Genomic DNA, 144,179 nt, shown 5'->3' on the forward strand with positions numbered 1-144,179 from the left:
ACTTTCATCAAGAGGCTTTTTAGTTCCTCTTCACTTTCTGCCATCAGGGTGGTGTCATCTGCATATCTGAGGTTATTGATATTTCTCCTGGCAACCTTGATTCCAGCTTGTGCTTCATCCAGCCCAGCATTTCTCATGATGCATACATCATTGTATGCATCGTATGAAAAATACATGTAATAGTAAAATTATTTTATTTCTGGCATTTTCTAATAAGATTTGTGATGAAAGAACTAAAAATGCTCCATCTTTTTCTCATCAGGAAATTCTACACTATCTGGAAAATATTTAATCTCATTTTCAATCTCAATTCAATGTCACATTAATGTCAAAGCATCACCACTCTTCTCCTCTTCCATTTCCACTGTTAATCATATTTTTAATGTTTTCTGAAAATTACTAAATGCTAGAAAGTTAAAGGCACAGGATATATCCATGTGTTTGATGGAAACCACGAACTATTAATCTCCTGGCTTACATTAGAGCTTTATGATAACATATGAGGACAACAGATAATAGTCTTAGTAGGGAAATAATAACACTGATTAAAATTTAAAACACATTCATTGGCTAATAGACAATACACTGAGGTTATAGAGCCTTGAGATTATCCAGCTAGTGATTATCTAACTGGGTTCCAATTCTATTTCTGCCTCCTTTTAGCTATGTTACTTTGAATAAATTATTTAAAGTCTCTGTGCCTAGTTTCTTCATCCCTCAAAAGGGGATAATGATGATGCTTCTCTCCAAGGAGTGTGATGAGGCTGAATTAAGTTAATATAAGAAATAAATTCAGAACTATGATTGGAACTTAGTACGTGCTATGTGCTCGCTTGCAGTTATTATTTTTAAATGTTATGTAAAGTAAATTGGCATTAGAATTTGCTGGTTACCTCTGAAACATTCAAACTGAAATGTTATTTTAGGACATATATATGCGTGAGCATATATACATATTTTAAATACTTCTCAAATGAAAACTTGAAGCCCATATTGTCAGTCAATAAATGAATGATGCATGCATGCTAAGTCAGTTCAGTTGTGTCTGACTATTTCTGACCCTACAAACTGTAGCCCTTCAGGCTCCTCTGGTTGTGGGATTCTCCAGGCAAGAATACAGGAGTGGGGGTGCCATGCCCTCCTCCAGGGTATCTTCCCAACCCAGGGATGGAAACCATGTCTCTTATGTCTCCTGCATTGGCAGAGGGTTCTTTAATGCCACCTGGGAAGCCCTGAGTGAATGGTAAGAAGGAAGTGAAAGTTAGTGTTAGTTAAGTGTCCGACTCTTTGTGACCACATGAACTGTAGCCCACCAGGCTCCTCTGTGCTTGGAATTCTCAAGGAAAGAGTACTAGAATGAGTTGCCATTCCCTTCTCCAGGGGATCTTCCCAACACAAGGATTGAACCTGTGTCTCCCACATTGCAAGCAGATTCTTTACCATCTGAGCCACCAGGGAAGGGAGGAAGACCTGAGTATTTGCTAATGGGGAAGGAAAGAAGAAAAGAGATCGAGAAGTTGAGGTGTGGAGTGGAGTTAAGATTTAGGACAATTTAGCTACTTTGTTATAATAAGTCAGAGGTCAGGGAAGGTTTTTTTTTTTTTATAAAGCTTTATATATTTTTATAAAGCTAAATACATTTTAGAAAGCTGTATATATTTACTATCCTGATAGTAAATGTTTTAGGTTTTGTAGACCTAAAGGTGTCTGTCCCACGTACACAATTCTGCCTTTATAGCGAGAGAGCTGCCATTGACAATATGTAAATAAGTAAGCATGGTTATGTTTCCATAAAGCTTTATTTGCAAAACCAGAGCAGTCTGACTGGACTTGCAGACTGTAGTATACTGGCCCTGTAGTAGGTCACTGGGTGTTCACAACAGGGGTCAAGCCTTTTCCCTCTTCTCATTGCCCTTGACCAGGTGTTTTGTATACCTGCAGGGGTTCTTGGGCATTTCCAGTTAGGAGATTCAAGCAAATAATCGAAAGTTATACAGAACCCTGAGAAGGAATTCAAATAGATACAAATATATCTGATAAAAATATGTCAGATCCTTGAAGAAAATGTCAGATATCCACACAGATTATCTTCTATCACTTTTGAATTCAGTAATGATAAATAGTAATCCAAGATTAAATTCCCTTATAAGACATCAGATACAACTTAAAGAATCAGATACAACTTCACTAAATGTCTAAGTAATTTGATTCAATAATTATATATATAATTTACTAAAATCTTAAATATGCTATGATGATTATATACTTATTGTACAACCAATTTGTTTGTATGTATGTAATTTCCAAGTGTAGTTTGCAAAAGTCTGAACTTTATTCCTCTGTGTTATTGCTTTCTTTTTTACATATATTATATTTAGCTTCTTAGATGCCTCTTTGGCAACTATTAGACTACTTTTTCACAGACTCTTCTGGTATCTTAAATAGGATATATATTCTTTAAAGTAATAGTCTATTTAGTGTCATTTGTTCTATTCCGTCTGTCTCTTAAAATCTGAAATTAGCTGCATAATTCAATATAGCAAATACTCCATCTAGCAAAGATTGTAGAGACAGTCAATGAAACTAAACTAGCTACATTAGACATGATGAGTAAGATGTTTTGAGAATCTATAGCTCTCCTTTCCATGAACACAACTCAAGTGATTATGATTCGGCCTATTTTTTATCTTCCTGAGTGCAGTGGAAGCATTTGTCAAAGTAGAGCTACCCTCACATTAACGGGAAAATGTTCACATAACACCAGATGGAAAAGGGCCAGGGAAGACATTTTAGTCTTTGGGGAAGAGGCAAATATGTGAAGGCCAATTTTATTCCTTAAATGATGTTATCTGTGATATTATTACTACTACTAAGCATTTAGTGAGTGCCAACAACATAGATACTCAGAGGACCTCGTCAGTGCTGATGGAAGCATTTTGTTATGAAAAATAACTCCTACTTAATGCATTGGTATATGACATTCTTCTTGACAAAAACAAAAAACAAGTGACTCAAGAAGTTCTCCCAAAGCTCATGCATCGCTAATGAGTTTCCTCCAGGATTAAACTGACCAAAAGTGTAATACCAGTAAAATACGTTCAATGGCTGCGTCTTTCATATTGCTTTCTTAGCATTTCTCATTTCCCTTAGTCAGTTTTCTCATATATGTGTGGGCACATATTCTCCATTTTTCTCTTTTTTCCATGTATTATTTCTCTTTCTCTTCACCTTCCATGTATTATTTCTGACCTGCTCCAAAGGAACTCTTAAACTTTATTCTCACCTACATTTACTCTTCTCATGTTCCTTTAGAATTCCTCAAATTTGGCAATACAGAAAGAAAAAAAATAATGTGATTAATATGGTTAGCTAGTTGAGAAGTGTTATCTCTGTTGACTCAATTCCAAATTAATATTCATCTTTTCAACTGAAGTATGCAGTAGGAAGGGCCATTAAAAATAGTATTGGGTTTATAATGTACACTTTTAGAAATTCATATTCTTCTAATATTGTTCTTCATATGTAGGACTAGGTATTTTTGACAAAGCACAATGAATATTTAGTTGTAATTTTTAGGTCAGAATACAAATTTATTATTCACAGTAATTATCAAACACATTAGAAACAAAGACCTATTTTTACTTAACTTACTGCGTTCTGTCATAATCCAGTTGGGATCAAATTGTGTGCTGTTGTTTTTCTTCAAACACACGTTGTAAGAATTATTTTTACGTTACTTTCTTGTAACCTAACAATCTTAGAAATATTCAAAATTTCCTCTCCTTTTTCCCTTTTGACCTTGGAGCTCCATTTAAAAATCCTCATCTCTGTGACCCCGATCAACCCCTCAGTCAGTGACCGAGCTGTCACAGAACTCACCAAAGCTGATCTCTTTTCTCTAAGGAGACAGCTGTTCATTTCTTACAATCTTTTGCCCCAAGCACTGACAACTAGAAAACTTGCTTCTAATGTGGTTACAAATCTGGATCCAGCTGGTGACTCCTTTTCAACAATGAAGGTTACTATGAGCCCCATGGTAGCAGTTACAATTGAAACTACTCTCTTACAGCACTTTCAGCTCCATATGCTGGCCCTTCACCCCTTATTCTGGGCCCAGCCCTGGCCCTCAAGCCTATGCCTACTATCAAGGTTAGTACATGTCTATGAATGTTTATCTCTTTGTCTCACTCTCAGTATGCCTCATATATACCAAGGCAGAAAATTTTTAAAAGTTACATTGTTATTAAATTTTTTTCCTTAGGATTTCTAAGCTACTCAATTGCAGTTAAGATGTAGAGTTTATCTTAGATTTCAGCTTACCTGTTTCACCCTGGAAAAAGCATTTGATCAGATCCCAATTCTCTTGTAACATTTTAATAAATTCGCTTACTATAATATTCAACATAAACATACCTTCTAGCAAAATGAGTGAATGGCAATTGAAAGCAAGGTAATACAATTAAAGTTTTAACAAGTGTTTTACATTGCACAGTAAAAGATGTTTGTCTTTCATAAAATTTGAATAAAAATTAATGAGCTTAAACCAACTTCAGCTTAGCAATTAATGAGTCAATTTTTATTTTAGATCAGTTTACCTATGTTAAAAAATGCCGTTATTTCATTTTCACATATGTTTACCATCTTCTATTTTTTTATTCTGTAATTCATCAAAATTGCAACATTTTATAATTTCTTAGGGAAAAAAATATTTTTCCTAGCTGAATTTTTTTATTATCAGAGAATCATGCAACTAGTTGAAACAGATTTAATTTTGTTTATTTAGAAACTATAATAATTATTAATTTTTATTTGAAGAACCAGCAAAGGAAACTAAAACTGTGCCATATGTTCTCCAGAATTGAAAATGATGTTTTTTAAATATAAATAATTAAAGCTGAAGTAAGAATTTGAAACTTTGCTTTACAGTTCAAATAACACAAATAAAAACAGTATCAGTTCAGTTTAGTTCAGTCGCTCAGTCGTGTCCAACTCTTTGCAACCCCATAAATTGCAGCACACCAGGTCTCCCTGTCCATCACCAACTCCCAGAGTTCACTCAAACTCATGTCCATCGAGTCAGTGATGCCATCCAGCCATCTCATCCTCTGTCATCCCTTTCTCCTCCTGCCCCCAATCCCTCCTAGCCTCAGAGTCTTTTCCAGTGAGTCAACTCTTCGCATGAGGTGGCCAAAGTACTGGAGTTTCAGCTTTAGCATCATTCCTTCCAAAGAACACCCAGGTCTGATCTCCTTCAGAATGGACTGGTTGGATTTCCTTACAGTCCAAGGGACTCTCAAGAGTCTTCTCCAACACCACAGTTCAAAAGCATCAATTCTTTGGCACTCAGCTTTCTTCACAGTCCAACTCTCACATCCATACTACTGGACATACCATCCATTACTACTGGAAAAGCCATAGCCTTGACTAGATGGACCTTTGTTGGCAGTATAGACTATATAAAGGTTTTTAATCATTAGGCAAATAATTTTTGAAGTTCGAAATATCAAAGCTTAGTCATAATTATGCATTTTTTTTTTTGGATGATTTCAAAGTGTTCAGTTCATTACATTATACATGAAAGAAATCTAGATATATATATATATACATATACGTATATACATATAAAGTATATCGGTATACATATCAAAAGAGATACCACATTAATTTTATTTTCACTTTATATATACATATTGAGAAAAAGAATGAAAGCAAATTCAGTTATCATTCTCAAAGCAATTTCAAAAGCTAACTAATTGAAATTTATACCTATATGATTAGTGGAAATGAGAAAATGCAGTGGATGAAAACTTGAAATTGGTTTAATGTTATAATAGCAGACTATATTTCAGCAAAGGCAATTTAATCTCTATTATTGTTAGACATTTTTGATTTGTACTTTTCTTCCTTTTAAACTCCTATACCCAAAACTGTATGTGTTCTACTGTGGCTGAAAAAAGTAATACAGTGTGTTCAAGACAGGTGCTGCTTACAGCATTTATGTAAACACTTTAGCACATTTCTGACCCAGCATGACCTGGACAAGTAGTTCATCCTACTAGTCGTAAGGAAATAATAAGGAATGTGTCAGAGCCAAGTTCATTCAGATATAGCAAAATTCAGAACAGATTATGAAAATGTTAGCCACTGGTAATTGATTACAAAAATTGCTGGAGAAGTTGCCCTACTGTGAAGGATATTGACAGAATCATTTACTGCTGATAGACCTTGTTTAGACCCTTGTTGAGATAAAATTTAATAGAATACTAGATGGTATAGAACTTTATCTTTTCCCTTCTAATGTTCGATGATATCACAAACTTCTGATTTTGCAACTTTAGTACTGAGTCCTGCCATACATTGTCTCAATAGAAAAGTTAAGAACAACAAACTATGGTCCTGAAATAACATTTTCATTTTCTTTTTGGACCTTTTGTGTCTTGGTTTGATTTGTTTGTTTTGTTTTGTTTACATTATGTCTTGCTGGACTTTACAAATTCTTGACATTAGTGAATTTTGAAAGTATAGACCTCATTGAATGTAATTCTGAAATACAAGTGGTAGAATAGCCATTTCTAATTGTAAAGACGTTGAAGTCAAATAATATTTTCACTTTTGCCTCCAGAGTGAATACACAAACATTTATACATACATATATGTATGCATATAGATGTATGTTCACACATATCTGTGTGTTATATACATATACATATATTAAACTATATATGTATATGGGTAACATATGTAACTATGCCTTAATAAGGCTGAAAAATGTCATAAATAATTTGAAGCAAGGGTTCAGTTCAGTTCAGTCGCTCAGTCGTGTCCGACTCTTTGCGACCCCATGAATTGCAACACTCCAGGCCTCCCTGAAGCAAGGGTATTTTTCAGTATTTACAGTAATAAGTAAAACTGAATTAACATATATAGAAAGATATGAAGTTTCATATGTTTTTTCATTTTTATGATTAGAGAAGAAATATATGAAATGCTTAGGAAATTCAGAAAACTGTGAATAACAAATTTAAATCATAATACCAAATCCAATTTTATACTTTTTAGTATCTTGCCTTAGAGTCTATTTTAAAACTACATAAAGTTTTTTTTTTTTTTTTTGGCAACAAAGGTCTGTCTAGTCAAAGCTATGGTTTTTCCAGTAGTCATGTATAGATGTAAGAGTTGGACCATAAACAAAGCTGAGTGCTAAAAAACTGATGCTTTTGAACTGTGGTATTGGAGAAGACTCTTGAGAGTCCCTTGACTGCAAAGATCAAATTAGTCAATCCTAAAGGAAATCAGTCCTGACTATTCATTTTAAGGATGGTTGCTGAAGCTGAAACTCCAATACTTTGGTCACCTGATATGAAAAACTGACTTATTGGAAAAGACACTGATGCTGGGAAAGACTGAACACAGGAGAAGGGGACAAAAGAGGATGAGATGGTTAGATGGCACGACCAATTCAATGGACATGAGTTTGAGCAAGCTCCAGGAGTTGGTGATGGAGGGCAGCCTGGCATGCTACAGTCCATGAGGCTGCAGAGTCGGGCATGACTGAGTGACTGAACTGAACTGAAATGAAAGTATTTTTACAAATATGAGTTACTATAGTACATAGTTTTATCTCCTGATTTTTAACTTAAAGTTTTTATTGTCTTTTGCATTTAAATGTATTTCAAAAACACTTTGCTTTTTCATACTGTTCATGGGGATCTTGCAGCAAGAATACTTTATTTCTAACTATATCTTTTCTCAGTATCTGATTATTTTCTTTGGATATATTCTCAGAAGTGTTTTCGTTAGACTATAAGGGCAAGGAGTTTTTAAGACTTCTAGTGCATATTATCTAATTTCCAGTCAGAAAAAAGTCACATCTCTGACCAAAAGCATCAAGACAGAGCAGTTTCCCTGAGTGCTTGGCTGTTTTTTATGTATTAATAGAAAATGGTCAACTTATGTTGTATTTCACATTTTTTGGTTATTAGTGAGAATGAATATTGGTCCACTTGTTATTGCCATTTGTATTTCCCGTATATTATGTATTCTTTAACTACTTTGTATCATAGGTTAGAGATTTCTATCCTAGTAGGAACTTGTTTCATATTAAGGTGCTGACCTCATTAAATATCAAATTCTTTTCCTTTTCTTTTTTACTTAAAATATGTCCTCCTTCAATTAAAAAAATAAAAATATTCAATTATTTCCTTTCACAGTGTGTGTACTAAATATAGATGGACTTACAGGGCATTATTTATACACCTTCTTGTATCATAGGTCAGATTTTTTTTCAGATGGCCAATGGGATATTTGTTGAAAAATATCATCTATATTAAATATTCTCTCTTTAAAATTTATCCTAATCATATATTTGTTTATAAAGCAGTATTAATGTTTTAAAAGGTACATTCAATTTTTGTTATTGATAGCTTTGCTTTTTAGTACATCATGTGATATTAATATCATAAAACAAATTAATTTAAATTTTAATTTCTTAATATTTCATATTTAAGTTATGAAATATAATAAGCTATAAAATGTTATTCTTTTAAAGAAAAATAGCCTTAAAAATGTATTTTAAGCTATGCTTATCTCTTTAAGCCTTTCTTCCTTGGGTATATTTGACAAAGAACACAAGGCAACAGTGAACATTAAGCACCAGTAACATCCCTAATTTGGGGGCACTGCAGTATGAACTGGAGAAGGCAATGGCACCCCACTCCAGCATTTTTGCCTGGAAAATCCCATGGACGGAGGAGCCTGGTGGGCTGCAGTCCCTGGGGTCGCGGAGAGTCGGACACGACTGAGCGACTTCACTTTCACTTTTCGCTTTCATGCATTGGAGAAGGAAATGGCAACCCACTCCAGTGTTCTTGCCTGGAGAATCCCAGGGACGGGGGAGCTTGGTGGGCTGCCGTCTATGGGGTCGCACAGAGTCGGACACCACTGAAGCAACTTAGCAGCAGCAGCAGCAGTATGAACAATGCTATAGCTAAATTCTGTCCACTTTCATGCAGGAATCTCTAAACTGATCATTGTAAACCAATGATAGCAAAATTTAACTAGCTCATGATCAATATCTGTTTTATGTCTGTAAACTAATAAAGTGAAAGTGAAAGTCGCTCAGTCATGTCCAATTCTTTGAGATTCCATGGACTATATACAGTCCATGGAATTCTCCAGGCCAGAATACTGGAGTGGGTAGCTATTAAAATGCATTTAACTCCATGTTTTAAGAGACTACAGAGGCTCTATTCAGAAATTAACCTTGGTGTCTTGCCAGAGCATAATTGCTGTCATTTCAGCTGGACTGGACCCTCTTGCTTGTCAACCCAGGATACTTTGACCAGAATACAGCATGCAGGAGACCATTGACATCTCTCCTTCTCAGAGTCCCAGGCCCTGGACAACTGAATAAGTCCTGCTCATTCCCTTAAAATAAGCATCATGGTGGCTCAGGGCCTTCCCAGTGGGCACTAATGGGAAGCGCCTGCCAATGCAGGGACATAAGAGATGCGGGTTCAACCCCTGGGTTGGGAAGATCCCCTGGAGAAAAACATGGCAACCCACTCCAATATTCTTGCCTGGGGAATCCCTTGGACAGAAGAGCCTGGTGGGCTATAGTTCATAGGGTCACAAAGAGTCAGACACAACTTTAGCAACTGAGTATGCATACAGGCATGGTGGATCAGACAGTAAAGAATCCACCTGCAATGCAGGAGACGTAGGTCCAGAATATTCCCTGGAGAAGGGAATGGCTACCCACTCCAATATTCTTGCCTGGACTATTCCATGGACAGAGGAGACTGGTGGGCTATCATCCATGGGGGTTGCAGTGGGTCAGATATGACTGAGCAAATAACACTTTCAAGAGCTATTCATGCTTTTCATTTCCCTTGCTGAAAAATTTCATTTAATTTGTTCCACTATTAAGGGCTCTCACAGACAAGATGGTTTTGGGGATCTAGTTATTTATCTCCCATTTATTTTCATCATTTTAATATAGATAATCATTAGTTATATAATGAACTTCTGAGTCATTTTCTGGGTTATACATAGACATTATAGCGACAGACACTAAATATGTGAAGAGCTTGCAGAATTTTATGAGGAGTTATATAGAACCTCAGTGGCCTATTTGGGGAGCTTGAAATATGAATAAAATAATTTAACTGTGTGGCATGTTAGAAATCAAAGTATCCTAAGCTTTAGAATATTCAGTGGTCAATACACTTCAACAGGAAGAGGCTATTAAAATCCAGGAAAATTCTACAGTTGTTACAGAGAAAAAAGAAGTACCTATATGGAAGAGCTAAAATTTGTATTTAAACAATTCCCTCTTCCAGATATAACTCTTTCCTGGCCTTTCTCTTGGGCTCCTCTATTTTTACCCCAACGCCCCACCCCTCAACCCTTGCTTTACCCTTTCTCCTCTTTGCCCCTTCTACCCTCTTCCTTTTCCTCCACCAAACTTTCCTACATATACACAATCTTGTTGGTCAATCTCCACTTACAATATCTTATAAGATAATTGCAGAAGAAGACCAGCCTTGCTGGCTTTATGGTTTTAAACCTTAGTCAAGATTAGATTCAAATTATCTAAAGACTTTCCTAATCCTCATAAGCAAAGATAAAAATTCACCCAAGAATTTATTATTGTTCTTGGGACATTTTGTCCAAGAGTCTCCTCTTAGGACCATAGAAGGTCAAAACTTGGTTGCAAAAAATCAGAGTGAATTAATTACTAAAATGATATCAAATATATGGATCAAACTGAAACTTATATAACATTGTAAATCAGTTATACTTCAAAAAAATAAAATCGAAAAATATGAATCAAAAGTTGGCCAAGGATCAATATAAAGAGCATAAAGATAGAATAAGGTCCATTAGAGGCAATCTTTGGGGCCTTTCTTGTAAAAATTGGTAAAAATCTAGTCCTATGTACAAGGGGAAGAAATGAATTCATCCCAGATATTAAGCAATCATCTCACTAATACTTTCAGAAAGCACCTTAGTCCCAATCAGATAAAAGATATTATAACTGTCCTATTCACCTTTGTTGTTGACTGTCTTAAATTTAAGATGACAGATTTAGAAAGAAAAATGCAAAAAATAAGGTAGTAGACTTCCTCATCTCTGCCCTACAAGACCTCACTGAGCATTTTGAAGATACTTTAAATAAATAAATAAATATATATATATATATATAAACCAGCAAAATCACTCTTCAAGTTTAGCAATTAGATAAACCTAAAAACAAGGACATCTCCGGGACTACTCTTGGATAACAAAACAAAACAAATTAACAACAACAACAACCCCCTCCTACCTGTCAATATAGGAAGAACCGGAGACATTGAATAAACAATTGCCCTTCCTTATCTTAAAAGATAAAGAACAAACTTTGTCTGATCTAATGATGAATGATGCCTCCTGTTTGACCAAAGTTTCCCTAAACAAAATAGAGAGAAATTCTTATACAATGTCAAGAAGAAAATATTTCATTTCTAATTCGTTTTGGGATTACTGAGCTCTGACAAGTAGCTACAGACAGAAGAAGAAATGTCTATAAAGATAGAATTTATCTTTTTGAACCATAATGATTTTGGTGCTTTGGAAGCAAGAAGGAGGCACTATTACAATTAAAGATGGCAACCATATCAAAACCCAATTCAATGTTTTGCTTCATCCAAAGGAATGAGTTATAACTAAGATGGAAGCACATACTAAAAAACAGATTCAGCACAAAATGGCAATGTTTTAGTGAATTATAGTGCTAGATGAGCTGCTTTAAAATACATCTAGACTATCCAACAAGTTCAAAAATCAAAGCCAAAACTAAATCCTGACTGATGCCTTTAGGTCTTGATTCAATGCTAGTTTTCATCACTGAATCCTGAGGGGCATGGGGAGAAACTTTGGTAAAGATTTTATTCTTTGTTCTATTCAGAGTGTCTCTCTGGTGGCATTAAGAATATCTGCTCAAATAGGCTGAAATAAAGTCTATGAAAAATGTAGTATGTTATAACCATACTAGGATAGGAAAACCTATCATCCTAAATGGACTTTATTGGTGAAACTTCAATGAGTGTCCAGATGTCTTTTTTTCTTTCTTTCTTTTTTATAACTATTCAAACTCAAATTCCTAAAACAATTTAAAAGTGACATGAGAATATAGGCTCAAATTTTAGGCTTGTTTGAGTATCTACAAATAAGGTTTATTCTAGCCCCCGCCTCAAATTGTTATGAATATACTCAATATTATCTGTTTGTTTTCAGATTGGCTAGATGCCTCTTCATGCTCCTTCTATCCTTTTCCAGATTTTTTAATAATAATGAAAAAAAACTTCTCCTCACAGAAACACAGAAATTTTAGACCTTACATTTTCTTTCTAGGGAAGAATCTCCTATATGTCTAGCAATGGGAGTGTCAATTTCACTCTGAGAGTAAATAAGAAACTCTATAACAGTAGGTTATCACTGCCTTACCATCCTCAGTCCTCAGATAAAACAGAATGAATGAATGGTATGTCAATACTGAAACTGACAAAATAAATTTTGTCAGTAACCAGCCAAAGGCTTTGTCAGTAACTCTCATGGCCATTAGGTCCATCCAACAGGAACTCATAAACTATTTTCACATAAATTAGGCCCAGATATCCCATGAATCTAGAGACCTAGCTCCTCTCCTTGATGCAGTTGTTCAGAAGGCTCATCTGACCAAATATTGTAGTGGTTTTGTGTACTATTGGGTTTTCCCTCATAGCTCAGTTGGTGAAGAATCTGCCTGCAATTCAGGAGACCCTGGTTTGATTCCTGGGTTGGGAAGATCCCCTGGAGAAGGGAAAGGCTACCCACTCCAGTATTCTGGCCTGGAGAATTCCATGGACTGTATAGTCCATGGGGTCACAGAGTCAGATATGGCTGAGTGGCTTTCACTTTCACTTTCTTTCACTTTCTTTCACTTTGATGTACTATATCCAAACTTATCATTAACAGGTTTGAGTAGCTATTGCCAAACCACAGGAAGGACTACACGCATTTCAGCCCAGGCACCTGATTTATAGAAAATGGAACCAACATAAAATTAGTCTTGAACCTCACCAGACAGTTAATTCATTTCCCCAAGGAAAATTACTGGGTATTGTTAACCACAAATGAAATGCTATAGGAAAAAATTCAAGGAATTGATAAACCCTAACATATATAAGATCTCTCATTTATTATTTTTTATCTCAAAAAATTCAAAGAAAATTTCAAGTTGTGACTAAAGGTGTTAACCAAAACTTAAACTTTTTTCAGTTGTGGTAAATACACATAACATACAACTTATCATCTTGGCCATTTGAAAGTATATAGTTCAGTAATCTTAAGTATATTCACACTGTTGTGCAGTCAATCTCCAGAACTTTTTCACTTTACAAAACTGTATTTCTATATCCATTAAACAACAACTCCCCATTTCTTCTTTCCCAGCCCCTGCCAGTCACCATTCTGCTTTTTGTCTTTTATGAGTTTGACTAGCTTTTATAAGTGGAGTTGAACAGCATTTGTCTTTTTTGTGACTGGCTTATTTCACTTAGCATAATGTCCTCATTTCATCCATGTTGTAATTGCATCAGATTTCTCTTTCTTTTTAAGGCTAAATAATATTCCAACGTATGTATATACCACATTTTATCTATTCATCTGTCAGTGGATGAGTATAGGCAGTCAACTAGGACTGTCTCAAGCAAACCAGGCTATATACTTGCTGATAAGCGTCTTGGCATCCTCATTGCCTGATACAGTGCCTAATCCACAATAACTACTCATTTTTTGATAAATTGATAAGCAAATGATTCAGTCCATGCTCTGTATCACTAAATATCCTATTTTATAAAATATACTTTTTCTTCTAGATGCTAGAAGTATCAAACTAATCCAGACCTAGCCCTCTTTTCACTCCCACACTTAATACCCATGTGTACTCTTAAGCTCCTCTTACCTCCTATACATCCCTCATCTTTGTTCTCCTTCCCTATCCACACCATGACTTCCTTTGGATCCTTATTATCTTTCAGATGGACTAACTGAATAGAGACCTATCAGCGCTTCCTGCTTCCAGTCTCTCCTCTAAAATCTATCATTCATTCACATTACTGCAGTATGATTTTCCCCAAATAGTAATCTGATTACAGCATTCCTCTCTTAAATAGCCTTTAAATGTTTACATCTAAGAAATGAAGATCATGAAAATAAAACACCCATGTTGTCTCACATCAACCAAAATGTCCAGTATCCTCCACTTCCTACCACTCTCTCCATGTACACTATTTCAGCCACACCCAAATTATAACGTGCCACACTTTCTCACTTCCGTGCCTTTAAACTGCAGTTCTCTCTGCCCGAATGCCCTTCTCCCAACTAGTCCAACTTCCCTCCTCTCCACATCCCTCATTCCATCCCCTTCTCCCAGACTCACCTTGGAACAAATCACCTCAATTTCCTTCTCACTCCCACGGTCCTAAAACAAATGAGTGAGAGACAAGGCTAGAAATGTGGCAATGATTTAGTGGACTATTAATACTTAACTCTGGATTTCAGTGAAATTTAAGGCTGTAAAGAACCCTCCTAGGTCATCTAGGCCATTTCTCTTCTTCATCAAAGACTGCACCTTCACAGCTAACTAAAATAAATATGTAAATAAATTATACAACCTAAAGGAGCATGTACATTTTGTAAACCATTCTCAGGAGCTCTTAATGATGTGTAATGAATCTGTTTGCTAAATTATTGTTAAAATTCCATAAATTTTTCATCCAGAGATTTAGACTGATTTCCTCCTTTTAATTCATGGAGAGGCTTGAAACGGGCACTGTATATTTTTAACTTGAGGATTTAAATAACTTCGAAGTTCTTGCCTCCAAGTTGAATAATTCCAGATCTTTTAACCTTTTCTTGTAGGTCTTACTTTACAACCAATTCATTATCTTTGTGGCTGTCCTCTGAACCCTCTCCAAGTTTTCACATTCCTTTTAAGATGGGGAGTCTTCTACAGGCTGCAGAATTCCAGGAAGGGTTTGACAAGTTGTCCATTCATTAAGAAGATTACCTCATAGTTCTTACACACTATTTTGTAACATAGCATTAATTTTGCCTTTCCAACTGTGATGTTTATACTGCTGATTGTGTCAGTTTCTTCTTCATACCCTATTTTTTCCCATTGCTCCCAAATTTAATCAGTTAAATCTTTTTGTTTGTTTTTAATTGAAGTATAGCTGATTTACAGTTTATGTTAGTTTCAGGTATACAGCAAAATGTTTCATATATATATGCACATATATACATTTATGTATATTTGTTATATGTATATTCTTTTTCAGATTCTTTTCCCTTATAGGTTGTCACAAAATATTGACTATAGTTTCCTGTGCCAAACAGTAGTTACTTATTGATTATCTGCTTTATATATGGTAGTGGGTGTTAGTCACTCAGTCCAACTCTTTGTGACCCCATGGACTGTAGCCCACCAGGCTCCTCCTTCCATGGAATTCTCCAGGCAAGAATACTGAAGTAGGTTGCCATTTGCTTCTCAAGGGGATCTTCCCAACCCAGGGATTGAACCCAGCTCTCCTGAATTGCAGGCACAATCTTTACCAACTGAGCCACCAGGAAAGCCTATATAGTAGTGTGCATATGTTAATCCCAAAGTTCTAATTCATCCCTCCTCCCACCCTTTCTTCTTTTTTCACTTCCATCTTCTTCATCTGTTCTCAATAAAATTTGTCTCAATGAAGCTATAATCAATTTATATCTATTTTTCATGTTTGCTAAAGTAATATTGAATTTGTAATCTGTCTTCCAAAGCTGCCATTTTTAAGTCATTATTAGTCACTTATTAGTTGGGATAATGGACTAGTTTAAAATAACAAAAAAATAATTGTACCAGACATTTAATATAGATTACTTCACTTAAAAGTAATGTCAATAGTAGTATTTTTAAAATGAGGAGTTTTATAGTGTTCATATTTAGTTAGTTATCTTTGCAATGATCTCATAAGTTACTAGTTTTCATCACCAGGTTACAGAAAGGAAAATAAAGGTGCTGAGAGTTAAATAGTTTTACCATTGTCTTGGACAAAAGGGCCAGAATCATGCTAATGCTTGATTCAGGCATGATTCAACCATGATTTATAATTTACCCCAGACTCTGCATTCCTACACAACCACCTAGGCATCCAGAAAACCAAATCTACTTAGTATTGAGTTCTGAGGATAAAAAGGTACTTCTTATTCTTTAGAATCTTAAAGTTCCAGCATTAATGGAGAATGGATTTGGACCTCTGGTTGCCCTGGGGGTGGGGGGTGGGGAACTGTGGAGAGAGATAAGTGAGGGGAGAGACAACAGACTGAACACTTCTGTCTGCAAAAGGAATTATTGCACTGCTAGAGGAAAGCTCTGTTCCAGACCTTATTAGCAGAAGGAAGCAAAAGTGATGCCTTACTTTGATAAGATAAGCCAAAGCTTACAAGGATAAGCTGATAACCAGGACAGCTTTAAAATTCCCTGAAGCATCTATGTTCTTTTGTGAGACTAGGAACTATATTAAGGTTGCATTAAAATAAGCATTTTATAAAGTTTGCTAGTTAATTAGATAGGTAATTCATTTTTTAATGATATTTCTATTAAGGTTAACATATAAGATGGTGGAAATTATTGTTAGATTTAATTTTCTAAAAGTTATATTTTATATAAAAATTTAATAGAGTAGAACAATCGTATAATCTCTGTAATACTAATGGGATACCCTAGGAGTTAATCTAAATGTTGGAAGTATGTACCAAGCCAGCCCTGAATTTCCCTTGTCGCACAGCAGAAAATGCAAGCTTAGACTTTCAGAACAAAATATAATAAGCCTTTAAATTCAGTTCAGATCAAGGAACATTTTCTGAACAGCAATTAAATGAAAGACAGTCTGTTAACAGCTAGCCTTGCTCAGGAGCAGAAATTATCAAAAATTTTTCTTTAATTCCATCAGTTTAATGGGAACCATAAAGGAAGTAGAATGCTACTCTTTTGTTCTGCTGGTAAATACAAATTAAATGAACAGCTTCAGAAGGCTTATATATGTGAAAATGCCTCTAACTCTATTGTAATTCTTTGATACATTCTTACTTGCTATTAATAAATGCCACATTCAATGTTTTTAAGTTATCATAAGACCTTCAGACCTTTTCTTCAGATAGTAGCTATAAGGACAGTAATTTTGTCAATTAATTTTGTCAGTTTCTCTTAGCACTTAACTTTTACTCTCTGGTTTAAAATATTGTAATCAGTTTCTCAAAACCTCATTGACCAAGTACAGGCAATCTTGTTGATTTCTAAACACAATTTGTAAAACTGAAATTCTATTTTTTAATCAGCTCATGTATTCTGAACAGTTTGTAGATTTTGTTCTAATTCTAAATTTTACACGTATAAATCTGAAAAATGTTAAGAATATTGCCTCCTATAATTAGTGGCAGTATTTTTATTTTTAGCATATGAGTTTGCTTCTAAACAAAAATATTTGTCAAATACATTTTTATGACATTTTTATGACAGTGTATTCTCTCCTCAGCCTTTAAACTCCATATATCTAGATATATGCTCTGAATCCAATCAATCAATAGAAATATAATAAGCATGGAAGTGTACAGGACACTGTGCTGAGTGCTGAGCCCAGCTATTACGGTTGCTTTTCAGATGTATAAGGAGTAAGTCCACTATGTGACTATGCGTGGTCTCCATTATGAAACTTTGTCTTGATGCCTGATGGGATGGGTACCTGATTAAATAAACCACAATTCTTTCCACTTTTCCTTCTAAAGCTGGGTATTATTAACCTTAATTTTGAATCTATCTTTAGTATATCAAATGGTGTTTTTTTCCTATCATAAATTTCATTTATGATATGTTACCCTCTAATAATCTTGTTTATTATATGAAAAGCAAAAAAATATAAAATTTTTCTGTTGATTTCTTCATTTCTTCCTGCATCAATAAATGGTGATGAAACTTAGTCAATATATCTCATATTTTCAATTCTTGATTTAAAAAAAGCTATATCTCTAATTTGAAATTGTTTGATTTTCGTACAGGGAAAAACACTGTTGTATCTTATAGTTGTCTAATCTTGTTGGTAATGGTTTATTTGGATCCATGTACAAATGCAAAAAATTATCCAATTTATTATTCTCAAATTTTTAAAAATATTCCTCTCTTCAAATTCTAAGGGAAATTACTTTTACCCCATTGGTAATCACAGAAATGAAAATTTAAATAATAATGATATAATAATAATTTCTGCCTGCAATGCAGGAGACCTGGGTTCGAGCCCTGGGTCAGAAAGATCTTCTGGAGAAGGAAATGCCTGAAGAATCCCATGGACAGAGGAGCCTGGCAGCCTACAGTCGATGGGGTCACAAGAGTCGGACACAACTTAGCAACTAAACTGCCATTAAATTTTTAAAATTATTTAAAACATAATAATACCTAACACAGGATAAAAATGAGCAATGGAATTGGCATAATAGAATTACTTAAGAGGCAGTAAAGATACCTTTAAAGGTTGTAAAGTGAAGTAAAGCAGGAAAGAAAGATATTTCATCTCAACTTGCCAGTACAAATATTAAAAATCATGATTCTTATTGCTACTCATAAGGCTGCTTCACAATTTGAAGAATAAAAATAAGTCCAGTCCATGGGGTCTCAAGGAGTCAGACACCACTGAGCGACTGAACTGAACTGAGCGTTTCCTTACAGCAACCACATATGAACCAAGAGACTTAAAATTATCTTTATAAATTAATGCAGAATGTATTCTAAAGACATTCTAAAGACATTACCAGAAATGTCTCCATATTGCATACCATATTATTGTGAATAATGTCAAAATATCAAAATGAATTTCAGCATTCAACAATTAGGAACTGGTTAAATACTTTAAGGTGCAGCAACCTAATGTTTTTTAGCAGATCATAACTAATATATATGGAAATACACCAAATTAGAAACTGATTATTTCTCTATGATTTGATTACTGGGGATTTCTTTTTTTTTTTTCTTTTACTTACTTTAATTAACACTCACATACAAAAACCCTTCTCACTCTTAGCTCTGCTGCTGCTGTTGCTACTAAGTCGCTTCAGTCGTGTCTGACTCTGTGCGACCCCATAGACGGCAGCCCACCAGGCTCCCCATCCCTGGGATTCTCCAGGCAAGAACACTGGAGTGGGTTGCCATTTCCTTCTCCAATGCAGGAAAGTGAAAAGTGAAAGTGAAGTCGCTTAGCTACTTATTGTTTTTCAGTCACACAGTCCTGTCCATCTGTTTGTGATCCCATGGACTGTAGCCCACCTGGCTCCTCTGTCCATGGGATTTCTCAGCAAGAATAACAGAGTTGGTTGCCATTTCCATCTCGAGGCGATCTTTCTTTCTCAGAGACCAAACCTACCTCTCTTGCATTGCAGGCAGATTCTTTACCGCTGATTCACCAGGAAACTCAACCAGTTTAGTTCAGTGCAGTCGCTCAGTTGTGTCTGACTCTTTGTGACTCCATGGATTGCAGCATACCAGGCTTCCCTGTCCATCGCCAACTCACAGAGATTGCTCAAATTCATGTCCATCAAGCAGGTGATGCCATCCAACCATCTCATCCTCCATCGTTCCCCTCTCTTCCTGCCTTCAATCTTTCTCAGCATCAGGGTCTTTTCAAATGAGTCAGTTCTTCACATCAGGTGGCCAAAATATTGGTTTCAGCTTCAGCATCAGTCCTTCCAATGAATAGTCAGGACTGATTTCCTGGACTGGTTTGATCTCTTTGCAGTCCAAGGGACTCTCAAAAGTCTTCTCCAACACCACAGTTCAAAAGCATCAATTCTTCAGAGCTCAGTTTTCTTTCTAGTCCAACTCTCACATCCATATGTGACTACTGGCAAAACCATAGCTTTGACTAGATGGGCCTTTGTTGTCAAAGTAATGTCTCTGCTTTTTAATATGCTGTCTAGGTTGGTCATAGCTTTTCTTCCAAGGAGTAAGTGTCTTTTAATTTCATGGCTGCAGTCATGATCTGCAGTGATTTTGGAGTTCAAGAAAATAAAGTCTGCCACTATTTCTATTGCTTCCCCATCTATTTGCCATGAAGTGATGGGACCAGATGCCATGATCTTCGTTTCCTGAATGTTGAGTTTTAAGTCAATGTTTTCACCCTCCTCTTTCACTTTCATCAAGAGGCTCTTTAGTTCTTCGCTTTCTGCCATAAGGGTGGTGTCACCTGCATATTTGAGGTTATTGATATTTGTATTTGAGGGTATTGATATTTCTCCAGGGAATCTTGATTTCACTTGTGCTTCATTCAGCCCAGCGTTTCTCATGATGTACTCTGCACATAAGTTAAATAAGCAGGTGACAATATATAGCCTTGATGTACTCCTTTCCCAATTTGAAACCAGTCTGTTGCTCCATATCCAGTTCTAACTGTTGCTTCTTGAACTGCATACAGATTTCTCAGGAGGCAGGTAAGGTGGTCTGCTATTCCCATCTCTTTAAGAATATTCCACAGTTTGTTGGGATCCACATAGTCAAAAGCTTTGGCATAGTCAATAAAGCAGAAGTAGATGTTTTTCTGGAATTCTCTTGCGTTTTCGATGATCAACAGATGTTGGTAATTTGATGTCTGGTTCCTCTGCCTTTTCTAAATTCAACTTGAACATCTGGAATTTCATGGTTCATGTATTGTTGAAGCCTGGCTTGGAGAAATTAACTTTGCTACTGTGTGAGATGAGTTCAGTTGTGTTATAGTTTGAACATTCTTTGGCAGTACCTTTCTTTGGGATTGGAATGAAAACTGACCTTTTCCAGTCCTGTGGCCACTGCTGAGTTTTCCAAATTTGCTGGTATAGTGAGTGCAGCACTTTAGCAGCATCATTTTTAGGATTTGAAATAGCTCAACTGGAATTCAATCACCCCCATTAGATTTGTTCATAGTGATGCTTCCTAAGGCCCACTTGACTTTGCATTCCAGGATGTCTAGCTCTAGGTGTGTGATCACACCATCATGATTATCTGGGTCATGAAGATCTTTGGACATTCAATACCTAGCTATATTCCCAGTTACCTTCTACTCTTCTTTTAACTTTATTCTCTTTATTACCTCCTCTATGAAGATCCAGCTTCCCAAATAGTGAATCCTGTACTTGATAGACATCCCTAATTGTTCCTGACTTCCAATATTTTCTATACTCCAATAATTATTTATATGAATATTTATTCTTCAGATAGACCAGTTTTCTTATAGTAAAGACTGTTTTCACTTTTGTATCTCTATCACTTTATGCATGTCTTACAGTGTCTTGAATATGAGTACACTAGGCATAACATTATTTTCAATAGGGATAAACTATCAAGAGTAAAAATCTTGTCAAAATGGAGTTAAGAATGTAATTTTAAAGATTTTTGCTTATAAAATGGGCTTCCCTGGTAGCTCAGCTAATAAAGAATCTGCCTGCAATGCAGGAGACCCCAGTTCGATTCCTGAGCCAGAAAGATCCGCTGGAGAAGAGATAGGGTACTGACTCCAGTATTCTTGGGCTTTCCTGGTGGCTCAGCTGGTAAAGAACCCACCTGCAATGTTGGAGACCTGGGTTAATAAATCTTTTAAACAACTCTATTAACTTACAGTTTTAAACATAATTATTTTACACTCATTCCTAGGGGTGGGAGTAACACATCATTACTAACTATGTTTCTACCCCATAACATTTACTATTTTTTGAAAACCTACCATATGCTAAAGGCTTTGCTAATTGCTTTATACACATTATCTCTAAATCTTAAAGGAGTCTTCCAAAATTATTGCTGTTCTTATTGTTATTTACATTTCACATTTGAGGGAAAAACAATTAAATGTTTCATTCATTAAATATTAATGAATTTTTCCAGAGTCAAAAAGCTATGGTAATGGAACTAAGATTCGATCTCAACTCTGTTGCTCTTTCAAATACAACACAGTTTTTCTCTAGAATAGCATAAGAAAAGTTGCCGCCCTAAGCTTCCATAAACTAAGTGGGACTTTCAATTCTAGCTTTCTTTCAGGAAAATGATATAAATAACATCTTGATATTAAATTATTTGATCAGTTTACATAATTAGGATAACTTGGAAATTACATCAGAGTGTTTTGAATTGAAAAAGAAACTCCAATAATAATATTTAATACATTATCATAAAGTTTTTATTACAAATTTGTTAGTTAATTTAAGGATGTCAAAGAATAAATGTGAGTTCCTAAATAGTTGGAAAGTGCGTCTTTATAGCCAAAACAGTGCAGAAATTATGAGCAAAGCTTAGATGACTCAAGATCATAAGAAACTATAATTCTATATTTTATTCCACTCAACCCGTATGGTTGCCTAACCCTGTGTTGTGTGTGCTTAGTCATTCAGTCATGTCTGACTTTTTGGGACCCTATAGACTATAGCCCACCAGGCTCCTCTGTCCATGGGCTTCTCCAGGCAAGAATACTGGAGTGGGTTGCCATTTTCTTCTCCAAAGGATCTTCCCATCCCAGGAATCAAACCCAGATCTCCTACATTGCAGGTAGATTTTTTACCCTTTGAGCTACCAGGGAAGCCCCACTTAACCCTTTTCATCCTATTTATACTGTTTACGTGTAACCATAAACTATATGGATAATTCCACTTAGTTACAATTATTAGCAGGGAAGAAAATTTATCTCAGTGTCAAACTATAAAAGATGAATTTTGCTCTCCAATCAAAAAAAATCTCTCCATAATTTTAAGACAATGCTGTATGACTTTTGTATCATATTTCACTTCAAGGAAATTAAAATGCTTGGACAGTGAACAATACTATTCTTTAGTAGATGTCCATAATCATTTCATTTTTTTGTAATTTCTGAATTGTTAAAGATCTACAGTTTCACGGTTTTCGCTAGTTTCAAAGCACTGGTCAAATGCTTTACTTTTGGAAATCCAGATAATTTTGATCTTAAAACATCAAATGCCTGTTCCAGTATAAACAAAGATACTGTTGTTATGTGGCTGCTCTTTCTCCCCTCCTGGGTTGGGGGTTCCTACAGAGAAGCTATATATTAAAGATGTGTAATTGCCGAAATTAAAAATGACATAGTCAGTATTTTTCCATTGCATAAAGTGAATTTCAATTCAGATTTACTTGTAAGTACTAACTTTTTCTATTACAACTGCATTTAGTTTTGGGGGGAGTAATAACATTTTCAAAACCTAGAAAAATACTCCACAGCTAAACATCCATAGTGCTTCTATGATAGACAGAATTTTAAAACATTCACATGGATTATTACTTAAAATGATAATTATCTTCTCCCTCCACATCAAAGTTTATATAGACTGGATGAAACACAGTCAAGAGGATCTTTTTCCCTGTTAATAGAGATTACATGACATCTTAGTTTTACTGCTAGAAAATAAAAGCAGTTTGCAATGTATCCAGAATTGCCTTTCCTTTTACCCTCACAGAGCACTTAAGTGTCATGTTAAGCCTGAGGCAGATCTGTCTAGAACTGTGTTTACTGTATTCCTTTCAAAATGCAGCACAGAATCTTATCGCTTATCAGCGCATAAAGTCTAACAGATTGCAGACTCAAATTTCCCCTTCCAGGCAATGTTGGGTTTCACTATTGTTTGCCATGACAAAGGTTTTCATGAATTCTACAGCTTGGATTTCTGCCTTGTTTTCCTTAGCATAACCCTCTAGGCAACCAATCGGCATTTTTCAACTTTTAGAAATTGTTCAAAATGTTACTACAAAAGCTGCACTTAAGAATCCTGTGCCTTGCTTTTGACTTTTTTCAAAAAAGTTATACTGGGTAGTTTCAGTTGTATTGAAAAGAAGCAGCAATTAAACATTGTCTGCAGATGATGCTACTGTAAATGAGGTTGACTGAATTTGGTGAAAGCAAATATGTTCACAATTCACATTTGGGCTGCAGTTCTGAAAGTGTAGGTGGAGGAAATTATCTCGGCTAAGTACAAACTTAGCTATGTAGACTTTTTCTTTTTTTTAATATCAGAGACATCCAAGCATGACTACTTTCATATAATTTAGAGACACTTTAGAGATGATCAGCTGTGGATCTGAAGAGTTTCTTAGGGTCAGAACAAATAATTTTGATCCTACTGATTAGAGAATCAATTTCAACTTTTAGATACAATTCAAATCAAATTAGTTTACACGAGCAGAGTACTTTCTGTTGACTAAATTGTATTTTCAGTTTATTCACATATTGCATGTAGGTTTTACCAAGCTCAGGGGATGTGATTACTTAGTTATTTCTCTAATCTATTTCCTCCATGCTACTCCCCTCCACTACTTTATGTGAGGGACTTGCAGTTTCTTGCCTGCACTTAACATAGTCGTTTTAACTTCTAAATCATCTCCATAGTGCTCTAAGAGCGTGCCTAATGTGATCATATCATTTCCATCTTAAAATCCTTTAATGACACAAAGTCTCCTACACTATAAAATCCGAACTTCCTAGGAAGACCTGAAATGACTTTCATGGTCTGACTTTGCCAATGTTTCTAAATTTCCCTCCCACAATGCCTCGTTAACTATTTTGCCATTCCAAAACAAGTAAGTACACAGTTCTCCAATCATATTAACTTATTTTTCCTTATTCAAATCCTTTTGTGTTACATATGCTATTGTATACAATCAGCAAAAACAAGACCGGGAGCTGACTGTGGCTCAGATCATGAACTCCTTATTAACAAATTTAGACTTAAATTGAAGAAAGTGGGGAACACCACTAGACCATTCAGATATGAACTAAATCAAATCCCTTATGACTATACAGTGGAATGAGAAATAGATTTAAGGGACTAGATCTGATAGAGTGCCTGATGAACTATGGACAGAAATTCGTGACATTGTGCAGGAGACAGGGATCAAGACCATCCCATGGAAAAGAAATGCAAACAAGCAAAATGGCTGTCTAAGGAGGCCTTACAAATAGCTGTGAAAAGAAGAGAAGCGAAAAGCAAAGGAGAAAAGGAAAGATATTCCCATTTGAATGCAGAGTTCCAAAGAATAGCAAGGAGAGATAAGAAAGCCTTCCTCAGTGATCAATGCAAAGAAATAGAGGAAAACAATAGAATGGGAAACACTAGAGATCTCTTCAAGAAAATTAGAGATACCAAGGGAACATTTCATGCAAAGATGGGCTCGATAAAGGACAGAAATGGTATGGACCAAACAGAAGCAGAAGATATTAAGAAGAGGTGGCAAGAATACACAGAAGAACTATACAAAAAAGAGCTTCATGACCAAGATAATCACATTGGTGTGATCACTCACCTAGAGCCAGACATCCTGGGATGTGAAGTCAAGTGGGCCTTAGAAAGCATCACTTACAAACAAAGCTAGTGGAGGTGATGGAATTCCAGTGGAGCTATTTCAAACCCTGGAAGATGATGCTGTGGAAGTGCTGCACTCAATAAGCCAGCAAATTTGGAAAACTCAACAGTGACCACAGGACTGGAAAAGATCAGTTTTCATTCCAATCCCAAAGAAAGGCAATGCCAAAGAATGTTCAAACTACCACGCAATTGCACTCATCTCACACGCTAGTATAGTAATGCTCAAAATTCTCCAAGCCAGGCTTCAGCAATACGTGAACCGTGAACTTCCTGATGTTCAAGCTGGTTTTAGAAAAGGCAGAGGAACCAGAGATCAAATTGCCAACATCCACTGGATCATCAAAAAAGCAAGAGAGTTCCAGAAAAACATCTATTTCTGCTTTATTGACTATGCCAAAACCTTTGACTGTGTGGATCACAATAAACTGTGGAAAATTCTTCAAGAGATGGGAATACCAGACCACCTGACTTGCCTCTTGAGAAAGCTATATGTAGGTCAGGAAGCAACAGTTAGAATTGGAAATGGAACAACAGACTGGTTCCCAATAGGAAAAGGAGTTCGTCAAGGCTGTATACTGTCACCCTGCTTATTTAACTTATATGCAGGGTACATCATGAGAAACAATGGGCTGGAAGAAGCACAAGCTGGAATCAAGATTGCCGGGAAAAATATCAATAACCTCAGATATGCAGATGATACCACCCTTATGGCAGAAAGTGAAGAGGAACTCAAAAGCCTCTTGATGAAAGTGAAAGAGGAGAGTGAAAAAGTTGGCTTAAAGCTCAACGTTCAGAAAAAGAAGATCATGGCATCTGGTCCCATCACTTCATGGCAAATAGATGGGGAAACAGTGGAAATAGTGTCAGGCTTTCTTTTTTGGGGCTCCAAAATCACTGTGGGTGGTGATTGCAGCCTTGAAATTAACAGATGCTTACTCCTTGGAAGAAAAGTTATGACCAACCTAGATAGCATATTGAAAAGCGGAGATATTACTTTGCCAACAAAGGTCTGTCTAGTCAAGGCTATGGTTTTTCCAGTGGTCATGAATGGATGTGAGAGTTGGACTGTGAAGAAATCTGAGTGCCAAAGAACTGATGCTTTTGAACTGTGGTATTGGAGAAGACTTGAGAGTCCCTTGGACTGCAAAGACAGCCAACCAGTCCATCCTAATGTAGATCAGTCCTGGATGTTCATTGGAAGGACTGATGCTGAAGCTGAAACTCCAGTACTTTGGCCACCTCATGTGAAGAGTTGTCTTACTGGAAAAGACCCTGATGCTGGGAGGGATTGGGGGCAGGAGGAGAAGGGGATGACAGAGGATGAGATGGCTGGATGGCATCACTGACTCGATGGACATGAGTTTGAATGAACTCTGGGAGTTGGTGATGGACAGGGAGGCCTGGTGTGCTGTGATTCATGGGGTCACAAAGAGTCGGACATGACTGAGCGACTGAACTGAACTGAACTGATGCTATTGTTCACTTAGCCAAAAATGGTTTTCCCCTATTGCCTGTCACCCTTGTGCCTCTGCCTCATTCCCTTCCATTCCCTTCAATTTGTCTAATTTATCTATTGTCTCAATTCCAATGCAGTTGCTCATTGTAAGCCTTCACTAATGTTCTCTGACAAGGCAGTGATAATTTTTACTCTGTGTTTCCATAATGATGGCTACACCCCTGGGTTTTAATATGCTTGCATTATATTTATTGAATTATTAATCTACAAATATATATACAAACATTGCACTAAACTGTAAACTTTTGAAAGTTTGCCAAGTAGAATTTAATACATTTGCTTGTTAGATAAGTAATTGTAAGTGATTGTTAGATAAGTAATAGTAAGTAATTACTTACTTAAAGATAAATAATAGTAAGAAATTAGGAAGTAATTGCCCACTATAAACAAAAACGGAAAAATTGTTGAAGACTACAACGCACATCATTATAGTATATTCTAGATATTCTTCATTCATACACTCAGTCATTAAAGAGCCATTTATTGAGTACCTCCTGGCATAAGTCCTTCTAACTATAAAAATACTATTTTTATATGTATGTGGTAGCAGTGGGAAATAAAATGAAATATAAGATTCTATATCATATCCTCTGTGGATCTACACTCCACTTACCTTCTAAGGTCATTCTCAAACTTTAATAAGTGTCTGAGATGGTTGCCTTCATTATAGTGGAATAAGCTAAACATATATGCTATCAAAACCCCTTTCCCTATATACCCACACTCTCACACAGAGAGAAACAGAGAGAGACAGGCACATAGAAATGTTGGATTGAATATAATAAAAAGTAATACCTTGCTAAGTTCTAATAATAATTGAAAAAGATACAAATCTTAAAAATGAAAGAGAAAAACCAAAGCCAGAGTAAAAAAGAGAAGGCTGAAAACTTCTGCAGTCCATTTAGCCTGGGCAAGATAAAGCCCCAATTTGGGGTTAAGTTCTCAAATTCTAATGACCATATAAAATGAGGAGATGGCCACAGTTGTGAATATTGGAGAAGTTACATTTGAGCCCTTACCTAAACTCTAAAGCTTTGAAGGCTTCCTTATTCTCAGACACTGGAAGATTTCATCCATCGATGAAAAGAACTGGGAAAGCCTGCAGTCTGTAAAAGGATTTGGGGCCTAAAAATAAGTTGTGGGCATAAAATACTACCTCTTAAAGAAAGGAAATGAAGAGGTAGGGTCTGTACAGACATAATCAAGTTATATGGAGTCACAAGGAGCTGTGATCTAATACGACTGATGTCCTTATAAGAGGGCTGTCCAGGTGGCTCCAGTGATGAAGAAGCTGCCTGCAATGCAGGAGACTAAGAGAAGCAGTTCAATCCCTGGATTGGAAAGATCCCCTGCAGGAGGGTTTGGCAACTCATTCCAGTATTCTTGCCTGGAGAATGCCACAGACTGAGGAACCTGGTGGGCTCCAGTCCATAGGGTTGCAAAGAGTTGGACAGGATTGAAGTAACCTAGCACTCACACACACACACATCCTTATAAGAGGAAATTTGGACACAGATAGGGATGGAGGGAAGACAATGTGAGGACACCTTCAAGACAAGGAAAAAGGTCTGGAATAGATCTTTCTTCACAACCCTCAGAAGGAACAAACCCTGCCAACAACTTCATTTCATTTTTCCAGGCTCCAGAAGTGAGACAATAAATTTATCTAATCCATTCAGATTGAGGTCCTTTGTTATTGCAGCCATAGCAAACTAATATAGCAAGTTACTAACCTTTCTGAACTGGCAATTTTCTTATCCACAAAAACAGAAGAATAACTTACTTCACTGTGTTACTATGAAAAATGAAACAAAAAATGTGTATGAAATTACCAAGTTCAGTCCAATTCAGTCACTCAGTCATGTCCAACTCTTTGTGACCCCAAGGAGTGCAGCATACCAGACTTCCCTGTCCATCACCAACTCCTGCAGCTTGCTCAAACTCATGTCCATCAAGTCAGCGATGCCATCCAAAACTCTCATCCTCTGTTGTCCCCTTCTCCTCCCGCCTTTAATCTTTCCCAGCATCAGGGTCTTTTCAAATGAGTCAGTTCTTCACATCAGGTGGCTCAAGTATTGGAGCTTCAACTTCAGCATCTGTACTTCCAGTAAATATTCAGGGTTGATTTTCTTTAGCATCAACTGGTTTGATCTCCTTGCAGTCCAAAGGACTCTCAAGAGTCTTCTCCAACACCACAGTTCAAAAGCATCAGTTCTTTGGTGCTTGCTTTCTTTATGTCCAACTCTCATATCCATACATGACTACTGGAAAAACCATAGCTTTGACTAGACAGGCCTTTGTTGGCAAAGTAATGTCTCTGCTTTTTAATATGCTGTCTAGGTTTGTCATAACTTTTCTTCCAAGGAGCAAGAGTCTTTTAATTTCATGGCTGCAGTCACTATCTACAGTGATTTTGGAGCCCAAGAAAATAAAGTCTCTCACTGTTTTCATTGTTTCCCCATCTATTTGCCATGAAGTGATGGGACCTGATGCCATGATCTTTGTTTTCTGAATGCTGAGGATTTTTAAGCCAACATTTTCACTCTCCTCTTTCACTTTCATCAAGAGACTCTTTAGTTCTACATTGCTTTCTGCCATAAGGTTGGTGTCATCTGCTTATCTGAGATTATTGATATTTCTCCCAGTGATCTTGATTCCAGCTTGTGCTTCATCCATTCGGGCATTTCACATGATGTACTCTGCGTGTAAGTTAAATAAGCAGGCTAAGAATATACACCCCTGGTGTACTCCTTTCCTGATTTGGAACCAGTCTGTTGTTCCATTTCCAGTTCTAACTGTTGCTTTTTGATCTGCATACAGATTTCTCAGGAGGCAGGTCAGGTGGTCTGCTATTCCCATCTCTTTAAGAATTTTCCACAGTCTGTGCAAAAATGAAATTACTAAGAAGTCAGTAAAAATGAGGGCTTTACCTTCTCTATCACCCTTTCTATGTATAATACATTTGTTAATACATCTTTAAAAGTTTAGAAGCTCTAAGTGCATCACTTGATTCCCTTAGGTTCCTGTATTTAGGAAATATAAAGGGTAGAAATCATCCAGAGAAAGTTACCGTATAATAGATTAAGAATCATAGTTAAGTCCTTGGGTAATAACCTTATAATTCCTGAAATATTAATGCTAAATTTAAACTAATATTTTATATGATGATAATACTTAATATAGTGACTTTATCCTACTTTGTTGGAAACCTTTTAGTCATTTTACAGTTTCATGTGTGTGGTTTGTTTGGAGGAGATGCTCACTCTAGTGTGCTCCATCCCAAGAGAAAAAGGAAATGTGAACACAGGGACTCGACTTGTCAGATTGTCACTTGTCTAAAAACGCCTTTAGAAAAGAAGATAAAGCCAACTCTAAGCAATGTAAACAAGTGGAAATATAATAGCTTTGACCTTCTATGTTCCTCTTTTCATCAATTGTTTTAATTCTTAGAAATTTAGATTTTTTTTTAGAATACAAGGAAAACAGCCTCTCCCAAGAATTTAACATCTTAAAGATGCCCATATTTGCTTTTATTCAAAGTGTTGGACAGACTTCCCAGACTTTAAGAATTGCCACATGGCAAAAAAAAATTTCAAACAGAGACTATAGTTTAGAATGAAAACCAGACTATTTGATCTTCCTTTCCTTTTTACCACTCATCCTCTTTCTTTCATTTGTTGTTTGAAAGCCCAATGTAATCCTTTTTTATAGTAGATTCTTGGTTTACAGAGGACTTTCAGATGCTATTAAGAGTCAGAGGTTAAAAAGAAGTCTTAAATCATTAGACACACAAGGCTAGATTTCTGAGGTTGAACAAATGTACAAATGTTTACATGCTGTCCCAGGTCTGAACGATGACACGGTCTATAACTCTTGAGAATGATTATATTTTTCCCAAATTTTTCTCAATAGGTTAAGAATATTACACTTATCTATCCTCTACTACATTTTAAAAATTTCAAAAAGAATTAATAAGAGTGAAAATCAAAGTGAATGTTATCTCATCAAACTATTTGAAAATAAATATTTGAATCAGTTTTGCTTTGTGTTTTAGAAATGGAGCTGTATTAGCTTAATCTTTAGTAAACATTTTTATGTACATGGCTATTAATACTGAACTGTAATTGATATAGAAAGTACAATGTGGAATATTTATAAATGGTTTTTATTTTAATTTTATGAAAATGTATGGGTCCCTGTAAAGAAAGAAAGTTATGAGCTTTACTTTTTTGTGACCTTCGTGGTATGTACCATTAAATTTAAACTTGTTGAAACAGTTTGCTGTATTAGAACTTAACTCTGGCTTATGATTTGCTCTCTCACCTTTTGTCAAGTGTCACCTTCTTCAGAAGTTCTTCCCTGATCATCACATTTCAGCTCAGTCCTCTCCCCATTCTGTCACTAGGCATGATACTACAAATTACCAGAAAGAAATATCGTTATCCTCCCGGTGTAGAGTATTTTAGATAGATATTTTACCAGTGAATAGGTGAGACAATGAATTTTAAGCTGTCTAATTTAAAAATCTCTATTTTTAAAACATTTCTTAGACTTCTCTGTTGGTTCAAAGACTGGGCACAAGCTTGATCCCTGATTGAGGAAATAAGATCCCACATGCTATACAGCATGGTCAAAAAGAGACAGAAAACAAACAAAAAATCATAAAGCATTCCTTTAGGAAACTTAACCCTCATTCTGAGATATGTTTTGTGTGTCTAGCAGCAAACTACTGAAATCTATCTTTTCAAACTGAATATAGCAAAGAGAGAATTTGTGTCCTCTAACATGGAGACCCAATGTTTCTTAAATTAAACCCCACTACTAAAGCCTAGGGTTAGTTGAGTCTTTATAGGAAAACCAGAATCAGAGTCCTATCCTTCAATCTAATATTGAAAACTAAGAAAAGAAAAATTGCTTAACGTGTAATTTTATGGAAATTTCATATCAACTTTGAAATGTAAAAACGCAGTCTACAAGTTCTGCTATGTTACTTATAGTTAGAACAATTTTGAAGAAACTCTACTAAAGGACAAATTAACAAATCTAAAGAAGACACTCATACTACTGTAGAGCCTTCTCAGTTCTGAATGAAATATATTACTAAAGACTTGGATAAAGATTAGCCTCTGTTACTTGAATCTTGTATGCTTGCTGGATTTCTGGTTTCAATTAAAGGTTGTAGCATCGGGCTTCCCTGGTTGCTCAGATAGTAAAGAATCATCTGCAATGGAAGAGACACAATTTCAATCCCTGGGTTGGGAAGATCCCCTGGAGAAGGGAATGGCAACCCACTTCAGTATTCTTGCCTGGAGAATTCCTTGTAAAGAAGTGTAGCATTAACACCACTCAAAATTTTATCTTTAGGACCTTAGGGGCTGAATGTACCATAAATCATTGTTATGGATCAACTGTCTTATAAAAACTTTTTTTGTAGTAATGTTTGCTATTTTGATTAATAACTGTATAAGCTGATTTAACAAGATAACTGACATAAACTGGAATTGACATAAGGGTAGTAAAATTATTTTCAATTTTATCTTGTTTCTTCAGATTGAGATCTATAGTTGCTTAGCAAAAGGGAAGTTTTTCTATACTCAAAGATCAGAAATAATCTCTTAAGATTTTAAAAGATGATAGTACTGGTCAACTGAAAAAAAGATATATTTTACATTAATTTTTTTAAATGAAAGCTAAATGTGTGAGATATTTGAAATATAATTGAGGTTTCATTTTGTTTGAGACAACAGTATTAACACACACTAACCAATGTTTTTAAAAGATAGTAGTTTTGCTTAAACCTTTCCTTATTTTGCTTAAACCTAGAATTACTTGAACTACCAAAATCTGTCAGCCTGGAAGTTGGCAAGTGTTACCCTCGGATTCAGTTTTAGTAACATAGTAAGCATATTTGCTATGATAGGTTTGCGCAGGAACTATTTCTCTGGTAAAATTTTTAAACCAATTTAACCGACACACAAATTGTTAACATAGTTTGTCTTACATGCGCCCCAAAGAAGACATGTGTTAGTTTTCTACAGATCAGTGAGGGGCAGGGAGACACAGGGAGCTGACAATACCCCTGCCACCATCACCAAATGAAACTTGAAAACCTCTGTCTTCAGATTTCTCTTTCTTGCTGGACTTCCTCTTTATCTACAGACTCATCCTTTTCTATACCTTTTCTCAGTGCTGTAGCGCATTTGCCTTTTCCACTCTTCTTTTTGTTTCCTCATCTCTCTTTCACTTGTCCTCACTTCTCTCATGATTCTTGGTTTACTCACTCAACTCTCAATACAGACTCACATACTGCTGACATGCCACCTCTCCTGCATTCTCACCCTCAACCTCTGCACCCACTCCCTCCCTCACCCTCTGGGTGGCCTTTTTTTTTTTTCCTTTTAAGTATTTGAATCGTTCCCATTGTGGTTTTTTTCCTGTACATTCAAGAACTGTTTCTATGCCATCTCTTCTTTTGTTTCCCTTTCTTTTTATGAAATCATTAAAAAGAGGAGAGAACAAACTTGGGATTTGTTATGGACCAGAGATGAATTCTGTAGCTTTCAGTATGTTTTGTTTATGCCCTCCTCATTTACAGGTAATTGTCACTGTATGAAAACAGCCAACTGGATCAGGAAATGCCCTGTTATTTCTTTCAAAATTATTTAAATTTTGAGTGCATACTACTTTTTTCTCTTTCTACATAATTTTTTTTTTTTTTCTTTCCTCCACTACCCTTAAATTTGAGAGTTGAAGTATCCCAAAAAGGCAAGTCCTAAGTTCCGGTGAGAGGCCAAGATATATCACTGTCACCTACTGGGCTTGTTAATAGCATTATTCCAGTGACATGCTGACTCTATGAGCCTGGAGGAGACCCAGAAATTCGTATTCTTCATAAGCTTTCCAGCTGATTCCAGCTCACAGCAAGTTCTGAAATCACTTCCAAGGCCTCAGCGTCTATCTGGTTTCTAAATGAGAGTAAGAAGTTAATAACATAATCATGGAGATAATGGAAACAGTACTCTCATTCTCTCAGATAAGTAACCTAAAGCTCAGAAGTAAAATTACTTGTTATTGATTAGACTGCTACTGCTGCTGCTGCTAAGTCACTTCAGTCATGTCCAACTCTGTGCGACCCCATAGAACGGCAGCCCACCAGGCTCCCCCATCCCTGGGATTCTCCAGACAACAACACTGGAGTGGGTTGCCATTTCCTTCTCCAATGCATGAAAGTGAAAAGTGAAAATGAAGACGCTCAGTCATGTCTGACTCCTAGCAACCCCATGGACTGCAGCCTACCAGGCTCCTCCATCCATGGGATTTTCCAGGCAAGAGTACTGGAGTGGGGTGCCATTGCCTTCTTCTAGAGTAACTTTAATATCTTACATGTAGGCAGGAGATGCCCCTTTATTTTTTGTTAAAGTTAACATTAATATGCTAAGTCAGAAAATATTTCATGAAGTTTTATGAGATAAGTTCAGCTTATGTATTTTTTTAATTAAAGTGTGGCGGATTCATTTCGATATTTGGCAAAACTAATACAATATTGTAAAGTTTAAAAATAAAATTAAATAAAAAAACAAAAAACAAAAAAATAAATAAGATAAAATAAATGTGTGATTATCTTGTGATCAGCAATTATACTGCATTGCCTTTTTCTTTGATATTAAAAGTGATAACCTAATAAATGTAAAAATTTAAAATAAAAAAAATAAATAAAAATAAAATTGAAAAAATAAGGACTTCACTAGTGGCCCAGTGGTTTAGACTCTGAGCTTCCACTGCAGGGGGCACAGGCTTGACTCCTGGTTGGGAAGCTAAGATCCTCCACAAAAACAAAAAACAAAAAACCCTATTTTCTCACATGAAATGAATGTTCTATATTATGAACCAAAGAATTATTCAATAATTTCTATATTTTATAAAATGGTATAGTCTTTAATATCTGTTCATGTCACAAAAAATACTTCCTATGCCAAAAAAATAAAGACTGAATACACCCTAAAGGCAAAGGATGGATTTTTTGGCCTCACCACTGAGACTTTTCATACGCACATAACATATTTGTAATTTTCATAGGTTTTTTGAGGTACAATTGACATATATTAGTTTCAGGTGTACAACATGACTTGCTATTTTGTGTATTGTAAAATGATCATCACAATAAATCTAGTTAACATTCATCAGCATACATAGCTAATGAAATTATTTTTTTCTTGTGATGAGGATTTTAGTCAATTATTTATATTTTAATTTTTCAAACATATAATAAGGCAATATATGCTTTATTCTTGTATTCCCAGTGGTGTGCATGTGGGGCTGTGGTTTAAAAAAAAAAAGAGAGAAGAAAGGTGAAAATATTTCTTATACGATTACAACAAAGTTCTTTTGCAACTTAAAAAGTGAGGTGTCCATTTTATCACAGGGAGCTGTACAGTACTTAGGCTCCTTTGTTGCCTTTTTTCTTTATTGCTCTGTGTTATACATGTCAGCTTCTAGGATGATTAATTATCCAGCCTATTAGAGTCAGGATGGATTTGGACGTGTGAGATGGGATGAGTGATAAGAAGACAAACACATGGAGAGGAAAAACAATTTCCTGGCATAATCAAATTAAAAATAACCCACCCGCAAAGCCAGACAGGTGTCTCTGGGGTTCTGACTAATGGCACTTTTCTAATAAGACATTAGACATGAAATGACTTCTTATATTAATGGTGAAAGATTAATATTCACTAAAAATAAACACTAAATGGTATTGAGTGCTATATGTGTGTATGTAACATATACACAAGAGGTTATATAATAGGATGCTCTCTCTCTCTCTCTCTCTCTCCCTCTCTCTCTCTCTATCTCTCTCTATATATATATCTCCAACTATATGTTGGAGTTGGTGATGGATAAGGAAGCCTGGCATGCTGCAGTCCATGGTGTCACAAAGAGTCAGACATGACTGAGCAACTGAACTGACTAATATGTGTGTGTGTGTGTGTGTGTGTGTATCATATATATATGATAGAATGCTATATGTTATCATACATATTACTCTCTTAGCTACTCTTTTTTTTATTTTTAAAGTAATTCCCTTTTTTATTTCGAGATTTTACTAAAAGAATATTTATATAGTATTCCTGACACAAACATTTTAGCATTTTGACAGCCAGGTAGCTTTATAAAATCATCAGTCAACTGACTGAGTTTATCAATTTAATCTTTCCACAACAAAACAACCAGCTTTGAAAGTAGACGGCAGGATTGAATAGCAATTGTATCATGGTGTTGACTCAGGATGCATATCCAGCTTTTCCTGACTATCCAAAGTAGATATTTTAAGAAATACTTTGATTATTTATTTATGGCTGTGCCAGATCTTTGATGCTGCGTGGGCTCCTCTCTCACTGCGGTGTGCAGGCTTCTCACTGTGGTGTGTAGGCTTCTCATCGCTGTGGCCTGTCTGTTTGCAGAGCACAGGCTCCGAGCACTTGGGCTTCAGTAGTTGTGGCACATGGACTCAGTAGTTTGAGTTCCCAGGCTCTACAGCACAGGCTCAATAGTTGTAGCACACAGGCTTGGTTGCCCCATGGCATGTGGAATCTTCTCAGATCAGGGGTCAAACCCATGCCTCCTGCATTGGCAGGTGGATTCTTGCAGGTGGATTCTTTACCACTGAGCCACCAGGGAAACCCTGTATGTGTGTGCTCATTGCTCAGTCATGTCCGATTCTTTATGACTCCATGGACTGTAGCCCATCAGACTCCTCTGTCCATGGGATTTCCCAGGCAAGAATACTGAAGTGGGTTGCCATTTCCTCCTCCAGGGATCTTAGCTACTCTTGTCCTGACCTGATAATATGCTTTAATCACCACAGGAAAAAAAAAATCTTGAAGCTCTTTTCTAATATATAAAATAAATGTGAAGATGCAACTAAATTGGAAAATAAATTTGTTTTAATGTGCAGTAGAACCACAGTGAGTAAACATAAGCAAATCATTGAGTGGGGACATAGATAATTAAAGCCCTTAGATAATTAAGAATTCACATTATCCTCAGATGAGTATTATATTCAGAAATGACCCTTGATTATGATCCATTGTTTGTGGGGCAGAATAATGAAAACTTAGTTCTGAAAGAGACTGGGGAAATGAGCATCTTGTGTGGGAGACGAATAAAAATGAGAGACTCAGGTCTGGTTTAAAGTAGTCATAGAGAGAGGTCTGTGGGAGGTGGAAGTGAGTACTGAGTTTAAAGGTGTCCAGATTCATTTAAAATAAATTAAAAAATAAAAATCCACTCTAAGTACAAACCAAAATATCTTACTGGACCGCTAGTTCATAATTTTCTCACATGCCTCCATTTTCCCTCTAGTGTCATTGAGTTTCAATTTACATAAATAAAATTCCCCCACGTTAAGGACACAGTTTGATGAATATTGTCCAGCTTGTACCTTTGGGTGACTCCCACCACTATCGAAATTTAGAACATCTTCTTTCAAAAAGTTCATTCAACTCGCTTTCATTTTATAAGTGAGCAAACTGAGACATGGGAAGATTAACTGGTCCTAGGACTTGGCACAAGCTTGTTGCAGTGATTGGTTTAAAATGTATTTAATTTAATTTACAAAGCTATCACTGAGGTCTGCTGTGCTTCAGGCACCAAGGAGAAAATAAGAGAAGGGGGAGAAAAGAGATGATGTCAGAACAGGGGAAGCAAAAGTCATGAAAAGAGACACACCTGACATCCTGAAGAAGCAGAGGAAACTAGAGGAAGCTTCATCCAGGAAAGGACCCTGGAGTTTAGATCTGAGTCCCAAATTAGTGAGTAAATACCTCTGGGAGGATATATTTATTCATTCATATATTTATTCATTCTTTCGAGTAATACTTCAGGCTCAGCATGTGTCAAGCACTGTGATAGGATATGAGGTTTCAAGGGTGCATCGCAGTGATTTATGATTAGCAGTTAGTGGAGGATCCAGACTGGTGGATTTAGGAATCAGTATCAAGCACAGTGATTAATAAGGAACAGGACAAAAGCATAAAGATTAGACATCCTGTGTACTATGGACACTGTTTAGTGCTTCTCGACTTCAGCATCATTTCCGATTCAGTAAGGCTGTGGTGGGGACCTGGAATACACATTTCTAATAAGGCCCCGTGGCATGTGGACACTGCCCTCTGCTTACATCACTTTTTACAGTAGCACTTCTTTAAGCTGTCTTCAACAATTGCAAATAAAAGCTATTAGAAGAATTTTAAACATGAATATGTTTTTGCTTCATAAACATGACCCTGACTACAGTATGAAAGTTTTCTCTTAAAGAAGAGAGAAATCAAGTGTTTAAAATATTATCTCTTTTATTGAATCCATTGAAGAAATTCAATAAGCTTATATAAAAAGTATACTCTATATAAACTAAATGGTTCAGATCCTTAAATCTTTCATAATGTACAGGAGAGTTTTCATTTTTACAAAAACAATCATGACAGCTGCATTTTTATAAAACTGATCAAGTAAATATTAGATTATTTCTAGAGAAAAAATTTAGAACAAGCAACCATATTAAGTGCAAATATACATACATGGACTGTTTGAAAATTAGTGGTTTCAAATTTCTCTGTATGATAAAATATATGATGTGTTTGTTCAGTCGCTAAATCTTATCTGACTCTCTGTGACTACATAGACTGCAGCATTCCAGGCTCGTCAGTCATCCGTTGTCTGCCAGAGTGTGCTCAAATTCATGTCCATTGAGTTGGTGATGCTATCTAACCATTTCATCCTCTGCTGCCCCATTCTCCTTCTGCCTTCTATCTTTCCTAGCATCAGGGTCTTATCCAATGACTCAGCTCTTCCATTAGATGGCCAAAGTATTGGAGCTTCAGCTTTAGCATCAGTCCTTCCAATGAATATTCAGGGTTCATTTCTTATAGGATTGACTGGTTTGATATCCTTGCAGTCCAAGGGACTCTCAAGAGTTTTTTCCAACACCACTATTTAAAAGCATCAATTCTTCAGAACTCAGCCTTCTTTATGGTTCAACTCTCACATCAGTACATGACTACAGGAAAAAACATAGTTTTGACTAGATGGACTTTTGTTGGCAAAGTGATGTCTCTGCTTTTTAATATGCTGTCTAGGCTTGTCATGGCTTTTCTTCCAAGGAGCAAGCATCTTTTAATTTCATCACTGAAGTCACTGTCTGCAGTGATTTTGGAGCCAAAGAAAATAAAATCTATCACTGTTTACATTTTTTCCCCATCTATTTGCCATGAAATGATGGGACTGGATGCCATGATCTTCATTTTTTGAATGTTGTGTTTTAAGCCAGCTTTTTCACTCTCCTCTTTCACCTTCATCAAGAGTCTCTTTAGTTCCTCTTCACTTTCTGCCATTAGAGTGGTGTTATCTGCATATTTGTGGTTATTAATATTTCTCCCTGAAATCTTGATTCCAGCTTGTGCTTCATCCAGCCAGGCATTTCACATGATGTATTCTGCATATAAGTTAAATAAGCATGGTGATTATATACAGCCTTTACGTACTCCTTTCCCAATTTGGAACTGGTCCATTATTCCATGTCCATTTATAACTATTCATACAGGTTTCTCAGGAGGCAGGTAAGATGGTCTGGTATTCCAATTTCTTTAAGAATTTTCCACATTTTGCTGTTGTCTACACCATCAAAGGCTTTAGTATAGTCAATGAAGCAGAAGTAGATGTTTTTCTGGAATTCTCTTGTTTTTTCTATGATCCAACAGATGTTGCCAATTTGATCCCTGATTCCTCTGCCCTTTCTAAATAAAGCTTGCACATCTAGAAATTCTCGGTTCACATACTGTTGAAGCCTAGCTTGAAGGATTTTGAGCATTACCCTGCTAGTATGTGAAATAAGTGTAACTCTGTGGTATTTTGAACATTCTTTGGCATTGCCCTTCTTTGGAATTGGAATGACAACTGACATTTTCCACTCAGTGACCACTGCTGAGTTATCCAAATTTGCTGACATATTGAGTGCAGCATTTTAACAGTATTATTTTTTAGAATTTTAAATAGTTCAGTTGTAATTCCATCACCTCCACTAGCTTTGTATGTAGAAATATAGTTAAGGAACACAATGAGAATATTGCCAAGATTGCTCTCATTTTCTGATATAAAGAATGGTTAATATTTTTAATATGTCAAGATCTTTCACAAATGAATAAGAACACGAAATGAAAACCTTGATGGGAGGGCAAAGATTTGAATGAATAACAGAAAAAAATAAGGCAAATATCTAGTAAGTTCATGAACAGCTATTTTATAATAATAAAATAAAGAGCTATAGGACTAATTATCCCCTATTCCATTTAATCAAATTTATGAAATTAAAATTATTAATAATAACTACTGTTGTGGATAGTATGAGAAAATGGCTATTCTTCTACAAAGTTCAGGAGAATCTTTTTTTTAAATTGAAGTATAGTTGATTTAGGAGAAGGCAATGACATCCCACTCCAGTACTGTTGCCTGGAAAATCCCATGGATGGAGGAGCCTGGTAGGCTGCAGTCCATGGGGTCGCTGAGGGGCGGACACGACTGAGCAACTTCACTTTCACTTTCCACTTTCGTGCATTGGAGAAGGAAATGGCAACCCACTCCAGTGTTCTTGCCTGGAGAATCCCATGGACGGAGAAGCCTGGTAGGCTGCAGTCCATAGGGTTGCACAGAGTCGGACACGACTGAAGCGACTTAGCAGCAGCAGCAGCAGCGTAGTTGATTTACAATATTGTGTTATTTTCAAGTGATTTAGCTTAATATGTGTGAATATATATGTACATATATATATTCTTTAAAAATTATTTTCAGTTACAGTTTATAATATATTGAATATAGTTCCCTGTGTATACAGTAAATCCTTGGTTTTTATCTATTTTATATATGGTGGTATACATCTTTAATTTCCATACTCCCAATTTATCCCTCCCTCTCTTTCCTTTTGTAACCATGAATTTATTTTCTATATTTGTGAGTCTGTTTCTGTTTTATAAATAAAAGTTCATTGTGTATTTTTTAAGATTCCACATTTAATTCATGGCTTCCGCATTTAAGTCATGGCTTCCCTCAATGGCTCAGTGTTAGAGAATCACGTGCAATGCAGGAGATGCAGGAGATCCCTGGGTTGGGAACATCCTCTGGAGGAGGAAATGGCAACCCATTCCAGTACTCTTGCCTGAAAAATCCCATGGACAGAGGAGCCTGGTGGGTTACAGTCCAAAGGGTTATAAAGAGTTGGACACAACTGAGCAACTGAGCACAGCGCCTAAGTGATATCATATGATATTTGTCTTTCTCTGCCTGACTCACTTAGCATGACAATCTATAGGTCCATCCGTCTTACTGCAAATGGCATTATTTCATTCTTTTTAATGGTTGGGTAATATCCATTGTATATATGTACTAAATCTTTATCCGTTCATCTGCTGATGGACATTTAGGTTGCTTCATGTGTTTTCTATTGTAAATAGTTACACTATGAACATTGGAGTGCATATATCTTTTCAAATTAGAGCTTTTATCTTTTCTGGATATATGCCCAGGAGTGGGATTGCTAGCTCATATGGTAACTATATTTTTAACTTTTTAAAGGAATCTTCATAGTGTTTTCCCTAGAGGCTGCACCAATTTACACTCCCACCAACAGTGTAGAATGGTTCTCTTTCCTCCACAACCTCTACAACATTTATTACTTATAGACTTTTTGATGTGCAATGCCTTTTGGATAATGGCATAATATGCTTATTAAACAATATCTACCAAAACTGTAAATCTGTACATTGCTTGGTCTAGCAATTCTAATTCTTCAAAATTATTTTATAGACATATTTACTGCAGTATACAAAGAATTAACCTCAATTTATTGGCACTTAATTTATAATAAATAAATGAAGATATAGAAGTTCATCAATAGGAAATAGGTCAAATAAATGTCTTTTCAATACTATGTAGCTTAAAAGTGATAAAAATGATATATATTGATAATAAATAATAATAATTGCTAACATTACTAACCACATATAATAGGTTAGAAATTTTTAAACTATCTTAGAATAATTATCTGGAGAAGGCAATGGCACCCCACTCCAATACTCTTGCCTGGAAAATCCCATGGACGGAGGAGCCTGGTAGGCTGCAGTCCATAGGGTCATGAAGAGTCGGACATGACTGAGCAACTTCACTTTCACTTTTCACTTTCATGCATTGGAGAAGGAAATGGCAAGCACAGTCCCAGGGGCGGGGGAGCCTGGTGGGCTGCCGTCTATGGGGTCGCACAGAGTCAGACACGACTGACGCGATTTAGCAGCAGCAGCAGAATAATTATCACAGTTGTATAAACTGAGACATAGTGAAGTAGAGGTAACTTACACAAAGTCACAAGGAGAACTTCAGTTTCAATTCAAGCTCTTAATCTGTACTAAACTAACCAAAAATGCTCAAGTTCTATAACATGGTGTATAAAGTTTCATTTATAAACATATATGTGCATATGTATATATTTATTTATACACATACACATAATAATAATACATACATATATTCATTTGTATACATTCATATGTATGTGTACATACATTCATAACATTTCAAATCCTGAAAGATGATACTGTGAAAGTGCTGCACTCAATACACCAGCAAATTTGGAAAACTCAGCAGTGGTCACAGGACTAGAAAAAGGCAGTTTTCATTCCAGTCCCAAAGAAGGGCAATGCCAAAGAATGTTCAAACTACCACAAAATTGCACTCATCCCACACATTAGCAAGGTAATGCTCAAAATTCTCCAAGCTGGGCTTCAACAGTACATGAACCATGAACTTCCAGATGTTCAAGCTGGATTTGGAAAAGGCAGAAGAACCAGAGATCAAATTGCCAACATCCATTGGATCATCAAAAAAGCAAGAGAGTTCCAGAAAATATCTACTTTATTGACTACACCAAAGCCTTTGATGGTGTGGACCACAATAAACTGTGGAAAATTCTTAAAGAACTGGGAATACAAGACCACCTGACTGGCCTCCTGAGAAATCTGTACGCAGGTCAAGAAGCAACAGTTTATGGACTCTGTGGGAGAGGGAGAGGGTGGAAAGATTTGGGAGAATGGCATTGAAACATGTAAAATATCATGTATGAAATGAGATGCCAGTCCAGGTTTGATGCACGATACTGGATGCTTGGGGCTAGAGCACTGGGACGACCCAGAGGGATGGTATGGGGAGGGAGGAGGAAGGAGGGTTCAGGATGGGGAACACATGTATACCTGTGGTGGATTCATTTTGATATTTGGCAAAACTAATACAATTATGTAAAGTTTAAAAATAAAATAAAATTAAAAAAAAAAACTGAACACGGAACAGACTGGTTCCAAATCAGGAAAGGAGTAAGTCAAGGCTGCTTATTTAACTTACATGCAGAATACATCATGCAAAATGCCAGACTGGATGAAGTACAAGCTGGAATCAAGATTGCCAGGAGAAATATCAATAACCTCAGATATGCAGATGCCACCACCTTTATGGCAGAAAGCGAAGAACTAAAGAGCCTCTTGATGAAAGTGAAAGAGGAGAGTGAAGAAGTTGACTTAAAAATCCTCAGGTTTCAGAAAACTAAAATCATGGCATCCAGTCCCATCACTTCATGGCAAGTAGATGGGAAAACAATGGAAACAGTGAGAGACTTTATTTTGGGGGGTTCCAAAATCACTGCAGATGGTGACTGCAGCCATGAAATTGAAAGCTCCTTGTTCCTTGGAAGAAAACTATGACCAACCTAGACAGCATATTAAAAAGCAGAGTCATTACTTTGCCAACAAAAGTCTGCCTAGTCATGGCTATGGTTTTTCCAGTAGTCATGTATGGACGTGAGAGTTGGACCATAAAGAAAGCTGAGCACTAAAGAATTGATGCTTTTGAACTGATGTGTTGGAGAAGACTCTTGAGAGTCCCTTGGACGGCAAGGAGATACAACCAGTCCATCCTACAGGAGATCAGTCCTGAATATTCATTGGAAGGACTGATGCTAAAGCTGAAACTCCAATACTTTGGCCACCTGATGCGAAGAACTGACTCATTTGAAAAGACCCTGATGCTAGGAAAGATCGAAGGCAGGAGGAGAAGGGGATGGCAGAGGATGAGATGGCTGGATGGCATCATTGGCTTGATGGACATGAGTTTGAGCAAGCTCCAGGAGTTGGTGATGGACAGGGAAGTCTGGTGTGCTGCAGTCCATGGGGTCACAAAGAGTCGGACATGACTGAGATACTGAACTGAACTGACATGCATTCATAAAATAGACACACACCAACACACACTGATATGTATGTATGTATATATATATATAAAATCCTAATTTTGTTTAAAATACACAAGGCTATATATTTTTATATGTACAGAAAATCTCTTAAGGGGTAAACTGAATAGATACCATTTAATATTTTTCCCAGGAGAGTAGGGTTAGAACTTATACAATTCCCACTTTTTTTCTGCACCTTTGCCATTTCTTTATTAACTTGTACTACAACTGTGCATTGCTTTAATGTTTAAAAAAAGCAAAGCTAGACAAAAAGCATATGAAGTTTTTATATCTAATCAAATTGCATATCAAATGGAATTTGGAAAACCCTCAGAGGGAGTAACATTGTATTTTTCTTTTAAACAAATAAAATTTTTAGAAATTCTGTATCTTTGTAGGTAAGACAATCATGATGTGGTTTTTCTATTTTTGTTATCTTAGTGTTATGTATTGGCTGGCATTGCTGAAATGCATTCGCAGTAGTCTGCATCAGCTGTTAACTTGCTGGGATGAACTGTATGGACTGTCAGGGGATCATTATATACATGGGCAGGAGCACACTACCTCAGTTGGCGCTAGAGGTAAAGAGCCTGCCTGCCAATGCAGGAGACATAGGAGACCCAGGTTCAATCCCTAGGTTTGGAAGATCCCCTTCAGGAGGGCATGGAAACCCACTTCAGTATTCTTGATTGGAGAAGCCCATGGACAGAGGAGCCTGGCGGGCTATGGTCCATAGGGTCTCAAAGAGTCGGACGTGACTGAAGTGACTTAGCACACAAATAGGATCACACTTCCTCATATCACAGCAACAGAAGGGAGTTTATTTTACCTTCCACCCCACTAAATTATTAGAGCTAATTTTGTAATTGATGAACAACACAAAGTTCAGATTATGTTTACTCAATTAGATTTTACCTACAAAATATACTATTGCAAAACAAATGAGATCGTGAAACTTAGAAAACAGTCACTGAGTTTTGATTTATAGTCTTTGGCTTTTTTTTCTTTATGAGCGTTTTAGACCAAAAAAAAATACAAAAACCCTAATATTTGTTAAGTACGTTTTATCTATATTAAATAATTTGGTTTTTTGCAACAAACCTATATTGTAGAAATTATTCCCTATATATCCCCTAAATTAACACCTCATGGGAATGTTTAAAGATTGTATAAGTTATAGTCTCCAAAGTTATAGTCTAGTCAGTTCAGTTCAGTTTGGTCACTCAGTCGTCTGACCCTTTGAGACCCCATGGACTGCAGCGTGCCAGGCCTCCCTGTCCATTGCCAACTCCCAGAGTTGACTCAAACTCATGTCCATCAATGATGCCAACCTATCATCTCATCCTCTGTCGTCCCCTTCTCCTCCTGCCTTCAATCTTTCCCAGCATCAGGGTCTTTTCAAATGAGTCAGCTCTTCGCATGAGGTGGCCAAAGTATTGGAGTTTCAGGTTCAGCATCAGTCCTTCCAAAGAACACCCAGGACTGATCTCCTTTAGGATGGACTGGTTGTATCTCCTTGCAGTCCAAGGGACTCTCAGGAGTCTTCTCCAACGCCACAGTTCAAAAGCATCGATTCTTTGATTCTCAGGTTTCTTTATGGTCCAACTCTCACAACCATACATGACTACTGGAATAAACCTAGCTCTGACTAGACTAGTGAAAAGCTTTGACTTTTGACTAGTCTAATAAGAGATATTAATGGTGTTTAAGCAAAGATCTATTCAACTGCCCACTAAAACTTTATTATGTAGGCTTTCCTATTAATTTATTATTGTCTTCATTTTCATCTAATTCAGTGTAATTCATTTTATTTAAAATATGAGTTTGAGCTAAAAATTATACTAAGGCATTTATTCTTCATAAATTAATGAGCTAATTCATATGAAAGTTTCTAATTACTTGTATTCAAAGATCAAATCAACATTTCTGGATAATTTTTTTGAATAGCACGTTTTAGTTTCTAATTTTTAATATTGCCATTAAAATCAGCATTTCTCTTGTCATAATTTTCCATTAAAATTATATAAAACAAATATAAATGTTCAGCACAACTGGGTAATCTTATTTTTTTGCAGTTTTAAAATCTGAAATCCTCTACCCTGAGTAATATTTAGTTCTAATTTAAAATATGACTTTTAAAATGAAAATATATACATAGGCTTTTTTTTTTTGCATTTTTAACTATAAACATAACATTCCCTTTTGGAAAAATGAAACCTATTTATAAGTGTTTTAGAGTATCATATCACTGTACAGTTTAAATTTAAGAGCCTGAAAATATTTTTTGTTAAGTTTACACTTTAAAGTATTTTTCTATTAAAAGTTATTTTTTAAATTGTATATTCAGTTTTAATATTTGAATAGATCATTTTAATTGATGAATCAATTAGTGTAATTTTTAAAGCATCTAATAAGTTAATCATTTTAATATTTTATTTTTAGATTAAAATATAAACAAATCCTGGGTAATGAGATTTTTATTTGATCAAATGTGCTACTTGGGTTCAGTGTAGCCTTTTAGTGTTAGTGACAACTATATCTGTTTGCACAAACAGCATCTCTGGGGAGTGAAGTTCTTTGTTCTGGTGGAGAGTAGCCCTGCTTACTGGCAAAGCCAGTACCTTCCTGCCCTATTATTGACCTCGACTTTGACCTGGCTGGACCACCCTCACAGGAATGGAGGGTAATAAAGTCCTCTGGCTGACTCAAGCCTGAGTTTAAGCTAAGCAGATATAATCAATCACCTAAAATTAACTGTTGTGGTTTTGTGATGTGGACATTTACTGGGGACAGAGCTGAGATCACCAAACACCATTCATTTAAGTTTTCAGGGCTGTCTCAGAGAAGGATCAAGGGTATTTTAACTAGTATTTCAGGAACTGTTTACCAGATTCAGAGTACAGAGATATGATCTTACAGGCAAAAAAAAAGAAAAAAGGATGGACTTACTGACTTATAAACAAGGAGTTAAAAAGAGCTAAAATGCCTTCAGGAAATATTACTTTTCTTAATTTATCTCAAACTTTGATTGGGCTAAACTCATTAACAGCTCACATTTCTCTATTGATATGTCTTTGCTGGTCAAAATAGTTTGCTTCTTAAAATCAATTTTGGAATATTAGAAAAAGGATCGTATTGTGTTTAGATACTTTTCAGGATGTTATTCCAAAAGTCTTGCTTCTTCTCCCCCTACTCAGCTTTCCCAAAGTATTTTAGTGCTTCTAAAGATCAAGATTATCTTAACTGTTTGAAATGACCCTGTCTCCTAAATTCCAATTCCACTTTGACCTTTCCCCTTTTAACTTCACCCCCGGAATCCACACAATATTTAACAGAAAAGGGAAGAAGAAGAGGAAGAGCCTAACCAGGTAAAGCAGAGCTATGTGTAGCATTCTGATCTGTCCAGCAAGAAGCAGAGTTGTTTCTTGTACAGAGGTTTGGAACATCCTGTCAACTGGTTGTCACTGATAAATGTGTCTTCAGCCTTGGAGAATAAAAGTGAAATACCATTAGCCTATTTCTCTCTGACTGAAGTTCCACGTGTTTCACTAGCAAATCATTTGGCTGGAGACCACGTGTTAATATATTTTAGTCTAATGTGTATACATCATTATTGGGATTGCATGTTCTTTCCCCTTGTCTAAACTAGATGGTAGGTCCTTAGAGATTGTGTCTTAGATGTTTTGTAGCACTTCCCACAAAACCTATTGTTAAACTGTGTACTGTGTAGTCATTGGGCTTCCCTGGTGGGTCAGATAGTAAAGAATCTGCCTGCAATGTAGGAGACCTGGGTTCAATCCCTGGATTGGGAAGATCCCCTGGAGGACAGCATGGCAACCCACTCCAGTGTTCTTGCCTGGAGATCCCCATGGACAGAGGAGCCTGACAGGCTACATTTGACATGTATGAATGAACTGATGAGATTTATTTACCTTGAACTATTACTCACAATAGTTTTATTCTTAAATAAAATCTCAGTTTTGGGGCTTCCCTGATTGCTCAGTGGTGAAAAATCTGCCTGTCAATGGCAGGGAACATGAGTTCAGTCTCTGGTACAGGAAGATACCAACAGGCACAGGAAAACTGAGCCCATGAGCCAAAACTACTGAGCCTACATGCCACAACTCTGAAGCCCTCATGCCTAGAGTCTGTACCCCACAAGAGAAGCCACTGCAGTGAGAAGCCCATGCACTGCAGCTAGAGAAAGCCTGCACGCAGCAATAAAGACCCAGCACAGGCATAAATCAATCAATAAATTAAAAAAAAAAAAATCTGAGGTTTTACTTCCATGATTTGGAGGCACTTGAAAAGCTTCCTGGCATGGCACACTTTTAAATCAAATACTATACCATGATGAAGAGAGTAAATAATCTCTATGCTGATAATAGAAAATCATGATAAATTTCTGTAGAAAACACCCTTGAAAGTCCTGTTAAAAGATAATAAGAATCCTGACTCAGGAAAATCAGAAAATCAAACCAGTAATCGGCTCTTGGTTACAAGTTTATCAGAAGTTGTAAGAGAACCTTACCACATTGTTCCACAAAGAATGCATTGTTTCTCTGAGAGGGTGGAGGGCATGTCACTTCCCCAGCTTGATGGTCTGTATATAGAGCTTTCTTTAAGAGCCTGACTAAAATTTTCTCAGCCAACTGTTCATGGCATCTTTGAAGTAAATATAGTTATGAACAACCTCTCTAAAACCCTGAAACGTGCCTTTGCATGTCACTCGAAAGGACAACTGGGGTGTGCCATCCTGTTATGCTCTCACTGGAGGTATAATCTCTTGCCTTAAGTAATCCTCACTCTCCTCATGAATAAATCCATTTCCAAACCCAGTGTCCAGGGGGATTTAGATTGTAGGTGAATGAAAAAGAGAGAGAGAGGAAGAGTTTATTCCTCTACAGATTGCTAATTGGTTTGTACTTTCTAAGGTTGTTATAATTAAAATGAGAAGTTTATCAATTTAACTAGAGAAAAAAATTTCAAAGCATTTGATTTATACTTTATATTCATCAGTAAATCCACTTCATATGATATCTTTATCATGTATAGTATTTGTTTTTGTTGTTTAGTCACTAAGTCATGTCTGACTCTGAGGCTAACATCTAGCCTTGTCATTATTTATTTTTAAACAATATTTGAACTTTAGAATATATTTCATGACATAATTTTTTAAACTTTATTTATTTTAAGCTTTGCTGGTCTTCACTGTGGCATGCAGGCTTTCTCTACTTGCAGTGCAACGGCTTTTCTAGTTGGTGAGCACAGTCTCGAGAGGACATGGGCTCAGTAGTTGTGGCTCATAAACTCGGTAGTTGCACCTTGCAGGCTTAATTGCCCCTTGGCACATGGGAATCCATTCTTTGCATTGGAAAGTGAATTCTTAACCACTAGACCACCAGGGAAGCCCCCCTCATGATCTAATTTAATAAAATGGAAGAGCTGATTAAAATCAGAAGATTCTAATTAGTTTCCTGGTTTGGGACATGTCACAAAAAACTTTTGAGCATCATTAATTTCATTTTCAAAATATTTTAAGAGTAAAACCAACTAACACTGAGTCCTTTCAAAGATTCTCATTTCTAAAAGAAAAAAGAAAAATTCTCATTTTTATGGCCCAGATAAAAATCATCAAATAGGAGTATGGTGATAAAACCCAAAGTAGCCTTTAATAATTTTAATTCTGTTTCAGGCTGCTTTTTTATGCCCTAATGTTAATTTCTCATTGATTCATATGAATTAGACTGAAAAATCTGAAAAATATGTAATCCCCTCCTATAAATGCCAACCTAGATGCTGCTGCTGCTGCTGCTAAGTCGCATTGGTCATGTTCAACTCTGTGCGACCCCATAGACAGCAGCCCACCAGGCTCCTATGTCCCTGGGATTCTCCAGGCAAGAATACTTGAGTAGGTTGCCATTTGCTTCTCCTTGATAGTGATGAAATAAATACACCTACATATTAAATATGAAGATATTTTTTCTTTCACATAGTATCTTTATTTAGAGCCCATTTTTTCTTATTTAGTGTTTTTCTCTTTAGTGTTTAAACAGTGTATGTTGCTTTCAAGAGGACATTCAGTTAAATCAGAGTCACTTCTGAGAAACAGCGTATTATAACATTTCCTTGACCTGTTTAACTGAAAATAAGGAGATCCGATCAGACCTGGTTGTTCTTTGGAAGGAATGATGCTAAAGCTGAAACTCCAGTACTTTGGCCACCTCATGCGAAGAGTTGACTCATTGGAAAAGACTCTGATGCTGGGAGGGATTGGGGGCAGCAGGAGAAGGGGACGACAGAGGATGAGATGGCTAGATGGCATCACTGACTCAATGGACGTGAGTCTGAGTGAACTCTGGAAGTTGGTGATGGACAGGGAGGCCTGGCATGCTGCGATTCATGGGGTCGCAAAGAGTCAGACACGACTGAGCGACTGAACTGAACTGATACATATATATGTATATATATATGGAATGGAGTGTGCTAGCTCAGTTGTATCTGACTCTGCAGCCTTGTGGACTGTAGCCTGCCAGGCTCCTCTGTCCATGGGATGTCCCAGGTAAGAATACTGGAGTGGATTGCCATGCCCTCCTCCAGAGGATCTTCCTGACCCAGGGATCAAACCCAGGTCTCTCACCTCTCTCCTGTATTGGCAGGCAGGTTTTTTACCATTAGTGCCAGTTGGGAAGCCTATGCATATAAAGACTAATATTTAGACTACGTAAAGAACTCAAATTAAATGATAAAAAGACAGCTCAATAAAAATGAACCAAAGATTAGACCACGTGTCCAAAAACTAAGGCCCACAGACCAAATATGGTGTGAAAACTGTTTTTGCATGACTCACAAACTAAGAATGTTTTTGAAATTTTGAAAAGATATTCAACATATTATATTTCAGATAGATGAAAAATTCAAACCACAGTGAGATAGTGTGCAACAACTAAATGACTAAAATTTAAACATTAAACAAGACTGCCAACACTAATGGAACTGAACATCTTGTGCACTGCTTGTGGTCATTTAAAATGGTACTTTGAAAAATATTTTTGTCAGTTTCTTTTTATAAAATTTAAAAACTTAATGGTCCAGCAATTCACTTGTATTTGTTTACCAAAGAAATATAAAAACACGTCAAGAAAAAGATTTATACAGCAATATTTATGGTTATTGAAAGGAGACAAATTCTAAATACTATTTGATTTCACTTATACTAATTTCAAGAATAGGCAAAACTAACAATGGTGATAGAAACCATAACAGGGTGTGTGGAAGGGGCCCTAAAAGATTTCTGTGTCATGTGCATTTTTTACATATAGATTCAGGTGTTGATTATCCAAATGTGTTTACTAGTGAATGCCTGAATAGTATATTAAGATCTGTGCATTTTACTTTTTCAACTTTTACTTCATTAAAAAAAAAAAGCTATTGGAATGAGATTATTGAAGTATATAGGAAAATCCAATATATCATAATGTATATGGCCGGATGATGACTTGACTTCAAGGCTAAATTAAGATATTTATTACATAGGTTTTTTAACAGGAAAGCAGCATGATTGGTTTTAGGAAGATGAGTTGAGCTGCAAGTGCTTAAAGGAAGAAGAAGATGTATCAGGGAGTGATGGAGAAGAGCAGAATGGCTGTACAATTCAGGGAATAGGTCTGTAGCACTTGGGATAAAGAATACAGATTGGCTCTTATCAGAATGAAATCTCTCGACAGGAAATACTAGCATTTTACCCACAAATCAGGCAAATGATGAAAATATTGCCTTACTATTTGTTAAAAATTTCCTTGACATGTGTTAATCTAACCCGTAGGCTGTTAATCCTAAATTCAAATCTTGATATTTTATGGGTGGACAGACAAGTGTATGGATGGATGATTGAATGGATGAATTTATATAATCATTGCTTCTCTGGTTTATCAGTGCTTGCTGTACAAATTATTGATCCCTCTGAAACCCATTAGTCCTTTTTAAAAATATTTATATATTTATTTATGTATATATTTGGCTGTGTCAGATTTTGTTTGCGACACTCAGGATCTTTTGTTGCAATGCCAGGGCTTCTCTCTAGATGTGGCACTCAGGCTCTCAAGTGTTGGCTGGCTCAGTAGTTGCTGCACTCAGACTTGGCTGTCCCAAGTCATGTTGTATCTTAGTTTCCAGACCAGGGATCGAACCCACATCCCCTACATTGAAAGGTGAATTCTTAACCCCTAGACCACCAGGGAAGTCCCACATAATTCTTGATGTACCACTTTGCTAAAGATGGTGAAAAATTACCACTAAGTAATTCTGTAGAAAAAGAAAAAAAAAAAGTGCTGAATTTTGGGAAAATTCCACAATCTTATTCAGAAATAATTGTACTCTATCACCACCTTTGGATCAGAGATGAAACTTCTATCCTTTATAAGAATGCTTATCAAATTACCAAAAAAAATTTGTAAGTACCTTAAAGTGTCCTTAAATTAAAATTACTATATTGATCTAACTACCAAAATTATTATAAACTTTTAAATCTGCCACTTTCCTTAGTCTTTGTAAACTTGAAATTCCATTTAACCATCAAATAAATTTATTTTCATTGTTCATTATTTATTTCATTGTTGTACTGCCTATTATGCCACAACTATGCACTATGATATTATAGTTACAGAAGATGGACTTCTTATAGAGGTTTAAGATACACAACATAATATTTGCTTTAAAAAGCATGAAAAGCCAATTAGGTTTGTAACCTGTAAGTGCTTTGTCAAGTTTCAGAAGCACTGAAAGTGCTTTATGATTGATTAATAAAAGTAACTAGATTTAGTGTGTCCATTATTGGCTATCCAATAGCAGCAGGTAGGAATAAGGTGTAATTTGTACAGAAAACAGTTGAAAAGATTTTCCTTAACACTTTGGACACCCAGAAAAGTCACTTTCAGAGGTCCCGACTTGAGAGAGAAATTTTTTTGACTATTTTAAGTGTATGCATTTCAATGTGAGAATATATAAATGAGTAAATGCATAAATTATATTATCCGTTTTATTGCTTTTTACTATATTAATATAATTTTATTTATGCTTTCATAGAGCCAGACTCCTGCAGGATATTCTATAGTTGAGAGATCATTTCATACCACAGCTCCTTTACAGCATAACTTTTGTGTTGCGCTTAGTCATGTCTGACTCTCTGTGGCCCTAAAGGACTGTAGCTGGCCAGGCTCCTCTGTCTATGGAAATTTCCAGGCAAGTATACTAGAGCGACCTAGCAGAAGCAGAAGATATTAAGAAGAGGTGGCAAGAATACAGAGAAGAACTGTACAAAAAAGAACTTCACGACCAAGATAATCACGATGGTGTGATCACTCACCTAGAGCCAGACATCCTGGAATGTGAAGTCAAGTGGGCCTTAGAAAGCATCACTATGAATAAAGTTAGTGGAGGTGATGGAATTCCAGTGGAGCTATTTCAAATCCTGGAAGATGATGCTGTGAAAGTGCTGCACTCAATATGCCAGCAAATGTGGAAAACTCAGCAGTGGCCACAGGACTGGAAAAGGTCAGTTTTCATTGCAATCCCAAAGAAAGGCAATGCCAAAGAATGCTCAAACTACCGCACAATAGCACTCATCTCACACGCTAGGAAAGTAATGCTCAAAATTCTCCAAGCCAGGCTTGAGTAATATGTGAACCGTGAACTTCTAGATATTCAAGCTGGTTTTAGAAAAGGCAGAGAAACCAGAGATCAAATTACCAACATCCACTGGATCATCGAAAAAGCAAGAGAGAAAAAAAAAAAAAAGAAAAAGCAAGAGAGTTCCAGAAAAACATCTATTTCTGCTTTATTGACTATGTCAAAGCCTTTGACTGTGTGGATCACAATAAACTGTGGAAAATTCTGAAAGAGATGCAAATACCAGACCACCTGACCCGCCTCTTGAGAAACCTATATGCAGGTCAGGAAGCAACAGTTAGAACTGGACATGGAACAACAGACTGGTTCCAAATAGGAAAAGGAGTACCTCAAGGCTGTATATTGTCACCCTGCTTATTTAACTTATATGCAGAGTACATCATGAGAAACGCTGGACTGGAAGAAACACAAGCTGGAATCAAGATTGCCGGGAGAAATATCAATCACCTCAGATATGCAGATGACATCACCCTTAGGGCAGAAAGTGAAGAGGAACTCAAAAGCCTCTTGATGAAAGTGAAAGAGGAGAGTGAAAAAGTTGGCTTAAAGCTCAACATTCAGAAAACGAAGATCATGGCATCCGGTCCCATCACTTTAAGGGAAATAAAAGGGGAAACAGTGGAAACAGTGTCAGACTTTATTTTTTTGGGCTCCAAAATCACTGCAGATGGTGATTACAGCCATGAAATTAAAAGACGCTTACTCCTTGGAAAGAAAGTTATGACCAACCTAGATAGCATATTAAAAAGTAGAGACATTACTTTACCAACAAAAGTCTGTCTAGTCAAGGCTATGGTTTTTCCAGTGGTCATGTATGGATGTGAGAGTTGGACTGTGAAGAAAGCTGAGTGCCAAAGAATTGATGCTTTTGAACTAGTGTTGGAGAAGACTCTTGAGAGTCCCTTGGACTACAAGGAGATCCAACCAGTCCATTCTAAAAGAGATCAGTCCTGGGTGTTCTTTGGAAGGACTGATGCTGAAGCTGAAACTCCAATACTTTGGCCACCTCATGCAAAGAATTCACTCATTGGAAAAACCCTGATTCTGGGAGGGGTTGGGGGCATGAGGAGAAGGGAACGACAGAGGAGGAGATGACTGGATGGCATCACCGACTCGGTGGACATGAGTTTGAGTGAACTCCAGGAGTTGGTGATGGACAGGGAGGCCTGGCATGGTGCAGTTGATGGGGTCACAAAGAGTCAGACATGACTGAGCGACTGAACTTAAGTGATACTAGAGCGGGTTGCCATTTCCTACCTCAGGGGATCTTCCTGACCCAGGGATTGACCCACATCTCTTGCGTCTCCTATGCTGGCAGGCAGATTCGTTACCTCTAGTGCCACCTAGGAAGCCCACAGCATATCTTAGGATATAGGTTTATTGGCTACGGAAAATTCTAAAGCAGGTGAACTCGTTTAGTACCAACCTCACTTTTCTTTTTTTTTTTTTCCTTCTCTTAGGTACAATTGCCTTTGCCTCTGTGTAATTCATAGATATGTATTGTGTCTTTATGAAACATTCATATTTTGTAAACGTTTATCTCACCCTCAAAATTTATGTCTCTTCTTCCCCATTCTTTTGGTGTTCTACTGTCTACTAGGTGAGATAGTAGTTCTTAAATTACCTAATAATATAAGCCAAAGATGATAGTGTACAATAGTGTTGCCATTGTTTCTAGCTCATGCATTTGTACTGTTGGCAACAGGAAACAATGCAGAATGTATCCCAAAGTTGAGAAATGACCCAGCTATTGAGTATAAGCAACGAGGCAACAACAAACACTGCAGTTGAAAATCAAAAGCCTAATGATAATCCTGACAAGAAAGGGAGAAAAATATGTTCTCATACTACAGATGGGCTGATTAAAATATTTCTTTCTAGCTGCTGCTGCTGCTAAGTCGCTTCAGTCATGTCTGACTCTGTGCGACCCCATAGACGGCAGCCCAACAGGCTCCTCCATCCATGGGATTCTCCAGGCAAGAATACTGGAGTGGGGTGCCATTGCCTTCTCCGTCTTCTTTCTAGCAGATGGATTGATTAAAATATGCTCTCCTGTTCTAAAGAGATAAATTCACAAGCAACAATGTTTCCACCAGGTGGAAAGAAAGAAAATATTGAACTCAAATTGTTAGAAAAAGAACAAGTAAATTCTAAAGAAAATAGACACATCTAAAAAAAAAAGTGGAGCCAGAAGATGAGGAGGAAGAAACCTAAATACTATACAAAACACATATTATAATGTAATATATTTTGTATGTATATGTACATATGATATATTGTATGTGTATGTATGTATATGCACACATATCTGCATGTTTTTGTGTCTCTATTTTAAAATCATAGGACAATAATAATGATTATACTAATAAATAGAATATGAACTTTTTAAAAAGTAATTTACTACAAGTCAGGAAATCCTAGATTTTCAAGGATGATTTGCTGCTGGGAAATATAATTAAAAAATATAATAGGTAGGATCAATATACAAGAACAATTGATAATACATTCAAATATCCTTAATTTTTTATGATAGAAAGAATAACTTATTTTTAACATTACATTTAATAGTAAACATCTAGTAAAATTTCGGAGAAGGCAATGGCATCCCACTCCAGTACTGTTGCCCAGAAAATCCCATGGATGGAGGAGCCTGGTGGACTGCAGTCCATGGGGTTGCTGGGAGTGGACATGACTGAGCGACTTCACTTTCACTTTCCACTTTCATGCATTGGAGAAGGAAATGGCAACCCACTCCAGTGTTCTTGCCTGGAGAATCCCAGGGATGGGGGAGCCTGGTGGGCTGTAGTCCATCGGGTCACACAGAGTCGGACACGACTGAAGCAACTTAGTAGTAGTAGTAGTAGTAAAGTTTTATTACTTGTGGCCCCTGGCTGAATGTTATGGCATCTGTGAACTGACTGTTGACAAATAAAAGGAGAAAAAGGAATTCTTTTCCTTTACATACACTTCTTGTTACTTAGGAAATTGTCTTTTAAAAATAATCCATGTCACATTATACAAGTAGAGTATTACTGCTACCTTCCAAAGAAATATGAGATAACATAAAACTCCAAACCATATAGCAAATTGGTATTGCACAACCAGTGTACCTTGGCTTTGATATTTAAATACTTTCCTATTATAAGAATGAGAGAAAACATACCTTGTAATAATTATTGACATTGTGTATATCTTTATTAATAGAATGGGATAACTTAAGTTGGAAGATGTCAGAGAAAAAGATAAGGCTAAATTTGTCCATCCTTCACTTGCATTACTTAACATAGTGTGTGAAGTCCCTTCAGTCATATCTGACTCTTTGTGATACTATGGACTGTAGCCCACCAGGCTCCTCTGTTCATGGGCTTCTCCAGGCAAGAATAATGGAGTGGGTTGCCATGCCCTCCTCCAGGTGTCTCCTGCATTGGCAGGCAAGTACTTTACAACTAAACCTGAGGAAGCCTGGTGGCTCAGACGGTAAAGCGTCTGCCTATAATTCGGGAAACCTAGGTCCAATCCCTGGGTGGGGATGATCTCCTGGAGAAGGAAATGGCAACCCACTCTCCAGGCAAAAATACTGGAGTGAATTGCCATGCCCTCCTCCAGGTGTCTCCTGCATTGGCAGGAGTACTTTACCACTAAGCCTAGAGGAAAGCAAATTTCCATTACTGCTTGTAAGACAAGTAAAAATTGGAAATCCGATAGAAAAATAAATTTAGCTCTATCCATGGGAAAATGTGGATTACTTTTATGGAAAAGAAGACTTTATTAATAAAGGCTGAATCAGGATTTATTCTATTAATCTCGTTCTGGAGTTTTGTGCAAGGTTATTTATTCACAAATTGAGTAAAAGAAGTAGCTTTGGACTGAAGAGTTATATCAGGTCCCCTTGAAATAATCTCTCTGGTTTGCTACTTAGAACAGAGTGAGTTCTATCATGTATCTCAGTATAGAACAGATAATTCAAAATGCAGGGGGTTAAAACCTCTGATATATAATCTCATGAATCTACCAGGACAACTAGGTGGTTCTGCTAAGACCCAGCTGGACTCACTGGCATCTCAACTGGTCTTTCTCATACTTCCAGTTGGCTGGCAGCTTAGCTAGGGCTTGGTCAGCCCTGAGGCAGTCTAAGATACCTGGGTCTGGCAGCAGTCCGGCTACTGTCTGGGGTGACCCACGTAGCTAGACCATGGATCTCTCATTATCCAGCAAGCTAGTCAGAGCTTACTCACTTAGCAGCAGAGTTTGAAGAGCAAAAACAAAGGTCCCAATGGGTGAGTGCTTTTAAAATCTCTGTTTGCTTGAGTAATCCCCTTGGCCCAAACAAGTTTCATGGCTTATCTAGATTCAGAGGGTGAAAAGGTAGATTTTGTTTCTTTACGAGAGATGGGGAGAAATATAGATACTTTTACAATGGGTGACAATATCAAGACAATACCTCTGTCAAATGATGCCCTCTACTTCAGCATTTCTGGCATTCTTTGATATTTTGAAGTTTTATGGAGTCATTGACAGCAATTTCATTACTTATAGTAACTGCCATTTGCTAGTTTGTTCAGCTCTTCATTTTCTTTGGTTGTATATACACTTGCCAGGCTCCTCTGTCCATGGAATTCTCCAGGCGGGAATACTGGAGTGGGTTGCCTTTTCCTTCCCCAGGGGATCTTCCCATAGCAGGGATCTAACCCGCATCTCTTTCATTGGAGACAGATTCTTTACCATCTGAGCCACCAGGGAAGCCCATATACAAACGAGGTCAATCAAATTAAAAGTTCAATTCAGTATTATTTCATATTAGCATGTTATTTTCTTAACAAAAATAAGTCTGAAACTACTTTAAATTTGAAGCTTTTTTTTTTTTTTTTAGAACAAAGAAGTCATTCTTCAATAGGGAAGAATTTACTTAGGTTGGTTTATTTGGCAGATGTTTTTGACTATACAAGTAAGACCCATTTCAATCCCTTATACTTGACATTATAGACACCATGGATGCACTACAAGCTAGGTTGGCAAATCTTCTTTTCTTGAACTTTGAAAGCAGTGTACAGTATTGCTGACATAGTAAAGATGGAACAACAAAAGCATTATCAATTTAGTGGACGACAGAAATGTCACATAAGTAGAAACATCACAAAATTATTTTGAAGACTACATTTGCTCAAACAACCTTAAAACTGAACCTCGAATTTGAAGTCAATTTCCTATTACATGGCAGTGTGGTAGAACTTGCCAATGATTTTATCAGCCTGAGACAAAGAAGTAAACGTACAAATTTAACTCAGAGAAATGCACTGATGATTGACTTGTGATGGGAGAAAGTAGACATCCTTTATTCTGTGGGTTCTATATACCTTCCTTCTCAAAACTGTCCCATCCTTTGGTCTTCCTTCTCTATCACAGGGGTGAAGTGAAGTGAAGTCACTCAGTCGTGTCTGACTCTTTACGACCCGGTGGACGGTAGCCTACCAGGCTCCTCTCTCCTTGGGATTTTCCAGGCAAGAATACTGGAGTGGGCTGCCATTTCCTTCTCCAATCACAGGGGTAGGGACTTCTATTCATGCTTGTCCTTGTAGTGTTTCTCTAGGACATGGTCATTAGTCCAGGGTGTTTTTATGGCCTGGGGATATAACAGGAGAAATTGAGAACTCAGAAGTCACAAAAGGGCTAGAGGGTAACCTTATTTAAATGCTAGATCCAGCTACACAAGTTCATCCCTTTAAACTTTTTAGTGGTGAGCTACAATTTTTTTTTTTTTTAATTTTAAGGTACATTGATTTGTATACAAAATAGTTTTGTACTAAAACCATTTTATTTTTGCATTAGAGTTATCAGCACTTATTGCCCTCTAATAACAACAATCAAATAAAATGATTATTTTTTTATCAAAGAATTTTGAAAATTTTTGAATTTTAGTCATCAAAAATGTGTTTAACAACTCACTGTTATTTTTAGCAACATTAAAAAAATTAAGATAATAATTAAAAGGCCAAGCTATGAAACACAAGTGAAAATAGAAGTGAATATGTATCAAATACTTTTGGAAGATATAACATAGTCTGTTTAAAAGAATGGTGAACATATTTAGTAATGCAAAAATAAATACATCTATATGAATTAATCTGAACAAAAAGGGAGATATATTCAACCAGTATTACAATATTGAATTAATAGCTAAATTATATAAATGATTAAATATATAATTTTTAAAGACCTTAAAATAATTCACTAAGAGCCTTAGATTAGTAAGTGAATGACATACATTACACATGAAAAAATGTAACTAGCAAAAATGACCCCCGAAAAACATAAACTTCATTAGTAATTGAGGGAAGACAATAAAAGGAATCATGAGATTTCAGCCACCCAATCAACATAAAAAGAAAAAGGGAGAATACCAGCTGTTACTTTCTTACATAGCCAATGACATTTTTAATATTTACAACATTTTGCAACATTTGACAATATGTTTCAAATACTAAAAATTTTATGCACTTTATTTTTGTTATACCACCTCTGGGAATATAGTAGGTGAATCTAATGTCAAATTAGGAAGAAGTACATTTAGAAAGTTGTTAACAAACATCTTTATAACACTAAAAAATGAAAAGCAATGTAAAAGTTCAAATGTGTAGGTCTGTTAAATTGTTATACATCCTCTAAATTTATAAGGGATACCTTATAAACTTTAAAAATGATGGTTTTGAAGAGCCTAATGCAATGAAAATTTTCTGGAATTTTCATTGGAAATGGAAAAGTGATATACAAATGGTACATTGACTACAGTTATAGCTCTGATATCAGTATAATTAAGCTCCTGTTAACATTCTTATTTAATAAGTAGCACCAAGGAATTCATCAGCTCTTTGAATATCCAGAATAATTTGAATCCAAGCCTTATACAGTATAAAAAGGGAGCTGAAATTGCATCAGATAACTTAATGAGGAAAAAATAGAGCATAAAAACTAGAAAAATACAGCGTAATATGCACGCTTTGGGGATGGAAAAATACTTGCCAAGCTTGAATGTGTTGAAACAAAGGCAAATATATTGTTCATTAAAAATAATAGATATTTAAACTCCTAATTATCAACTGAAAGCATGACTAAAATTAATAGCAAACATGACAATAGAAGACAAATTGGATAATACAATAAAATTTCTTGAGTACTAAAAATTGATAAGACACCAAGATTCCAGCAAACACCAAAATAATTCACAAAATGAAATAAAAATAGTTAATGAACATATGAAATATATTAAGCTTGATAGTAAGGGGGAAAATCTTCAACTTAAAATGAAATATTTCCCTCTGTTTATCAAATCAGGAAAGATTTAACCAGTTAAGTGTGCTACAGGGAAGGTAGAGTCAGATGAGCTCTCACAAAAGACTGAAAATACTAACAATTGACATCACTTTTCTGAAAAGCAATTTGGCAAAATATAGAAAAACATTTATACTCTTCTGTCCAGTAACTTCATTTCTAAAAATCTAAAAAGTGAAAGTGAAAATGGCTCATTCCTGTATGACTCTTTGTGATTCCATGGACTGTATAGTCCATGGAATTCTCTAAGCCAGAAAACTGGAGTGGGTAGCTTTTCCCTTCTTCAGGGGATCTTCCCAACCCAAGGATTGAATCCAGGTCTCCTGCATTGCAGGCGTATTTTTTTTTACCAGCTGAGCCACAATGGAATCCCAAGAGTACTGGAGTGGGTAACCTATCCCTTCTCCAGGGGATCTTCCAACCCAGGAATCACCTGCATTGCAGGTGGGTTCTTTACCAACTGAGCTATCAGGAAAGCCCTCTGAAAATCTAAGCCAAGGTTAAAAACTTGGAGTGCTGTTAAAGATTCTGACACAACAATGCTTACTGTAGTAGCATTTAACATGAAAAATATGTGGTGGTCAACACATATTGTGAGTGAATGCTAATAGAAATTATTAATATAGTGTCCATATGATAGGACATTGGAAAGTCTTTAAAAACTTGTAAATTTTTAAAAAATAAACATTAAACCAGAAAAATAAGATAATTATTTAATATTCTTATCTGATAATTTAATTTTTAAAAATCTGTAGAAAATAACATTAAATGTTCAATATTTAAGCATTAAATGTCTAATGGTGATTTTCTCTGAATTTTGGTAAAAATTATTTCCTTTTCAGCAATTTTCCAGATATGCTATATCCATGCAAACAGTAACTGCTTTATGAGGATGTATTTTTTTTTGCTTGTTAATATTGCATTAAAAATTTTTTAGTATGTTCATAGAGACACAAGATGTTATTCAAATATGTTTTTGGTGCTATTATTACAGTCTATCATGTCTTCAAGCTACCACCATTTCTGCATCCCTGTTTTCTGAATTCTTAAATTTCAACTAAAAAAAAAAGTGTACTTTATGACCAACCTAAACAGCATATTAAAGCAGAGTCATTACTTTATCAACAAAGGTCCGTCTCGTCAAGGCTATGGTTTTTCCAGTGGTCATGTATGGATGTTAGAACTGGACTATAAAAAAAGCTGAGTGCTGAAGAACTGATGCTTTTGAACTGTGGTGTTGGAGAAGACTCTTGAAAGTCCCTTGGACTGCAAGGAGATCCAACCAGTCCATCCTAAAGGAAATCAGTCCTGAATATTCATTGGAAGGACTGATGCTGAAGCTGAAACTCCAATACTTTGGCCACCTGATATGAAGAACTGACTAATTGGAAAAGACCCTGATGCTGGGAAAGATTGAAGGCAGGAGGAAAAGGTGATGACAGGATGAGATGGTTGGATGGCATCACCGACTCAGTGGACATGAGTTTGAATCAACTCTGGGAGTTGGACAGGGAGGCTTAGCATGCTGCAGTCCATGGGGTCGCAAAGAGTTGGACACGACTGAGCAACTGAACTGAACTGAATTGAGAGTGCAAATGACAATATTAGCTGAGCTTCAATTTTTTTTTTTTTTTGTAGTTGGGCAGAAAATTCTTTTTTTTTTAATTTTATTTAACTTTACAATATTGTATTGGTTTTGCCATATATCAAAATGAATCTGCCACAGGTATACATGTGTTCCCCATCCTGAACCCTCCTCCCTCCTCCCTCCCCATACCATCCCTCTGGGTCATTCCAGTGCACCAGCCTCAAGCATTCAGTATTGTGCATCGAACCTGGACTGGCGACTCATTTGATATTTAATATTATACATATTTCAATGCCATTCTCCCAAATCATCCCACCCTCTCCCTCTCCCACAGAGTCCAAAAGACTGAGCTATCTTGAGAAAGAAGAATGGAACTGGAGGAAACAACCTGTCTGACTTCAGGCTCTACTACAAAGTCACAGTCATCAAGACAGTATGGTACTGGCACAAAGACAGAAATATAGATCAATGGAACAAAATAGAAAGCCCAGAGATAAATCCATGCACATATGGACACCTTATCTTTGACAAAGGAGGCAAGAATGTACAATGGATTAAAGACAATCTCTTTAACAAATGGTGCTGGGAAAACTGGTCAACCACTTGTAAAAGAATGAAACTAGAGCACTTTCTAACACCATACACAAAAATAAACTCAAAATGGATTAAAGATCTAAACGTAAGACCAGAAACTATAAAACTCCTAGAGGAGAACATAGGCAAAACACTCTCCGACATACATCACAGCAGGATCCTCTATGACCCACTTCCCAGAATATTGGAAATAAAAGTAAAAATAAACAAATGGGACTTAATTAAACTTAAAAGCTTCTGCAAAACAAAGGAAACTATAAGCAAGGTGAAAAGATAGCCTTCAGAATGGGATAAAATAATAGCAAATGAAGCAACAGACAAACAACTAACCTCAAAAATATACAAGCAACTCCTACAGCTCAATTCCAGAAAAATAAATGACCCAATCAAAATATGGGCCAAAGAACTAAATAGACATTTCTCCAAAGAAGACATACAGATGAGCTTCAATTTTTGCATCATCTTCTTCCACTTTTCGTGAAAAAAAAAAATCACTTGGAACAGCAGGAATACTGCCACAGGCGACGAGTGAAAACAGTCAAATCATATTATTGGCTTTTTATTCCATGAATATGGCTTTTAAAATCAAACATTACAAAGGCAACCCAGTATAAGAAAGAAGGAAAGTGAAGTAGCTCAGTAGTGTCTGACTCTTTGCGACCCCATGGACTTTAGCCTACCAGGCTCCTCCATCCATGGGATTTTCCAGGTAAGAATACTGGAGTGGGTTGCCATTTCCTTCTCCATAAACTTCCTCTTTTTTGCTCTTGATACTATGCCGAAAGGAAAGAAACAAGGAGATGCAGACAGTGCTCAATCAGAATAAACAGTTTATCCAAAAAGGACGCTATGTTTTGCACCAAATATTACTGTCATTGCAGGTACCTGGGCAAGCAATATATTGATTTTAGATGGTAGAAAATACATTACATTGCTTCCAAATGGGTGGTAACCATGCTCTCTAGTAAAATAAATATCTGTGGCAAATGACACATACCTATTTAATGACACTTTGAGTTCATGTGAAGTTTGGCAGTGTAATAAAAGTCTTATCTCTTGCTTTCACTGTTATTGCACAGATTTAAACTGCTGTCTCAGAGGCAGTTTTACTATCTTTTTCAATCTAGCCCATAAAAGTGAGACTTGATTTGCTTAGCATGAGAACAGATCAATAAAAGCTCAGTTATACAGCAGATTAGATCACTAACTTGGAGATCAAAGATGTTAAATACAACTTGTATAGAAAAACTAGATCAAAAGTTGAGCTCAGACACACGGTACATATTTGCAGAACTCAAAATAGCTTTTCCACTATTCCAACAATTTACCTTAAGTCTTGTCACGGTCATTGTATGTTGAAGTAGCTTACACATGGCTGACAATATTTCAAATATACATAGTATATGCATATTTTAAAGTCCTTTTGTACTAATTTTTTCAATTCTTCCTCTAAAATAAATGCTGAAAGGTATTCACCAAGGCACTAAGTTCATTTTAAAAACTATTTATTATTATTATTAAAATGTTAGGATAGATTTTTTCATATGAAAAACAAAATGCATTATTGAAATTCAGGTCATTACTTCTAATATTATCTTCAAATTTTTATTTTGTAGCAAGTCTATACAAAATTTTTGTTAAAATAAAGAAACATCTGTAATCCCAGTTGTAAATTTGTTGAATTGATCTATCAAATATTTGTACAATTGCTTAAATAATTTAAAAAATTGAGTACTGGCTCTCACCTTGCCCTTCTCTCTCTCCTGCTTTTGACTCCACTGAGAACATGTATAGATTCAAGTGTGATATATTCCTTTATAGGGTTTTTATCACATATGGGGAAAAGAAATAAAATCACTAAAACAAGGCAAAATAATCACCACCACCACCACAACAAAGTCCTCCAGTTATAGCCTCCCTATGTGAAAGTGTAATGTTATTAGACATTTTCACTCTGGCATATTCATAGCCTTTGCTCATTCATGATACAAGCTCATTACAAGCTCATTCAAATGAACCCTTATAGTTTCGCTCATGGACCCCATTTCCCCACTCTGCTTTTACACTTTGAGCATTTCCTGATTCCATCTTTTCTTCAGCTTTGCAGCACAACTAGAATTCTGCAATTCATGGCAAAAGAGGCCTGATAGCACCCAAAATGTCACTTGGTCTTAATTCATATGTTGTCAATTCTCCACTATCTTTTTAAACACCCATTTGGCATCTTGATATGCTGTTCTTTCCAGTGTTTCTCCTGAAGATATGTCCCCAGAATACGACATTGAGGGTGGAGTACAAAGAAGCAAATAAGAAAACAAATATTACCCATAATCACGTATGCCCAAATTAAGTTCTTAACATAACATTGCATATCTTTTCATACTTTGTTTTTGTATATAATTTCTTCTTAAAAATCACAGTGCACATTTTTCTCATTTAAATAAATAGACAAGATATTTAACACATAATATATATTATGCATATATATGAAAGTTGTTTATAAATGTTAATAAACACACACAGGCATTTTAACATTGTCAAATGTATACTGTTCTTTTAAAAAATTGTCAATAAGGAAAATAACTCATAAATTACTATGAATATTCACTACTCAAATGAAAGCCTTTTTGTTTTTCACAAAAACTTGCCAACAACCTATGTCCAAAAATATTTAAACCCTAATCATTCTAACCAATTTGTTATTACTAATAAAAAATAATTCTTTTAAAATGTGAAAATTTTAATTACTGTAGTTTTAGAAAACAAATGTCAACATTTAAGAAATAAATTAAAAAGTGAAATTTTAAGTTGTAATAGGCTACTCTATGCTATGAAATTAAAAGACGCTTGCTCCTTGGAAGAAATGCTATGACCAACCTAGATAGCATATTAAAAAGCAGTGACATTACTTTGCCAACAAAGGTCTGTCTAGTCAAAGCTATGGTTTTTCCCGTAGTCATGTATGGATGTTAAAGTTGGACCATAAAGAAAGCTGAGCACTGAAGAATTGATGCTTTTGAACTGTGGTGTTGGAGAAGACTCCTGAGAGTCCCTTGGACTGCAAGGAGATCCAACCAGTCTATCCTAAAGGAAATCAGTTCTGAATATTCATTGGAAGGACTGATGCTAAAACTTGAAACTCCAATTCTTTGGCCACCTGAGGCAAAGAACTGACTCATTTGAAAAGACCCTGATACTGGGAAAGATTGAAGGCCAGAGAAGGGGATGACAGAGGATGGGATGGTTGGTTGACATCACTGACTTGATGGGCATGAGTTTGAGCAAGCTCCAGGAGTTGGTGATGGACAGGGAAGCCTGGTTTGCTGCAGTCCATGGGGTCTCAAAGAGTTGGACACAACTGAGAGACTGAATTGAACTGAACTCTATGGTATATTTGTAGCACTTTAATTCTATATGGCCTTTGGAGGTTGGAAGCATATTGATAATACTCATCCAGTTGAGAACTTAACCAAACATCTGATACCAGTGTATTATGAACTAATTTTGTTCATTTTATGTATTAAGCTAATAATTGTTTATACTAGAATTAACTTAAAAAAATACCTTAAGTATTTTGATGTAAATTATGTAGGTGTTTTTATGTAAATCACATAGCCTGGTGCTATTGCTTTTGCACATAGATTTCATAAACCTGGGAGACTTCTTGAGAAAATAATCATACAGAAATGTGAAGAATTTATAATTGTGATAATTACTTTAAAAAATTCTAGGTTTTTGTTTAGTTCTCAAAGAAATTTGACTTTAAAATCACCATTGCTTATCCATTCATCTGCTGATGGACATCTAGGTTGCTTCCATGTCCTGGCTATTATAAACAGTGCTGTGATGAACATTGGGGTACACGTGTCTCTTTCAATTCTGGTTTCCTCGGTGTGTATGCCCAGCAGTAGGATTGCTGGGTTGTATGGAAGTTCTAGTTCCAGTTTTTTAAGGAATCCCCACACTGTTCTCCATAGTGGCTGTACTAGTTTGCATTCCCACCAACAGTGTAAGAGGGTTCCCTTTTCTCCAAACCCTCTCCAGCATTTATTATTTGTAGACTTTTGGATCGCAGCCATTCTGACTGGCGTGAAATGGTACCTCATTGTGGTTTTGATTTGCATTTCTCTGATAATGAGTGATGTTGAGCATCTTTTCATGTGTTTGTTAGCCATCTGTATGTCTTCTTTGGAGAAATGTCTATTTAGTTCTTTGGCCCATTTTTTGATTGGGTCATTTATTTTTCTGGAATTGAGCTGCAGAAGTTGCTTGTATATTTTTGAGATTAGTTGTTTGTCAGTTGCTTCATTTGCTATTATTTTCTCCCATTCTGAAGGCTGTCTTTTCACCTTGTTTATAGTTTCTTTTGTTGTGCAGAAGCTTTTAATTTTAATTAGATACCATTTGTTTATTTTTACTTTTATTTCCAATATTCTGGGAGGTGGGTCATAGAGGATCCTGCAGATGAATGGATAAGAAAACTGTGGTACATATACACAATGGAGTATTACTCAGCCGTTAAAAAGAATACATTTGAATCACTTCTAATGAGGTGGATGAAACTGGAGCCTATTATACAGAGTGAAGTAAGCCAGAAAGAAAAACACCAATACAGTATACTAACGCATATATATGGAATTTAGAAAGATGGTAACGACAACCCTGTATGAGAGACAGCAAAAGAGACACAGATGTATAGAACAGTCTTTTGGACTCTGTGGGAGAGGGAGGGGGGCGATGGTTTGGGAGAATGGCATTAAAACATGTATAATATCATATAAGAAATGAATCGCCAGTCCAGGTTCGATGCAGGATACAGGAAGCTTGGGGCTGGTGCACTGGGATGACCCAGAGGGATGGTATAGGGAGGGAGGTGGGAGAGGGGTTCAGGATGGGGAACACGTGTACACCCGTGGCGGATGCATGTTGATGTATGGCAAAACTGATACAGTATTGTAAAGTAAAAAAAAAAAAAATTAAAAAAAATTTGCTGTTGCTGCTAAGTCGCTTCAGTCTTGTCCAACTCTGTGCAACCCCATAGACAGCAGCCCACCAGGCTCCCCCATCCCTGGGATTCTCCAGGCAAGAACACTGGAGTGGGTTACCATTTCCTTCTCCAATGCATGAAAATGAAAAGTGAAAGTGAAGTCGCTCAGTCGTGTCCGACTCTAGAGACCCCCATGGACTGCAGCCTACCAGGCTTCTCTGTCCATGGGATTTTCCAGGCAAGAGTACTGGAGTGGGGTGCCATTGCCTTCTCTCAAAATCATCATTAGATGATTTTAAATCTTTGTAATTTATATTTTGTGTTTCTAATATTTGCATTAAAATATGAGGTCCACTGAATATTCATTATTTCAATAAAATCAGCCTTCTAACTGAGGAGATATATCCCTCAGAAAAAGAAACACAATACTAGTGGGAAGAAGCATTCAAAATGAGTCTGTTTTTCTCTTATGTAAACCAAGTATTATTGGCTAATCCTGGAACAGATTCTGACAAATGGTGGTCATACCAAATTGTGGTTGTTTCACACATAACTTTCAAAGTAAATGTTACCACAAAGATGATATATGAAATGCTAAGAATTGTTAGTCATATTTTCATTATTTCTTTTAAATCTTAAACTCTTCTCCTAAGGCAAATACTGTTAAGGATATAATCAAAATCTCTTTCCTTTAACCGTATTTATAGTATTTTCCTTTTTTTCTATGACTATGACTTGGTGGCAATGTTGTCCATGAAATAGTCAGTTTGATAATATAATTAATATCTCTACTTGTATGCTTAATAATAATCCTGATTTTTATTATTTAATATTTTGGGGGAGATTTATAACTGAATGCCTAGATACATACATTGATTTTATGATGTAAAATTTTTACATTTTACTTTTATGATTTTATGATGTTTATAAGTTAGAGATGCTAGTCTTTTCTCTTTCACTAATGATTGACATGAACATGATGAATATATTTCCTGGCACAATCTATCTTTCTGGATCTAAAGGCATTTCAGAGGTAGTAGAGGGTGGTCACCTTGATGTGATTGCAGAAGGAAGACATTTTCACAGAAGGATTGATTGTGAAGAATAAAGTAGTCAGGAACAAATGCAATATGCAAAGATTGTGAAAGACTTTGTTTTATAAGAAAAATCAGAGTTGAATTCTGGTTTTGATGTTCTGCATCTTCTTTACTAACAGTGCGTGCCAAGTAGTTTTGAAAATTCTCCTCAGTGTGAAATTAGACTGAGAAAAATAAATGACACAAATTTATATTATATTAGAACTATTTCAGTATTTACTTTAAAAGGCAAGTGAAAGGTAAAGTAAATAAGCAGCTAAACTAATTCAGGAGGAAAGACATCTTTGCTTTAATTATCTGAATATTTCATTACCTAATAAGGATTTATATTTTCTTCCTCTTTTTTCTTAGTTTGGTGTAATTATAGTTACACATGGATTCTAGTTATTATGATATTCAAGAGTGTGAAATACAAGACTATATAAAATTTCTTCCTCTGGAAACTCCACACCTAACTCTGAAAGAAAACATTACTATGCTCTTCTCTCAAACAAATTAGGTAAGGATACTGTGCAATCTGAACTTGAAAGGCTCATTTACCCTAATTAAATAAAATTTACTATTAACTTAAAATATTCATGACAACCCATGTTGCAAATATTGTCCATTCTCCATTATACTTCTATACCAATTTGAGATGAACATACTTTTGTTTTTGTGGATAGATAAGTGACATATAATCAAAATGGAAAATTAAGTAATTATATCCTGCATTTCTTTTAATGTTAGAGTGAATAGGAATAGCATGTCCAAGACAGGTCAGATGATGGCCAGAAAGAACAGTCTCTTTGTTTTTTGTTTTTCTACATCAACTAGCTATTTCACAACTATGATGAATCCAATTATTTCAATTTTGTCTTTGTTCAAATTGGTCAAATAAAGTATTCTACCATATTTTATTCCTATAGCTTTGACTGCCATGTGTAAATACAATGTTGAATCAAATTTTCTAGGTACAAATTTTCTGCTCCAATTTTAAAGGTATATCCACGTTTTGTAGGTGAATCCTTACACAAAGGGCATGAGCAAAATATCGAACTAATTAACATTTTATTAATTGTTCATAATTTTTATAAGAAGAGTCTTCCTTAATGAACATGTGATTTGTCTTAAATTATTACAAACTATTTCTGTAATTTAAAAACATCCAAAAAATAATAAAAAGCATTCACACATTAATCCACCATTTAGAATCAGCACTGACTTGTTCAGTCACAAAGTCGTGTCTGACTCTTTGCTACCCTATGAACAGCAGCATGTCAGGCTTCCTTGTCTTTTACCATCTCGTGGAGTTTACTCAAACTTACGTTCATTGAGTTGGTGATACCATCCAACTATCTCATCCTCTGCTGCCCGCTTCTTCTCCTGCCCTCAGTCTTTCCCAGAGTTAGCATCTTTTCCAGCGACTCAGCTCTTTGCAGCAGGTGGCCAATATATTGGAGCTTCAGCTTCAACATTAGTCCTTCCTATGAACATTCATGTTCCTAGTCTCTGGTGGGCTGCCATCTACAGGGTCGCACGGAGTCAGACATGACTGAAGCGACTTAGCAGCAGCAGCATGATTATTTCCAGTTTTGACATTGTGTATGCTAGTACATTGGAACTCATTCCCATGTGTGTTTCATTCTTCAACCAGTCTTAAGTTTTTCATTTTAAAAATTATGAGGAATAAGAATCAGGAGCTTAAGTCTAGAGGTTAAGAGAAACATTAGACAAAGCAAATATCCTTGGAACACTTAATGGAAGATGGAGGAAAGAAAGTCTGGGCTTTCAGTGTCTGTTTTAAGGTTCTCTGTAAGAAGGAAGGGAAGCACCAGTTGTATAAACAAAGGTAAACCCTGGGCTTGAGGGAATGGGGTTTAGTAGTGGAAACCACCAACGACTGTGCCTGATTCTCTCACTCCATCTCGAACATTTAAGTCACTCTGCGTTCTGGGGCCCTAGTGGGAAATGGTAATCAAGACAAGCAGGTCGCAAGCAGGTGTCCAGAAATAAAAAAAAAAAATTTGTTTTTTAAAAAGCAGAAAAACGAGTGAATACTCCCCCTAGCAGTAGTAACAAAAACAAGGCAAACACATTCACAGGGTCTCTTTGGCTTGTGGAGAGGAAGAACCTGAAGAGAAAGGGAAGTGAAAACAGTCACGCACTGATTAGTCCTAAACTCAGTTTTGTAAATATGCTGGTGGCAATTAGTCCTAAACTCAGTTTTGTAAATATGCTGGTGGAATACTTAAAGTGTGATCTTCTTTTATTTTTCTGATGCAAAACTATGACTTAAAAATGTTTTTTCCTATATTTTTTACAGCTCTGTTTTTTCTTACAATGTCTTAAGTTTTTAACCACAAACATTGTTTTCTTTACTAAGTTTCTCTGGGAAGTGGATGAAGGAAAGGAGAGGTGGCAGGTAGGTGAGTAGCAATAAAAACTATGTTTTACTGTAATCTAAACTTAAGTGTTCTTAGTTTTTTGAAGCTCTGAAGTGTTTATATACAAAATTATTGGGAAAAGAAAAGAAAAATACATAGAATTTCTATATTCTCCTTTATGTTAGCTCCTTAAACATGCAATTTTTCCAGTAAATTTTAGACTGTATTTGTAATATAACTGACTTTAGCTTTTAGCATTAGCTCCATGTTACCGTCTGCAAATGTTTTTCAAGTGACAGCATACATTGGTTACACTGGTAATGTCTTTGTATTTCTATAGTCTGTGACATCTATTTTCATCTTTTGTTTTGTTTTGCTTTTTGCCTTTCTGTATAGTTGCTTCCTTTATTCTTAGCTGTGGTTTTTTGACCATACTCACTTTTTATGGTCTGTTTATTACTGACTGAATCTTTGAAATCCTCTTGCTAGAATTTTGCTACTGTAAGCTAAATGCTACATTAAATAACTTTCACAAACTTTAATAAAATTCTCACTTATAGCACAGTCAATGCAGATCACTAGGAGTGGGGGTGGGGGGGGTTGGGTGGGAGGGAGTTCATTCTTTGCATTATACAGTTGGGCAGAAACAACTCTTTCCATGTGGTGCCTCTGTCATCTCTAAAAAATGTCATGGATATTCACTGAGCCTTGTGCTTCAGACCCTTAGATGAGGAGAGAGAATAAGAATCTTAATCATATAAACTGAAATGATACCCATCACTACCCAAATCCTGTTAACATGGAGTAGCCATTTGGATTCTCTTAAACTCCAGGGCAACTGAGAAATGTAGTCAGGTCACATACCCAGAGGAAAAGTAGATGCTGGTGAGCATTTCCAGAATCTGCCAAAACTATAGTCCTGATCATTTCTTTTGTCTATTCAGTTCAGTTCAGTTGCTCAGTCGTGTCCAACTCTTTGCGACCCCATGAATCGCAGCACGTCAGGCCTCCTGTCCAACACTAACTCCCAGAGTTTACTCACACTTATGTCCATCGAGTCAGTGATGCCATTCAAGCCATCTCATCCTTTGTCCTCCCCTTCTGCTACTGCCCCCAATCCCTCCCAGCATCAGAGTCTTTTCCAATGAGTCAATTCTTAGCATGAGGTGGCCAAAGTACTGGAGTTTCAGCTTCAGCATCATTCCTTCCAAAGAAATCCCAGGGCTGATCTCCTTCAGAATGGACTGGTTGGATCTCCTTGCAGTCCAAGGGACTCTCAAGAGTCCTCTCCAACACCACACTTCAAAAGCATCAATTCTTCAGTGCTCAGCCTTCTTCACAGTCCAACTCTCACATCCATGCATGACCACTGGAAAAACCATAGCCTTGACTAGATGGACCTTTGTTGGCAAAGTAATGTCTCTGCTTTAGAATATGCTATCTAGTTTGGTCATAACTTTCCTTCCAAGGAGTAAGCATCTTTTAATTTCATGGCTATAGTCACCATCAGCAATGATTTTGGAGCCCAGAAAAATAAACTCTGACACTGTTTGCACTGTTTCCCCATCTATTTCCCATGAAGTGTTGGGACCGGATGCCATGATCTTCGTTTTCCGAATGTTGAGCTTTAAGCCAACTTTTTCACTCTCCTCTTTCACTTTCATCAAGAGGCTTTTGAATTCCTCTTCACTTTCTGCCATAAGGGTGGTGTCATCTGCATATCTGAGGTTATTGATAATTCTCCTGGCAATCTTGATTCCAGCTTGTGTTTCTTCCAGTCCAGCGTTTCTCATGATGTACTCTGCATATAAGTTAAATAAACAGGGTGACAATAGACAGCCTTGACGTACTCCTTTTCCTATTTGGAACCAGTCTGTTGTTCCATGTCCAGTTCTAATTGTTGCTTCCTGACCTGCATACAAATTTCTCAAGAGGCAGGTCAGGTGGTCTGGTATTCCCATCTCTTGAAGAATTGTCCACAGTTTATTGTGATCCACACAGTCAAAGCCTTTGGCATAGTTAATAAAGCAGAAATAGATGTTTTTCTGGAACTCTCTTGCTTTTTCCATGATCCAGCGGATGTTGGCAATTTGATCTCTGGTTCCTCTGCCTTTTCTAAAACCAGCTTAAACATCAGGAAGTTCACGGTTCACATATTGCTGAAGCCTGGCTTGGAGAATTTTGAGCATTACTTTACTAGCATGTGAGATGAGTGCAGTTGTGCGGTAGTTTGAGCATCCTTTGGCATTGCCTTTCTTTGGGATTGCAATGAAAACTGACCTTTTCCAATCCTGTGGCCACTGCTGAGTTTTCCAAATGTGCTGGCATATTGACTGCAGCACTTTCACATCATCATTTTTCAGAATTTGAAATAGCTCCACTGGAATTCCATCACCTCCACTAGCTTTGTTCATAGTGATGCTTTCTAAGGCCCAATTGACTTTTCATTCCAGAATGTCTGGCTTTAGGTGAGTGATCACACCATCGTGATTATCTGGGTCATGAAGATCTTTTTTGTACAGTTCTTCTGTGTATTCCTGCCATCTCTTCTTAATATCTTCTGCTTCTGTTAGGTCCATACCATTTCTGTCCTTTATCGCGACCATCTTTGCATGAAATGTTCCCTTGGTATCTCTAATTTTCTTGAAGAGATCTCTAGTCTTTCCCATTCTGTTGTTTTCCTCTATTTCTTTGCATTGATCGCTGAAGAAGGCTTTCGTATCTCTTCTTGCTATTCTTTGGAACTCTGCATTCAGATGCTTATATCTTTCCTTTTCTCCTTTGCTTTTTGCTTCTCTTCTTTCTCAGCTATTTGTAAGGCCTCCCCAGACAGCCATTTTGCTTTTTTTCATTTCTTTTCCATGGGGATGGTCTTGATCCCTGTCTCCTGTACAATGTCACGAATTTCTGTCCATAGTTCATCAAGCACTCTATCAGATCTAGGCCCTTAAATCTATTACTCACTTCCACTGTATAATCATAAGCGATTTGATTTAGGTCATACCTGAATAGTCTAGTGGTTTTCCCTACTTTCTTCAATTTAAGCCTGAATTTGGCAATAAGGAGTTAATGGTCTGAGCCACAGTCAGCTCCTGGTCTTGTTTTTGTTGACTGTATAGAGCTTTTCCATCTTTGGCTGCAAAGAATATAATCAATCTGATTTTGGTGTTGACCATCTGGTGATGTCCATGTGTAGAGTCTTCTCTTGTGTTGTTGGAAGTGGGTGTTTGCTATGACCAGTGCATTTTCTTGCAAAACTCTATTAGCCTTTGCCCTGCTTCATTCTGTATTCCAAGGCCAAATTTTCCTGTTACTCCAGGTGTTTCTTGACTTCCTACTTTTGCATTCCAGTCCCCTATAATGAAAAGGACATCTTTTTTGGGGTGTTAGTTCTAAAAGGTCTTGTAGGTCTTCATAGAACTGTTCAATTTCAGCTTCTTCAGCGTTACTGGTTGGGGCATAGACTTGGATTACTGTGATATTGAATGGTTTGCCTTGGAAACGAACAGAGATCATTCTGTCGTTTTTGAGTTTGCATCCAAGTACTGCATTTCGGACTCTTTTGTTGACCATGATGGCTACTCCATTTCTTCTGAGGGATTCCTGCCCACAGTAGTAGATATAATGGTCATCTGAGTTAAATTCACCCATTCCAGTCCATTTGAGTTCACTGATTCCTAGAATGTCGACATTCACTTTTGCCATCTCTTGTTTGACCACTTCCAATTTGCCTTGATTCATGGACCTGACATTCCAGGTTCCTATGCAATATTGCTCTTTACAGCATCGGACCTTGCTTCTATCACCAGTCACATCCACAGCTGGGTACTGTTTTTGCTTTGGATCCATCCCTTCTTTCTTTCTGGAGTTATTTCTCCACCAATCTCCAGTAGCATATTGGGCACCTACTGACCTGGGGAGTTCCTCTTTCAGTATCCTATCATTTTGCCTTTTTGTACTGTTCATGGGGTTCACAAGGCAAAAATACTGAAGTGGTTTGCCAATCCCTTGTCCAGTGGACCACATTCTGTCAGATCTCTCCACCGTGAGAGATATACTCAACATATACTTCAGTATCATGAAGTTGCCCAACCTATGCATCTTTAGGAAGCTATAAATAAATAGAATTGTGCCAGTTTATTTAGATTTTAGTATTTTTATTCTATAGGGACCATTGTAACATTTTTTGGCAATTATAATTCTAATTAAGACTCTATCCCATTATAATATGTTCCACATTCTTTGCCACAAGTAATATTACCCAAGAACTTTCTCTTTCAGTAATAATTTAATTACTCAGATTTCAAATATGTATTACATGATTCTAATTCTTTTTTGAGAAGGAGGATGAATAATAGAATTATATTTTATTTTTGTTAAAGAGAATGCCTTTAGAACTTTCAATTATATCTTTAAAAAGTCAAGGTATTACCCTTAAGCTCTTATTTGTTTTTTCAAAAAGAACAAAATCACTTTAAAATTTGAAAAGTAATATTTTTATTCCCTATACTGACAATGAAAATCAAAAAGAAAAAAAAAAAAACAAAACAGGAGATAATACTCTACATTTCTTAATATGGATTGCTTTTAACCTAATGTAGGTCTTCTACATTTTAGACCTAGAGTATAAGCTTATTGCCTCATTATACAGCAAAGCTAAACTGAACTAGAGAAAAGAATTGAGTTAGTGTAATAAAAGAGTCTATAGGCTTAGATTTTAATCTAGCTTATGAAAAAATGACAGAATGTGTGAGGTCATGTTGAATAGAAATCAGAGTAGGCAGACAGAAACTTGGGCTTAGCAAGAATGTTGTGAACATCTCAGACAGTTTCCAGAAAAAAACATAAGAGATATGTTTAAGATTTTGGACTGCAAGATAAAGATCAAAATAGCAAACTGAATAACAAACCAGTAACTTTATTTAGCTAAAAATTAAATATCGAAAGATCACTTTTGAATAAACTGTAAATTGACTGAAAAATGATAATGTGGTTGGTACATATGGAAGTTAAAATGTGGGTGAAAATAATATTTACAGAGCCAAGTTTTCATAAGTGAATTCACAATTAGCCATGAGATATTAAACTAGTGACTGTGTTAAATTCATACCAAATGTGATATTTTATAAATGCAGGAAATTTAGTTATCAAATTAGGAGTGACAGATAGTGACTGAACTAATTAAGCAGGAACTCCATAAGCAATTTACCTCATTAAAGGTTTGCAGTTCTGTATCTGCCACAAAATTTATTCGGTACCTATTTTAAATAATAAAGGATAAAAATCAAGCTTAATTGGCATTTTAATAGAAAGGATATCAATTAAAATTATCTATGAAAAAAGACTCCTCCTAAAACAATTATTGTTTGAAGTGTAGCAGTTCTATTTGTTGTCAACTTAAAAGAGCAAAATGGAACTGAATTTGATAGCAACATGAGGTGTGGGAAATTCAGTAGAGGCCCTCAGTCTTCATCAGCTAATTATACAGAGCATTTGGATTCATTCACTAGTATTGTTATCAATGTTATGACTATTTTATTTCATTAATTTTATAAGCTAATGCTTTTGCCATGTAGTGCTGTTATTCTCCAAACCTTTTCTATTGCCTTTTTCATGGAATGAGAGAATGCATTATATCTGTAATTAAATAGTCTAGTTCAAATCATGGTTCTGCTTCTAATTAGTTGTGTAACTCTGAGAAATTCTTATATAATCCTTAGTTATGCTCATACATAAAGTAAGATAATAACAAATTTAGGACAGTGAAAAGAGAGAATGCATTCAGAGGAGCTGGTGCAGCACTAGCCCCATAGTAAATTCTCTGTAAAGGTAAGCTATTACTGTTTTCTGTTTTTATTGTTTTTGTGATTGCCACTATTATTATTCCTCTGTCCTCATATCCCACTGGATATCTGAAAGTATAAAATTAGTGTGAGAAATTGATATTCAATTTAGCATACAACAAAACCAGATTGTGATTGCAAAATAAAGATAATGAAAATATTATATAATCGATATTGGTTGTAAGCTAGAGCTGAAACATTATTTCTGATTATTTCATAAGAGAATACCAAAACTCAGTTCCCACACAAGAACTATTACTTAGACATGTAGAAAAGATGTGTTGTGAAATCTTAACTGCCATCTTTGAGTAAAACATTTTTGCTACATCCAGTTTTTGTCTTACTTTGTTTTCTATTTCTCAAGCCTTACTTTCTTTGTTTTCTATTTCTATTTCCAAAATCTCTGAAAAGGTGAAAATTCACCCTTTTCTGATAAGTCTTATTGAATTTTAATTGCATTCTTATTAAAATTCAGTAGTCAGATAGCATATTTGCATCTTTGCTTTACCACCTAAAAATAGAAATAAAGCCTACCTTACACAATAAGTCTAAATAAGATTATTAGTGATAATAGTTCAAAAAATAAGAAAGTGCTTCATGAATCTACAATGTATGAGCTGAGAGTTCAGGAAGTATTAGAAAGAATTGTGTTTAGCCTTAGATAGACACTAGTGGTAGAAAGTTCCACTCCAACAATGACAGTTCATTCCCCTCCATTACCTCAATAGAGAGCAAAAGTTATTCTCATCTATATCTAGCATCCTTATAATCTGGAATTGGAGACCATATTAGTTTGGTAGGATTGACATAACAAATACCAGAAACTGGGTAGCTTAAACAGTAGAAATTAGTTGTCTCAAAATTCCCATAGCTAGAAATTTGAGGACAAGATGTTGGCAGAGTTGGTTTCTTCTGAGCTCACACCTTCCTTCTGCTGCTGCTGCTGCTAAGTTGCTTCAGTCGTGTCCGACTCTGTGCGACCCCATAGACAGCACCCCACCAGGCTCCACCATCCCTGGGATTCTCCAGGCAAGAACACTGGAGTGGGTTGCCATTTCCTTCTCCAATGTGTGAAAGTGAAAAGTGAAAGTGACACCAATACAGTATACTAACGCATATATATGAAATTTAGAAAGATGGTAACAATAACCCTGTATACGAGACAGCAAAAGAGACACTGAGGTATAGAACAGTCTTTTGGACTCTGTGGGAGAGAGAGAGGGTGGGATGATTTGGGAGAATGGCATTGAAACATGTATAATAGCATATATGAAATGAGTTGCCAGTCCAGGTTTGATGCACGATACTGGATGCTTGAGGCTGGTGCACCGGGATGACCCAGAGGGATGGTATGGGAAGGGAGGAGGGAGGAGGGTTCAGGATGGGGAACACGTGTATACCTGTGGTGGATTCATGTTGATATATGGCAAAACCAATACAATATTGTAAAGTTAAAAAAGAAAAAAAAGAAAAAAGAAAAAAAAAAAGTGAAAGTGAAGTCACACAGTCGTGTCTGACTCTTAGCGACCCTATGGACTGCAGCCTACCAGGCTCCTCCATCCATGGGATTTTCCAGGCAAGAGTTCTGGAGTGGAGTGCCATTGCCTTCTCCACATCTTCCTTCTGCTGCTGCTGCTGCTAAGTCGCTTCAGTTGTGTCCGACTCTGTGCGACCCCATAGACGGCAGCCCACCAGGCTCCCCCATTCCTGGGTTTCTCCAGGCAAGAACGCTGGAGTGGGTTGCCATTTCCTTCTCCAATGCATGAAAGTGAAAAGTGAAAGTGAAGTCGCTCAGTCGTGTGCGACTCCTAGCGACCCCACGGACTGCAGCCTACCAGGCTCCTCCATCCATGGGATTTTACAGGCAAGAGTATTGGAGTGGGGTGCCATTGCCTTCTCCACATCTTCCTTCTATGAATGCCCTAATCTCTGCTTAGGAGAATACCAACCATTTTGGATTAGGGCCCACCCATTCGCTCTCACTTAATTTTAATTACCTCTTTAAAAGCTTTATCTCCAAATACAGTACATTCTAAAGTAGGGCAAAACCAATACAATATTGTAAAGTTATAAAATAAAATACAAAAAAAATAAAATAAAATAAAATAAATAAAAAATAAATAAATAAAGTAGGGGTTAGAGCATCAACATATGTGTTTGGTGTGGTGAGGGGGAATACAGTTCAGCACATAACACAGAGAGAAACAGGGAAATCTTGAGATTCTTTTCTTATGTATTTTTCAGATGTCCTAAAGAAAAATTTCTCTTGCCACAAACCTCTCACCTTTGTCTGCAATATAAAATATAAAAGCACTAAATTTTTTTTTTAATGTATATGTCACGCCCCTCTTCCGCAGACATTGGGGGTGACTATTAGATAATGTGGTAAGAGAAGTGACATATTACCCTACAGTTAGGAAAAGATTTACTCCTTTCTTCATCCAGAGCAACTTAATTCTGTCAACGAAGCCATACAGATTGGCAAAATATAAAAGTGCGCACCAATCAAATAAGAAAACCAATGCAGTTTTTTCTATCCCGAGTAAGGCTTCAACTATTAATGCTTCAGAAATATATTATTTGCCTTTTCATCAATTCACACTTGTCTTTGTCCCTGCATAATTTATACATATAAAAGGATAAGAGTGTAGCTATTTTACTAAAGCTGTGTTGTCCAAGTGTGTACCACAGGTACAAAATGTTTCCTTTTTTCTTCTCCTGTTGTTTCAGCGCTACTTAATGACTAAAAACTGAATACCAAGGACAATCATGAGCACTTAAGGCCCAATTCATAAAAAAATGATGCAAGCCATTTATGCACAAATGTTACCACTTTCATATGGAAACAAGGTACATAAAGAATTCTCCTTTGTGATTCATAAACCCTCTTTAAGGTAATTTTGTTGCTCAGTTTTGTACCTCAGGAGACCAAAACTCTAAAAGGGAGAAGTAGGAAAGAAAAGAAAACCTACAGATATACTTATAGTCCTATTTGCATAAAAAGCCGCAGCAAGCCTTTTATGCAATATTAATTAAACATATATTAGACAGTGGTTTGCAGATTGTATAGTCATTACCCACTTTAGTCAAGAATATAAAATATCCTTGAATATAGCCAAGAATATAAAATAGAAAACATTTAAAAACACACACAGTGCTCACTCGCTCTCTTTCAGACAGACCCAGAATCTGTATCATTCTGAGTTGATTTGCCTACATATATTCCAAGAGAATAAAGCACTGGTATTAATACTCAGACTCTGTGTCCAGTCTTTATTGTCTAAAAGAGAAAGTTAGAGGCAGAAAAAATTTCCCTATAATTTGCTTAGAATATGTCTAAGTATAAAGGTTATTGAGTCTGATGTTTGTTTTCTATGAACGTTAGCACTTTAGATGCAGTTGAGATGATTAGAAACTGAAGTGGTATGACTGACAGAAAGAGTTTTCCATGTCAGACATGAATATATTATTATTGACCATGACTGGATTCAAAATTACTATTCGAGAGCCTAAAAAAAAAACAAGGTCAAAAATTCCAGTCTCTTCATGTGAAATAAATGAGAACTTTGTATAAGTTCCACTCATTGTGGCCAGTGTCACCATTTACTCATATTTCAACTCAACAGTCTTCACAATTGCAGAATAACAAAATGCTAACCATTCCCTGTGGCAGTTGTACAAATAAAAATTATGAGGAAAAATGAAAAACTGTAGAGAAACAGTATTTACTAGGCATTGAGTGTCTGTTATGCTTTCTTCCACACTGTGTTAAAACCCCACACGTTCATACTCCCAAATCCATTCTTTGTTGCAGTCCTATTCTGTGCCCAGGGAGGCTAACCATGAAGGCTGACCTCCATTTAAGTTCAGCCAATGGGAAGTAAATAGATGGGAAAACAGTGGAAACAGTGTCAGACTTTATTTTTCTGGGCTCCAAAATCACTACAGATGGTGACTGCAGCCATGAAATTGAAAGACGCTTACTCCTTGGAAGGAAAGTTATGACCAACCTGGATAGCATATTGAAAAGCAGAGACATTACTTTGCCAACAAAGGTTCGTCTAGTCAAGGTTATGGTTTTTCCTGTGGTCATGTATGGATGTGAGAGTTGGACTGTGAAGAAGGCTGAGCACCGAAGAATTGATGCTTTTGAACTGTGGTGTTGGAGAATACTCTTGAAAGTCTCTTGGACTGCAAGGAGATCCAACCAGTCCATTCTGAAGGAGATCAGCCCTGGGATTTCTTTGGAAGGAATGATGCTAAAGCTGAAACTCCAGTCCTTTGGCCACGTCATGCGAAGAGTTGACTCATTGGAAAAGACTCTGATGCTGGGAGGGATTGGGGGCAGGAGGAGAAGGGGATGACAGAGGATGAGATGGCTGGATGGCATCACTGACTCGATGGACATGAGTCTGAGTGAACTCTGGGAGTTGGGGATGGACAGGGAGGCCTGGCATGCTGCAATTCCTGGGGTCGCAAAGAGTCAGACACAACTGAGCGACTGATCTGATCTGAATGGGAAGTACTGGCAAATAATGGGGAGCTGGAGGAGAAAGGGGTTCGGGTCTTTCTTCCTCACCGCTTGCCTGTGCCAGTGCCGTGACTCTGCCTGTGGTCCATCAGTGAGCACATCTCCTGTTCGATGGTACTCCTCTAGGGCTCACCTTTCACTGGGCTCTGAGGTCACCATTTTCTGTCCTTGTTCCCTCAGTCCTGAGAGTGAGGGTGGCTTCTTTCCATTGCCAATCTGGCACTTCTTGACTCCCTAATTCTTTTCACATTCATAACTTATCCTTTCTTAAAGATTTCTGTGGAAGTAATTCTGGAAAATTTCTGTGTTTTGTGGGATATTTAACTGACAGATATCCAAGATGTTATGTTTCTAATTGATTTCTATTTTATATGACTAGAGTGTGGTTAGTGTATAATTGTTCTATTGTTTTCATTTTGTATGGCTTACACTCAATTTCAGGTTGAACCCATCAGAGACTCTCATTCCACAGCACATTAGGTACAATTAAACAAAACTAGGTTAGAGTCCATCAATCTCTGAGTAAGCAATGAACAGAATTTGATAATGATAATGTTTAATATATGTACTTGATGACTGGATTGAATACCAACTTATTCAATTAGCAAAACCTTACTGGTTGACTACATTTGTAAAGCATTTTATAAGAACAGAAAATGAGTAGGATACATAGATATCTAATATCAATGCTACTATTAATAATAGCAACCACTATTGTAAGAACAATAACTAACGCTTAATCAATGCTTTCTTTGTGCCAAGCACTGTGCCTTTAGCTTATTTAAATTTAGCACTTGCAAATGAAGTAAGTAGTGTAGTATTATTTTTGTCTTTTTACAGTGAAGTAGTTGGAGCTTGAAAAGTGGAAGTGTTAGTTGCGCAGCCTTGTCCAACAGTTTGTGATCCTTTGGACTATAGCCTGCCAGGCTCTCTTTTCATGGAATTCTCCAGAATTCTTGAGTGGGGTAGCCATTCCCTTTTCTGAAAGTTAGAGCTTAAAGAAGTTATAAAAGTTGCCTGAGGTCACTCAGCAGATAAATGGCAGAATTGGAACTTGTTCCCACAACTGTTTTGATTCTAAAACCAAGCTCTTAACCACCATACCATCATGGTGCTACTTGTAAAACAAAACAGAAAACCAAACAAAACAGAAAGATACAGTCATCTTTGGAAAATTCTTTGAACTTTATGCATATAATTTTCCATTACAGCTTTTTTTCTTAATCATTTTAAAGAATCATATCCATTAAGGCTATTAAGCTATTGTTATATATATGTTAAATATTAGTCTCAGTTTTTTTAGGGAATTACACTATGAATCTTTTCTATTTGGTAATTTTCACTGCTTTGGTGCTAGAAAAAATCTTACTCATTTAAAAATGTCTTGAATATTAATCCAGATGTTGGATTTTTCAGCCAATGATTTTATTTTTGTGGAGTTGACTTACCTGTATGGTAAAAACAGATATTTAACCATTTTTTTAAACCATCAAAGTTTCCCAACTTTTAATTAAATAGCCACTCAGCCTCTTTTATAAAAGGCTTTTGACCATTTTTCTCTAAAAGCAATGTGTTAGCCGCCTGGAGACACAGTTTCTTCTGAAACCTATCAAGTGGTAAATGTTTATTTCTCAAACATCTCAGGTAACATGGGCATTCTTGATCCTTAATGCTGTTTTCAAATCATTCTCTCCCTCCCTACATAAAAACATCCAACCTGAATCTTATGCCATCAGTGTACTTCACCCAAAGCCCTCTGTTTTGCAAATCCCTACAGAATTCTGAATCACATCCCTTTATCATCTGAAGATTTAACACTTGTTTCACTATCATTCTCTTCAATTCTACTTCTGTCTTAATTCTTGCTAATTCTACCACCCATACAGATGATTCTTCTAATTCTTCTATTAATACTTCTAATGGTCTTTGTTGTTGTGTCCAACTCTTTGTGACCCCATGGACTGCAGCATGCTAGGCTTCCCTGTTCTTCATCATCTCCCAGATGTTGCTCAAACTCACGTCCGTTGAGTCGGTGATGCCATCCTACCATCTCATCCTCTGTCGTCCCCTTCTCCTCCTGCCTTCAATCTTTCCCAGCATCAGGGTCTTTTCCAATGAGTCAGCTCTTCACATCAGGTGGCCAAAGTATTGGAGTTTCAGCTTCAGTACTAGTCCGTCAAATGAATATTCAAGACCAATTTCCTTTAGGATGGACTGGTGAGATCTCCTTGCAATCCAAGGGAATCTCAAGAGTCTTCTCCAACACCACAGTTCAAAAGCAGCACTTCTTTGGTGCTCAGCCTTCTTTATGGTCCAACTCACATCCATACATGACTACTAGAAAAATGATAGCTTTGACTACATGGACCTTTGTCAGCAAAATAATGTCACTGCTTTTTAATATGTCATCTAGGTTGGTCATAGCTTTTCTTCCAAGGAGCAAGTGTCTATTAATATCATGGTTGCAGTCACCATCTGCAGTGATTTTGGAGCCCACTAAAATAAAGTCTGCCACTGGTCCATAATTGTTGTTCTCAGTCCTACTTCACCCACTTATTCCCATAATACATTTCCAGAATTAATTGGCAGTAACTGTAAATCCCATATAATCTCAATTTTAAATCTTCTACCCTGCCATTATCAGCATCTACCTTTACATCTCCTATCTTCAATTTTTCTGCCTTCTTCTTTCTCATGCTCTTTCCTTGTTTCTCAATTCACTTGGGAAATTGAATCAATTAAGTTATTTTTCACATGCTTCTAGTATTATCTACCTACTCACTTGCTTTTATCTTCTTTTCTATTATCAAGGATGAATTATCCATGAGCCTAAGGAAAGTGAAACCTGCCATTAAATCTCATCTCTTCTTTCTTCTTAAGGACCTTGCTCTAGAAATTGTCTCTCCTCTTTCTTGCATAATCCAGTTTTTTTTTCCTTTTTACGGAAAAAAATTCCTACAAACCCACAAAGTTGCTGTTATAGACCTTATTCTAAAAACAAACCCCAAAAGACACTGTCTTGTGACTTTCTCTAGTTACTGCTTATATTTGCCTTCTCTTTACAGAAAATCTTTTTTAAAAGCCTATATTCATTAGAGTATCTTCTGTTTCTCCACTCCTACTCTTCTTTAAGGCTACTCCAATCTTGTTTGGTCTCCACCATGATATTTTGGCAGCTTTCAACTAGAACATTAGTGATGAATGCATTGCTAAATCCAATGCATATAATTTTTTTGTCCTTGCTTTTCTTGATCATCAGGAGCATTTAATTCAGCTGATAACTCAGGGCACTCTACACTCCTGGATGTTCTTTGTGCTTGATTGTGCCACTTTCCCATTTCTTTCTCATCTTCCACTCCTGTGAACATTAAGGTCTCTTGTCTGTTGATGCATTTTTTCCCTTCTCTAAATTGTGATTTAAATTCCATCTCTACACTGATGCCTCACAAATTAACTTTCTAGTTTGGATATTTCTTTTGTACTCCAAATCTGTATACTTACACATCTAACTGCCTTGACATCTCCATGTATATACCTAGTAATTCTAATGTAAAGAACCCAGAATTTACCTTCTAATCAACCCCCAAAATACTCCTTCCAGAGTCCTGCCTAAGTTGTTATTGTGGGTCAGACTCTGATGTAAATAGTTTGAAACTATGAATCAGCTTAAGCCTCATAACAATTCTTTGAGATAAGTATGGATATGCCCCAATTTCACATATGAAGTAATTGAGGAGGTAAGAGATAAATAACCTGTCCAAGGCCATAACAATGATTGAGCAAGAATTACAAATCCTGACAGTCTTCCTCCTGAGACTGTGAGCTTAACCACAGCCCCATGCCACCACTCATGCTTTCTGGCCTTGAAACTAGGAATCCTCTTTTACTCATCCTATCCCTTTAGGTGACGGTGAGGTGAGGTGTTAGTCACTCAATCGTGTTCGATTCTTTACGAGCCCATGGATTATAGCCCACCAGGCTCCTCTCTCCATGGAATTCTCCAGGCAAAAATACTGGAGTAGGTCCCGTTCCCTTCTCCAGGGTATCTTCCTGACACAGGGATTGAATCCAGGTCTCCTGCACTGCAGGCAGATTCTTTACCTTCTGAGTGACCAGGGAAGTCCCTAACCCTTTAGGTGAAATCACTCAGCAAATCCTGCTAGCTCCACTTTGAAATTTGTATGTTTACTCAGAATCTGATCACTTTCTCACACTTTCCCTGTTACTGGGGGCAAGTTGAGGTAATTACAATGGTCTAAGGTAGCCCTGCATAATCTCCATATACCTAACCCGCTTGCTCTCGCTTCCTCTGACCTCAACACCGACCTTCTCCCCTTGCTCATTCTATTGCAGATGTTGTTGTTGTTGTACTTGGTTGGTAAGTCATGTCCAACTCTCTGCGGCTCCTTGGACTGTAGCCCACCAGGCTCCTCTGCCCATGGAAATTTCAAGGCAAGAATATGGAGAAGGTTGCCATTTCCTACCCCAGGGGATCTTCCTGACCCAGGGATTGAGCCCGCGTCTTTTACATCTCCTGCACTGGCTGGTGGATCCTTTACTACTAGCACGACCTGGGAAGCCCCATTCCAGATACACTGGTCTTATTTTCTCTAAACACTCCAGACATGGTTATATATTAGGAAGTATGGCTTTTTGCTTTTGTTTTTTTGATCATTTTCAGATAAACTCATGGCTCATTTCTCGGAATACTTTTAGTTTTGTCTCAAATTTCACCTTCCTTTTAAAGGCTTTCTCTGGCCATTTTTCTTCAAAATCTGCCCTCCTCCAATTCTTATCTTTTTTTTTTTCCTGCTTTATTTTTCTCCATATCATAACAAATGATATCCTTTACTTAGGAATCTTGTTTATAAAGCTGTCTCCCTGAACTAGAGTATAAGCTACAGGAGCGCATTCCAAGGTTGGCTTACTACTATATTCTCAACTCTTACAAGGCTACCTAGCACACAGTAGGAGGTAAATCAATATTTCCTGAAAGTATGATACATGCACTTTTTCATTGGTATGTATTGTTTATTTTAGCATGTTTTAAATTATTTTATGTAGTAGGGTAATAGGATGTTTTTCAAGAAAAGATTTTTCAAGAAAATCTAACAGGAATCTTTGGTCTGTATCACACTGCTTTCATTATAATCTCATACTGTGTTTCAATATATTATAAATTCTTCTCATGATAGTCATCATAGCTAAGATTTTTGGGGGACTCCAGATGCTACTACTATTACAACCATAAACACACCTTAACATCTTCTTTTTTCAAAAATTTTGGCTCACCACATCTCTTAAATTCTGCTATGTAAAAATGATCCTTCTTTATTTCTCAAAAGTTGTCTATTAATTTTCTTACAACCTACTTCTATCACAAACCACTTAAATTTGTTTTTTATTCCTAGGATTCCACCAAAGCTTTCTTTTCAATAACTATATCAATGATTTCCAGGTGACCATATGAAATGTACTGTTTTATTTCATAATTTTATTGTACTTGATAATTCAGCAATATCCTTCCTAATCAATCCCTCTCTTCTTTCTGAAATATTTTCAACTCTTAGCTTCTGTGAGGCCAACAATGTGTTTTTGGTTTTCCTCCTTCTTTATTGGTTCTCCATTCTGGGACTCTCTTTCTGGCTTATTTTACTGTCTTTCAAATAGAGCAACTCAGGATTAGATAATTGGTATACTTTTCTTCATTATAAGTAAAATTCAAATTTGTCTGTTGCTATCAATTCTGGAATCTATATTTCAGGTCGGATCACCAAAATAAATATATCTAATTTCTTACTCAATTCTTCCCCTAACCCTTCACAAATATTCCAAACACAGCGTATCTAAAATTGAATTGATTTTTTTTTCTCCCTCAAATTTTCCATTTCAGTGTTTCTTGTTTCATCAGGGAGATATACTCCCAAATACTTAAGCCAGAATAATGGGAGGCATTCCCATCAATTCCCTATTTCTTACTAAGCAACCACCAATTTCTATATGTTCTACTATCTAAGTACTTTCTAAATACTTTCTTTTCTCATTTTTCATGGCTGATCTCTGGTCCAAATTCCTATCATTTTTCTCTTTAACAATTGAAGGAACATCCTAATTGATCACTCTGCCTCTCAATGAATTCTTTATGCAGCAGGCAGTGATCCTTTTAAAAATTAAAAATCTATCTATGTTGTTCCTACTTTAAATTCTCAATGAAATCCACTGCTCATGAAAAAACTACAAAGTTTTCATTACAACCATTACCTGCTTCTCCACCATTATTTCAGATCATTTACCCCCTCAGAACTGAAGAGTAAGAAATTCTGTTCCTTTTTTCAGTTTTAGCTATTAAGTTGCTTCTGAATGTAGGAAATTTGTGTTTGCTTTCCATTTCCTCAAGAATCCTTGTACAACCATTGCAAGATGTCTCTTGATTTATAGATTTATAAATAACATTTTGATTCTGTATATTTTACATATGGGCTCCACATATTTCTTTTTAGAATTTTTCTGGCATATTACGGAGAAGGCAATGGCACCCCACTCCAGTACTCTTGCCTGGAAAATCCCCTGGACGGAGGAGCCTGGTAGGCTGCAGGCCATGGGGTCGCTAAGAGTCTTCATTTTCGACTGAGCGACTTCCCTTTCACTTTTCACTTTCATGCATTGGAGAAGGAAATGGCAACCCACTCCAGTGTTCTTGCCTGGAGAATCCCAGGGTTGGCGGAGCCTGGTGGGCTGCCATCTATGGGGTTGCACAGAGTCGAACACGACTGAAGTGAATTAGCAGCAGCAGCTGGTATACTATTGTTCTGTTGCTTTCAAAGTATAGTTTTTTTTCTCATGATTTTAAAAACTGATTATTACTGGCACATAGAAAATCCTCTTAAACTTTATGCATCTAATATTCAACATTCTTGCAAATTTTAAGGCCTTACTGATTTTTAAAAATTTCATAGGATATAATATCATTCATGGCAAGCAGAAGTGGGAGAGTGGAAAGAGTGACGAAGTTTATTTTCTCAAACTCCAGAATCATTGCAGACAACAATTGCAGCCATGAAATGAAAAGACACTTGCTCCTTGGAAGGCTATGACATACCCAGACAGCACATTAAAAAGCAGAGATGACATTTTTCTGACAAAAGTCCTTCCACTCAAAGCTATGATTTTTCCAGTAATCATGTACAGATGTGAGAGTTGGACCATAAAGGAGGCTGCACACTGAATAATTGATGGTTTTGAATTGTGGTGCTGGGGAAAACTCTTGAGAATCCATTGGACTGCAAGAAAATCAAACCAGTTAATACTAAAAGAAATCAATTCTGACTATTCATTAGAAGGACTGATGCTGAAGCTGAAGATGCAAAACGTTGGCCACCTGATATGCAGAGTCGACTCACTGGGAAAAACACTGATGCTGGAAAAGATTGATGGCAAAAGGAGAAGGGAGCAGCAGAGGATGAGATGGTTAGATAGCATTATGCACCCAATGAATATGAATTTGAGCTATCTAAGAAGAGGAGGCGAGAATACACAGGAGAACTGTACAGAAAAGATCTTCACAACCAAGATAATCACAATGGTGTGATCACTCACCTAGAGCCAGACATCCTGGAATGTGAAGTCAAGTGGGCCTTAGAAAGCATCAGTATGAACAAAGCTAGTGGAGGTGGTAGAATTCCAGTTGTGCTATTTCAAATCCTGAAAGATGATGATGTGAAAGTGCTGCACTCAATATGCCAGCAAATGTGGAAAACTCAGCAGTGGCCACAGGACTGGAAAAGGTCAGTTTTCATTCCAATCCCAAAGAAAGACAATGTCAAAGAATGCTCAAACTACCACACAATTGCGCTCATCTCACACGCTAGTAAAGTAATGCTCAAAATTCTCCAAGCCAGGCTTCAGCAATATATGAACCGTGAACTTCCAGATGTTCAAGCTGATTTTAAAAAAGGCAGAGGAACCAGAAATCAAATTGCCAACATCTGCTGGATCATGGAAAAAGGAAGAGAGTTCCAGAAAAACATCTACCTCTGCTTTATTGACTATGCCAAAGTCTTTGTCTATGTGGATCATAATAAACTGTGGAAAATTCTGAAAGAGATGGAAATACAAGACCACCTGACCTGCCTATTGAGAAACCTGTATGCAGGTCAGGAATCAACAGTTAGAACTGGACATGGAACAACAGACTGGTTCCATATAGGAAAAGGAGTAAGTCAAGGCTGTATATTGTCACCCTGTTTATTTAACTTCTATGCAGATTACATCATGAGAAATGCTGGGGTGGAAGAAGCACAAGCTGGAAGCAAGATTTCTGGGAGAAATATCAATAACCTCAGATATGCAGATGACATCTCCCTTATGGCAGAAAGCGAAGAGGAACTCAAAAGCCTCTTGATGAAAGTGAAAGAGGAAAGTGAAAAAGTTGGCTTAAAGCTCAACATTCAGAAAATGAAGATCATGGCATCTGGTCCCATCACTTCATGGGAAATAGATGGGGAAACAGTGGAAACAGTGTCAGACTCTATTTTTTGGGGTTCCAAAACCACTGCAGATGGTGATTGCAGCCATGAAATTAAAAGACACTTACTCTTTGGAAGGAAAGTTATAACCAACCTAGAGAGCATATTAAAAAGCAGAGACATTACTTTGCCAACAAAGGTCTGTCTAGTCAAGGCAATGGTTTTTCCAGTAGTCGTGTATGAATGTGAGAGTTGGACTGTGAAGAAAGCTGTGCCCCCAAGAATTGATGCTTTTGACCTGTGGCCTTGGAGAAGACTCTTGAGAATCCCTTGGACTGCAAGGAGATCCAACCAGTCCATCCTAAAGGACATCAGTCCTGGGTGTTATTGGAAAGACTGATGCTAAAGCTGAAACTCCAGTACTTTGGCCACCTCAGCTTTTCCATTGACTCATTGGAAAAGACTCTGATGCTGGGAGGGATGGGGGCAGGAGGAGAAGGGGACGACAGAGGATGAGATGACTGACTCAATGGACGTGAGTCTGAGTGAACTCCGGGAGTCGGTGATGGACAGGGAGGCCTGGCGTGCTGCAATTCTTGGGGTCGCAAAAAGTTGGACATGACTAAGTGACTGAACTGCACTGAATCTGAGAGATACGGTTCATTGGGTTCTCAAGAGAAGAATACTGAAATTGTTTGCCATTGCCCTCTCTAGTGGACCACGTTTTGTCAGAACTTTCCATCATGACCCTTCCTTTTTGGGTGGCCCTACATGACATGAAAGATGAACTCCCCAGGTTGGTATGTGCTCAATATGTTACTGGAGAAGAGTGGAGAAATAATTCCAGAAAGAATGAAGAGATGGAGCCAAAGCAAAAACAACACCCAGTTGTGGATGTGACTGGTGTTGGAAGTAAGCCCGATGCTGCAAGAATAATATTGCATAGGAACCTGGAATGTTAGGTCCAAGAATCAAGGTAAATTGGAAGAGGTCTAACAGGAGATTGGGTTTTCCTAGTAGCTCAGATGGTAAAACATATGCCTGCAATGCAGGAGACCTGGGTTCAATCCCTGGGTCAGGAAGATCTCCTGGAGAAGGAAATGGCAACCCACTCCCATATCCTTGCCTGGAAAATCCCATGGACAGAGGAACCTGGTGGACTACAGTCATTGGGATCGCAAAGAGTTGAACATGACTGAGTGACTAACACACAAACAGGAGATGGCAAGAGAGAACGTTGACATTTTAAGAATCAGACTAGAATGGGTGAATTTAACTCAGATGAACATTATAGACCATTATATGGTAGATGACCATTATATCTACTATTGAGGGCAAGAATCCCTTAGAAGAAATGGAATAGCTCTCATAGTCAACAAAAGAGTCCAAAATGCAGTATTTGGATGCAATCTGAAAAATGACAGAATGATCTCTGTTCGTTTCCAAGGCAAACCATTCAATATCACAGTAATACATGTCTATGCTCCAACCAGTAATGCTGAAGAAGCTGAAGTTGAATGGTTCTATGAAGACCTACAAGACCTTCTAGAATTAACACCGTAAAAAAGATGTCTTTTTCATTATAGGGGACTGGAATGCAAAAGTACAAAATCAAGAGATACCTGGAGTAACAGGCAAATTTGGCCTTGGAGTACAAAATGAAGCAGGGCAAAGGCTAACAGTTTTGCCAAGAGAACGCATTGGTCATAGCAAACACCATCTTCCAGAAACACAGGAGAAGACTCTACACATGGACATCACCAGATTGTCAATACTAAAATCAGATTGAGTATATTTGCAGCCAAAGATGAAGAAGCTCTATACAGTCAGAAAAAATAAGACCAGAAGCTGACTGTAGCTCAGATCATGAACTTCCTATTGCCAAATTCAGACTTAAATTGAAGAAAGTAGGGTTAACCACTAGACCATTCAGGTATGACCTAAATCAAACCCCTTATGATTATACGGTAGAAGTGACAAATAGATTCAAGGGATTAGATCTGATAGACAGAGTGCCTGAAGAAGTATGGAAAGAGGTTCATGACATTGTACTGAAGGCAGTGACCAAGACCATCCCCAAGAAAAAGAAATGCGAAAAGGCAAAATGGTTGTCTGAAGAGGCCTTACAAATAGCTGAGAAAAGAAGAGAAGCAAAATACAAAGGAGAAAAGGAAAGGTCTACCCATTTGAATGCGGAGTTCCAAAGAATAGCAAGGAGAGATAAGAAAGCCTTCCTCAGTGATCAATGCAAAAAAAATAGAGGAAAACAATAGAATGGAGAAGACTAGAGATATCTTCAAGAAAATTAGAGATACCAGGGGAACATTTCATGAAAAGATGGGCACAATAAAAGACAGAAATGGTTTGGACCTAACAGAAGCAGAAGATAGTAAGAAGAGGTGGGAAGATACAAAGAAGAACTATACAAAAAACATCTTCATGATCAAGATAACCATGATCGTGTGATCACTCACCTAGAGCCAAACATCCTGGAATGTGAAGTCAAGTGGGCCATAGGAAGCATCACTATGAACAAAGCTAGTAGAAGTGATGGAATTCCAGTTGAGCTATTTCAAATCCTAAAAGATGATGATATGAAATGCTGCACTCAATATTCCAGCAAACTGGAAAACTCAGCAGTGGCCACAGGACTGGAAAAGATCAGTTTTCATTCCAATCCCAAAGACAGTCAATGGCAAAGAATGTTCAACTACTGAAATTGCACTCATCCCACATGATCTCAAAGTAATGCTCAAAATTCTCCAAGCCAGGCCTCAACAGTACACAAACCATGAACTTCCAGAAGTTCAACCTGGATTTAGAAAAGACAAAGGAACCAGAGATGAAATTGCCAACATCCATTGGATCATTGAAAAAGTGAGAGAGCTCCAGAGAAACTTCTGCTTTATTGATTATGCCAAAGCCTCTGACTATGTGGATCACAATAAACTGTAAAATTCTTCAAGAGATGGAAACACCAGACCACCTGACCTGCCTCTTGAGAAATCTGCATGAAGGTCAACAAGTAACAGTTAGAACTGGATATGGAACAACAGCTTGGTTACAAATCAGGCAAGGAATACATCAAGGCTATATATTGTCATCCTGCTTATTTAACTTACATGCAGAGTACATCATGTAAAATGCCAAGCTGGATGAAGCACAAGCTGGATGAAGCACAAGCACAGGATTGCTAAGAGAAATATCAATAACCTCAGAAACACAGATGACACCACTCTTACGGCAGAAAGCAAAGAAGAACTAAAGAGCCTGTTCATGAAAGTGAAAGAGGAGAGTGAAAAAGTTGGCTTAAAACTCAACATTCAGAAAACAAAGATCACAGCATCCAGTCCAATCACTTCATGGCAAATAGATTGGACAATGGACACAGTGAGAGACTATTTTCTTGGGCTCCAAAATCACTGCAGATGGTGAGTGCAGCCATGGAATTAAAAGTCTCTTGCTCCTTGGAAGAAAAGCTATGACCAACCTAGACAGAATATTAAAAAGCAGAGACATTACTTTGCTGACAAAGGTCTGTCTAGTCAAAGCTATGGTTTTTCCAGTAGTCATGTATGGATGTGAGAACTGGACTATAAAGAAAGCTGATGGCCAAAGAATTGATGCTTTTGAACTGATGTGTTGGAGAAGACTCTTGAGAATCCCTTGGACTGCAAGGAGACCCAACCAGTCCATCCTAAAGGAAATCAGTCCTGAATATTCATTGGGATGACTGGTGCTGAAGCTGAAACTCTAATACTTTGTCCACCTGATGTGAAGAACAGACTCATTGGAAAAGACCCTGATGCTGGGAAAGACTGAAGGTAGGAGGAGAAGGGGACAACAGAGGATAAGATGGTTGGATGGCATCACTGACTTGATGGACATGAGTTTGAGCAAGCTCCAAGAGTTGGTGATGGACAGGGAACCCTGGCCTGCTGCAGTGCATGGGGTCTCAAAGTTCAGACATGACTGAATGACTCAACTGAACTGAACTGAGTCTGGGACATACTGGAGGACCTAGGAGGCTGGTGTGCTACAGTCCATGGGTTTGCTCAGAGTCATGTATTGCTTAAACAGCAACAAATCGTGTTATATTTGGGGGCTCAATTTTAGAAATTCATTTGTGAGACATTTTGAATGCTTTGGCCTTTGCTTGCCTTTCAGTGCAATATTCAGATCAAAATCACTTTTACAAAGTAAAATTACCAAAAGAGCATGCAAGCAATTAACATCAAATTAAAAAATTCTTAATCACAATTTAAAACATTAGAATGTAGAATAGGAGCATACACAGATCAAACAATTAAGTTTCAGTAATCTGAATTTTACAAGTAACATTATTATATTACTTTACATTTTATCCACTGTTATGTACAGGTATACTCACAGACTCTAGAAATTTGAAAGAGGTAAATGGCCAGCTGAGTAAATCTCAATTTTCCCCGAATTCCTTTTTTTTCTAGTCTCCACTTTTTTTGTATCTTTTGTTTTAGATTCTAGTATTGACTTTACACTCAGAACAATATCAAGTAATCATAATGATAGATAGTATCATTGACTTGCTCTTTATTTTAATTTGACCAGCTAAAGTTAGTCACAATAAAAATAATCTTGACAGTTTAGAAAGAAACTTTTAACATGCATATGATATATAGGAATTTTCTTTTTTTTGTTTTGTTTTTATTTTTAAACTTTACAAAATTGTATTAGTTTTGCCAAATATCAAAATGAATCCGCCACAGGTATACATGTGTTCCCCATCCTGAACCCTCCTCCCTCCTCCCTCCCCATACCATCCCTCTGGGTTGTCCCAGTGCACTAGCCCCAAGCATCCAGTATCATGCATTGAACCTGGACTGGCACCTCGTTTCATACATGATATTTTACATGTTTCAATGCCACTCTCCCAAATCTTCCCACCCTCTCCCTCTCCCACAGAGTCCATAAGACTGTTCTATACATCACTGTCTTTTTTGCTGTCTCGTACACAGGGTTATTGTTACCATCTTTCTAAATTCCATATATATGCATTAGTATACCGTATTGGTGTTTTTCCTTCTGGCTTACTTCACTCTGTATAATAGGCTCCAGTTTCATCCACCTCATTAGAACTGCTTCAAATGTATTCTTTTTAATGGCTGAGTAATACTCCATTGTGTATATGTACCACAGCTTTCTTATCCATTCATCTGCTGATGGACATCTTTTATTTTGTGTTTTAGAATCAAAAAATGTAATAAATGTATCAAATGCTTTTCTAGCAGCTTGAAGTGATATAGCTTTTCTACACTTTAATTACTTGAAATACTATATGCTACTGACTTGTTTCTCAGTATCACACTAATTTTGAATTTCAGAGAGAATATTGCTTATCCTTGGTTTGTTGAGTACATGCTTTAGGTTTTGTGTCCCTTTTCACAAATGAAAAGGATCTTTAGATTTCCTTTTTGATATTTTTGCAGCTTCTGAAACATGGCTTTTAGTAACTTTATAACATGGATCATTATTTATTTCCATATTTATTTCTTTTTTGAGATATATAGCCATTTAGTGGAGAAGGCAATGGCAATCCACTCCAGTACTCTTGCCTGGAAAATCCCATGGATGGAGGAGCCTGGTAGGCTCCAGTCCATGGGGTTGCTAAGAGTCAGACATGATTGAGTGACTTCACTTTCACTTTTCCTTTCATGCATTGGAGAAGGAAATGGCAACCCACTCCAGTGTTCTTGCCTGGAGAATCCCATGGACAGGGGAGCCTGGTGGGCTGGCGTCTACAGGGTGGCACAGAGTCAGACACAACTGAAGCAACTTAGCAGCAGCAGCAGCAGCCATTTAGTAAATTAAGGCTGACAATTTATTGTGTTGTTGACATAGTCTAATATATAGGCACTGATGAATAGGTTGTGACTCAACAGAAATAAGTATTTCTTTGAAAATTTTTATGAATACTCATAAAAACATGTCTAGATGCAGAGACTGTTTAAAAGTTTAGCATATATTTTTTAATATCTCTCATAGTTTCAGAGACTACTTTATAAAGCTATCTACAATTATTAATTCAATTTTACAGATTTCAAGATTTTATAGATATTTTCATTTATTTTCCAGGTAATTAAAATTTGTTCTATTTAATATGTTTAATAAATTAAACACTTTCAAGTTTATTCTTATATTCTTTTCATGTTTCCTAATAATTTATTTCTTAAATTTTATTGAAATATAGTTGATTTACAATGTTGTGTTAGTTCTAGCATAAAGGAAAATGATTCTGTTTTGTGTGTGTGTGTGTGTGTGTGTGTGTGTGTGTGCATGTGTGTGTGTGTGTGTATGAGTAAGACATGGCAACTCACTCCAGTATTCTTGCCTGGGAAATCCCATGGACAGAGTAACCTTATGAGCTACAGTTCATGGGGTCGCTAAAGAGTCAAACAAGTCTTGGCAACTAAACAATATATATATATTTTCTTCCATTATAGGTTACTAAAGGCTGAGCACTGAAGAATTGATGCTTTTGAACTGTGGTGTTGGAGAAGACTCTTGAGAGTCCCTTGGACTGCAAGGAGATCCAACCAGTCCATTCTGAAAGAGATCAGCCCTGGGATTTCTTTGGAAGGAATGATGCTAAAGCTGAAACTCCAGTACTTTGGCCACCTCATGCGAAGAGTTGACTCATTGGAAAAGACCCTGATGCTGGGAGGGATTGGGGGCAGGAGGAGAAGGGGACGACAGAGGATGAGATGGCTGGATGGCATCACTGACTCAATGGATGTGAGTCTGAGTGAACTCCGGGAGTTGGTGATGGACAGGGAGGCCTGGCGTGCTGCGATTCATGGGGTCTCAAAGAGTCGGACACGACTGAGCAACTGAACTGATCTGAACTGAACTGAAAAGATGTTGAGACTAGTTCCCTGTGCTATACAGTACCTCCTTGTTAATTATCTATTTTATTATATAGTAGTGTGTATATTTTAATACCAAACTCCTATTTTATCCAAATCCTTCCCCTTTTGTAACTATAAGATTATTTTCTATATCTGAGTCTATATCTATTTTGTGAATAACTAATTTGTATCATTTTCTTAGATTAGGTATAAGCAATATCATATAGTATTTGCCTTTCTTTGAGTTACTTCACTTGTTATGATAATCCCTAGGTCCATCCATACTGCTGCAAATGGTGTTATTTCATTCTTTTTTATGGGAGAGTAATATTCCACTGTGTATATATATCACGTCTTTATCCAATCATCTATTAACAAACTCTTATTTGCTTCCATGTCTTGGCTATTGTAAACAGTGCTGCTGTGAACATTGGGGTGCATTTATCTTTTCAAATTACATTTATCTCTGGATTTATGCCCAGGAGTAGCATTGCTGGATCAAATGCTAACTCTATTATTAGTTTTTTAAGGAGCCTCTATACTGTTTTCCTTGATTCTCCAGTGGTGCTAGTGGTAAAAAAACCCACCTGCCATTGCAGGAGACACAGAGACACAGGTTCAATCCGTGGGTCGGGAAGATCCCCTGGAAGAGGGCATGGCGACTTACTCCAGTATTCTTGCCTGGAGACTCCCATGGACAGAGGAGCCTGGTGGGCTACAGTCCATAGGGTCACAAAGAGTCAAACACAACTGAAGTGACTTAGCACACACACAAACTGTTCTCCACAGTAGCTGCATCTATGTAGATTCTCCCCAACAGTACAGAAGGATTCCCTTCTCTCCACACCCTCTCCAGCATTTATAATTTGTAGACTTCTAATATTCTAAATACATATATTCTTTATAAATTAATTGATCTAATTAACTCAAAATTCTATATAATTTTAAATTTGCTGAAGTTTACTGTATTTAACCTTTAAAGCAATTTTCAAGCAAGCTCTTGGAAAGCACATATCATGTCCATTGCTTTCAGCCTTGTAATCACTATTTAGTTTCCATATTTACAAAATTTTTTATTTTATTTAACTTTGATTTGTTATTAGAGAGAGGCAGACAGAGACTATAATGAAGATACGAAGATTGATTGATTCTCTGAGTCATTTTTACAAGATTGACATCTGATAACTAAAACATGACTAAATCAAATAATTATTTTAAAAGTATTAATAGAAACATTTATAAGATTTAAACTCATTCTATTAACCACATCATAATATGGCTATATTATTATTTTGCCACTAAGCAAAGATTAACAAAAGTCTTATGGACATAATATAGAACATTCTGGTTAGAAAGATACAAATTTCTCAATATATAAGTTTCAAGTAAGCCTAATTATATTGTAAGTCTAATTAATATACTGTGTTTGCATACTAAATTGCTTAAGTTGTGTCCGACTCTGTGACCCCATGGGTTGTGGCCCACCAGTCTCCTCTGTCTGTGGGATTCTCCAGGCAAGAATACTATAGTGAGTTGCATTTCCTCCTCCAATTAATATACTATCTAATATAATTTCCAGGTCTGAAATTTTCTACCTACACATTAAAAACTATGAAAAATTAAATATCATTTACTTAACTTTGTGGTACTAGGCATATCTGTATTTTCTACAACTGTTACTGAAGACTTGAAAGTTGGGTTTGGTATCAATCACCAATGTTGTGATGGATATCCTGCATATTAGTTTTCCTAATTATGAGGACTGTGACACTGGAAGATGGTAATGAATACAGCAAGCATCTAATTGCTTCTCCACCAACTGCAGGAATGTTTTATTTAAAGCAATTAAGAAATTGTGCTTTGACAGGTTTCAAATTTCATCCATCTGGTTACATATGATTTTCTGGGTGGATATATGAATATTAATAGCAACTCTATAAACAGGTGCTACAATTCTTCCCTTTGTGAAACAATTTTGTCACATGTGCATAGCCCTGGTCAGTAATGACCTAATTTTGTCGCTGTTTACTACCTTAGTAACTCAAATGGCAATGACATCATTTATCCTATGGGTGGCATCTGCTCCCCATGTCATTGATATGCACAATGATGTGTATGTATGTGTCAATATAAGAATATATATATATATATACATTCTTAGCTACCATTTTTGTAACAAACAGCAACTGGAGTTCAGGGTGGGGAAATCAGAATCTGAGAAATGGTAATTATCTTTCTATTTGTGACACAGATATAAAAACACATTCATTTCTATAATCAAGTTACACATTGGCTTAATTATCTTTGTTTAATAAATTATTGTAAACAATCTTAGTGAAATATTGAATGCACTTCTTTACAGATGAGATTTCAGAAATTTCTCCTATTACTCAAATATATAAATTTGACATTCCTGATCCACATTCTTTTTTCCTATTTTTATGTTTCAGTTCAGCACAAAATATATTTAAATATTCATCTCAACCTTAATATCATTGTGAACTTGGTCTACTTTACTAAATATATCGCTCGGAACTGTGTTCTAATTATTTGCATGTGGTTTCCTAGATCACTAGGTATTATTTTGATGGGCATAAGAGAACATCTAAGAAAATAATTTTATAACCATACTATAATACATGGACAAAATTGTTCAACTATAAATGATACAGGACAGTTAATTAGATGGGGGCTGAAATGTGAATAAAAGTTGTACTTCATTCACACTGCCAAAAGACTAGAGAAGTATTTGAAAGATTCTATTACCATATTAGGACTTGATATTTTCAATGTTTAATCTATTAATTTTCTACAAGCAGTGCCCTGACATCATTTGACTTTTAAGGAACTGACAGACACCACTAAACTGTGAGAAGGTAAATGTAAACATAGTGAATAATAAACTCAGACATCTTCAGAAGGAAGTGTCTTTAAAGGAGATGTTTACTTAACACAGATGTCTTATTCTTCCATTATGTAGTATGATGCCAAGATATTGGGAATATTTAGGATTATGATTGCAAAGTTCATAAAATTCATGTCCCTGCCTTTAAGAAGCTTTCAGTCTACTCATTTGAAAACCCTAATGAGTTTATAGTAGGAAAACATAAATCTCTAGTGAATAATTTCTTACAAAAATTATAGACATAATAGGTTTTAGTTTTGTAGCATATATATAGACAAATACAATAGAAAAAATTGAATGTCAAGATATCTTTATAACTCATAAGACTTTATGATGTAGCATAGGCTTCAGTACTTTAAAAAGAAATAAATAAAATACATCAGATGAAGGTAAAATCAGTTTTCAATGGAAAGTGAATGACACTTTTCAAAGTATTAAATGCCAAGTTGAAAAAATAAATATTTGAAACATTTTAAAAATTACATATACCAATAATTTGAAAAACCTATGATTTCCACTATTGGTTTCTAAAAATTGGAATAAGCATGACAATATCCATTGGAATCTATATATTCTGAGGGACGAGAAAGGAGGAAGTACAGATGTAGAATGATTGACAACTTTGGATCAATGTGATGATTGTATCAATTTCAGATTCTCTGCTAACAATAGGTGTCTGATTGGACACCACTGACTTTATTGGGAAGTGGATGGAGTATAATATACCTTGCAGTGCATTAGTTGTTTGCGTTGATTGGATGAAAGACAAATTTCACATGGAACAGAATCTGAATCCCATCACTGTGGCAATTACATTGAACACTAGCGGGAAAATGCCCTGTTGCTTCTGCCGTCTGCTGTAAATTAGCAGAAATTTTTCAAGTCATTGGCTTCCAGAATTCCACGTGATTTCTTTTCAATAAAGTGAAACATGTTTAGATATGTATACTTATTAGTAAGTTAAGTAAATGACTCTATAAAGCACTGGCTCTTAATAGACCTCTCCACCTTTCTTTCCCACTGTAAGTATTCAACAGTGTTTATCAGCTGATGGGCCCACTGGCACTGGAACAGATGTAATTGCAATAAAATTCATTTTATAAATATTTTTCTCTTAAGTAATGACATAAATTAAAAATATATCAGTAAAAAAAGTAGTATTTCTATATGGGAATAAAATGAAAAATTTCAAGTCCTGTGGTGTTGCAGCCCATATCTTCTTCATGACCAATTTATAACATCTTTGCTCTAGTGTTCCAAGTAAGTTCTCTTTCTAAGAGTAAATAAGTAAACCATTTATTAGATTAATTTACCATAGCATGCAGACCTTGTAAACAAAGCAAGGCATGAATTTTTAAAGTTTTTATTTTATGTTTTGTCCCATCAATGTTTATTTCCTAGATGCCTGAGGACTATTGGGATTCTGAAAAAAAAACAAAAACCAGAAAACAAATCTGATTGAAACAGCTTTCAAAGCAACTTTTTTTTTTTTAACCATTTATCAAACCTCTTTGCTCTGTTAGGCTTCACAAAATGACAAGGCTATTTTAGAGCCATAAACCTCAATGCCCTGTGCAGTTATGGCATGCAACCAAAGACGACCGGAGAGAAAATGAAGCCGTAATTGACTACAGCTGCTCAAGCCTAACATTTCCCAACAGCATCCCAAGATTCTTAGATTGGTTTTTCTTTCTTCCTACCAAACAGACCAATGGGAGCCTCTAATGATTTACCTAATGGGTAAACTGAGGGACCATAAGGTGGTCCATGTGGGGGGTCTCTATGTGGCCCAAGGCATGAGTGGTCCTATCCAAGAAAGCCAATGACTGGTATGTGTTTGACTGCTATTTCACTTGTTACATTCAGTGTTCAGGATGAAAATAAAATGATAGCAATTTTCTATGTTCAAGGATCATTTTTAGCTGGGTACAGGGCTTTGCCTTCAAATCTAAGGGAAGTGTTCTGTTTTTTGGAAGTTACTATTAAAATATAGACTGGAACCATTACATTTTATTGGCTTAGCCTTTCCCTGCACTGCCTATAAAAACAGACAGTGCTTTAAAACTTCTCACTAATGTCCACTTTCTTGAGGGTGGAGCTGACCTCGAGCAGTTTACTACTTGTCTGTTAGTTAAGGCTAATTAACTTTGACTTTGTTGTTAGGGCACCCTAATCTGGGGTTTCATCTTAAATAAATTGAAGAAATACTGGGTTCAACCCAACACCAGACAGTGACTTGTCTTGGACTTTATGTACTGAGACTTCTTTACTTCATAGATTTTAATTACAAGGACATTTGGTAAATGTGCAATCAGTTCATTCTTTGATATTTAAATGCACCTTACTACCAAACATTTTTTATAAAGAGACTATGATTGTGTAATTTCTTTTAAAACAAGAAATGTGTTCCAATTGAAGCCATCATGAAACATAGGAAATAACATTGCATTGTTTTCTAAATAAATTACTAGCATTGTCCTAGGCATAATAATTTGTTCACATTGATTTTAAATTGTAACATTAATAGCTCATTTCATTTTTCAACTATATAAAGGGAATCTGAGTTTCATCTTATTTTTGCTTAATAATTAATATAAATATGTAGAAAGTATCCTGGTATAGCTTTGTTAAAATAACTTCCATGAATTTATATTAGCAATTTTTTAAATTTATTTTTTATTGAAGGATAATTGCTTTACAATATATTAGCTAATTGTTATAGAGAAATCATTTGCATTTCAGATAAACAATTCAGAGATTATATAACTCTGACATACAAAATCTTCAGAGCTTCAGAGTAAAACACTGTAGTATAAATCCAGCCTTCTTTAAATCTGAATAGTGGCAATGAAAGTGGTATTTATGTAATGTGTCACTTTAACATATCAAGTAGGTCAAATAACTCACTAATACTTAAACTTAAGTAATGGTCAAGTTAATCTTTAACAGTAAAATTTGATACAAAGCCATGATTTTTTAAATCTTTATTTTTCATTATTTTTATTTAGATCCATTTGTATGAAAATATTTACCATAAGAAAAAATTATTTATAATCTCCCTTAGTATCACTGAAAAATAAAAGCATTCCAGAAATAGATCTTTCATAAAAGAAACAGTTTCTTCAAACACAATACATAAACAGATCATGATACTTGAACCCTATTGACCCATGGCCAAATCAAAGTGTGTTTTTGTCAAAATGAGGTCAGTGTTCTGAAAATAAAATAAGTTACATTTTTGAACAGAATATTTTGAATCCAAGCAACACAGATGATGGCAGATGTTGTGAGACAGAATTACCTGCATTTGGCTGTATCCTCTGAAGGGTCTATTATTGCTGGTAATTAATGCCGTTACTGTTTAGAATGATTGAAATAAGCACTTGTAACAGTCAGGGTTCTCCAGAGAAACAGAAACAATAAAAAATATATACACATCATTTAACAATATATATTATATATATATGTGATTTAGTTTATAAACATATATTTTGTATGATTTATTTTAAGGAGTTAGCTTACACAACTGTGGGTGTTGGCAAGTTCAAAATATGGAGTTGAGGCTGCAGTCCTAAGACTAATTTCTTCTTATCCAGAGAGCCTCAATTTTTCCTCCTAAAGCCCTAAACTGATTGACTAAGGTGCACTAACTTTATAGAAGGTAATCTCCTTTACTTAAAGTCAACTCTAAGTATGAGCCGATGGCACATTTCGAAAGTGTCCATATATTCAGGGCCTCCCAGGGGGCTCAGTGGTCAAGAATTCACTTGACAATGCAGGAGAGTCAGATTCTATCCCTGGTTCAGGAAGATCCCCTGGAGAAGGAAATGGCAACCCATTCCAGTGTTCTTGCCTGGGAAATTCCATAGGATTTCCCGTAGGATTATAATCCCATAGGATTAGACAGAGGGGCCTAATGGGGTACCGTCTACGGGGTCTCAAAAAAAGTCGGACGTAATTTAGCGACTAAACAACAACCTTTTAATTAAGATCTAGGATTGTAGAAGTTGACCTCATTTACAAAATACCTTCACAGCAACACGTTGAGTAGTGTTTGTTTAATAAATGGATACTATGGCCTAGTCAAGTTTATTATTATTTTTTTTTTTTTTAGAGAATACTTTATTAGTTTCTGTAATCAAACCCATGTAGATAAGACCTTACATATTTAATACAGTGTGTTACCCCTGTACAAATGGAAAAATTATGTTTAACGTTTCTAGACCAATATGGCTGTTAATTTCTGTACAATGCCAACCCAACACGGTACAACTGGGATACTTTTTCCAAAGTTGACAGCACAGCTAAAGTTTCCAAAAATTCAAATTATATATATATATGTATATATATAGATTTATTTATTTATATAAAAAGACCAATAGCAGTATGTTATGCATCAGTAGCAGCAACAGCTTTTCCAAGTTCTGTAGTCATCTGAACAAAATTATAGAGACATCCAGCACACTCCATTAAAAAAAAAAAGTAAAAAAACAAAACCTCAGAAAACAGATAAGTTCTGTTACTGTTGTGGTACCTGGCACCATTTTTTAATTACGTTTCTCAATCATCATCTGGAAAGAAAACATTCTAGAATAACGTCATTAAAAACAGATCTGATAAAGCACGGTCACTACTACATATCATAAAGCAGGTACAAGATATTTTACATTCACAGAGGTATGATACAGTACTGTCCTACATCTATAATACTAGAGGATATAATTAAAAAGGCATTATTTGAGACTTGATTCTACTTTCCAGCAGAGGGCCCAAAGGATGGTTATACAAGTTTATACTTGTTTATACATATACAAGTTTATACATAAAATTAGCCATAAAAACACTTTTTGCTTTGCTAAGTCACCTGCTGTAGAGCTTCTAAGTGCATGTACTTCTTTTCACTTATTTTTCTTCTTCACTTCCCTTTACATCTAAGAATTAGCACACTAAAGTATACGTGTTAAGAATCTTTGCAAAATTTCTCCTTCCCTACTCTTTTTTGTTCTTTGAGTTCAGGTATATCTTAAAATAAAACTTTTACAGTAGCACTTAAACAAAAACAGAACATCAGCATGCAGACCAAAAGATTGCTTTCAACTTGAGTTCCACATAATTCTATTGATCATAAAGGAACAACAAGGTCTCAGTTGATATTACACCCACATGCTTTAATTACTATCTGAACAGGGAAAGTGTAGTGGAATGTTAAGACCACTTCCTAGATAATTGGTACACTTATGGGTATAAGAGCAAAGAATATTTACTAAACAATTGCTCAGACCTATTTTCTTGTGTCTTCAGACCCAGAATCTTAACTTACCTTATAGTCTGTGGGCTCTAGACTCTGTGTGCCTTGACTCTAATCACAGATCTACCACATTCTAGCCAAGTGAGATTAGGGCAAGGGTCTTCACCTCTCTGTGCCTTGGGTTCTTAAAAAATTTATTTTAAAATGTTAGGAATAATATTGGAGTATCGGGATTAAATAAGACATTAGAAAATTATTTTTGCTGTCTCTGGCACATATACTTACACAATAAGTGCCAACTTATTGATTTATTTACAGTGAAAATAATTCCTTCCTATTATCACTGCAGGTTTACCTTGACATTGGATTAATTTCAGTGTGACACAGTGGAATGAATACAGATTTGTAAACCAAACATCTTTACTCTCAGTACTGACTTTGCCATTTACTAGCCATCTGGTCTTGGACAGTTTACTTAACCTGTCTGGGCTTCAGGTTCACCTTGTGTAAATTGACAAAAATAAATCATTTAATGTGGTTGGAGGATTAAATAAAATAATGTAAACCCGCCAGTGTTTGCTGACACACAGTTGCTGTGCAAAAACAGGGCATATGATCATCATTATTTCTGTTAAGAATTAAACGACTGAATAAACAAAAAAGACAATTTGAATCTCCTGTTATATGTGTATTATATTTGCATTTATTACATTTTCATATGTTCACATTGTATGTATATTACATTAAGAATGGTAGCTTACTTGAATCTTTGTCCCAGTATTCAAATGTAACTCAACTGTCTTGGAAAAGATTCCGTCACTTGTTCGTAAACAGTTGAGGCACTTGTAGTAAGTTCACTCAGCTTCTAAGACGGAAGGATAAGGAATGTTGTAGGTAGAGATATGAAAGCCCTTGGCAAATCATTTTTCTCCTACCATAAATGCCTTACCTGTTCATGATTTGCAGGAATGCTTGCAGGAAAACGTCTTCCTGAAACATGAGCTTTTACAACCAGGTGATTATTTTTAGACAAATTCCTGGAAGTTGGAAGAGTTATTCCTGAAGCCCAATTTTTTTTTTTTTTTCTCATTTCATTGGAGAGTATGGAACATAACTGCTAAAGAAAACATTTTTTGGAAAAAATGATCAAGTATTCTGTGCATTATTTAAAGCTGTTTGGTGGTAGTTTTCTGCAAGAAATATTTTATAAAAATGATGGAAGAATCCTATTTGAGTTTCTTTCTCTTTCTCTCTTCTCTTTTCCTCTTTCTATTTCACTCTCTTTATAGGAATAGGAGTTTAGACTCTTTATCAGCTTGGATGAAGGCATAAAATTATAACCAGGAGGTTATATTGTCATTGATTAAAAGTTAAAACCCAAATAGCTTTTCTTCACTGAGTTTATGTGTCTTCCAGAATTAGGCAGTGCTCTTCAACAAAGAACTTGATTAACTTTTTAAAATACCTGACAAGTTTCTATTCTTATTGTACATTGTTCCCTGAGAATTTAAAATATTGTGCTGGAGTGCAGGGTCATACTCTCACAAAACCATTTTTTGTCCTATAAATGACTTTTTAAATGATTGAAATATAAGAAAATAAAAGCCTTTAATATTTGAGTTATATGTTTCTGTTTTTCATGGATAAGAAACATATAGTACAGGCATCTCTTGAAGATTATTGTGGGTTCCATTCCAGACCACAGCAGTAAAGTGAAATATCAAAATAAAGTGAATCACAGTAATTTTTGAGCCCCAATACATATAAAATACATGTTTGCATGATACTGTGATCACATGTTACTCTTCCTTTCACTTGAATATGTAGAGACCATTGTAAGTATATTGACTGGCCTACTTTCAACACTGTAATTTCTTAGGGAATAGGGAGGTCTGAGCAGAAAGAGAGAGAGATGGGGGATCAGTCAGTGGAGCAGTCAGAAAACACACAACATCCATTAAGTTTTCTGCTTCATAAGGGTGTGATTTATGGCACTCCAAAATGATTACAATAGTAACATCAAAATCATTAATCACCAATCACCAAAACAAATACAGTAACCATAGAAAACTTTGAAATGCTGGAAGAATTACTAAAATTTGACACAGACACAAAGTGAGAAAATGCTATTCGTAAAATAGCACTGACAGACTTGATAGATGTCATTCAGTTCAGTTCAGTCACTCATTCGTGTCCAACTCTTTGCAACCCCATGGACTGCAGCATACCAGGCTTCCCTGTCCATCACCAACTCCTGCAGTTTGCTCAAACTCATGTACATCAAGTCAGTGATGTTATCCAATCATCTCATCCTCTGGCATCCCCTTCTCCTCCTGCCTTCAATCTTTCCCAGCATCAGGGTCTTTTCCAGTGAGTCAGTTCTTCACATCAGGTGGTCAAAGTGTTGGAGCTTCTGCTTCAGCATCTGTCATTCCAATGAATATTCAGGACTGATTTCCTTTATGATTGACTGGTTGGATCTCCTTGCAGTCCGAGGGACTCTCAAGAGTTTTCTCCAACACCACAGTTCAAAAGCATCAATTCTTTTGTGCTCAGCTTTCTTTATGGTCCAACTCTCACAACCATACATGACTACTGGAAAAACCATAGCTTAGACTAGATGGGCATTTGTTGGCAAAGTAATGTCTCTGCTTTTTAATATGCTGTCTAGGTGGGTCATAACTTTTCTTCCAGGGAGCAAGTGTCTTTTGATTTCATGGCTGCAGTTACCATCTACAGTGACTTTTGAGTCCAAGAAAATAAATTCTGTCACTATTTCCATTGCTTCCCCGTCTATTTCCCATGAAGTGATGGGACCAGATGCCATGATCTTCGTTTTCTGAATGTTGAGTTTTAAGCCAACTTTTTCACTCTCCTCTTTCACTTTCATCAAGAGGCTTTTTAGTTTTTCTTTGCTTTCTACATAAGGATTGTGTCATCTGCATATCTGAGGTTATTGATATTTCTCCCAGCAATCTTGATTCCAGCTGTGCTTCATCCAGCCCAGCATTTCACACGATGTACTCCGCATATAAGTTAAAGAGCAGGGTGACAATATACAGCCTTGATGTACTCCTTTCCCAATTTGAAACCAGTCTGTTGTTCCATGTCCGGTTCTGACAGTTGCTTCTTGACCTGCATACAAATTTCTCAGGAGGCAGGTAAGGGGGTCTGGTATTCCCATCTCTTGAAGAATTTTCCAGTTTGTTGTGATCCACACAGTCAAAGGCTTTGGCATAGACAATAAAGCAGAAGTAGATATTTTTCTGAGATCTTTGCTTTTCTATGATCCAGTGGATTTTGGCAATTTGATCTCTGGTTCCTCTGCCTTTTCTAAATCCAGCTTGTACATCTGGAAGTTCTCAGTTCATGTACTGTTGAAGTCTAAATGTAGAATTTTTTTTTAATTTTATTTTATTTTTAAACTTTACATAATTGTATTAGTTTTGCCAAATATCAAAATGAATCCACCACAGGTATACATGTGTTCCCCATCAGTGTTATTTTGCTAGCATGTGGGATGAGTGCAATTGTTTGGTAGTTTGAACATTCTTTTGCATTACCTTTCTTTGAGATTGGAATGAAAACTGACCTTTTCCAGTCCTGTGGCCACTGCTGAGTTTTCCAAATTTTCTGGCATATTGAGCACAGCACTTTAATAGCATCACCTTTTAGGATTTGAAATAGCTCAGCTGGAATTCCATCACTGCAAATCTTCAAATTATAAAAACAGCAATATCTGTAAAGTGCAATAAGGCAGTAAAATGAGATATGTCTGTGTCATACATTAAGCAGCCAAAAATATCCTAGCAATTGAGTTTGCATGTCTGTTTGAATAATATAAAGATATAATAAATTATGTTTATAAATGTACCTCAAAATTAGTTAGCACTCTACTAATGATGAACGGTGAGTGAAATGATACACTTTGTATAATTTTAATTATTTCTATAAATGATAAAAAATGACAAACTTGCAATTTAAAATGCTCAGTTATGTTTGGGTCACCTAAGCCACAAAGGAACAATGATTAATAAAGACTGATTTTACTATGCAGTTATATATTAATGATATATACCAAGATACTGCATATATAATGGAACATTTTTTTAAGCTAATTCTCAGGAAATCAGCCTTCTAGAAAGTTGTTTTTTTCACATAAAAGCTGCATCATCTTTGCATTTTCTTCTTGGAAGATGGAGTTTTGTCTAAAAAGCCAAAAACCTTTATTTTATAATTGTAAGTAATAATGATTATGCAGAGTACATTATGAGAAATACTGGGCTGGAAGAAGTACAAGCTGGAATCAAGATTGCCAGGAGAAATATCAATAACCTCAGATATGCAGATGACACCACCATTATGACAGAAAGTGAAGAGGAACTAAAAAGCCTCTTGATGAAAGTGAAAGAGGAGAGTGAAAAGTTGGCTTAAAGCTCAACATTCAGAAAACGAAGATCATGGCATCTGGTCCCATCACTTCATGGGAAATAGATGGGGAAAGAGTGGAAACAGTGTCAGACTTTATTTTTCTGGGGGCTCCAGAATCGCTGAAGATGGTGATTGCAGCCATGAAATTCAAAGACGCTTACTCCTTGGAAGAAAAGTTATGACCAACCTAGATAGCATATTGAAAAGCAGAGACATTACTTTGCCAATGAAGGTCCGTCTAGTCAAGACTTAGTTTTTCCAGTGGTCATGTATGGATGTGAGGGTTGACTGTGAAGAAAGCTGAGCACTGAAGAATTGATGCTTTTGAACTGTGGTGTTGGAGAAGACTCTTGAGAGTCCCCTGGACTGCAAGGAGATCCAACCAGTCCATTCTGAAGGAGATCAGCCCTGGGATCTCTTTGGAAGGAATAATGCTAAAGCTGAAACTATAGTACTTTGGCCACCTCATGAGAAGAGTTGACTCATTGGAAAAGACCCTGATGCTGGGAGGGATTGGGGGCAGGAGGAGAAGGGGACGACAGAGGATGAGATGGCTGGATGGCATCACCGACTGGATGGACATGAGTCTGGGTGAACTCCAGGAGTTGGTGATGGACAAGGAGGCCTGGCGTGCTGCTATTCATGGGGTCTCAAAGAGTCGGACACGACTGAGCAACTGAACTGAACTAAACTGAACTGAAGTAATAATGATTAGTCCTTAATTATATATTCTCCTGTTCTTAAGTTATTTTTAATACAGGTCTTGTCTTGAAATCGTTTTATATTTATTAGGAACAGAGACTTTTCAAGTCACCACATAATACTCATTTCCCACAACTAAAACAAACTTTGCTTGGTCTTACCATAATTTGACAATATTTTACGTGAGAGTTTTAATTATACTTGTGAAAAGAGAAGCAAATATTTATAAGATAATCTAGCATTTGCATGAAACTTGAGTAGATTAAAATGGTACAATTATATCCTCAGAATATGAAAAGTTAGCCAATGTTTTGTTGCAAACACTTTTGTTTACTGGATGCATTTTAAAAACTTGTATAAAAATTTTATTGATAATTACATTTCCTTACTTATATTTTTCATATACTTCAAAGTGCAACAAATCCAAATTAGACTTTTGTTTATTTGTTAATAACAATTAACATTGTTGTTGTTGCTTAGTCGTTCAGTCATATCTGATTCTTCTGCAACCTGCATTAGATTTTTCTGGATTAGATTACCAGAGTGAGTTGCCATTTACTCCTCCAGGGGATCTTCCTGATCTAGGGATAGAACCTGTGTTTCTGCTTTTCCTGCACTAACAGGTGGATTATTTATTGCTGAGCCACTGGGGAAGCCCAGAATAGAACATAATGGAGTAAAAAGAATGCTGTATAACTTAACCTTAATTGTAAATAGAATTATCTTCCTAAATTGAGAACAATTTTTTTAAAAGATAGAAATTTATCTGAAATTTTTCTTCTGCATAAGAAAAATTATATAATTATAACTAATAATAATAATATATAATTATTGTTATAATTAAGAACTTATAATCCTTAATTATAAAATTAGCATTTCTCAAAACTATTAAATATAGAAGTACATTAATTGTTTATGTAAAATCTTTTATGCAGAACAAAATATAATGCATACAATGTAATTCTATTTTTGCAAAAATCTACACATCAGTGGGAACAACATAATCCTTTTTTGATTGCAAAAATGCCCCATGTTTTTGTATATATGTTTCCTTTTGTTTTTTTCATGACTGTGAAGCAAAATGTGGAAAGAAACATACAAAAGTAATTATATGAGGCCTGAAAGTGGTGGAAAAGTTATGCATGAAGTAGGCTAAAGTATTCTAGGGTTACAAATAGTCTCCAAATCTCAGGGTTTTAAAACAATGAAGGCTTATTATTCACTCCTATTATTCTCCCATTCAAATTTGAACTCCCAGGAGAATTCTGCTCATCACCCCAAGCTGGATGCTGGAGCTGCCACCATCTCAGATGCTACCAGTAGCTGAGCCAGAGGGAAAGAGAAATTATACTCTTACCAATGAGTAAGTGCTCTGGCCAGGAAGTACACCTTCCCTCTCAACTGGCAGACCAGATCTCTCATCATTCTCAACCATAAAATAGCTAACAAATGTGATTCCACTACATTCCTGGAAGGCACAGAGCCAGAAATAATGGCGACTAAGTCCGTCTAGTCAAGGCTGTGGTTTTTCCAGTGGTCATGTATGGATGTGAGAGTTGGACTATAAAGAAAGCTGAGTGCTAAAGAATTGATGCTTTTGAACTGTGGTTTTGGAGAAGACTCTTGAGAGTCCCTTGGACTGCAAGGAGATCCAACCAGTCCATCCTAAAGGAGATCAGTCCTGGGTGTTCATTGATAGGACTGATGTTGAAGCTGAAACTCCAGTACTTTGGTCACCTGATACAAAGAGTTGATTCATTCGAAAAGACCTTGACGCTGGGAAAGATTGAAGTCAGGAGGAGAAGGAGACGACAGAGGATGAGATAGTTGGATGGCATCACCAACTCAATGGACATGGGTTTGGGTGGACTCTGAGTGTTGATGATGGACAGGGAGGCCTGGCATGCTGTGGTTCATGGGGTCACAAAGAGTTGGACACGACTGAGTGACTGAAATGAACTGAACTGAAGGCTGTAACCACCAGAAAGTGTTAAAGTGTTAGTTACTCAGTCATATCTGACTCTTTATGACTCCACAGACTTTAGCCCACCAACTCCTCTGTCCATGGGATTCTCCAGGCAAGAATACTGGAGTGAGTTGCCATTCCCTTCTCCAGGGGATCTTTCAGACCCAGGGATTGAACTCTAGTCTCCCACATTGCATGCAGATTCTTTACCATCTGAGCCACCAGATGAGGGGAACAATTGCTAATGTGTTCTTTATTCTTAATATTGCTTTTATTTTTCATTAAAATATAGAAGCCTCTCTGAAACAATTTATAAACCAGAGGCAATTCTACAATCATGATTCCTTCTTTGTTGCTGTTGCTTTAATTATAAAGAGAGGTAGACATGTATAAGAAAGCCAAGCTTCATTAAGCACCTTCTCTAGTTACAGGCTTTGTTAGGAAGATGCTATGATGCAAAATATATGCCACAGATCCCCTCCTCATGTGGCTTTGATTTCAACAGGGAAACCAAGTGATGTAAGAACATAACATTATAAACGCCACAAACATAAAGCAGACTGGAGAGGGATATTGAAGAAAGTGTCAGTTTTCATTAACACCTCAGATCTTGGTCCTTTTTTGTCCAAAGATTATTTTCAGCAAAAACTAGAAGTGATGTGCCTTTTTCTGACAGAAAGAGATGGTGTAAGTATTCAGTGCAAATGAATCAGAGTACTCAGAAAATCTGTTAAGGACAATAAATTTAGAAAGATTGGAGGCAGCCAAAGTTTCAAAATTAAGCTTAAGAATGTGGTCTTCATAGGGGTAGTGATTATAAAGGAAAGAAAATAATAGGCAAATGGAAAGAAAACTAAGATATATTGTTGATACAAGACTACATTTTCTAAATATGAAATGCGTAATAAGAACAGAGCACTGCATCAACGGCTCTCCCTAAATTACAATTCCAGGCACTGCATTCATAGTCTCAATGATTCAGCAGGCCAGAACCAAGATATCACAGGAGGAAAATGTACCTTCTGCTTACATTTCAAGTCAACACGGTGCTTTGTATTGAAGTGAGTGGAATTCAATTCATGCTAGAGAGGTTACATTTCCATATCACTACTCATTTTCTGCCATGATTTACAAATTCACTGTCCTCTCATTATTGCAGAATGAAATAGTGAGTTTTTAATCTATTGAAGCATAAGTTAGGGAAACTTATGTCCTCTGCATTCTTTATTGGATCTTTAAAAGAGGCTTTTAAAAGATTACAGTTATGAAGAATATACTTGAAATGCTATTTGAAATATCATAAGACTATTTTGAGGAACGTAAATAGTGATTAATTTCCCTCATATAAGATAAATTTTTGTCAGAGCTTGTTTGTTTTGTAAACAATTAACTGACAAAAAAACTCAAGCTGTAAATAATGAGACTATTATATTCAAATTAATAGCCAATGATTTGCATTTTTTTGTTTTATCAGGAAGTTTGAAAAATATCTTTAAAACCGGTTTATATGTGTTCTTGACTCTTTTGGAATCCTCATATTCAAACAAAACTTTTCATTCCCATTTTATAAAGGTTTTGGTTTATTTGTTTATGTGTGTTTACCAGATTTTGAAGGAATTATTTAACATGAAAAGAGCTTGTCTAGTTTATAAATCCTTTTTGATTGTCATTGATGCAGAAGATGTAATTTAAATTAAGACACTTTCAATATTTTAGTCCCACACTATGAAGGATTTGCATATACTCCAGTTTCTACCATAAATAAATGTTATCAAATATATTTTATAAAATATATGCTCCTCCAAATTCACTTGATTTACAGTATATAAATATAACTTGAAATAGATACTTCTATTTGGTTAGTTTAAACTTTCTTCAGCTGCAAAATGTCATGATGGCAAGTATTATCATTAAAGGCAAGAACCTAGAATTCTTTGAAACCAGTAAGTTAGTCACACTGGAATCCCTGAGTTAAGATCCCCTTTATATAGCTCTGGACTCTCCCTAATAAATCTGATCATGTAAAAAGCTTCTTGGGTATACTTCTAATTTGAAACATTTAGGAAAGAAGAAATTCTTTATGGTGTGACTGTGGGAGAGTTTGGATTTTTACTTCATGTCTGATATTTGAAGAAGTTAGTGAAAAGTTAAGACACTACAAATTAAAACAATACAGTAAAGTATTAAACTGTTGTCTCCTTTTATGAAATTAACTCTCAACTGTTATTACCAAATTTTGTGCTTAGAATCTCACTCTAACTTTGTTCTGATTTGATTTTTTTATAACATGTTAAAATCACATTGTAAGACATTCATTGGCCTTTAGCCAAAAATAATAAAATTCTGACCTGACCTGCCTCTCTTTTGAAAAGTAGAAAAGATCCCAAGAGATTGCAATTTTAGATCTCACACATAATTTCCCATTCCCCTCCTATAAATCAGGCTTCTGTAAAATAGTGAGTTATACCATTCACATTTCTACAGATACTAAAATTCCCCATTCATTTTCCAGCTTGCATTTTTCAAGAAAAGGGATGTTAGCAGAGATTGTTAAGAGTTGTGGTAGTCGGAAAGAATTGGCAGCATTCCAACTTAGAACTTGTTGACATTCTGCCAATTCCTTTATTAATGCATGTTGCTAAGCAGAGCTGATATTCAGCCAGTACATTCTATCATAGCCATACAGATTGTTAAGATTTTGAACTATTTCAATTCCAGTGGTTAAATAGCCATGACTTCATGCCTCCTAGTATCTCCTTCCCCACCCATTTACCAATTGGTCTCCTCCCCAGTTCCCCTCAAGTCCAACTTACTACTCCGTGTCTACAAAACAGTGTTTAACAGGGTAAGAAGCTTTAAGACCTTGATCTTGCTAGCGTATGGATGGATAGCCCCTACTTTGATTGGTCAGTGCTCACTTACTAGCAGTTGTTGAATACTTTGAACATAACTCTTGTTCCTAAGCCTAAGTATGCTTCTAGGCATGTGTAACAGAAATAGAAATGGGGGAAAGATGGCCATAATGATTCAATGCTGAAGCAGCTGAGATGTCTCACAATCAGAGTTGAAATACTGCCTGGAGCATGTTTGTTAGCGTTAACTATTCTCCTTACAATTACCAAGTTCCCAGCTCTGTTACTCAGAGAACACTTCTTGACGGCTACTGTTTCTCAGATGCTATGGGTATAAGAATTATATGAATCATTTGTTCAAAGAGCTGAGTCAAGAAAAATAAAACTGACATTAAAAAACCTGTGGTGGTATATTAAATGCCCAGAAGGGTGGGATGAAAGCAAGAGTGGGAATCAGTTGGGAAAAAAATCACAGGTGACCTGATTAATTTATTTTATTTATTCATTCAACATATAATCATGGAACATGTGGTTATATAGGACTGGATATCTAGAAGTAAAAAGAGAGAGATTTCCCTCCCCTCATATTACTTACAATCCAGCAAGAAGTATTCTAAAGTCAACCATGTAATTATTAATATGCAATGTATAATAATGCTTTGAGAATTCACTTAAATTTTTAATGTTGTTGTTTAGTCATTAAATCATGTCTGACTTTTTGTGACTCCAGGCTCCCCTGTTCTTCACTGTCTCCTGGAGTTTACTTAAATTCTTGTCCACTGAGTTGGTGATGCTATCTAACTAGCTCATCTGCCACCCCCTTCTCCTTTTGCCTTCAATCTTTCCCAGCTTTAGGGTCTTTTCCAATGAGTTGGCTCTTTGCATCAGGTGGCCAAAGTATGCGTGCTTCAGCTTCAGCATCAGTCGTTCCAATGAATATTCAGGACTGATTTCCTTTAGGATGGACTGATTTGACCTCCTTGCAGTCCAAGGGACTCTCAAGAGTCTTTCCATATGCTTGCTTGTTTTCTCTATAAAAACAAGGACCTGATCACTATAATTCAGTATTACTTGGAAGAAGTTTTTTATAGACAATTATTTCCTATTTTATTGTTTTTCTAATTCCATACAAATAATACACTTGGCTATTTTTTTAATCAAAAAATTTTTGGCCATACCTCGAGGTATGTGGGATCTTAGTTCCCCGACCAGGGATCAAACCCTCTCTTGCACTGGAAGTATGGAGAACCTCTGGACAGCCAGAGAAGTTCTTACTTGATCATTTTGAAATGAAATGTAAAATTTACCAAGCACAGGCAATAGTGCATTATGCCATTCCTCTTTATCTTGTGGTTTTCTTACTGTTTCCTTAAGAGCATCTTCATCATTTGCTGTATATGGAGAGGTAAGAGTTGACTGATTTTCTCAAGGAGGCAGAAATTCTTATTACCTGGTTCTTTGGCCCATCATTTTTTAAAAAATGTATCTATTTTTTAATTGAAGGACAATTGCTTTACAGAATTTTGTTGTTTTCTGTCATACCTTATCATGAATTATTTTTGTAGCCCACTTATATATCAATCACTCTTAATTTCAAACAACTATGGGTATATTCTCAAATCTCATCTTGCTATAATAGCACTATTACATTGTGGTCTCCATTTTTTAAAAGAGAAGGAAAAAGTAATGATATTTGTTGGTTTTCTGGGGAGCAGCAAGGGAGATGTAATTTTTTACTGAATTATTGCAATGTGCTAGATTATGTACCAAGTGCAGGAAAGTCCTTCTTAAAGACTTTGTAAGATAATATAACCCTTATTTTTTTCTATGTATTGAGGTTAAGAGAGACTAAGAATTTTCCTAAGAGTTCAAGTCTGCTAAGTGACACAGCTGGGGTTCAAAACATGTCCTGTCTATCTCTCAAGACCTTTCTACCATTTTTGATGACACACTGATATATGAAATTTGATATTTTCTATATTCAATAATATTTGTAGGTGCAATAATAGTATTTATCTGAAAACGTTCTTTGTTTTTATTGGGTTTGTTTTGTATTATATTTCCCTAAAATAGCCTCCATTGCAGTGATAGAGAATACAGTCAATATTGAAATCATAGAGTTGAAAGAACCTTACAAAATTGATGATGGGTGGCAGAGTAGTCATTGAAGTTTATCCAGTGATAATGAACTGAGGAGGGAGTCAATTCCATGTTTGAATAACATCTTTGTTTTGAGTTTTTCTGTAACTCTTTTAATACTACTTCCTTCATTGGGAATAGTTATCACTTACAAAAATCTTGTATATGGCTTATAGCAAGTGGTATTTTTAATCATCATAACAATCATACAATGTAAGCGTAACTATTTTTATGTTTGATATTGGGAAACTGAGGGTCCAGAGACCCACATGACAGAGGGAATCTGTATCTGTGCTAGAACTGAAGTCGGGTCTGTCTGACTAGAATCCTATGTTCTCTCCATTATGCCATACTAGTACTTCATAATCAGAACAAATACAGATTCTTAAGTAAAGTAATCCTTCTAATATTTGAAAGCAGCAATCCTACTTTCCCTTAATCTTTTCGTTTTCATGCCAGTACACTTAGTTTGCCCAATACTTATAGACCTGGTCTCCAGATGATTCAAGCTACTGCGAATGTTGATACCAAAACTCAGTACAGTCCTCACTGTTGTCTTGCTAATACATACTAGAGAGATGTTGCATCTTAGTTCTTGACTGAGCAGACTAAAAACACACTTTTGTCTTAGCTAATTTTGGAAGCCCCTTGGCTCATTATATCTTTGTGATAAACTAAATGTCCTACCTCTTGTTTTCCATTAATTGCTTTTAAGCAAAGTCTCCCTAATGTTCTCCCTAGGAGAAAAGGGTGTCAGAGGATGAGACGGCTGAATAGCATCACTGATGCAATGGACATAAATTTGGGTAAACTTCAGGAGTTGGTGATGGACAAGGAGGCCTGGTATGCTGCAGTGCATGAGGTCACAAAGAGTTGGACATGCCTGGGTGACTGAACAACAAAGTCTCTCTAGTCCTATATTTTTTTAGTTTGACAGTGAATGTAAGAATTTAAACTTAATTAACTTCCTTTAAATTCCATCCTAATAAGCCTAGCTCATGGTTTCTCATTCCATGATCGAGCTATTTCTCAGATTTATGACATCTGAAAAACCAATAGAAATGTACTATTTTTCTTCATCTGTATCTCAGAACAAGATTTTAAATTTGAGAGGTTATATGTTAAATCCTATCCTCTAGGGCAATAGAAGAGCCTGAGGAGGAAAAAAAATATCCTTGGCCATTTGATGAGAATGGTGTAAAATTGGGGAGATTGTGCATCATTCTCTTAACAAAGATTTATTGAGAACTTACTATGTGCCAAGCAGTGTTTTAAGCAATGATGTGGCAGCAGTAAACTAAACGACAGAAATCACTCTCCTCCATGAGCTTATATTCTATGGGAATATACAGACAATATACAAACTCGAGAGGAAAATATATGACATGATAATAATAATATTATGAAAAGAATTGAGTGGGGAAGATGGGGAGGAAGTGTCACGTGTGTATGCAGAGGGAGGGTGGAGAGTTTGTTCGCTAAGTTCTTTGCACAAATCTCTATCAAAGAGATCATGCTGCACTGCAATTAAATGTCCTTTGTCTGACTCTTCCTTCAGACAAATCACTTTCCAAGGAAATGTTCTATGTCTTTTCATCCAGATGTTTCCAACATCAAGCACAATGCCTAACATGAGGGAAGTTTCACTAGAAGATTAATTGGTAAAAATGCCTTAAAAATCTGAATGATATCAAAAATAATAGCAAACTATTGAGTGTTTACTATGTGTTATGCATTGTGCTATTGTCTCATTTGTTTCACATGCCTCTACGAAAACGTTTTTAATTTTCTAAAGTGATTATTATCGTTCCCATCTTACCAATGATAAAACTGAGCTACAGAGATGCTAAATAATTTGAATAAAATGATATAGCCAACAATCAATGAAAAAGATTTCAAACTGAGGCTATCTCCAAACCCCATGACTTTCAAGTTTCTTCATCGGGCAGAAGTAGATACGTTGTCAACCTCCATAGCACTAGAATTTTTATAAGGTGCTATCAGAAATTATGATTTCTATTATATTTTTAAAAAGGAATTTAAGTAGAAGCTGAAACAAGGCAAGTCAAAGTCTATCAAGCCGACAAATTCAATTCATTCACTCAAAATAGCATATTCCAAATAATTGTTTCTAAATGCTAGTTTCAATTATAGGATTTGAGAACAAAGAAAGAGAAACAGGAGGGAAAGAATGACAGAGCATTTCCATTTCATACTTGGACTTGAAGTACCTGCTTTTCCTTTTCTAAGGAGTTTAATGGTGAGGGATGAGGAACATCAGGCAGAGGCCACATTAACAATTGATAAAATGTGTAAATCCAAACAGGGATCAAGGAATCATCAGGGTCTTATTCATTGGTCAAGCGGCAATGGGGCTGATTTTAGTGATAATTCTACTACTCTAACCAAGCTGCATGCACATTCCTAAGGGAAATAAAATGAAACGAGGGCAGTAATAAGCAAAAGCAGCAGGGGACAGATTACACTATAGAAATGAAGCGTGCCTTGTCCCATGGTTATCTTTGCTCACAGCTCAATTCTTTTGCCCTTGAATGAAGCAAAATGGTGGATTATGAGGACCAGATCACAACTATGACACTGAGAAAATGGTTGAATGGTTATCTCTCTCTTTTAGATTTAAAGCTGGAAACTTTGGGAAGTCAATTTGAAGATGTGGATGGTTGTAAAAATATTCCATAATTACATACACTTTGTATACAGTTTGCTTTTAAGATTAATATTGCTTTTCATGAAGGACATTTAAACTCTTTTATAGCAGCATTCTCAATCTGTCCCCTATGTTTCAAATTAAATGCTTAGTGAGTCTAGAATAAAGACATTCAAAATTGTGATGGAAACATCACAATTTATGTGACTGATAAAACTACAAATCAGAATTTCCATATAAATATTATAATTATCTGAACACTAAAAAAAAAGCATCAGAATGCTAAAAATATGTAAACATTTCCTCCTTTTAGGGGAAAAATGTAAAATCTATGAACCTTTAAGAATCATCTTTAGTTACATCTTATATATTCTTCTCCACGAGAATAGAATGTGATTCAAAACAGGCCTGTAATCAAATTTGGGGTTATTTTGCATATTTACAATAACACTGATATTGTTTAAAACATGGAGAAAAGTCATTTGGAGAATATTAGATGAAGATTCACTGCAATTATGTATTGTATTAATTTGCCTGGGCTACTATAACAATACCACAGATTTGGTGACATAAACACAGAAATTTATTTTTTCACATTTCTTCAGGCTAGAAATAGGAAAGCAAGGTATCTTCCAAGGTTTCTCTCCTTGGCTTGTGGATGACAATTTCCCCACTGGTCTTTACACAGTCTTACCTCTGTGTGTGTCAGTGTCCTAATCTCCTCTTTTTATAAGGATGCCATATTGGATTAGGACCTACCTTAATGACCTCATTTAACCTTGACTACCCCTTTAAAGGCCTGATCTCTAAATGTAATCACTTCTGTGGTACTGAGAGTAGGACCTCACCATACGAATTTGAGGGGACACAATTAAGCCCATTATATTTACTAGTAAAGTGCTCCTAAAAAACACTTGTAAGGGATTGGGGGGGAAAGACAGAAAGGGGGAATGCAACATATCCCCCTGCCGTGTGTATCAGGCAAAGTCTCAGCCCCAGTCCAGTTGTACTCTGGAGTATCATTTGCACCTCTGTGTTTGTCCTGACTCAAGAGAGGGAGCTATGTTTTTGTACCCTGCACCACTGGCCATAGAAGAAGGGGTGGTAGGTAGCTCTCATATTCTTCTGACTCTGTGTGTGCAGTCAAAACATATCTAAGAACCCCATGCAGAGACCTTCAGGTATAAGCTCATAGAAGTAAACACACATGGAATTAATAAATAGGACCCTGGGGACTCTGGGCAGGGCACCAACTTTGTCTACTTTAACAGATCATGTATAAGGAAAGATGATTTACTCACAAATATGTTTCAGCATTTATATATTCAACCTAAGATCAATTTAAAATGCATATATCAAGAACATATTAATGTTTTTTCTACTTTTTAGAAAGATGACTTTTTTTTCAATGTTACATACCATGCAATATAGAATCATAATACAAATTTAAAAATAAAAATGTACCTAATATCCCACCACTGAAAATACAACCATTAAAATTTTCTTATATAAATACATGGAGTGATGCATATGAATATGTAAAATTGAGATCATAATACATGCTCTAGAAAGATGTCCATTATCCTCAAAGTAATCTATAAATTTAGGATAATTTCAATCAAAAATCCCTATTAGTTTATTCCTTCAGTTCAGTTCAGTCACTCAGTCATGTCTTACTCTTTGTGACTCCATGGACTGCAGAACAAGAGGCTTCCCTGTCCATTAACAACTCCAGGAGCTTGCTCAAATTCATATCTATCAAGTTGATGATGCCATCCAACCATCTCATCCTCTGTCATGTCCTTCTCCTTTAGCTTTCAATCTTTCCCAGCATCAGGATCTTTTCCAATGAATCAGTTCTTCGCATCATGTGGCCCAAGTATTGGAGCTTCAACGTCAGCATCATTCCTTCCAATGAATATTCAGGACTGATTTTCTTTAGGATTGACTGGTTTGATCTTGCAGTCCAAGGGACTTCCAAGAGTCTTCTCCAACACCACAGTTCAAAAGCATCAATTCTTTAGCACTTAGCTTTCTTTATGGTCCAACTTTCACATCCATACATGACTACTGGAAAAACCATAGCTTTGACTAGACGGACCGTTGTTAGCAAAGTAATGTCTCTGCTTTTTAAGATGCTGTCTAGGTTGGTCATAGCTTTTCTTCCAAGGAGCAAGCATCTTTTAATTTCATGGCTGAAGTCACCATCTGCAGTGATTTTGGAGCCCAAAAAAGTAAAGTCTATCACTGTTACCATTGTTTCCCCATCCAGTTTATTCCTGGAACTAGCCAAATATATTCTAAAAGTTTATGGAAGAATATATGCATGACAATAACTCAGATAATCTGGAATAAATGAGTAAAGAAATATACTTGTCATATTACAAACTGAAGTATTTTACAAAGTTATAATATTTAACACAGTGTTGTGTTTACAAATAAATTAAAACATAGCCTAGTGGAGTAGAATAAAGAACCAATATTCAAGAACACAGAAGTTCAGTATATAAGGATGAAAGGATTTAAAAAAATCAGTGTAGAAAGTGGATTATTTAATCTAAGATGAATTAAAAAATCTATACATGATGAATAAAATTTTATGGTTATCAGAATAAATACAAGTTTGCAAGGAGCTTCTTAACCAAATATTAAATTTATATCGCAAGGATTAACAAACACATCTATATCAAAATTTTAAGCTTTTGGGGAAAAAAGATGCTTAAACACAGGAAAATATATATATAAATGTAACAGGTAAAGGGTTAGCATCCAGTGGAAAATAATAACAGGAAAATTAAAACAACAAACATAAACAAAAGATATAGCTTTACCACCATCAGATTGGTTAAAAAAACACATAAAAACATGTTCATTAATGTCAAGTGTTGGTGAAGATGTGGTGATAGGAAAATTCTCATAAGCTATGGAGAGTGACTGGGTGGTAACTTGCATTTACTCACACCCTTCAAATTAACAATTTTATTTAAAGATGAATTTACTAAAAAATTCTCAAAACTGTTTTGAATGCAGAGTCATGCTCAAATAGATTCATTGCAGCCTTATTTGCAGTGACAAAATTTTGGCGTAACTCAATTGCTCATGGTAAGGGATATGAATTATTTCACTTACCAAACAATTTTTCATTAAATTAAATAGTAGTATTTGCCAAAGTCTGTTATAGGCATTTATATATAATTAAACAGGACAAAAAAATGTATGACCTTGGCAAGTAAACTATGGTACATTCATATAGTATTATAGTATTATTATACATAAAGTAGGGCTTCCCTTGTAGCTCAGCTGGTAAGAATCCACCTGCAGTGCTGGAGACCCTGGTTCAATTCCTGGGTCAGGAAGATCCTTGGGAGAAGGGATAGGCTACCCACTCCAGTATTCTTGGGCTTCCCTGGTGGCTCAGACAGTAAAGAATCCACCTGCAATGCAGGAGACCTGGGTTGGATCCCTGGGTTGGGTAGATCCCCTGGAGGAGGGCATGGCAACCCACTATAATATTCTTGCCTGGAGAATCCCCATGGACAGAGGAGCCTGGTGGGCTACCATCCATGTGGTTGCTAAGAGTTGGACATGACTGAGCAACTAAGCACAGTAAAGCACGTGCATAAAATAGATTAATACATAACAGGGTTAGAACTTTGAAAATATTGCATGAAAAAGAAAGTTGCAGAATGTTATATATTTTATGAAACATTAAAGGAACATTTAAAAAATGTAACTTGACATTTATATAGATTATGTATTTATTAATATTTAACAAAGATATAAATTATGTTCTTGCAAGAGACACGTTTTATAATAATGATAACTGCCTGAGAGAAGGAAAGGAATGAGATTGATGAGAAGTACATGGGGCAAATCAATTTTACCTTTAAGACAAATAAAAACAATATGTTGAAGCAGTTACAAAATAAGATAACATCTGCATAATATATTTGTTGATGTATTAGTATATTATATACATCTATCAGTTATCACAGGTGAAATGACAGTCATATCAAATTGGCAGAGTCTTAACATCTGAACTAATGGAGTAACTTTATTCTACAAAGAGTTCGTAGGTCCAAGATCTTTCTATATGATTTTTCTGCCATTCTTGGCTTGCATCTTGTGCCAAGATAAGTGCTTCAGCTTCTGCCATTAAATTGGGTTTCCAACCAGCAGAAAGAAGATAGGAATAAAGAGGATATGCTTCTTCTCATTAAGACCACAACCCAGAAACTGCACATACTACTTATCTTTCACATCTTGTTTGCTAGAACATAGCCACATGACCACTCACTGTAAATGTCATCTTTACCTGGATTATGTGTCCAAGCTAATAATTTTATTATAACCTAAGAGGTGGAGAACAGTTACTGGAGACAACTCTCAATTTCTACCGGAAGTGTTTATGTGAGTAACTGCTTTTTTTTTTTTCAATAATCCATGTGATTTCTCTACGTATAAAATTACATCACCTGGAAATAAGTACAGGTGGCATCTTCCCTTCCAGTCTTTATACATATGTTTCTAGTTTTATTGCATGGGTGATGACTCAAGTGTACTGTTGAATAGGGGCATTTGTGGTGGACAATTTTGTCAATTCTCTTTCATGGGAACACATAAAATTTTACTATTGTTTTTAGTGTTGTTTTTAAAGATAGCTCTGGCTCTGTGGAGAATAGATCTCAGAAAGATCGGGTAGGATTATAAGCAGGAGATCAGTAAAGAAGTTATTGAAGAGCTCCAAGCAAGTAGAGAGTGGTTTTCAGTGAGAATGGAGAGAATTGCTTGTATTCTAAATAGATTTTGACTAGGGTGAAGAGAAGTGCTTGGTGAAGATAAATTTTAAAGATAGAACCAACAGTATTTACTGATAGGTTACACTAGAATATACATGTGGAAAGTATGAGAAGAAAATAAAAATAAAGAATGTTTGCTGGTTGTGGCTTGAACAATTGAGTAAATTGTGATAGTATTATTTGAGATGGGAAGCACACGACAGGAATCAAAAGGTAGGGAGGGAGGCATGAATTAAGAATTATGTTTTGGTCTAGTTAGGTTTGAGATGACTATTAGAAATGAAAATAGAGAAGTCAAATCAGCATTTGGAAATTGGAGGCTGGAATTTAGGGTAAGGTCTTGGTTATATATGTACATTTTGAGTTTTCAGTGTATCAGTTCAGTTCAGTCGCTCCGTCGTGTCCGACTCTTTGCAACCCCATGAATCGCAGCACTTCAGGCCTCCCTGTCCATCACCAACTCCCAGAGTTCACTCAAACTCACGTCCATCGAGTTGGTGATGCCATCCAGCCATCTCATCCTCTGTCGTCCCCTTTTCCTCCTGCCCCCAATCCCTCCCAGCATCAGAGTCTTTTCCAATGAGTCAACTCTTCGCATGAAGTGGCTAAAGTACTGGAGTTTCAGCTTTAGCATCATTCCCTTCAAAGAACACTCAGGACTGATCTCCTTCAGAATGGACTGGTTGGATCTCCTTGCAGTCCAAGGGACTCTCAAAAGTCTTCTCCAACACCACAGTTCAAAAGCATCAATTCTTCGGTGCTCAGCTCTTTTCACAGTCCAACTCTCGCATCAACAAATGACCACTGGAAAAACCATAGCCTTGACTAAATGGATCTTTGTTGGCAAAGTAACGTCTCTACTTTGGAATATGCTATCTAGGTTGGTCATAACTTTTCTTCCAAGGAGTAAACGTCTTTTAATTTCATGGCCATTGACAGTATTTATATTTACAAACTTGGATATCAGAGTTATTTCAGTGAGTCCTATGGAGAAAGCAAGAGTCAGAGGACTGAAACACCAAGGAACCCAGAATACAAAGATCCAGATGAAAGAGAAAAATCCAGTGTGTTGAAACATAGGGCTCCAAGGAGGAAAGTAAAAACCAGGAGAGGAGGGGTTCTGAAAACTTGATCAACCAAGGCCAATGTTGCTTACAGGTAAAATAAAATAAAAATGGAGAGTAGAACTTTGGGTTTGGCTGAATGGGGATTGTTCACTTGTTTAGAAACTGTATCTTTTTAATAAAATAAAGGAAGTGGTAGCTTGATTAGATTCAAGAGAAGAGAAAATAGAAGGAAGTTGGGAAGTGGAGAGAGAATAAGGTACCTCTTCCAATAATAACTGTAACAGAGGGAAACAGAATCAAAAGTTATAGGATAAAGACAGATATTGGACCAAGGGAATTTTCTTCCTTCTGTATAATAGATGGAAAACTCACAATATGTTTCTATAATGAGAGTGAGACACTGCAGAAAATTTATAGATTAGGAGAGGTAACAGAGAAGAATCAAAGCATTGATCTTAAGAGATAAGAAGGACTGGAATTGGATACTTAGGGAAAGGTTGGATTTATAGAGAAACAGTACATTTCTTTTTCTTACAGAAAGGAAGACAGAATATATGGGCGTCAATATGGAACACTGGATTCAGAGGTCAGAAAATGAGAACATTCTCTTCTGCTTACCTTGGTTTTCTCAGGGAAATGAGAGCTAACAGTAAAGGAAGGAGAGAATGTAGAGGTGGAAGGAGAAAGGTGAAGGTATGAAATACTCATCTAAAAAGGAGAGGTAGGGTGGATTGAAAATGGAAATATGGAAGGACTACTGGGCAGCTCTGAGAGATCACTTAGATTCGTGATTATACATATAAAAGGAGACAATGCATGACAAGTGTTTTTCATCAGGTAGTTTCTGCTAGTGTCATATAGGTACAGAGCAAACTGAGAAAGTAACAATGGGGAATGAATTTTTCTGACAATCAGAGGTGGAGAGGGTTTCAGGAGTAGAGGAAATATGCAGGAAAGTGATTCGTGTGAGAGCATTCTGTGTGCTTCTTGATCACAGCTCTCTCTTACCTCTTTGAAGGTGATCACTATCCTTTCATTTATATCAATTGCTTGCTTTTAAAAATTAGTTTTATCACCTGCCTATAGTATAATTTAGTCTTTCTTGCTTTTGAAATTTTATAAATAAATATACATTATACCATTTTACATTGTTGCCTTAACCTAACATTGTTTTTCTCTTGTAAGTATTATTCACATTTTGTATAGCTGTAGTTCATTCATCACAGTTGCTATACATATTCCATTAAATGAAAATACCACAATTTGTTCTTACACTGATGGCTATTTCAAAAAATATTTTAGTCTGAAAGAAGTTTACTGAAAACAATCAGTTCATTTTCAACAATAATAAAACCAAGTCTACCTACGAAATTGCAAGCCTTCCAATAAAAGCAAAAAGAATATTACTAACCCCATAAAAGTGTAAATACAAGTAAGATATTATGTATATCAAAAGTGTAGAATGAATATTTATGTATGCATTATTCTTTCTTTCTCACTTATAGTAAGAAAAGTATCTTTTCCAATATATTTTGAAATATCTTGGAAAGAATTTCTGAGTACAGTAACAGTACAGCTGTTAAGTCTCACATCAAAGACCTCTTATTATAAGAAATTAGATTAATATTTTCAATAATGTATGATTGGAAACAAATGACCAAAAGTACCAGCTTGTGTAATGAGATTGTGATGAAGGTAACTGAAGGCAGAACAACCCTCTGCATGACCCATGGCACTTTGTTTGATATTCAAATAAAGGATCGATTCTATTTCTTCCCCAAATAACTGCATTTAGCTATTATGTGACAGTAAAACTGATGCAACATGCTCATTGCTGGGAATCACTTGCCTGCTCAGACATAACCTTTCTTCCTAAAGCTTCTTTGAGTGAAGAGAGATAATTTGCAAGTGAAAGACATGTTAGAAACCTGGAAAGCAAAATAGCATTCACTTTCAAGGAAATAAAGCATCCCTTTACCAAAACCCTTTTTCTTCTCTAAATCCTAGAAAAAAATACATCTGATGATAGTAGCTGTTCTAAAAATTCGGTATTATTTTTAGGTTGCTGTTTTTATTAGCTTATTTCCTATTAGTATAGTGGCTAAATTTTGAAGGGAGGAAGAAAAGCAAAAGTCAAATATATCAAGTTCATGGGGAATTAGAAGAACCTTAATGCCTGAAATTCAGTCTGTCTATTTAAGCCTGTATAAAAACCATTTTTGGCTCTCATACAATTAAAAAAGAAAACAGGCAACAGGGCCAGATTTGGCTAACGAGCTATATAATTTGCCAGTCCTTGACATAAGCTCCTTAAATATATTGACAGTTGATCATAGACATCCTTTTTATAATGAAATTTAGAGGTATTCCATTAATTATTTCATTAATTCAGAAATAATTCATAATTATTTCATTAATTCAGTTGCTCAACCATGTCCAACTCTACCCAACCCCATGGACTATAGCTTGACAGGCTTCTCTGTCTATGGAATTATCCAGGCAAGAATACTGGAGTGGGTTGCCATTTACTCCTCCAGGGGATCTTCTCAACTCAGGGACTGAACCTAGGTCTTCTGCATCTCCTACAGTGGCAGGTGGATTCTTTACCACCTGCCTATATATTCTACTCACCAATAGAATAACTATAATGTCCGTAAGAATAATTATATAGCATATAGTGAGATGCTAAGTACCTTACTAAATGTTTCATGTGCTTTATAAAATTGAAGCTTCAAAGTTGGTAATTTGCTTTCTCCTTCCATTAACATAGCTATGGAAATAAAAATTTATTTAATATAGCAAGAACCCAGTAACATTCCAGAACAGGCAAAAGGAACTCCATGCTGGTGACTTTGGCCTCATTTTATACTACTGCTCTGTACTCCCAGATCTAGTCAGTTTAAACTATTCCTTGCCTTTGGGACACCTCAGGTCTCCTCACTCTGTCTAGACATACATCTAATTCTGGAGCCACTTCTTTGCACATTCTCCAGACAGACTTCTTCTTGCCTATCCTTCAATATTCATTATGTCTCACTTCTTCCATCTTCTCCCTTACTAACCTAGCAAATATTGGTCTCTTTCTCTCTTTACCTCTTCAACAATTAACCCGTAGCTTACCACACAGTTTAGCTCTTCAATTGTTTTATGTGTGCTAATTCTTTTCTACCAACTGGATAAAAATTCACTTGATAAGGATAGTCTTTATTGCTCGTCATCCTTTACAGTCCTAAAAATAGCACTGGCTATTTCAAACATATTCATCAAACATTCACTATGTTACAATTTCCAGGCCCCACCTTTCCCTCTATGAACTTCTAAAATATAATATTTAATAAAACATGATTTCCATTCACAGTAGTTGAGAACCTACTGTAAGAGACTTACATAAAAATAAGTGCCAAGTAGGACATGATGTTAGGCTTCCCAGGTGACTCAGTGGTAAAGAATCTGCCTGCCAAGAAGGAGACACAAGTTCAGTCCCTGGGTTGGGAAGATCCCCTGGAGAAATAAATGGAAACCCAATATTCTTGCCTAGGAAACCTCATGGACAGAGGAGCCTGGTGGGTTACAGCCCATGGTGTTTCAAAGAGTCAGACACAACATAGCAAATCAACAACAACAGGACACTGTATTACAGAGTCCCTTCAGATGTGTGCATCATGGCATTTGGTCTCCTGGTAACCCTGTAAGGAAGGTCTTTTTCAAAGGAGCAAGTTAAAGTCCAGAGCCCACACAAGCAGTAAATGGTACTGGGAGAGCTAAAGTCTAAGTCCTTAGTCTCCAGGTCACAGACATTCAACTAAAGTTATTCTGACTTATTCATGATTCAACCTGAACTCTATGCTGATCAGAACAGCCTGTTTTGTGGCCTATGAAATAGGCACTGTATATCTGCTTTGGCCATTGGAGAAAGGAATGCATTTGAAAGTCAAAATGGAGTGGCTATATTCAGACACCCAAGGGAAACTGGGTGGCCATGGTGGACATGATTTTAGACACATTCTTCTCTTGCTGAGAACTTGAATTTTCTCAAATATGTCAGACTCAGGGATATCACTAACCATTCTCAAAACAGTGCCCATTGGCAGCTGCAACCTTATGATCTCAAGGTCTCCTCTTATAACTATTAAATATTTTCTTGCTTTGGGGACAATAACAGATAAGACAGCTCAAGTCATAGCATCTCAATAGAGGGTGCTAGATTCTTTAACTAGAAAACTATTGGATAATAAGATTGCTTTAGATCAGACTTTAGCAGAAAAAGGAGTCATATGTGCAGTGGCTTGTAGCTCCTATTATGTATATGTTAATAGTACATTAGAAGTTAAAAACCTACTTAAATAAAATTAGATAACTGACTACCTGGCTACAAGCCTCTCAGTAGTGCCAGATTTGAGCTGTATTCAGGCTTATTCTCCTGAATTCCTCAAGAAATAGGATATATTTTCCAAGGTTTATTAAAGTTTAGGTTGTCACTATTCCCCCTACTTCTAAATGGGTCTGTTGGACAAAAAATGGTGGATCAATGGACTAGGATCTTAGTCATGCAAGACTCATACAAGACTCAGATCCAAGACTTGGAACTCAGAAGTATTTCCAACTTGGTGTCTATTCCCCAAATTGAGGCAGGCCTACACTCTGTTTCAGGAGAAAGTAGCCACAGTAGACATCACCTCAAAGATTCAGGGAAGGTTAAAACAGGAGTGGAGATTGAAACTGAGTCCCCCTAAAACCAAGTTCCATGCCAAGCTTATTACTAGCCTGTTTATCCAAAACTATTCTGTTGTTGTTGTTGTTTTTTCCTTCTCCAGTGGATCTTCCTGACCCAGGGATCGAACCCAGGTCTCCTGCATTGCAGGCAGACCCTTTACCGTCTGAGCCACCCTTTCCTCCCCCTAAAACCAAGTTCCCATGCCAAGTTTATTACTAGCCTGTTTATCCAAAACTGTTCTGTTTTTTTTTTTTTTTTTGGTCCCACCCTTGTTCCCTTCAGAATTGAGAAACGTCAAAGAAAGAGGGGATTGAAACCCAGCAGGACCCTACAAGGCCGTCCTGGGCACAAAAATTCCTCCATGTCCCCCATTACTTGTTTGTGGGAAAGATTTGCATTTACTAAATCTCTGAGTTTGAAGGAGCAGTCACAATCAGTTACTAATTAGGGAAGTGTGGGAATGTAGAAACAAAGGAAACATGGTTAAGCAAGAAAATAATAAAAATTGTTTAGCAATAAAACAGAGCCCTGCTGCTGCTGAGTCACTTCAGTCGTGTCCGACTCTGTGCGACCCCATAGACGGTAGCCCACCAGGCTCCCCAGTCCCTGGGATTCTCCAGGCAAGAACATTGGAGTGGGTTGCCATTTCCTTTTCCAGTGCATGAAAGTGAAAAGTGAAAGTGAAGTCTCTCAGTCGTGTCCGACCCTCAGCGACCCCATGGACTGCAGCCTATGAGGCTCCTCCGTCCATGGGATTTTCCAGGCAAGGGTACTGGAGTGGGGTGCCATTGCCTTCTCCAAAGGGATATACATAGCAATCTGAAACATATCTTTGAACTTTTCTGTAGGAACTAAGAACCCCCATCCAGGTGGAGAATGGTGACTTCACCTTGACCCAGAATGTTTGGTACCAGAAGCTTGATGATTAGGATTCCTGAAACATGACCCCGTTACCTCACCACCAACCAATCAGAAGGAAGTCAGGAATCCTGCAACTCTCACCATAAATGTTGCCTTTAAAAACCCTTCTCTGAAAGTCACTGGTGAGTTTGGGTCCTTTGACACAAACTACCCATTCTCCTTGCTGGACTTTGCAATAAAAGCTATACTTTTCTATACCACAAACTGGTGTCAATAAATTGGCTTTGCTATACTGTGAGCAAGTGGTCAGAAGTTGGGTTCAGTATCAAGAGTTGTAGCAGTTTATTCAACTTATCTCTTTCTTTGTGCTTTAGTACATGGTGACTTGACTCCCAACTGTCATTGACTAGTGGATGTGGGGTATAGGTCCAGTTATAAAGTTGAATAATTTTGAGACATACTTTCTACTTGGCTTTCAGACTTTCTCCAGCTGATCGAGATAGCAGCTGACTTGATAACCCAACCTATATTGTCTGCTTTCCTTTCTCAATTCCACAATTCTTTAACACTCAGATAAACCACTTTCAGGATCTCTCTTAAAATATCTAAGAATTTTTTTCCCATTGTTTGGATGTAGCACCATTTATTAGCTATTTCTCAATACAACTCCCTCTCTGTAAAATCTTTTTTTTTTAATTTAAATTTATTTATTTTAATTGGAGGCTAATTACTTTACAATATTGTATTGATTTTGCCATACATCAACATGAATCTGCCACGGGCGTACACGTGCTCCCCGTCCTGAACCCGCCTCCCACCTCCCTCCCCATACCATCCTTCTGGGTCATCCCAGTGCACTAGCCCCAAGCATCCTGTATCCTGCATAGAACCTGGACTGGCGATTCATTTCTTATATGATATTATACATGTTTCAATGCCATTCTCCCAAATCATCCCACCCTCTCCCTCTCCCACAGAGTCCAAAAGACTGTTCTATACATCTGTAAAAGGAAGTTATTTTCAATACTTATATGAAAAGAGTCTATAAACAAGACCAGCATTTAATTTGATTTGGAAAAAATAATTCCTATATTTGACATACATGGTGTCATATTTTCTATACATCTCTTTTTAACTTGTTATCTGGATATATATAATAAATAATAAGTATTTTTCTCTCTGAAAGCTTATCTATTTACTGTCTTACCATAGTAAAAATTTTGACCAAATTTCCATCTCTATATTGAACAATTCTTGTTTATTACATATATATATATATGTATGTATATACATATGGAAGTGGGAGTGTTAGTCACCAGGCTCCTCTGCCCATGGGGTTTTCCAGACAAGAATACTGGAGTGGGTTGCCATCCCCTTCTCCAGGGGATTTTATGTGTGTGTGTGTATATATATATATATATATATATATATATATCAATCAAACTCTTTTTTATGATTCTTTCATGAGATGTCAGGTCATGGATGTCTGAGCTTCTGGTCCACTTTGAAACCTTGAAAGAAATTCAGTCTATTTAACTTTATAGATCTGCCAAAACAAAACATAGATGTGAATGTTTGGAATTTTTAATCACTTTAACCAGTTGAATTGATGCTAATATACTTGAATTCTTGGAAAGATTTCACAATATATTAATGACTATATAAGATTTATCACGCATTTCCAAAAATGTTCCTTTACAAATCAGAAATACGAACATATTAAATAGACTCTCACATACACACAAAGACAGACACACAGAGTGACAAAGGGCCATATAATCCTGGAAATACAAATAACACATGATCACTGATTAAGTCTAATTTTAGGTGTTTTGTCTGATCTTTGAATTCGAACTGCAGTACAACAATGTAGCCTCTAATATATTTAGGATTCAATTTTGTAATTCCTTGTCTTGATAATTAGCAGTAAGATTTTGAATTCCTATTTAAAAATCAGGCTTTGTAAATGCCTAAGCCTCAATTGTATATGCAAATTCCACACATTTTCATACTGTGTGGAATAACTGCATATGCAAACAGGTAATTTGACAGTTAATGATTCATTTGCACGTGCAAACCCTCAATTTTAACATACAGATGCCAATTGGTACATGTAAATAATATTCCATGTGGATCCTATTTGCCCAGTCTTTTTTCTCTTTGTAAAGAAACTAATGCTTTAAATATTTTTTTTCCATTATAGACAATCTGCTCATATTCTAGGAATATTATCTTCAAGAAAACAAAACTATATATCTTCAAGAAAACAAAATTGGGGTATTTTAGTCCCAAACTTATAAGATATGATATATATATATATTCATGTGATGGCTGTGTATGTTCGATTAAAAATCTAAAACCATGACACAGCTGATTCTGTATTTATCATTTTAACACTTTTCAACCTGAAATAACACAAAAGCTTTTTTCTTCAAAAGACCAATATTTAAAGGGTGTTGATTTATGTAAATCAATAATTTATCAACTTGCTGTCTTTCCTTGCTGCCAGCCAGATGCTTCTCGCTTTGCTCGGCCAGACAATGTCAGCTGCAACACATAATGGCCTCTGCTTTATGTAGAAATAAGAGCATAAATATTTTAAAAATCCTGCTACAGGAAGTAAGGCGGCTTGGGGTGGGGGGGCAGTGAGAGATTTTACTGGTTTATTGTGAGAGTAGAACAAGTCTACATATTTTATGGGTTGGTTTTATCAGAAGTGGAGGCAGGGACGTCTCTTAGCCTGATTTTTATCTCCTAACAAGGCTGACAGACCAAAGTCTTTTCATAGCAATTTGTTGAAGACATCTGGTGAAGCTTTCTAGGGGATGAACACACTGCAGAGTGTTCCTCTGGTATCAGTTGGCATGGCAACCAGTAAAAGACTATTCAACATCAGTAGGTTTCAAAAAGGTTGAGGCCTAGTTGAAAATCCATTTGGGCTCCTACCTGCAAAATTCTTTTGAAAATGCACTAAATCTTTTCTCAGGGCTCTAGAGACTGAAGCAATATGTACAACTGTGGCACCTTCAATCTTAAATAATTTTCAAAACATGGGATTAATGATTCCAGTCACCAAAGGTATTACAGAAGATCTGGAATTACTGGCACTGTGCTGGAGAGGATATTAGTAGGAATATGAGTTGTTTCCCTTTGTGTTTTATGCAGGAAACAGAAATATTATTTTCATATTTCCATAAAATCTAAGTTAATAGGGCCAAATAAATGAAAGAAAACCTTACAGGTTATTTTTTAAATTAATATGTTTATCCCAAAGAATTAAATATGATATTTTAATGCTGAAACTAAATCATCTATTTTTAAATGTGCCCTCAGGACATATTTTAATATAGAGATTTTTTTTTCCCAAAAAAAGTTACTATGTTATCTGGGAAAATCCTAGTTCAAGAGACATTTTTTATAACATTATTATAAACCACTTTAAGCAATTTGATTTACTGTCAATTAAGTGATAACTGTTTGAAAATAAAATAAATACTAACTTAACAAGTTTTTTATTAGTACACATGATTTTTATAAACTTTAAGCTAAAATAAAATTAGCTAAAAAAAAGTTTGTGTGTTCTTTTATCCAAAACACTTATCTTGCACTGTATATTTATAGCCAGGATTCTAAAATGAAATGAAAAAAATAATACAAATTTCTGAAAACATGACCTAAATATGTATCAGTGAAAAAAATAAATCTTAATGTACTGCATCATTGCCCACAACAAGAGTTAGAATTCAAGTATTTCATTTAATTATCCATTCAGCAGAGGTTAGTCACCAAACTTAATTTTCAAATAAAAGGATGTTAATTAAAATTTAATTAATAATGTTGCTTTTGAATGATTGGATCTCCAATGGCCCATAAACCTTGTGCACTGGAGCCCAATAATAACTACCTCAAACACTGCCAGTTATTTAGAACAGATCTATATCAACACCATAGAGTATGAGTGGTGTTCTCCACCCCATTCTACCCCCAGAGACAGTGTGAGAATTAACAAGACAAGCTAGGAAGTTCTATAAGTTGTTTGATATCATGCCATGAGGAATATTCAAAGAGGAATTTATTTGCATAATATGCAAATAATTGTGGTTACACTTCATTACATTTTAACTTCAGTAGCAGACTTAAATTGAAGAAAGTAGGGAAAACCACTAGGCCATTCAGGTATGACTTAAATCAAATCCCTTATGATTACACAGTGGAAGTGAGAAATAGATTTAAGGGACTAGATCTGATAGAGTGCCCGATGAACTATGGAATGAGGTTCGTGACATTGTACAGGAGACAGGGATCAAGACCATCCCCATGGAAAAGAAATGCAAAAAACCAAAATGGCTGTCTGAGGAGGCCTTACAAATAGCTGTGAAAAGAAGAGAAGCAAAAAGCAAAGGAGAAAAGGAAAGATATAAACATCTGAATGCAGAGTTCCAAAGAATAGCAAGAAGAGATAAGAAAGCCTTCTTCAGCGATCAACGCAAAGAAATAGAGGAAAACAACAGAATGGGAAAGACTAGGGATCTCTTCAAGAAAATCAGAGATACCAAAGGAATATTTCATACAAAGATGGGTTCGATAAAGGACAGAAATGATATGGACCTAACAGAAGCAGAAGATATTAAGAAGAGATGGCAAGAATATACAGAAGAACTATACAAAAAAGATCTTCACAACCCAGATAATCATGATGGTGTGATCACTGACCTAGAGCCAGACATCCTGGAATGTGATGTCAAGTGGGCCTTAGAAAGCATCACTATGAACAAAGCTAGTGGAGGTGATGGAATTCCAGTTGAGCTCTTCCAAATCCTGAAAGATGATGCTGTGAAAGTGCTGCACTCAATATGCCAGCAAATGTGGAAAACTCAGCAGTGGCCACAGAACTGGAAAAGGTCAGTGTTCATTCCAATCCCAAAGAAAGGCAATGCCAAAGAATGCTCAAACTACCGCACAATTGCACTCATCTCACACACTAGTAAAGTAATGCTCAAAATTCTCCAACCAGGCTTCAGCAATACGTGAACCGTGAACTTCCTGACGTTCAAGCTGGTTTTAGAAAAGGCAGAGGAACCAGAGATCAAATTGCCAACATCCGCTGGATCATGGAAAAAGCAAGAGAGTTCCAGAAAAACATCTATTTCTGCTTTATTGACTATGCCAAAGCCTTTGACTATGTGGATGACAATAAACTGTGGAAAATTCTGAAAGAGATGGGAATACCAGACCACCTGACCTGCCTCTTGAGAAATTTGTATGCAAGTCAGGAAGCAGCAGTTAGAACTGGACATGGAACAACAGACTGGTTCCAAATAGGAAAAGGAGTTCGTCAAGGCTGTATATTGTCCCCTGTTTATTTAACTTACATGCAGAGTACATCATGAGAAACGCTGGACTGGAAGAAACACAAGCTGGAATCAAGATTGCCAAGAGAAATATCAATAACCTCAGACAAGCAGATGACACCACCCTTATGGCAGAAAGTGAAGAGGAACTAAAAACCCTCTTGATGAAAGCGAAAGTGGAGAGTGAAAAAGTTGGCTTAAAGCTCAACATTCAGAAAACAAAGATCATGGCATCCGGTCCCATCACTTCATGGGAAATAGATAGGGAAACAGTGGAAACAGTGTCAGACTTTATTTTTCTGGGCTCCAAAATCACTGCAGATGGTGACTGCAGCCATGAAATTAAAAGACGCTTACTCTTTGGAAGGAAAGTTATGACCAACCTAGATAGCATATTAAAAAGCAGAGACATTACTTTGCCAACAAAGGTTCGTCTAGTCAAGGCTATGGTTTTTCCAGTGGTCATGTATGGATGTGAGAGTTGGACTGTGAAGAAGGCTGAGCACCAAAGAATTGATGCTTTGAACTGTGGTGTTGGAGAAGACTCTTGAGAGTCCCTTGGACTGCAAGGAGATCCAACCAGTCCATTCTGAAGGAGATCAGCCCTGGGATTTCTTTGGAAGGAATGATGCTAAAGCTGAAACTCCAGTACTTTGGCCACCTCATGAGAAGAGTTGACTCATTGGAAAAGACTCTGATGCTGGGAGGGATTGGGGGCAAGAGGAGAAGGGGAAGACAGAGATGAGATGGCTGGATGGCATCACTGACTCGATGGACGTGAGTCTGAGTGAACTCCGGGAGTTGGTGATGGACAGGGAGGCCTGGCGTGCTGCGATTCATGGGGTCACAAAGAGTCGGACATGACTGAGTGACTGATGTGATCTGATCTGATGTGAGCAGAGGAAAGCAGTAATTCCATCTGCTATAGGGAACAGAAAACCAAAAGTTCCAACCCTGATCTTCTGAATGACAGGGGACTCCTTTATTTTTCCATTGTCTTAAATGCCCTCTCAGGAGAATGGGAAATAGTAGGCCACCCTTGTTTCTTTCACCAAATTGTGATAAAGAAGGTAATTTTGTATGAGAAGATTTTGAAAGTTATAAAGTTCCAAAGTAAAAATTGTCACTGTCACTAACAAAGTCAGACATGTATAAAATTGAAATATTTGGATTAAAATATTTAACATAATCAAATAATACCTTTAGACTTCTAAGGCATTTCCAAATTCAATACTTTCACATCTTCAGCAGTGAGCATTGAACACTTTTTCTCCAGGGTCCAAAAACGAAAGGTATTTCTTCAGCTTTCTCTCTTTCCCCTCCTTTCTCTCTCTCTCTCATCTCTTACTCCTTGCCCAGGTAACTGCAAAGAGCTTTGTCATGACTACAAGACAGCTAGAAGCTAGAAACTTTTTGTTTACTCTCGGAAATCCATTTATATGACACTCCTTCCCTTAAAGTTGGCTGGTATACACTGTTAAAACACTGTTAAATACAAGTGAGGCAATGAGGCTGAAAGAGGTTAAGTAACCCAAAACTGTAACAATCATGAAGGGATTTATGCTTGCTTCCATCCGTCTCCAGTTGTATACATAAGGGCAAACCAGAAGCGCCAGAAAAGAGGCTTTTTCCTTCATATATATTCAAATAAGCAATGAATATTATCTATGGATCAATGAATAATTTATGAGTAAAAGTCCAAGGAAAAATCTGTTCTGACTTTTGGCTCTTAGACCCCTAAATTGACAATACAAAGCAAGTCTTAACAACTCCCAGAATTCTAGACCACTCTTCAGGCATTTAAGAGATAATAGCTCATTACTGTTAGAAAGGCTACAAGTTCAATTTAATCTTATATGCCTGTGTGGAGGTTGATCTGAGCCTATACCTTCTGCTATGAATACTTAAATCAACAAAAACTGGCAATAAATGGCACACAGAGCCCCAGTTCTTCTGCTCAGCCCCCCTTATCATTTGCAATCCCTTGATAAATGTGCTCCCCCTTCCCTTCAGCAGATGCATTCTACTCCAACCCTGTGACATAAGACCTTCAGATCCATAGAATGAGGGACAAAAGATAGGAAGAAACAGACAATCAGTATGACATATGATCTTAATTTAAATGGACTAAAATAAAATTTTAATTAGAACATATGTTGACTACATGGCCCCAGGAAACTGACAGTTGTGCTTCATGTCTTGCTAAACTCATTTCTGATATGACTGCAAAAAATGAGTTTATCCCCAAGGTGGAACAGTTTCAAAAGCCAAAGGGCTTCAATTAAACTTCCTTTGACTCATTTTTCAAGATGCCAGGAATATCTTTTTGCAAACCACAATGAAGCTCAACAGTGAAAATTTAGGTGAAAGAAAAATTGATAACCCATCCTGGTATCTATTCTGTTACATGTTAAGCTTTCAGATGTGTTGTTTCATCATAGCTTCAACCACCATATGCACAGAACTACCTAAGTGTTCTAAACCTGGAACTTAAGGTTTATCCAACACCCAAATCTACCCACTCTTCTCATGATTTTTAGTCTAGACAATAGCAACATGACATATGTAGTTTTTAGCAACCTACAACCATAAAATACATATAACCATTTAGCTAAAAAATGGAAGGAGGACAGAAGTCAGTATATATTGAAAGCATAACTTTTATATTAATATATTGTAAAAAGAAAGGATATTATAAAAATCTTAGAGTGAATCAGGTCCCAGTACATAGAAAACTCAATGATAAGGGTCATATAAGAATGCAGTGATTATTGGAGTTCCCTGGTGGCCTACTGGGCTTCCCTGATAGTGCAATTGGTAAAGAATCCACCTGCAATGCAAGAGACCCTGGTTTGATTCCTAGATTGGGAAGATCCACTAGAGAAGGGATAGGCTACCCACTCCAGTGTTCTTGGGCTTCCTTTGTGGCTCAGCTGGTAAAGAATCTGCCTGCAATGTGGGAGATCTGGGTTTGATCCCTTGGTTGGTGGCCTAATGGTTAGGATTCCAGGTTTTCACTTCCATGGTCCAGGTTCAATCCCGGGTCAGGGAAGCTGTGTTGTGTGGCCAAAAAAACAAAAAAGTAGGGAAAAAGGAGAATATGGTGGTTTCCTAAGTAGCCATATCAATAGGAATTCAGCATCCAGTTTAAGAGAAGATTGGGGGAACCTGAGGCTAGACACATAAGCACAGGGGTGCCTGCAAGACATGGAAATTTGGAGAAAGCACATGTGATGCCTGTGATGGGCATGATGAGGAAATCACATATCCAAGTTTTCAGAGGTCTTGGACATCTTCCTGGAGAAGCTTTCATTGAACACAAATTTTCAAGAACGGGCAAGCTTTACCTAAGAAATAGGAAGGGCAATCCAAGGAGAGGGGCCAGTGTTTCACAAACACAAAAGATGGCATGACGATAAGACCATTCTTGCTGGAGAAAAATTACTATACTATGAATTAGATGAGATTTTATTATCACTCCTGAGATATGCAAAGGCATGCACTATAGTACATATTTAATTAATATTTTGTGGTAATTTTTCATATTTCACTTAAAACGTGCCCCCCTGCACTGCCCCCCACCAACCACCACCACCAGTGGAACAAAAACAATGATCTCAAATGGTTGCAGGACAGAAGCAAAAGAAGAGAAACAGTGTGGGATGGTGGAGAGAGAAACCACTCCCATTAACCTACAACCTTACTCTGCTGAGAACTTGCTGAGGGCCTGGGAAAGTCAAGTCATGATCCTAAGGCTTACTTTCACTGTTTATAAAAGCAGCTTAAAGTTTCTGTCCATCTCTCAGAATTTCTATACCATTATGGTTTGGGGTGTGGGATTAAGTTCTTTTGGAGCCATATCTATATTTCTCTTCAATTAACGATATATCAACTAAATAGTTAACCATCAGTTCAACTAAGATTCACCTATTCTCCAACTTCAGAATAACTTATTCTAATGAAGTCCTTAGCTTTAACTCATGTTGATCTTTGCTTTACAGTTGTACTTTTCTCTAAATGTTCAAGAGACCCCGAGCACCATAAAATAAACTTTTTCCTACCTGTTGTTTTTTAGATAAAAAATTTTGCTTATTTGATTTATTTGTTCTGAAATACACATGGATTAATTTACCCAGCCAATCAAATCACACACACACTCCAAATAAATTAGAAGCTTGAGTATTCTTACCACAAAAGTGAGGGAAGATCAGAGTGGCCAGATTTGAAGTTAAATCCTGAGTGGACCATAGAATCTAACAAAGAAGAATGTGTCGCTTTTCAGTTTAGTTCAGTTCAGTCGCTCAGTCTTGTCCGACTCTTTGCGACCCCATGAATTGCAGCACGCCAGGCCTCCCTGTCCATCACCAACTCCCGGAGTTCACTCAGACTCACGTCCATCGAGCCAGTGATGCCATCCAGCCATCTCATCCTCTGTCATCCCCTTCTCCTCCTGCCCCCAATCCTTCCCAGCATCAGAGTCTTTTCCAATGAGTCAACTCTTCGCATGAGGTGGCCAAAGTACTGGAGTTTCAGCTTTAGCATCATTCTTCCAAAGGAAGGGCTGATCATTTTTACACTTCTATAAACTATAAACCACTGCTATTCAGCTTAGAGATTCATTAGAACTGGACACTCAGAATTTACCACTATGCTGAATGCCTTAAATTCCAATGAACAATACCAAAGTTGGTTTTCAAAGTATAGTTCTCTCATCTTACTTGTTGATAATTTTAGAATTTGAGTTAGATTCTTCATACAGCCATACTCTTTAAACACAGAGACCACATTTAAAAACATACATATATAGTAGATTTTTACCTGACTTTGACCAACAGATATTTATTAGGTGCAGGGTACATTACTATGGAATCAAGTGCTAGGAATATAGCAAAAAATAAAACCATGAAGCTTTTCTTCTTGGAGGCATTACAGGGCTGTGTGGAGGAGGGGCACCCACTGACTGCAGAGCAATGTCCCCAGTGCTAAGGGAGCATGAAATAGGAAGTGATCTGTTCTGTCTGAGAGGTCACAGAAAGGTTACCCAGAGGAAGTGATACTTGAGCTGCAATTTAAAGGATGGATGGGCCGTGGTTGGACAGAAAGGGGGCAGGGGAAAGGGTGTTCCAGGGAGAGAGAGAGGCAACTGACCAAGGAGCTGAAGCTTAGTGGGGAAGGAACATGAAGTAATCTGAAGATGTATTCTATTAATAGAATGCAAATTTAAAAAGATCATCTGTGACCTTATTGTTCAGGACATTGGATGTCACACGTAGACTCTGAGATTTGTTTCCTTAGAAAATGAAGAGATTAGGTGAGAATAGCCAGTCAACAATTCCCCTAGTGCCTTAAAGAAGAGAAGAATTAAGGGTTTCTCACTGCCCTGCAAATTTGAAATCTCCATGTGGAGGATAGGGACATTGGAGAAAGCAGTGCCATGGCACTGAAATAGAGCTCCAAGGAAGGGACTGGCTTGCATTCATGTAGTGAATGAACCCTAAGAGATAAATCTGAAATGATGAATGAGAATTAGCCACTTAAAATCTATGTGGCCCTGAAGCACATTTAGTTTCTCTGGGTCTCAATATTTTCTTCTATAAAGAGAGGGTATATGACTGTATCAATGGTTCTCAACCTCAGCTGCCTATTAGAATCAGCTGGATAAATTTTTTAAATATGCATGACTGGGACCCTGGTAAACCAATATTAAGTTAATGTTTTTTGGTGGTTGGAGGTGGGTGCAGGATAGGGGAGTTGACTGAATTGATAGTTGTTTAATGCTCCCCAGGTGATTTTAACTTGCAGCCAGGATTGAACGTTACAGAATAAGATGGCCTCTGAGGTCACTTTCATTTGTATAGTATATATCCAAGACTAGCTCAGGTAGAAATTGCAAAAAGCAGATAACCTGCTCATGGATGTCTTCCACACTGTAACTCCCATTCCTGCACTTCAGACCCAGGGTCTTCATGCTACCCAGAAGTCCCACTAACATGCTGACTCATATCTTGGAAGTGTCTAATACTGAAATTTTTCTCCATTTGAAAAAATATATATATGCCTGGCTGACATGTAACTATATCAGAGATTGATCTCTTCTGAGAAGCTATCTTTTTTATTAGCTTTTAACAAAGGTCTTTCTCAGTATAATCCCCTTCACCCTTCTGAATTTCAAGTAAACAACTCTCTTAACTGACCCCTGATTGTGCTTTCCTATCTTTGAGCTTTTCTGTATGTAAAATTTTGCATGCCCTCCATCTCCTTCCTATGTGCTACCTCCTATTCCAATTGCATTCAATTTTTCAAATCCAGTTCATCTAGCACTATTATGAAACCTGCCCAGACTTTGCTTTCCTGAGTTCGTGTGACTATTCTCAAGTAATATTTGCATATCTCATCTATTTTATAATCAATTTTATACTTAATTACTCCCTTCTCTGTAAGATCTTTCAGTCTTGTCTAAACTATTATTCAAATACTTATTAGTGTTTACATTCTTTGGGTAGAACTAAATAGAAAAAAATTAAACAATAAATTAAATGGAAAATTATATAGAAAATTAAATTTAATTAAATTGATGTAGAGAATGAAAGATTTTTATCTGCCAAGAGTTACAGAAATGCAATTTACTATCATTCATTTATTTATGTGATATGTATTTTTCAAGGACCTACCATTTGCTGGTCTTATTTCAGGTGCTAGAGATCCTGAAAAAGAATTCCAGTAGACGTGGATGTGTACCATATGGTAATAAACTCAATGAAAATCAATAAAGCTTGGTAAGGCCATAGATAAGAATGGATGGATCAGTGGATGGGTAGAGGGCCTCTTGGCT

The sequence above is a fragment of the Bos indicus x Bos taurus genome, chromosome 20, assembly GCF_003369695.1.
Source record: "Bos indicus x Bos taurus breed Angus x Brahman F1 hybrid chromosome 20, Bos_hybrid_MaternalHap_v2.0, whole genome shotgun sequence".
Lineage (NCBI taxonomy): Eukaryota > Metazoa > Chordata > Mammalia > Artiodactyla > Bovidae > Bos > Bos indicus x Bos taurus.